The sequence below is a fragment of the Tamandua tetradactyla genome, chromosome 2 (assembly GCF_023851605.1).
Source record: "Tamandua tetradactyla isolate mTamTet1 chromosome 2, mTamTet1.pri, whole genome shotgun sequence".
In the NCBI taxonomy this organism is placed as follows: Eukaryota; Metazoa; Chordata; class Mammalia; order Pilosa; family Myrmecophagidae; genus Tamandua; species Tamandua tetradactyla.
In genome coordinates this window covers 26,407,233-26,551,411 of record NC_135328.1, presented here as the reverse complement: position 1 = coordinate 26,551,411, position 144,179 = coordinate 26,407,233, and the positions used below count along the sequence as shown (strand labels likewise).

The 144,179-nt window shown below is 43.0% G+C and overlaps 1 protein-coding gene, 3 long non-coding RNA genes and 1 pseudogene across 7 annotated transcripts; 2 read left to right on the top strand and 3 right to left on the bottom strand.

Moving 5' to 3' along the window:
* The first annotated feature begins 632 nt into the window (after nt 1–632).
* LOC143655852 (proteasome subunit alpha type-3 pseudogene) lies at nt 633–1,445 on the top strand (annotated as a pseudogene).
* Nucleotides 1,446–32,886: 31,441 nt separating this feature from the next.
* On the bottom strand, nt 32,887–48,656 carry LOC143659458 (uncharacterized). Of its 2 annotated transcripts, none has more exons than XR_013163554.1 (5): nt 48,551–48,656; nt 44,721–44,779; nt 44,122–44,377; nt 43,025–43,205; nt 32,887–33,086 (listed from the first exon to the last, which is right to left on the bottom strand). It is a non-coding gene; the product is annotated as an uncharacterized LOC143659458 (long non-coding RNA). The 2 variants fall into 2 exon arrangements; XR_013163551.1 differs by having other exon boundaries at nt 44,122–44,299.
* Nucleotides 48,657–56,168: 7,512 nt separating this feature from the next.
* On the bottom strand, nt 56,169–57,121 carry LOC143667264 (uncharacterized). Its single transcript, XR_013167970.1, has 2 exons — nt 56,710–57,121; nt 56,169–56,480 (listed from the first exon to the last, which is right to left on the bottom strand). It is a non-coding gene; the product is annotated as an uncharacterized LOC143667264 (long non-coding RNA).
* Nucleotides 57,122–59,345: 2,224 nt separating this feature from the next.
* KLF4 (KLF transcription factor 4) lies at nt 59,346–63,945 on the top strand. 2 transcript variants are annotated; one of them, XM_077141250.1, is made up of 5 exons: nt 59,353–59,782; nt 59,915–60,035; nt 60,669–61,659; nt 61,759–61,923; nt 62,865–63,945. In XM_077141250.1, the coding sequence occupies exons 1-5, from the start codon at nt 59,778–59,780 to the stop codon at nt 63,038–63,040; spliced, it is 1,458 nt and encodes a 485-aa protein (XP_076997365.1). In that variant the 5' UTR covers nt 59,353–59,777; the 3' UTR covers nt 63,041–63,945. The 2 variants fall into 2 exon arrangements, with proteins under 2 accessions (XP_076997356.1, XP_076997365.1); XM_077141241.1 differs by having other exon boundaries at nt 59,346–59,782; nt 60,669–61,923.
* Nucleotides 63,946–67,071: 3,126 nt separating this feature from the next.
* On the bottom strand, nt 67,072–138,818 carry LOC143667269 (uncharacterized). Of its 2 annotated transcripts, none has more exons than XR_013167973.1 (3): nt 138,707–138,818; nt 94,346–94,427; nt 67,072–67,118 (listed from the first exon to the last, which is right to left on the bottom strand). It is a non-coding gene; the product is annotated as an uncharacterized LOC143667269 (long non-coding RNA). The 2 variants fall into 2 exon arrangements; XR_013167971.1 differs by lacking the exon at nt 67,072–67,118 and adding an exon at nt 81,428–81,678.
* Nucleotides 138,819–144,179: the final 5,361 nt, after the last annotated feature.

Sequence of the window (144,179 nt, the reverse complement as noted above, 5' to 3'; positions counted from 1 at the left end):
TATTCTTATGTATTAAGTAGATATCACCTTGTTATTCAAGATGTAATGGAGAGGCTGGAGGGAACTGCCTGAAAACATAGAGCTGTGTTCCAGTAGCCGTGTTTCTCGATGATGATTGTATAATGATATAGCTTTCATGGTGTGACTGTGTGATTATGAAAACCTTGCATCTGATGCTCCTTTTATCTACGTTGTCAACAGATGAGTAGAACATATGGAATAAAAATAAATAATGAGAATAAATGTTAAAATAAATTTAGTTTGAAGTTCTAGTGATCAATGAACAGGAGGAGTAAGGGATATGTATGTATGATCTCTTTTTTTTACTGTTTTCATTTTGTTTCTTTTTCTGTTGTCTTTTTATTTCTTTTTGTGAATTGATCCAAATGTTCTAAGAAATGATCATGATGATGAATATACAATTATGTGATAAAAAAACATAGGAGGATATATTGATGACTTCAGATTACGGAAGAGTTACTTAAATAATATACATACACCCAAAAGAAAGCACAAACCATTAAAAAAAAAGATTATAAATTCAACAGCTTTTGTTCATCAAAATATAATATAAAATGGGAAGGAGGCACTTTATGCCTCGAAGCTGTAGGCATCCCAATGATGTTAGCACGATGAGCTCTGTCTACACTGGTCCAGCTATTGGAATCAGATGTAAAGATGGAGTTGTCTTCAGGGTAGAAAATGTGTCCTTTCAAAACTGCATGAAGAGGGTGGTGTGACAGTGGCTCCGTGGCAGAATTCTCACCTGTCATGCCAGAGATCTGGATTTGAGTCCCAGGGCTTGCCCATGTTAAAAAAAAAAAAAAAGTAATCTTTAAAAAAAAAAGCTTTATGAAGAAGGTACCAGCCAAGGACCTTTTAATGTCGATCAGCACGTTACAATGGCAGTAGCAGGTTTGTTGGCAGATACTCGTTCTTTAGCAGATGTAGCAAAAGAAGAAGCTTCCAACTTTAGATTGACTTTGGCTATAACACTCTGCTACCACATTTTGCAGACAGAGCGGCTGTGTATGTCTATGCCTAAACCCTCTACAGTGCTGTTAGACCTTTCGGACGCAATTTCAGGTTAGGGTCTTAAACTACAGATGACACTGTGATGCACAACTCTACATGATCGATCCATCAGGGGTTTCATACGGTTACTGGGACTGTGCCATTGGTAAAGCCAGGTAAGTTGCAAAGACAGAAATACAAAAGCTTCAGATGAAAGAAATGACCTATTGTAAAAGAAGTTACAAAATAATGTACATAGTAGGCAGTGAAGTTAAGGATAAAGCTTTTGCATGAACTAGAGCTCAGCTGGGTTGGTGAATTAACTGAAGGAAGACAGAAAATTTTTCCAAAAAAACGTAAGAGAAGATGCAGAGAAGTATGCTAAGGGATCTTTGAAGGAGGAAAATGAATCTGATGATGATAATATGTAACATTTAGATCTGTATCCATTCTATTTTAAATTACCACTATAATTCCATGTAAACTGTTCAGCCCAGTGGATTATTACATACCCAATAACCAATTTCCATTAAATTTTTGTCTTGAAATCAGCAACAGCAATATATATACATATATATGTATATATAATATACAAAAAGAATGGAGACAAGGCAAAAACTGGTAGAAAATATTTATAAGACTGACCAAGATATAGTACTTAGAGTCTATGAAGAACTCTTACAAAAAGATACATTTCACAACAGAAATATGGGCAAAAGACATTAATAAGCATTTCCCAAAAAAGGAAAAAACTTAAATAGCAAAAATAATTTTCCTTCAAGTTGCTCAATCTCCTCAAAAATCAAGAAGTTGCAAATTAAACTCCCAATGAGATACCCTTTTCACCCCCAAATTGAAAGGACTGGCAATATCCAGCATTGCCAAGGCTCTGGAGCAGCAGGAACCCTACACACTCGCCAAAAGGAGTTTAAATTATCAGTGCAATCACTTTGGAAAGCAATTTGCCATTTCCTAGAACATCTGAGGGCGCACATAGCCTGTGACCTGGCATACGCCCTAAATTAAGAACTCTTATACATGTTAGTCAGGAGACATACCCAAGGATATTCATAAAAACATTATTTGAAATAAACTCTGGAAACAACCCAAATGTACGTCAACAAGAGAATGGATACGTAACTTGGGAGATGTCCATATAGTGGAGTACAATACAGCAGTAATAAATGAATGAACGAGAGATCAGTGCTTCACCATTGTGGCTGAAGCTCACAAACTTAATTTCGAGGGAACTGTGACAAAAAGGCAATGGCCTCCCTAGCTTTATGCATATCTTGGCTCACATAGGAAAACATGATATTTCTACCGCTTAGGGAGCACACTGGGGTCATCAAGTCTGCTTGAAGTTGGCGTGATCCACCAAGGGTCTCCAGGGAACCAGTCCCATAAGAATTCTTGGGCTCCTGAGCTTTGGCATACAATATTTATGGCATTTATATCAAACTCAAAAACGTGAAATTAAATGACAAATTGTCTAGTGATACCTAAATATGTAGGAAAATAATTAAACAAATGCAAAGGAATGATAAACACAATCATCTCTGGGGAGAGAAGGAAAGAGATGTGAAGGGAAGGCATGCAGCAAGCTTCAACTGGACGGCTAATGCTCTACTCTTTACGTGGGTGTGTGCTGCCATATGTTTGAAATATTTCATTGTAAGTGTGTGATACAAAGCTGGATACATCATATGGGCTTAACTATTTAAAAGAAGCATACAAGAAAAATCTAGAATAAAATGTATTGAAACCTTGACCCTGTCTTGTCCCTCCTCTTCCTCCTTCTTGGTAGTTTCTAATTTTCTACAATGAACATGGATTTCTTTCTTTTTTGCATGGGCAGGCACTAAGAATCAAACCCGGGTCTCTGGCATGGCAGGCAAGAACTCTGCCTGCTGAGCCACCATGGCCCGCCCCATGCATTTCTTTTATAATCAAGAAAAAAGAGGGGGGAAAAAAAGCAACCTTGTTTAACAAAACAAACCCCTTCATTATGAGGATAAATATCAGGCATTGAAAAGCAGGGGGTAAAAAAAAAAAAAACACCAGGTATAAAAATAACTGTCCCTGGGTTTGATCTTCAAGCACAGAGTCACAATCTCAGGAATTCCTTCTTCCCTGAACTTTTCTGGTTCCAATACAACAAAGTCAGGCAAAATGTGCCTGCTGGATTATATTGTTCCCTGAGCAGGTAGAAAAGAAAAACCTTTTGTGCATTTAAGGTAAAAACACGACCGGGCCTTCCCAGGCCTTATTTTTAGATTTACTGTCATTTGGTCACCTAATGGACCCCGCAGCTGAGTGAACTTGGAAAGTTTGTTTTTCCTTCTTTAAGCATCATTTGTTTCTTTTGCTTTTTTTATGGAGGTGTGGGCAGCTAGCCCTTAAATGTAGGCAGGGACTTCCCTTCAGATTAGCAAGCTCCCTGGCATTCATCAGATTTGGCCTCAGCCTCTTGCTGGCCTCAGCAGTTGCTAAATTATTTCCCGGGAAGAGATTAGGAACTTGGGGCAGTGAGATAAAATAGCAGCAAGAGTTGCTGAGATGGGTAATGGTCCTCTCCCCCTGCAGCCTGGTGCCAGTACAGAGACTGGAGCTCCAAGGCTGAAGGAGCTGCCTTTTGCTGGCGGTGGACGTCCAGGTGCTGGACAAATTTTCACAGCTGCAACTAGCTGTGTCTTGAATCTGTCTCTGCCGCCCCACACACCCTGTCCTCTCAGTCCCTCAGTGGCGTCCCACTTATGTGGATATGCCAAGGTCCAGTTTCGGGATCCCACCCAAGACCCCTTAAAAATCTTAGTATATGAAAAGAAGAGAAAAGAGGGAGAGAATGGAAAAGGAGAGGAGAGCCGAGAGGAAATTCTTCAGCAAAAACATCTTCATCATAAAAACTGAGGTCCCAAATGGCAAAGTGACTGGCCCATGGTCACGTGGCTAGTAAGGGGCTGAACATCACCTAAGAATAGGGTTTTGGAGCCTGAGTCTTACCTACAACCCCTCCCATCTAACCCACCCCTCAGGCAGCCATACTAGAACACTGAAGAGCTAAGTTTCCTCTGAAGCAAAAATTAAGTGCTAGATATGGCTGGGCAGCTCCAAAACATGAAGGGGCTCCCTATTTCCTGCTGCTATGAGTTCAATTGTGTTGCCCAAAAAAGAGAGGTTCAAATCCTAACGCCCAGTCCTGTGACCGTGACCCTATTTGGAAAGAGGATCTTTGAAGATGTCATTCTGTAAGTTGAATGCAGCCTGACTGGGTCCTCATAATAAGGCAAGAATTGGGCACAGATGGAGAGGAGGGCACCAGGTAGCAGAAGCAATGGCAGCCCTGAGCAAACCCATCAGTACTGGAAGTGGGTCCCCCTTCAAAACACAAGCCAGCCTGAAGGATGTCAGGGTTAAACAGGCTCAAGGAAGAGGAAGAGGAAAGGCTGTCCCCCTTTCACCAGCCCCCAGATGGGTGGCTCCTACCTGCCAAAGGATGACCCTCCCAACTCAAAGTCTCATCCTCTGGGAAGTCTTCATCCGTTCCCCAGGCAAAGGCGAGGTGCTCCCTACCCTCTGCCCCGAGGAAACCATGTACAGCCTTTCCGTAGGAAAGCATCACACGGTGCTGTGTGGGTTAGTTTGGAAATATCTGCCCCCGGGACATCCACCATCCACCCTGGTAGCCTCTAGCCACTGCGGCTATTGCACATTCCAACAGGGAGCGTCCAAATCGAGATGTCCCGTGGGAGAAAACTCCCCGCTGGACTTTAAAAACTCAGTACGAAAGAAGGAATGTAAGACAGCGCATTAACAATTTTCACATCGATTACACATTGAAGTGATAGTATTTTCAGATATGTCAAGTATTTTAAATAAATATATTATGCAATTTAGTTTCCCCTGTTTCTTTTCAGTTGTCTGTGTGGCTACTAGAAAATTTAACTTTTCATACACAGCTCACATTATATTTTTATTGCACAGCGATGCCCTAGAGGCTCAGAATTCCACCTTGGTGAGAGCCAGGGTTTACTCATCTTTGGACCCCCCAAGGCCCCTGACTCCCCTCTTTTGCATACAGCAGGTGCTCAAGAAACAAGGGTAGAAAAAGAAAACAAACAAACAAATATCCCAAAGCCGAAAAAGCACAGTTGGTCTTCTCAACTACAGATAGATCGATGTCAACATCTGGGACTGATTCAGTTGGTTCCACTCAGAAGTCAAAGAAAAAGCCGCAGTTCAGGAGGTGGGGCTGGGGCGGGGGCAGGGAGTTGGAAGGCCCTGGCTCTGATACCGCTGGCCCCTAGGTATCCAGATGATTTCATGCAACTCATTCTCCTCTGCAACTCCAATAATTACTGCCCCACCCAGCCCACAGGGCACTGGTGGGAGCTAAAGGGGAAAATCCATAGGAGCCTCTTGCAGAGACTATTAGCATTTAAGGAGTGTGAGAAATTATCTATCCTCGTTTCTTCCCTCTCTCCCCCCGCCCCACCCCACCCCATCCAGTTGTCTGGCCTAGATTTTCTGGAAAGCTGCAGTGTGCAGACATTGTGTTCTGAGGATTTATAGGTCATTTTATAATATTTTGGGTGAGGCCCAAAGCTCTACACACTATTGTTTCTCTGTCTTTAAACTAAACACGATTTCTTGCAAAGAGAAGAATTTGAGAAAAAGATTAGGAGGAGGCTATGGGGATGAAGAAAGCAACTGTTTCCTTGCCCTTAGCCAGACTTTGTACCTCAATCTGTAGCTCAGGCACTAGAGGCAGAATTATCTTCTTAAAAGTTAATATTAGGGAATACGATTTAACAGACGAGTGTGACTACTGAATCGCTCTATCAATATATCTTCTAGCCTCCAATCTTTTGGAGCAGTTAGAAAATTTGAGATGGTGGAACGGAGGCCCATGATACACTCTGGGATCTGTTCTATAGCTACTTTTTGAAGTGTGCTTTGAAAAATATTGCTTCTTTCTTTCTTTGCTTTGTATATACACTGTATTTTACAATTTAAAAAAAAAACTTTATCTTAGGACAGCCTCTTAAGTAAGTGTCACACCTGATGTTTAATTCAACAGTGATCTGAGGTGCAGGGGAGTGTTTCTAAGTAAAAGTGTCTAAGATAGGCTCTTTTGATACATTGCACTTTCCCAAGCATTAGCCTCTGTGCCTCCAGCCTCTGTTCTCAATCCCTAGTATATGACCTAGTAAAACTCAGCAGAGATGCTCAAGAAAGGTAAGAGAAGGAAAAGTTGACCATTTCTCAATGCTTGCTAGTAGGGAAGCATGCTGTTCAGGAGAGAGTTATGTGGAACAGTCTCAGGCATTAACATGTAAACTACAGAAGGGAAATTAAACCCTTAATTGGGCAGACAGGTGCAAATGTTCTATTATCATTTAAGAAAAAAAAAAATGCCGTTCCTCTTTAGCAGCTTACCTGCTGCGTGGAACCCAGCATGGAAGATACCTAGACAATAATAAATGAAATGGGCAACCTTTATTAGCTACCTGGCACGATAGGACAATTGCGTCGGAAAAGGGAAAACTTTGACCCCATTTCCTGAGTCACTCGTTTGGCGCCTCTCCTGTCTCTTGGGAAAGTCAGGGTTGGGGAGCCAGACAGATGCAGTATCCTATTTCTCCTGTTTACTGGCTGTGTGGATTTCAGCCTTAGTTTCCTCATCTGTAAATTGGGGGCTGATGGTACCTATTTCCTGGGGTTATTGAAAGGACTGAGGGAAATGAAGTGCTTATTGCATCCCTGGCACAAACTGGGTTGTTCAACAAGCTCCTTTAATATTGTTCTCTTTTTCTCTCTAGGGCACATTTATTTGGGAATATCACCTCTCAGGAACCCTATTTCCTGGAAGAGATGGGATGCTGTGCCATTCTCTCTGAACGTTAGCAAACCATTATGGGCAACCTATTTACCAAGCCCTGCAAGATATGGGAGAAGCAGAGATGTAAAGCTGTTAGGACCTCATTCAAAAAGCTTTTGCTCTAGTGTCACTAATAATATCTTAAATATTGCATCTTAATCAACAGTGTCATAATATCTTAAATATCTTAAGAAGGCAAGAAACAAGAGACTTAGAGCATCAGGTTGTAGGCTGTGGAAAATTCTGCAGGAGCTAATATTTGTACTTTGGTGGGGGTAGAAAGATCTGGGAAGGCTTCCTGGAGGAAGTGATGTTGTCTAAGCCTATGAATAAGACTCAGAAAAGGACGGATGGGGAGAAATGGAGTAGGTGACAACAAAAGTGAGTAGCTCGGTTTTGACAGGAACATATATCTGCGCCCTGAAGGCCTTAGTCGAAAATTAAGTTAGTGAAAGTAGGTTGGGATAAATTTCTTTAAACTCCTCCTGGCCTCCCACAGAAAAGTCTATCTTTTCTTTTTCATGAGGTTTGAGTTGTTCTTTAATGTGTTTCACAGATTACAAAAAATACTGATGTTCAAGTAGAAATTCAGAAAATTCCAACAAATAAAAAATTAAAATCACTCACATCCTATCACCCAGAGACCAAAACTATTACTAGTTTGTAACTCTCCTTCTAGAATAACATGAATTTTATGTGTGATTATGCTGAACTTATCTATAAACATAATCTTGTACTATGCATTTTTATAAGTTGCTTAGTTAACACATCGAAGACATTTTTCCAATGCCAAAATGGAGCTGTAGCATTGTCTTTATTAACTGAATAATATTCCACTGAATACATCTACAATAATTTAATCCATCCTTTCTTGAAGAACTTGTTTGTGTGTCTATATGCTGAAAGACTATACTAATTATTATAAAATAAATATTTGCTTAAATAGAACATTTGGAAAATATGTAAATTTAGGGTTTTCTATTTTAACTTTCTCATAAAAGTAATTTTTGAATCTGTATCAGTCAATATGAATTATCTACATAAAAAAAAATTTTACTTGGCATTCAAGACATCCGAGAAATTCAGAATTTGATAGTAACGCCTGTTTGTTAATGATATACCAGTGCTAAGTTTTCTGGTAGCTGACATTGTCTTCCTCTTCTTTATAAAGAAAATCCCAGAGACTGCAATAACTGGTTACCAAAAAAATCACACTACGTAGAACTTAAATTGTCTTAGGATATATGTCTATTTTGAAAAAAAGCAAAGAAATTCCATATGATAAATAGAAATATGTACAACTGCTTTAAAAATAATTTAACCTGGCATACACACTAAAATGAGTTTGGAAACATATTTTAGATAAATGCAAAAAAGGCAAAGAAATTTCTGCATTACATATTTGTTTAATCAATGTGTATTAATTTTTATCAGAACAAAATAAAGATTCTTTTAAAGAAATGAGAAGTTGGAGGAAAAATAAAATGACTTCATTCCCATCACCCACATCACCCTTTCAGCATTTTCCTTCCAGCCTTTTTCTATGTTGGAGAGCTTATTTTTTCATGACTGGAACTACACCATTAATACAATCTCACATCCTGCTTATTTCAACCCTAATGTAAGCACTTTCCATTTATAATACCTCATAAACATTTTTAATGGCTGCATAATATTCTTTTGAGCAGCTCTGTAATCACTCACATAACGCTTTCCCTATATTTGAACATTTAGGCTGTTTCAAGTTTTTCTCTATTATCCATAAAGTTTTGATCTTGGTGCGTGAATCTGAGTCTGTACCTTGGATTACTTCCTTACAAGAGATTTCCAGAAGTGGAGTTGCTTTCCCAAAAGGGTTGTAGTGTTTCACACTCCCTCTGACAGTATAGTTTATTTCATTTTTAATAGCATCATGTGATTGAAAATACCCAATCGCAGAGTTAAATAAACTATGGCATAACTAGCCAGTGAATAACACAACCCATGAGCATGATTACTAGGCCTGTGCAACAACATGGAAAAACAGTTACACTGCAATGTCAAGCAGGGAAAACATAAAATAGAATTAAATGTAATCATAACTGCATTAAAAAAAAAGTCTATTTATGGATGAAGGCTGGGAAAAGAACATGGAATATTGACATTAAGGATAAGTGTGGGAAGGCAATGACTGCAAGATCTGTCACTGCCCCCCAGTATTAATTATTTTCCCTTGTCTGTGCTAATTTCACCTTGTGTTGCTATAGCTCCAATTAAGATTCCAAAAACTTTAAACACAGGGAAAAATATTTGGGCTACAAAATTGCGCAGTCCAGGATTTCTCGAAAACTGCTTCTGCAGGATTCTCCTCTTTCCAAGGCTGGCCCCAGTGTTTTCCTAGCTAAAGGATCATGGTGCTTTTTTCTGGATTCCCAGAAATAATTAAATCAGTGAATGGAATTTTCTCAAATGTAGATTCTCCCATGAATTTTTTCCTCAAACCTCTGGCACTGCTGTTGTGCTAGCAGATGACACAGAATGAAGATTTCACAAATAGTAACAGAAAACCATTGAAACAGCTGGTCATGTTCTATGGAACTTGAGCTTGTGGTTGAACTATTTTTCCACCGCACGAAAGAGGGTCCTGTTTTCTGTAGCGGAACTGTTCTGAGTTCTGTCGTGGAGCGAACATCGATAGTTTACGGTGAGCATTGAGGAACAGTATAATGTCAGATGCTAAAGCTCGCCATCTGAAGATGTTGGGCAAAACTGGTTTCTGACTCCTTCTGTCTCCACCCTGACCTGGAGGGGAGAAACACAGAGGATGACAAAACCCAGGGTGGATGTAGTATGACTCCAAAAACTGAAGAGAGGAGCAAGAATCTTCTTGAGGGGAGCAGTTCTTTGTTTCATGCGATGTTCTTCCTGCCTCCAGCCTCTCCCTTCATCAGTGCACCTTCAAAACTGACCTAAAAAGTATAGCTTTTTAATCCAGCAACTGATAAATAGGTAAACAAACTGTGGCACATTCTATAAAATGGAATATTATTCAGCCATAAAAGGGATGGAGTTCGATGTGTACTACAGCAAAGATAAACTTTGAAAATATTATGCTAAATCAAAGAAACCAGAAACAAAGGGACAAATATTGTATGACCCCACTTCTACGAAGCATCGAGAAGATGCAAATTCACAGAGACAGAAAGTAGATTACAGGTCACCAGGCTGTGGTGGGAGGTAAGGTCAATGCTTAATGAGTATAGAGTTTCTGTTTGCGGGTGATAAAAAAGTTTTGATAATGTGTGGTGGTGGTGGTAACACAACATTGTAAATGAAATTAATGTCACCTAATTGTAAACTTGAAAGTGGTTAAAGTGGCAAATTTCATGCTACATGAATGCTACGACAGTGAAATTTAAAAAAATAATAATAACTTTTAAATTCTTTCTTCTTCAAGTGTGTTCCAGGATTACATAGCTTCTGAACAACCTGAGAGCTTGTTAGAAAGCAGAACCCCAGGTCCCACCCAGAGCTACGGATTCAGAATTTGCATTTTTGCCAGATCCCAGGTGATTTGCATGCACACTACTTTTGAGAAACTCTGGTCAAAACCACCCAGCTGATGTCAGTTTGATGCTGAAACCCTTTAACTGGCTCTGCATTGCCTGAAGGAGACCATCCATCTGCAGTCGGTCCCTGCCTACCCAGCCTCTTCTCATTTAATACCCACCAACTCCACATTCCTGGAATACATTGGGCTTTCTCAAAATCCAAGAACTTTGTAGGAGCAGTTCCCTCTGTAAGCATGGCAAGTCATGAATGCTGAGATCCTTCTTGTCCTTTAAAGCCGAGCCAACACCTCCTCCAGGAAGCCTTCTGGGATCACTACCCACCCACCCCTACTCCTCCACTGTCCCTTCCCCTGAGCTCCACAGCTCTCATTTAGTTGTGTGTGTGTGTCTCTGTGTACATCAATTAAGTGGAAATTTCCTTGAGGGCATTTCTATAGGTGTTAAATCCATGTTGAATGAATGAATGAACTCTATTACTTCTGGCTCTGCCACAATATCACTGAGGTGATGATCCTCTCTGAAGGGAGGAAAGGGACAGTGTAAAAATCAAATGAATGTTTGTGCATGGAAAACTGCTTTGCAAAACTGCAGAGATCAATGAGAATTGGGTAGAAGCACCCCAGCACTTCCCGGGGGCCTTTGCTGCGTCTCCCTGGGGTTGGCTCCGGGACAATGGCCTGAAGGGATTTTAAAAGATATGTATTCCAAGGTCCACCCACACATTCTGATTCCTGAGGAATCCTGCATTTTAACCAGTTTTTCAGGTGGTTTTGGCATGAAACCAAAGAGCTGGTCTGTGGGACTCTCTTAGCCTCCCGGCTCCGGGCTGGGACTGGATGAGGGTCACCCTTGGAGTCATGTGAGTGCAGGTTGGACCCCCTGAGATCAAGCGCCTTCAGTTGTGCACCATGCATGCCTCTCCTGCTGCACCCAGTCCTGGACCTGCCTTGGCCCCCTCAATGCCCACCCCCAGGAGAAGGGGCCAGCTGTGCAGAAAACTCCAGGCTTCAGCCACACATAGTCCCAGGTGAGTTGAGGACAAGTTACCCGCAGGGCTTTGGAATTCCAGACATGACCCCTGCAGTCCCATTAAACTGTCCATTTTCCCTTAGGCGGGAGAGAGGCAGACTGGTTCTAACCTCATGCCCCACAAAGTCTGACCACCTCGGGGAACCAGAGTCCTTTGAAGAGTCAGACCTTGGCACTGGAGCAGGCGAGATTTTTCTCCTGCTCTTCAGGTGCCAATTGCCAGCTCTAAGAAGTCCGGATTCCCTGCGGGCAGCCACAGGCTCAGGGGACCTCCGTGGGCACTCCATCAGGCCACCCATGTGTGGGGGCAGGAGAAGACCCATTCTCCAGGCCGCTCGCCACCGCCTCCTACCTCCCAGAGGGCATGAAGCTCAGGCCCCTGCCTCCCTCTTTTTGTTTCTCACGGGCTGGCAATAGCTGTGTGCCACCTGTGTGTGTCAGGTTTGGGGGGCCGGGGGAAGGCCCCTCGCCCAGAGATGTCTTCCCTATCTCTATAACAATCCAGTGAGGTAGATGCTATCACAGGGGAGGAAAATGAGGCTCAGAGAGCTGAGGACATTTGTCCAAGGTCACACAGCAGGTCAATGGCAGGGCTGGGGTTTAAAACTCAAGGCCCTTCTTCCCCCAACCCCCAGCTCTCCACATTTTTTTTCAAACCTTCTCCCCCTTGCACAGTATTTCCAACCCCTTCCTCTGTTTTCTTGGAATGTCAGTAGACAAAGGCCAATGAGCAGCCTTGGAGTCTGGCGGTTTCCCCTGAAGGCTTCGTCCCTGATCTGGGACTGGATTCTCGACCTTTAAAAACATTTCTTGGTGCTATGGGCCTCTTTGGCAACTTCTGGACATCTTTTCAAAATCATGTGTTTGTTTACAAGCATAAAATAGAACGTATAAGATGGCAAAGGAAAGCGATTGTGTGAAGACCCAATTATCAAAGCATTGAAAAACAAATTTCTGATATAATAGAGGCTTCTTTATTAATCCACTAATTAACAAGATCTGTCAGTGAATCTAATTTCTAAGTAACGATGAGCATAACTGAGATTTGAGGAATTTGCGGCTCCTATGGCAGGGGCATGAAAATATCTGTGATTTCTTTTTCAGATACAAACACACACACACATAACCAGCACATATCAGAGGAGGCCAAATGGAATCTACAGCCTGAGAGAAGGTTAATGGCCACTTGCAAAGTGAAGTAGCGAATAATCCTACCTACTGATATTTCCCTGAAGCCTTTCCATTTAAACTGCTGATATGTAAATCCTCTCTGAGTCTCCTGGATTGCCCAGAAACAGGGTAGGAGGACCCTCTCCTTGAAAAACTGGGAAATAAAGGATGCCACTCGAGGTCACAGCTAATGAAAGGAGGAATCAGTGAATTCACAGAAGTCTCCCGTCCTTTCCATCTCCTCGAGCAAGCCAGCGGGCTCTAGCAGGGTCTAGGCAATGTGCTTATCAGTCCAGGGCCAGAGAGGACTGCCCATGATCTTCTAACTGTAGAGGTAAGTGTGCTCCGATGGGGCAGGGGAGAATGCATGTAATTCCCGTATGGTATGCATCCCGGTATCCCATGACTCCTGACTTGTGACTTGTAGAGGCAACAGCCGCATCCCATGCATCACAAAGAAATACTAACTTTCCAAAACAAAGCAAATGGAGATGAATCACACACACACACCCAACACAGCCCTGTAAGACTCTTACTTGTAGAGCAGGACCCCAAACTCCCCAGATGGCCAGCGTGGGCACGGGGGATCTGATAGGTGAGGAGAAAAGCAGATATTCTAATAAGGGAGTGACCTGCAGAAAATGAGAAGCCACTGGAGGTTTTGAAGGAGAGGAGAAACCCATCCAGCATTGGGCCTTGAAATCACGGAGCTCACAACTCAGGGCAATAAATCCCTACTGGGGTTGACTCTCCGCAGGTCCTGTGCCAGGCCCTGGGTGGAGTCTGTTGGGGTGTGGAGGGTAGATAGAGAAAGAAGACCGTGTCCCTGCCCCCCACAGTGAACAGACAATCCACACAGTTTGACAAGGGTTGTGACAGAGAGGCACTCCAGGAAGGCTGGTTGGGGGGAGGGGGCTGAATGAATCACGGGGAGCCCTGCAAAGGGAGAGGTGCGGCAGGGACCTTTATAGCAAGGGGAGCAGCTTTGGAGAGGAGAGACAACCAATGTGGGTAAGGTAGGGATGCCGGGTACCCCAGATCCACCACCCACACTTTGTCACCTGCTCTGTGCTCTGGGAGGCTGACCTCTGGAGACTACATCTGTGGTGACCTTGACCCTGGCTTCTGGGCAGTTGCAGCAAATGAGAGTCACTGATCCCACTCCCTCTCTCTCTCTCTCCCCAACTCTTCAGGCCTGAGGAGGAGGCAAGGCGCCCACAGTTACCCATCCCTGGGAACTGCCCTAACACTTTTAGGTTTCCCCAAATCCCACCCACCCCTTTGCAAGAGTCCCTTCATTAAACTCCCACAGATGTGCTTGTGCATATGCTGCTGTGCCCCGAGTGGCCTGAGGCAGGCCTGGAGGAGCTCAGTTATCCAGCTGGGAGCGGGTCACGGTCTAAACCAGGCAGGAGCAGGGACACTGCCCTGGGTACGTGCAGCTCCTGCGGCCGGCGAGGCCCCTTCACAGGCCGGACCGAGTCGCAGCTCACGGGTGCCCTGTGAGCATCAGGCAGGTCACTGGCTCCCAGTCCCAGTTCACATCGCAACAGCAGAGGCCCAGAGAGCACACAGGGAGTCAGCCACATGGCTCAGTGGGTCAGTGGGAGAGCCAGGGCCTGCAGCTGGAGTTCTCAGCTGCTTCTCCAGTCGCCTTCCACCATGTAACTCTAAGTAGGCGTGGGATGGAGAAGGAAACTCAAGAGGCCTTTACACACATGTGTGCACATACACACGCACGCACACATAAATCCTAAACAGAAATTGGTGATTCAGTCAACAAACGTGCTTTGATTGGGTCTACAGACCTGTACGAGGAACTTAAGGGTGAAAAAAATTAGATATGGGAGAGGAGGAAATGAATCCAAATGGGATGCAATGCAGGGTGGTGGGGAGAGGGGGCTGGACATTGAGTCAGACCTGGATCCCAGGCCCAGTGTGTGAGCTGTGGTTCTTGAGAGTTTCTCTGGATTGAGCTAGGAATGTCTGGAGGGGCATCAACTTCTGAGGGTGGGGACGGTTTTAGATGAAATAGTCAAGTTGATTTCAGATGCATCTCCACAGACGGAATCCCTTCAGCAGCCCTAGACTTCTTAGCACAACACCCCAAACCCTTTATTGTTGGCCCTTGCTCACCTCTCCCAGCTTGATTGCTAGAAGTTCTGTGCTTCTGAGATGAGGACCTACCTGCAGTTCCCATAAGATGTGGTCTTCTCTTACCTCCAAACCTTAGCTCTGGCTGTCCCCTTTGAAAATCACTTCCACATTTCATGACCCATAGGAAGTGTTCAGCAAACATTACGTATTCTTATTATTACTCATTCTTTAAGATGCAGTTTATATATCTTCTGTCTCCCTTCTTCAGCTCACATTCTAGCAATACTGAACTATACATAGTTCCCCAAAAGCACCATGATCCCTGTCAACTCCATTCTAAACCACAGTGTGCACACTGTCCTTCTGCCTCCCCACCCTATCCCTTCCCACCCTATGATGCTCTCCATCTGGCTATGGAGATTCAGTGTAGCTACCACCTTCTCCAGGAAGTCTTTCCTGAATTCCTAATCTCTTTCATAGCACTTATCACACTGTACTGTAATCATCTATTTACTTGCTCCCTCCTGTATACAAGCTGAGAACAGAAAGACAAGAACCTACCCCATTCCATTTCTGTAAGTTCCAGTTCTTAGCATAGAGCCTGGGATACAAGATAAGCGCAGTGTTTTTTTGTTGTTGTTTTTTTTTTCAATAGTGGGTAGATGGAAGGATGGGTGATAGATGAATGTATGGAACGATGAATAGATAACCGGATGGAGAGATGGCAAGGTGGTTAGGTGGGTGGATGGATGGATGGATGTATACATGGGAGGATAAATGGAGGATGGGTGAGTGGTAGATGGAATAATTTCCATGAGTTTGGCTAAAAAAGGGATTATGGGACCCAGCCTCAAAGTGGGAGAAAAGACAAGAGTCTAGTTGGTGAGACTGGGACGGTAGAGCTTAGTCTTAATAGAATATTAAGAACTCACTAGAAAATGTAAAGCCTTCTTGTGGACAAGTAAGTGTTAACCAAAGGCTTCAGTGAATTTGAATCTGCTGCTCCAGGAGGATTCCTGAGGATGGTGCCAGCCAGGTAAGACTGTTGACTTAGGACAGGACTTAACTTGATGGAAGCCTATGGCGATTTGGTCAAGATTTAGAAACATGACCTTTAAGCTTATGGAAGCTGACACAAACATCTCTGGTAGTCATTGCTGTGACAAGACAATGAAGAATCAGATGGGAGAAGGGGAGTTAAATGAGATGAAAACACCTGTCTTAGGGTCAGAGTTTCAACATGCAAATTTCCCATTTTTGAATGAAACTTTTTTTTGAAAACACCCTAATCCTAAATCTGTTGGATTCCTTAGCACGCTTCCCCCTGCAGTGGACTTCCTTGAATCCCCAACGTGCTCAGAGAGATGTGTCCTAGATTGCACTGCTCCTTGGAAGCCTGCTTCACATTAGCTGCCCCCTCCATGGGGCTTCCTTTTCCTCCCCCATACATTGGGTGTTCTGTGCCTTCCGGAGCCTCCAGAGGGTAGGAGAGGGCTCCCTAATGACCAAACAACTGCTGCTTAGTAGAAAAAAATAGCCCGGTTGTTGTTTTATTATTAGGGTGGGCTGGATTTCCTTTAGAGCCAAAGATAAAGCATCAGCAAGACTCTGCTCCATCTTATGGCCTGTACAGAAAGAGGATTCTTTTAGCCAGGATGGGACTTATTTTTTCCTTTAAAGTTAATGGGAAAGAATCCCAAGCTAGCACAGAAAGACAAAGTTTCAAAAGCACTAAATTTAGCATTGACAAAACCCTTTCATAGAGTTTCCATTTTGATGTCCACAGAAACCTCCTAAGCAGGTTCTCTTCTTTGACCGCACAAGAGAATCATCTGGAGAGATTTTTTAAAAACCTGGTGCCCAGGCAGTACCCCAGAACAATTACTTAAGAGTCTTTAGAGGTGGCGGTCAGATCAAGGTCCCAGGTGATTCCAATGTCAGCCCTGGTGAGAACAAGCCTTCTATATTAGAGCCATTTTGCCAAGGAAGGGTTAGGAGTCCCCTGAGGGGGGAAATGAGTTGGTCCCAGATCTCATAACCAGTGAGCAATTGTGAGCTGAGTTTCAAAAACAGATCCTCCATTCACCCTCAATCCATCACTCCCTGTGTTCTCCCAGCAGTGGCTCTGTTGGCCACATAAAAAATAGCGATAAAGTAAATAGCAGTTAAATAAGTAACAAAGGTATATTCATCTTTTATTATATGCAAAGAGTGGTTGTCAGCACATTATACATGTTAACTCATCTCAATAGTCACATAACACTCAGGTAGTCACAATTATTGTCCCTGGTTTATAGATAAACACACGACAGCACAACATTCCGGGCCCTGCCCATCCTCACACAGCCGGTCGGAGGTGGAGCTGCAATTCCAACCTGACATCTGACTCCAGAAGCTTCCCTCAGTCCCTCCAGCCAAGAGGATCACTGGTAGCTTTTCATGTCCCTCAGCTACACATGCTGGTGCTTTGTGCAGGAGGCCTTGGAGAGCAATGGCTAGAAGCCAGACTCCAAGTTCAAGGTCGACCTTGAACAAATTACTGAAGTTCTCCACATCTCAGTTTCTTCATCTGTAAAATAGGGATATTAGGGGTATTAATTTATCACAATTGAAAGCCATACTTCATATGAAGGATGTGTAAATGCCTGGTATGTAGTAAATCCTCAAAAACAGTAGCTATTATGATAAAGACTTTCACTACCAAAGAACAACACAGGATTTCCTCCCTCTATCAGATTCAGGGGATATACTGAGACTAGTCTTATGCTTTAGTTGCTCTTTTTTTGGATTCAACCAGACACTGTGATCAACTTCTGACCTTCTTTGGCCAGAAATAAGTGTTCATGTTCCCCAGGAATTTGTCCTAAGTCCTCTTCTTTTACTGTGCACAGCCTCCACCAGAGCTCAGATCCTCCCATGACCACCCTCTTACTGATAATTCCCAAATTCTTGTCTTCAGCCCACCTTTCTCTCCTGCACTCCAAATCTATATGTGTAACCACTTCTAAGAGTCTCCACTTGACTATGTCCCATGAGCACCAAAAACTCAACATCTTCAAAATAAATTTATCCACTTCTCCCAAATGATATGTCACCTCTCTCAAAGAATTGGGCCACCAACCACTTCTTTATTCAAGTCAGAAATGAGTGCGTCATCTTCAAATCCATCAGTTCCATCATCCCCCTCAAACGATTAATAGCTCCTCTAGTGTACTTCTCAACCACAAGCCCAATCATGCCTTCATCAGTTTACCACATCCTTTGGGTTGAACTGTGTCCCCCGAGAAAGATATAGTGAATTCTTAACCTTCATAATGAATACAGGGTCATTTCAAATGGAATTAGTTAAGTTAAAATGAGGTCATTCTGGAACAGAATGGGCCCTTAATCCAATGTGACTCGTGTTTCAGTAAGCAGGGGAGAGGAGATGCCACCATGAACCGTGGCAGCCAGCACACTCTTCTTCATTGCCCTCCATGCATCCTCATGAGAATGACTTCCCTTTCCATCCATCACCACAACCACCCCCCTGCCCTGGGCATGGCACAGAGTGGATGTTCATTAATGTTTGTTGATTAGCTGTTTATGGTAAAGGAAGACACCTCAGTACAGAAAACCACTGTTAATCAAGTAGTGGTTCCCCAAATATCCTTTAACCACATCTTTTGAAACATTTGACAAGTTTTCCAAACTAAACCAATTATTACTGGAGTGTGACAAATTTATGAAAGCCCTGTTGGAATCTGAAAATTTGGGGCTGTAGCATCCCACATAGAGTTTCATACATTTTCAGCTGCCTAATCTCCAGATGCAAGCTGTTACAACTTGTGGGAATCCTGTGCTGCAGCTTCAACTTGATGGTTTTAAGGGTTGTCCTTATAAAATCAGAACAAAGCCACCTATAATGATACATTACATACAATGAACCATAAAAACAATAGTAAAAATAGGTTAAGCAAGTCTTTGAATTTTCTGGTTGCTATCAAATACTATTAAAGCCATACACTGAAAAGAAAAGAGTTTCTTCAATCAACAAGTTGGTAGGGGGTGTTATTTTTTTCAAAAAGTGTTTTTAGTCTACAATGCTTTTGTCTATTTCAGGAAGATTAACTAAGATATCTGATGTATCGATAAAGACTGAGATGATATAATCTAGGAATGCCTAGAGTGTATAATGATAGTGACAAAATGTACAAATTTAAAAATGTTTTTGCATGAGGAAGAACGAAGGAATGTCAATACTGCAGGGTGTTGAAATAGATGGTAATTAATATTTTAAAATGTTAACTTATGTGTGAGACGAAAGCAAAAGATGTTTATATGGTACAAAATTTATATTTGAACTAGTGCAGTTCCTCATATAACTTATGTCGACAGCTTAATTGAACACCATAAGTACATGGAACTTGAGTAGGGCATAAGATTTTATAGATTTGTCAGAGTGATGCCCCAATAAATTCCAGAGTGATTTGAACAGTGAATAAAAAAGTTTTTGCAAAATCCCCTTGGGGAAATGATCAGAAAGGGGGAAAATTCAATTTCCCCAAGTGAAAATTCTTGGTATTCTCATAAGCAGTGGGGACAGCCAAAGCAATAGGCTGAGCCCCCAACCCCCCTCAAAGTATAAATTAAGCCTACTTAAAATTAGGCCTAAGAGTCACCCCCAAGAATGTCAAATGGTACAACCTCTCTGGAAGGCAGTTTTGCGGTTCCTCAGGAAGCTAAGTATAGACTTGCCATATGGCCCGGCAATACCATTGCTAGGTATCTACTCAGAGGACATGAGGGAAAAGACACAAACAGACATTTGTACACCAATGTTTGTAGCAGCATTATTTACAATTGGCAAGAGATGGAAACAGCGCAAATGTCTATCAACAGACGAGTGGCTAAACAAACTGTCATATATACATAAAATGGAATATTATGCAGGTGTAAGACAGAATAAAGTTTTGAAGTATGTAACAACATGGATAGACATAAAGGACATTATGCTGAGTGAGATTAGCCAGAAACAAAAGGACAAATACTGTATGGTCTCACTGATATGAACTAACATTAATGAATGAACCTGGATAATTTCAGTTAAGAACAGAGGTCATCAGGAGATAGAAATAGGGTAGATACTGAGTAATTGGAACTGAAGGGGTACAAATTGTGCAACGGGACTGATTGCAAAAATTCAGAAATTGTTCTAGTTTGCTAGCTGCTGGAATGCAATATATCTGAAACGGAATGGCTTTTAACAAGGGGAATTTAATGAGTTGCTAGTTTACAGTTCTAAGGCTGAGAAAATGTCCCAATTAAAGCAAGTCTATAGAAATGTCCAATCAAAGACAGATCCAGGGAGAGATACCTTGGTTCAAGAAGGCCGATGAAGTTCAGGGTTTCTCTCTCAAGTGAGAAGGCACATGGCAAACACAGTCAGGGCTTCTCTATTGGCTGGAAGGGCACATTGGTGAATATGGCATCATCTGCTAGCTTTCTCTTCTGGCTTCCAGTTTCATGAAGCTCCCTGGGAGGCGTTTTCCTTCTTCATCTCCAAATGTCACTGGCTGGTGGACTCTCTGCTTTGTGGTGCTGCAGCATTCTCTGCTCTCCCTGAATCTCTCATTCTCCAAAATGTTTCCTCTTTTATAGGACTTCAGAAACTAATCAAGACCCACTCAAATGGGTGGAGACATGTCATCACCTAATCCAGCTTAACAACCACTCTTAACTAAATCACATCAATCAGGGAGATGATCTCATTACAGTTTCAAATATACAATATTGAATAGGGATTATTCTACCTTTACGAAATGGGATTTATATTAAAACATGCTTTTCTTAGGGGACATGCTTCCTTTCAAACCAGCACAGAAATGGATAGCACATTACTACCTAACTGTAATACAATAATGTTAGAACACTGAATGAAGCTGAATGTGAGAATGATAGAGGGAGGAGGCCTGGGGACACAAATGAAATCAGAAGGAAAGATAGACGATAAAGACTGAGATGGTATAATCTAGGAATGCCTAGAATGCATAATGATGGTGACTAAATGTACAAATCTAATGTGTTTTGCATGAGGAAGAACAAAGGAATGTCAATAATGCAGGGTGTTGAAAATAGATGGTAATTAATATTTTAAAACTTTAACTTATGTGTGAGATTAAAGCAAAAAATGTTTATTTGGTACAAAATTTATATTTCGACTAATGCATTTCCTAATATAACTTAGGCGGACAGCTTAATTGAACACCATAAGTACATAGAATTTTGAGTAGGGCATGAGATTTTGTAGATTTGTCCAGATTGATGCCTCGATAAATCCCAGAAGGATTTGAACAGTGAATAAAAAAGTATTTGCAAAGTTCCCTTGGGAGAATGGTGAGAAAGGGAGAAAATTCAACTTCCCCAAGTGGAGAATTTTTTATATTCTCACAAGCTGTGGGGACAACCAAAGCAATAGGCTGAGTTCCCAATCTTGGGGTTTGTTCATATGAAACTTAACCCTGCAAAGAATAGACTAAGCCTACTTAAATTAAGCCTAAGAGTCACCCCCAAGAGAACCTCTTTTGTTGCTCAGATGTGGCCTCTCTCTCTCAGTCAACACAACAAGTAAACTCACTGCCTTCTCCCTCTCTACGTGAGACATGACTCCCAGGGGTGTGGACCTTCCTGGCAATGTGGGACAGAAATCCTAGAATGAGCAGGGACTCAGCATCAAGGGATTGAGAAAACCTTCTTAACTGAAAGGGGGAAGAGTGAAATGAAACAAAATAAAGTGTCAATGGCTGAGAGATTCCAGAGTTGAGAGGTTGTCCTGGAGGTTATTCTTATGCATTAAGTAGATAGCACCTTTTTAGTTAAGGCATAACAGAGAAGCTGGAAGGAACTGCCTGAAAATGTAGAGCTGTGTTCCAGTAGCCATGTTTCTTGAAGATGATTGCATAATGATAAAACTTTCACAATGTGACTGTGTGATTGTGAAAACCTTGTGTCTGATGCTTCTTTTATCTACCTTATGGACAGATGAGTAAAACATATGGATTAAAAATAAATAAATAATAAAAGGAACAAATGTTAAAATAAATTTAGTAGATTGAAATGCTAGTGATCAATGAAAGGGAGGGGTAAGGGGTATGGTATGTATGAATTTTTTTTCTGTTTTCTTTTTATTTCTTTTTCTGAATTGATACAAATATTCTAAGAAATGATCATGATGATGAATATGCAGCTATGTGATAACATTGTGAATTACTGATTATGTGTGTAGAACGGAATGATCATGTATTAAGAATGTTTGTGTTTGTTATATATATATTTTTAATTAATAAATAAATTAAAAATAAAAAAGATATCTGATCTATGACTGCAGCTACAATTTTCTGCTTGCCAACCCTTTCCAATAGCCCAATTGGGACAAACTTAAAAGGAAATAATCTAACAAACTACAAACGCTTCATTTCCCTGGAGTCTCTTCAAGCTGTTCCTATATCATAAAGAACACCAGACAGCCTGTTAGAAACAGGGCTTTGATCCTTTAATTCATTGCCTAAATGTGTCTGTCATTTCTTGAGGTAGCAAATATTCACAAGAAAAACACTTCTATTTCTTGGGTAACAGTTCTAGTTTGGAGGTATTTTGTCATTTCAGTGTTCATAAATCTTTATCTCATCATTATTTGCTATTGAAGAGAAGAAAAAGTACTACTGATGGGCAGGTTCATTTTTATTTATTGTCCAAGATGACCTTTTACTCATCCTTTTTCCATCTTTACTTTGACTACTAGGAAGCTCAGTTCTAAATTTTATGCATCATTACAATAGATGTTTTGACCTTGTGTATCTGGATCAACCAACTGCCTTGAAATATTCCATGGCTCTTGATCTGCCTTTCTTATTGCACTGGGTCTCTTTTATAGCTGCTTCAAATCTCTTTTGAAAAATAAAAATAAAAAACCAGAATCATTTAATGATAAGAAAGACAACTATCCTCATACATTTTTGTAAATGTATCACAATTCTTCCTGATTTCAATACAGCATTAAAAGTCCATTAACTACTGATTTAAGGCACTTGAAACTTGGCAATGGGCTATGAATTTATAATAAGGGCTTTTGTCATATTAGAAGCATGGTCTCCTATAAATACCCTCTCATTCAAAATTTACAGAGCTTCGCACAGTGCCTACCACATAGTAGACACGCCATAAACATTTGTTGAAAAAATGAAGTCATGAACAAACATCAACCTTCAAGTTCATCCAAGAAACCTCACTGAAGAGAAAAATTGAAACAAGTGAAAGTCTTTCACAGAGATGATACTGAGGATGATGCTGGAGCTGAATAGCATATGTGGCTTGCAGGCTTTGTCAGGTTCATGTGTCAACTTGGCCAAGTGGTGGTACTTGTTTGTTGGGTTGGGCAAGGGCTGGCTTGTCTGTTGCGATGAGGACACTTCATAGAATTAAATCATGATCATGTCAGCTGCATTCACAGCTGATTCCATTAGCAGTTGGCCAAAGGGGAGTATCTTCTGCAGTGAGCTATGCTTAATCTAATCACTGGAAGCCTTTTAAGGATGATTCAGAAGAGACAGGCTCCTTCCTGCTTCGGCTGGTGAGCCTCCCCTGTGGAGTTCGTCCAGACCCTCCATGGGAATCGTCGGCTTCACAGCCTGCCCTGCGGATTTTGGACTCTGCGTTCCCATGGTCACATGAGGCACTTTTATAAATTTTATATTTGTGAGTGTTTCCTGTTGATTCTGTTTTTCTAGAGAATCCTAACTAATACACAGTCTTACCAGACCCGGCTCTGTACAAACCACTGGCAAAACAGCATGTTATCAATCCTCACAACCACAGTATGACACAGGCATTAGACCCATTTCACTGATAAAGAAACAGAGGCTCGGACGAGCTAAGCACAACTCAGAAGTGCTGGGGTTTGCATCCAGGTGTATCTGAGTCTACAGACCGTGTTCTTCATCATCATACTGTACCAACCCAAATATTTCTGAATATTTGGTACCACTGTAATGTGACCCTATGCGCAGAACATGAGACTCAGGAGAGGAAATTTAAATGATTTTTTTTTTCCACCTTGTTGATATACTGAGTTCTACAGTCAACTCATTCAATCATAAATCTCTCTTCCTTTCCAAATGTACTAAGTGATTTTTCACATCTGTTATTTCATTCAACCCTAAACACCTGCAAGTTGTCTCCTGGCTTCCAGATGAGGAAGCCCACCCTAAAGGAACTAAGTGACACCAAATCACCAGTAGCGGAGGCTGCATGGCCCCGAGTTAGCCTGGGTCCAGAGTGCTTGTGCAATGCCTTTTTTGCTGTACAATCAGTGCTCCTGGTGTCATCAGAATGAATGAAATGGTACTGAATGTTTTGACCATAAGAAATAATTATTTATGCAAGTACCAAACTTTGAGTAGAAATAAAGGGGTTAGGTGTACAAAGGTGAGGAATATTTTGGAACAGAGATGAACCAGAAAGAGTGGCACCTTAGCACTCTTAGCTAACGTGGGCTGAACACTGAGCTTTAAAGGGATGAAAGGAAGGAAGGAGTTCCACCTAAATGGCAACCACTAAAATGGCAAATGGGTTTGGATTCGAATAAAAGGACTATTTTATCATTTATATCATGTTAATGACTTAGCTAAATTTTCAGTCAACTAAAACCACTAGGGTTTGTTTCATTTTGTTTTGTTCCATTTTTCCATGAGACTTGGGAAGGGAAATTAAAATGATTTTATTTTTCACCTTGCTGATTCCGTAGGCAGCTTCTTCCATCTGGAACTGCAAAATTGGAGGATAAAATGCTATTTCAAGGAGTAGAATGATACAACCTGCTCTCCTCTCATATTTCTCCCTTATGCAATTGAATGCGGCGTCTTTCATGTATGCAGAACTGCCTCTTGTCTTTCCCAGGCTCCTGGGTCTCTGTTTCCAAACCTCAGATTCCCCTCCCTTCCAGCTCTTACTAACCACCCATGAAGGTCTTAAAAGAGTGAAAAGGAACCAAAATAACTTACAGCTCCCTGTCATACTTTTAGAGATCTATGTGGAGATTTAGGGCAGTTAGGGGCCCTTCAGACTTCCTTGCTACTTCTCCAGACATCTTGCTGTCCCCTGCCCCTATGCTGTTCCCTCTACTGTTCCCTGCCCCTATGCTGGTCCCTCTGCTGTTTCCTGCCCCCATGCTGTTCCCTGCCCCTATGCTGTTCCCTCTACTGTTCCCTGCCCCTATGGTGTTCCCTCTACTGTTCCCTGCCCCTATGCTGGTCCCTCTGCTGTTTCCTGCCCCCATGCTGTTCCCTGCCCCTATGCTGTTCCCTCTACTGTTCCCTGCCCCTATGCTGTTCCCTCTACTGTTCCCTGCCCCATGCTGGTCCCTCTGCTGTTTCCTGCCCCCATGCTGTTCCCTTTGACTAAAGCACCTTTCTTCCCCCCAAGCTTCCAATTAGCCCACTCAAAAGTCAGCTCAAGTCACTAGGATCCTGCCCCAAAACTGGACTAAGTCTTCTACCTCTTGCTCTCACAGCACTTGGCACATTTTATCAAAATCTCAGCCTATCACCTCCCCTACTACCCTGGGCATTTTCAGGACAGGGATTTACATTTTATTGGTTTTGCATCCCAAGATCTGGCACAGGGCCTGACACGCAATAAGTGACATCGAAAGTTTGCAAAACAGTCCCTCACAGATGATTGGATAAACAACTTGTGGTTTGATACAATATTCCATACAATGGAATATTAGTAAGCTATAAAAAGGAAAGATGTTCTGATACATCTGCATCTCACAAACATTATGCTATGTGAAAGAAGTCAGACACAAAAAGCACATGTTGTATGGTCCAACTTACATGACGTGTCCAGTGAGGTAAATCCACAGTCAGGAAGTAGATTTATGAGTGCCAGGAGTGGGATGGAGAGCTGAATGGGGAGTGCCTGCTCAATGGTACTGGGGCTTCCTTTTTGGGTCATAAACATGTCTTGGAGCTAGAGTTGGTGATTCCACAACATTGTGACTATAGTAAACACTCTATTTTACCAACTTTTAAAATTGTTATTGTACATGAATTTCACCTCAATTAACCACCACAACAAAAATGTTTGCGGAATAAATGAATGCAATCCATACCTGAATTCTTACAAGTTTATACCTATGTCTAATCACTGCTTACAAGAATGAATGTTTGTAGGGAAACATCTCAATTATGCACAGGACTTCAAATTATGTTATCTTCTCAGCATATGCATATGAGTAGACAAAGGCTCAGAGAACAGAAGTGATGACCCAAAGTCATTCTGTTAGAAGGGATGGAGCTGGGGCTCTGGCCTTTGGGCTCTTTCATGGTCACTGCATTGCCAGCCCTTGAAGAGGCATGCACGAGTCCACATTGCAGATTGTTTCTTACATGGGGCTCCTGGGCCAGGCTAAGGCTGGGCCCTGATCTCAGGACGATCACAAGTCCAGTATAAATAAAATGTGCCCCTTACTACAACAGCCTCACCCTCCAGCTGGTATTTCTAATTTACTGTCACCAATGTCCTCCATTCCTATCTGTGCTCACCTCCAGTTCATAAAAGAACTATCTGCGCATCTCCTTCCACCCAAGCCCAAGGCAGGTCCTGGGGGGAGTGAGCACACAAATACCCTGCTAGAAACAGGGGATCCTGGTTCAGAAAAACACCTTCCCAGGCGTTTCTGAGCTTAAAAGCCCTATTCTGGTGTCAAGCTGCCTCCCATGAGTAATGGCTCATTTAAGTGGCTCACGTTCTCAGGCACAAGAAGTATTCCCAGAATTGTTTTTATGGGCATCAACATCCTAATTTAAATGCACCGGGGAGCCTGGCATTTGGAGAAGTCTTGCTGGCAATGATGAAACAAAGTGGAAATTCCTTCTGAAAGGATAAGAGCTGGCCCCAGAGTAATTGTCTTGCTTATCTCACTTATACCTAATGAGATTGCTTAACAAAGAACCCACCAGCTGCCACTTCCAAACTCTCAGTTCTTGGAAACGCGGTCATTTGGGGCTTCTGCTGCCAGCATTGGCGCTTTATCTCCTCACCCTGCTTCCCTCCCTCCCCCAGATTGAATATGTTTGTCCACATGGGGTCCCTGTTGTGAGGAGGGGACTTGGCCACTTAGTGAGCCGTCCACCTCAGGGGGAAACTGAGACACAGGGAAAGCCAAGGGAAGAAAGATGTGTCCAGATTTCATAACAGCTCCATTGCTGATATCACTTTCATTTTTACAACAGAAACTGGATTTGAGTGACTCTTACTCACAGTTGCATCACCGAGGGTCAGGAGAGATTGTGTTCTTTGGCAATGTAATGGATGTGAGGAGGAAAGTGAGGGTCACACGATGTTGAGACGCGCTGGCCCTAAAACATCATTCAGGATGACGTCCCCCACCCCCATTCCTCCCACATGTGGTCCGGCATTCTTGGGCATCTTCACCCACACCCCCGACCCCATCTCAGTGGGCCCGAGTCTCCTCCTGCACCCCCTCCCCGACATGAACTGTCATCTCCCCTCCCTGCAGTGTCTGCAATCTGCTTCTTCCATTAACATTCAAAGAGGCACGGCTGGCACAGTAAATAAAAATTTTTTTTAAAAATCCCTTCATTCGGGTCCCCTCCAGCGATGGCCTCAGACCCCCTTCCCCTCCCCTGCACAGCCCCCAAGCTGGCATCAGGCCCCCTCTGCCACCGAAACGCATCTGACCAAGGTCCCTGCAGTCCAGAGTTGGCCCAAGTTGGTCGCTGGACTGAATTCCCATCCTCCCTGCCTCGGAAGGCTGTCGCTCACCCCACCTTCTCTAGCACTTGGTCTCCCACCGCCTGTGACCTGCTTCCCCGGTCTCAGATGTGCTCCCCAGAGACAGACGCACCCCGGGAAAGCACAGTGGAGGGTCCCAGTTATGGTCACATGCCCTCAAAGCGCAGCCCTTTGGAGCTAATATGTTGTGCAGCCTCTACCTCCCCTGGATGTGGCCTCATCAGCCTCTGTCATTTCTGGTTTTCCAAGATTCCAGGAATGACTGGGTCCCATTTAGATCCACATAATCCTTCTTTAGATATGTTAAAATTCCAAACAGCCTCACTCTACGTCCCGCCCTGGTGGTATATCTTTTCAGTTTTGCATATCTCTGGCCCCATCCGTGCTGGGCTCCTTTAGATTTCACCTCCTGCAAGGTAGTCTGGTTGGCAAGTGGCTGAAGATGTATTTCGGCTGTCCCTGAATAGCAGCGACAAGGGATCCCGTGACTGGCGTCAGGTCACCCAACTAAAGTGGCTCTGTCTGGTTCAGAATCCAGCACTGCCAGACTCCAGACGGAGCATCCCTCCAGCAGGCTCTGCTGGGCCCCCACCACCCACGCACCTGCTCGGGCCCCCTTCTTCTAGCTCCTCCTCAAAGGGCTCCTGACTCTCCCTTTCACCCCTACAAGCCTTCAGGCAGAACCACGGGCGACCCCCTCGGGGTTCCGTCTTGCCGCTGCAAACTTAGCGTGCCCTAAGATTGCTTATTCTTGGCATTCTATTAGGGTCATTCTGGGCTTATTGTCGCATTTATTTTCATTTCAAAACCGTGTTAAAAGGCAGTCTGTAAATGCCCATACCTACACAAACACCCAGACCCATTATGTCAATAACCTGGTAAATGTTTTACACACCGGTTTCCAGCTGCCATGGGAGAGATTCTGTCATTTGCCAGATGCTCAGAGGCTGCCTGGAAAACAGATCTATGAGGTGGGGGCTGCAGAAAATAAACAATCTTAGGGCTGCTGCATGCTTCATATCTATTAAAAAAAAAAAAAAAGGAAGGAAGGAATGCATGCTGTAGTGGAAAGAGGGAAAGAGCATGGGCTAAACTTAGATTACAAAGTGCCAGCTATTAGCCCTGCAAACTCTCTGGGACTCAGCCCCTCGCCTGCAGCATGGGCAGAAATAACAGCAGGACTGCCTTGGACCACTGGGAGGAGAGACACGAGAGTCTTTTGTGAGCTGGAAACTGCCCCTCGCATGTGCAATGGAGCTGGTCTCGCAGGTCTCACTGAGGTTTGGGCCAGAGAGAAAAACTAGGACCTCTGCCGTGACCAAGCTGGGCCACTTTGAACATAAGATGCCTGCTTTACTCCCCGGGAGTCCTTAACAGAGAGCGAAATGGGAGATGGCAAGCAAAGTCCTAAAATCGGGAGTCTGGGGCAGGTCTCGGAGCACTCAGCAGCATCTGCTGTTCACGCAGAAGTGAATCGAGAACATTTGTCCCCATGGTCAACGCCAACCTCAGAAAGGTTCACTGCCCAGAACGGACCTCAGGATCCACCCACTGCCCCACACCCTTCTGCATCTTCACCTTCTGTCAGCAAAAGAAGTCTGCAGTCTGGATGACCTTGGAGGGGTCACTTGAGGTCCCTGAGCCTCCCCCTCCTGTGTAAACTGGGGTTCTTGAGAGAACCCCCGCCACATTGGGTGAGCCTCAAGTGAGGTCATATATTTGAAAACCTTTGGTTAGAAAGTAACTGTTTACAAAGCTGTATACATGTTACCAATTAGCAATATTTACAGTAAAGATGTGAGATAAACATGAAGGAAACCCAATGATAATAGTTTGTTAGTCCAACTAGGCAGAGGCTGAAGTTTTTTGAGGAAATAACCGGGTTTTAGGACCCCCACCTGTGGGGGTCTAGATATTGCCAAAACCAAGGTAGCTTTGGGATCTCAGGTTCCCTTTGGAATCTGCCTGCTTCACTGTGGGTGACAATTTGCATAATGCGCAGCATGCGCAGCAATTTATTTAATCTTTCTGAGCCTTGGGTTTTTTCCACTGTAAAATAGGAGTAATAATAGCAGGGACCTCACAGAGTTGTTATGTTGATTTCAGGAGATGATACACTTAGTGCAATTAGCCTTGAGGCCCATTCCCAGCAGGGGTAACGATGTCAGCTTCCCTTCCCAGAGTAGGTGGGATGGAGGATGGACAGACAGATGTGGTGAATCTATTCACTGTTCCACACCTTGCATCATTCTCACCTAATGAAGACATAAAACAGTTTATCTACTGGCAAGAACTGGAGCGTTTTACAGAAGCTGAGAGAATTGTACTGCTATTCGTGGTGGCAAGATAGGAAAGGATGGCTTTTCCTTCCTTTCTCTCTTGTCATAATGTTGCTTGCCCAAGGGATAGATCCTGTTTTGTTTTGATTTAATTTAATTTAAAAAGAAAAGACAACCCTTGCTCTGACGCTCTGAGGATGCTTCAACAAAAAGGAACCTTAGGCAGGTAGAGGCAGGAATCTGCAGTTTTCAGGGAGAAAAGTCAGAAAGCTATTCAAGTGATGGATTCCCACTGTGTTCTAAATAAAGTCTGGGCTTCTCACCCAGGCTGAAAAGCTCCTTGAAGGACTCATCTCTGCCCTGCAGTCACGCGGGCCCAGCCAGGGCTGACCTTCCCCAGGCTCATTCTTACCAGGGAACAGGAAGCCCTGACAAGCATTGCTCAGCCAGGCTCAGCCACCAGGTCCTTGCACCTTCATCGCACAGGTTCCCTGCGTGATGTTTTCTCTTTCCAGAGTCCTTCCTGAGCTCCCCAAGTCACTCCAGCTCTTTATCCTTTCTCTTCTCTTCATAGCATGAATATGCTATCAAAAATGGTCTCATCTGCTTACATTTTATTATGTGTCTTTTCTTCTGTGGAATAGAAATACGAGCAGAGCAGGGACATTGCCTGTCCCATGTGTCTCCTCTAACTTCCACAAAGGGACACGGACAAGACCCTCACTAATATTTGAGAATAAAAGAACAAATGAATAAATGTTGATCACTACTCATAAGGGAAAGAGTAAGTGACAGATGAGCAGTGTTTGGCTCCCCCTGACTGATAAAGACATGCGCACGTATCTGGGCAGAATTTCTGGAGTTTTAGCCAAAGAGCGGCTGGTGGCCAAGCTCAAGGTGTAGGTAGCAGTTGGTGGAAGAACTTCTGCCATACAGAAGTAGAATGCTCGTCTGCCGCGTGGGAGACCTGGGTTCCATGCCCGGCCCATGTACCTCCCCCCCAAAAAAGAAAGAATGAGAAGAACTTCTGTCATAGCAGATGCCTGTATGCTCAGAAAATCAGCCCTGTGTATCTTTGGACATGGCCTGCTGGCTTTTTATCTGGCCCCTTCAACCTAATGGGCTTTGGCGGGGCAGCTGACATAAGGACAAAAATTCATAGCCTTCCCTGAACAGAACCAAAAACACAAACTCTAGCTCAGGGAAAACAAATTCTTGGGAAATCTCATGGCTCACTTTGATTCAACCCTCATTCACTGAGCCAGGTCCTGGCTGGGGTGGTTATCAAGAAGACAAGAGTCAGAGTGTGTATCTCCTAGGGAAGATATGTCTAGAAGAGGAATAATTCATGCAAAGCAGAATGAGGAAAGACTAATGAAGCAGCACTAAGCTGTTAGAGAGCAGAGAGGAGGGCTTCAGGTGCCCCCATCTAACATCAACTCCAGAGAAGCCCTGGCCTTCCACTCCTGCAGAGGTGAAAGAGCCACCCATAGAGAAATCCACCTTAAAAACAGCCCATGAAGGAATCTAATTGGACTTCCTTCTCATCACTGCAGAGATTGCTCCTTTAAGTCTGATATCCTTTTTCTAGCACCACAAACTGTGGCAGGCCTGGGGTAGGTTGGCACTTTGGCACCACCCACTTTGCTGTTTGCAGAAGATCTTGAACCCCTCGGTTCCTCAAGAACAGCTGGTTCTTCTGACCACAGCTTGGGCAGCAACAGGTGACCTGGCAGGCATGCAGCTTCAACTTACATCTGGCAGGCAAAGGCAAGGTTCCCTGCTCCAGGAGAAAATATTCTAGTGTCTCTGTTTAGCAATGAATGAAAAAACAGTGTGCCTAAGATCCTTTGTGGACCCTTTTATAATTGAAAAAAAAAAAGCAAGTCCCCCATAGCCTCTACACATTAGGAGTGCCGTCATTTCTGCAGTAGAGACTGCAGGTGCACCTCTCTGCAGTAATTTGCAGAAATAACCAGAATTTTAGGGTCCACAGATCCAGGTTCGGTCCTGTGCTACCACTTTCCTTAAGCAACTCCTTTCCCCCGTTCTGTGCCTCAGTTTCCTTTTCTCCATTCTGTAGGGCTGATGAGAGAAGTGTTTTTCAAATTGCAAGTTTTGATCCTTCACAGGTAACATAATCAATTTAGTGGGCTGCAAACAACAAATTGGAAAAAAAAAAAAAACAACATTGTGAAGTTAAACAGTTTAGAATAGGGAATATCTGGTTGCATAAGTTTTGTGAAACTTCTATTCAATGTATAAAGGTGTGTGCTAGTATCATATGAAATACATATTATTGTTTTTTAAAGACTTCAAAACACTTTAATAGAATTGTCAAGGCTAGTAGCAGAAAAAGGTGATCAATGGGTTGACACTACTCTTAGCCTAATTGCCTATTTCCCATTGTTTTTCTGAGGACTGAGCCTGGCTCCAAGTGAACACGCAATTTGGCTCAACTCTCTAACTGCCGGACACAGTGACCTAGAAAAAGAGATGGTCAATGTTACATTTATTCTCCAACATGACATCAGCCTGAAATCATTGCAAAAATAATAATATTATAATTATTGAGTGAGGACCTGTTCTGTGCCAAACTCTGGGCTAAGGGATTTGAATATATAATAGTTCATTCTATTAATTAAATTTGATTATATATTAAGTGGATGCTGCTATCATCCTTTTTCCAAAAAGGAAACTGAGGCACAGAAAAGTAGTGATGTGTCTTTCATTCCAAGGTCACTCCACTTCTGAAGATAATGAGCCCTTATCTCTATCCACCTCTGCAGTCTTTTCCATTACACACTTTTTCCAAGCAGCTGAGATGCTTTGCAACAAGATTGCTTTGAAAGAGCAGTTAGTTCCATCGGTGGCAGACCAGGCTGCATTGCATAAATGCAGGAGGACATTGGTGGAATTGAGTTGTTTTACATTTCTAAGAAAGCAATCAAACCACCCTTCACGAAGATGTGGATTCCAGAAGGCCTGAATTAACCTAAGAGGTCTACATTGGGGCCATTTTCACTCTACGAATTTTCTTCCAGATCATTTGGTCCTTCCAGCTTTTCCCAAATTGCCAACAAGTAGAGAGAAAATTCTGGTTACTTTATGTATGGGTATACCTCTCTCATTTGCAAATCTTTATTCTCCAGAGAAACGGTTGTTTTGGGTTTTGTTTTACAAATATTTCGGCATATTGAATTTGACTACTTTGTTGGTGAAGCCACGTTTAACCAGGGACATTAGTTAGTAACTTCTTCTTCAGTGTACCTAAAAATAGAAGATAAAGGGAACTATGAATCAGTTGTCTTCATGTTAGAGAATTTGGTGTTTTTACATCTGCCATCCCAGATTACAGCACACCCACTACCCCCTAGTTCCAGGGAAATTAGTCAGGGCTTAAATCAAACTTTAACCTTATTCAAATTAAAAATACAATTTAGCACATTGGTTTCACATGTTTCTATTTTCTGGCCTCAAAAACACTAACAGTTCTTTGACTACAGTGGTGGAAATCCTATGTAGCACTCAATACCCAACACAGCTTCCCCAACCCCACAAGCTGAGCCGTCCTTATGCTCCCACAATGCTTTGAAAAATGTTCTAGGCTCCTACCTCCATCCCGCCAACTCATCCCAGAATTTCTCCAGGGCTATAACCCATTGTGCTCATGTTTAGCAGGACAACTACACCCAACACAGGTGGAGGGCAAATTCCCTGCACAGAGAAGCCTTCAATGTCTGTTACTGCAAAGGGTTCCTTTTTCAGTTTTTACTTTTTATTGAAGCATAATATGCATGTAGAAAGAGGCACATGTGACTCTTAATAGCTCAATGAATTTTCACAAAGTGAAAGAGGATATCACCAGCACCCCCAGAAGCCATGCACCATAACTCCCCTCCCCAAATGTGATAACTACACTGATTGCCTACAGCATAGTTGAGCTTTGCTTATTTTCGAACTTCATGAAAATGGAATCACAGCAGGACCACTCTTGGTCTAGGTTTTTCTCACCCAACATTATGTTTGTGAGATTTAACCTGTCATTTTGTGTAGCATCGATTAATTCATCCTTATTGCTGTATAGCACTGCACTCTATAACTGTACTGTTATTTATTTATCCCATCTATTGCCATTGAACATTTGGGTTGTTCTTGTGAATAGAGCAGTTGTGAATATACTTGAGTATTTCTTTCTATTGAATATTTACTTAAGGGTACAATGGTTCAGTTTTAGTGAATATTGCTCATTTCCAAGGTGATTGTAGAAACTAACAAGCTGATTCCAAAATTTACATGAAAACACAAAGCCAAGATGATAGGGAAAAACAAAACTTCACTTCTTTTACTAGCACATAGTATAAAAACTACAGTGATGAAGCATGTAATAACATGGATGGACCTAGAGAACATTATGCTGAGTGAGTCTAGCCAAAAACTAAAAGACAAATACTGTATGGTCCCAATGATGTGACTCGACATTCGAGAATAAACTTGGAATATGTCATTGGTAACAGAGTTCAGCAGGAGTTAGAAACAAGGTAAGATAATGGGTAATTGGAGCTGATGGGATACAGACTGTGCAATAGGACTAGATACAAAAACTCAAAAATGGACAGCACAATAATACCTAATTGTAAAGTAATCATGTTAAAACACTGAATGAAGCTGCATCCGAGCTATAGGTTTTTGTTTTGTTTTGTTTTGTTTTGTTCTTACTATTATTACTTTTATTTTTTTTCTCTATATTAACATTCTATATCTTTTTCTGTTGTGTTGCTAGTTCTTCTAAACCGATGCAAATGTACTAAGAAACGATGATCATGCATCTATGTGATGATGTTAAGAATTACTGATTGCATATATAGAATGGTATGATTTCTAAAAAAAATGGACAGCACAATACTACCTAATTGTAATGTAATTATGTTAAAACACTGAATGAAGCTGCATCTGAGCTATAGTTTTTTTTCTTATATATTTTTGTATTTTTATTTTTATTTTTATTTTTTCTCTATATTATCATTTTATTTCTTTTTCTGTTGTCTTGCTATTTCTTTTTCTAAATCGATGCATATGTACTAAGAAATGATGATCATACATCTATGTGATGATATTAAGAATTACTGATTGCATATGTAGAATGGAATGATTTCTAAATGTTGTGTTAGTTAATTTTTTTAATTAATAAAAAATTAAAATTAAAATTAAAAAAAAAAAACTACAGTGATTAAGACGGTGTAATTTGGGCACAAATAGATCAGTGGATCAGAAGAGAGAATCTAAAAGCAGACTTAAGACCTAGGTGCTACTTTAATACAGAGGAGAAAGGGTGATCTTTTCAATAAATGGTGCTGGATCAATAAGACAAACAGATGGAAAAAGATCTTGATCACACAATTAATATCAGTTCCTGAGGGATTATAGATCTAAATGTCAAAGACAGAAGCATAAAGCTTCTATAAGAAAATACAGAAGGCTCCAATGTTCTGGAGCAGCTAGAAGGAAGAATCTGAAGGGATAGTATGGTTGCCCATGACAGACTCTGGGATCTGTCCTGTAACTACTTGTTGAAGAGTGCTTTGAAAACTATGGCTTTTTTCTTTCTTTGCTTTTGTGTATATGTTATATTACACAACAGGGAAGGGCAAGGAGATGGGGAGGGATTCTAGGTCAAAGGTTGAAGCCATGGTCCTGAGTATACTTTACTTAAGGGACCACTGGCAAAATCAGTTTGCACGTTAATTATGTTAATCACTTCTCCCTCTTAAATGCCACTATTTATGTGTTTAGGTAAAGGTTTGATGGAAGGTGGAGCCACAGAAGTCTCTCCATGCATCCCAATACTTGAGATGGGAAGCAAGCAGCTTCCCTTCCTTGATGCCTCTGCCCTTTCCTTTCCAGACTCCTCTCTCCTGGGTTAAGGAAGTGCTGCAGTTTGCTCTGAGAGCGATGTGACCTGAAGTAAAAATGCAAGGATGGAAACAGCATTTGACTTTCAGTCTGCGTCTAAGAAGCAAGTACTACCTCTGGGCCAGGCACGGTGCTGGCAAAGAGGTTACAGAAGTGACCAGAACAAAACAGTTCCTGCTTTCAGCTGAGTTCCTGGTCTAGAAAGGAAAACAGTGAACTGATGAAGAAATTACAAAGCAACATGACAAATGCCAAGTAGAGAAGATCTAAGATGCCAGAGAAGCATAGGGCAGATCAGAGGAAATGATCACTAAAGGAAGGCGTGCAGACTTGTGAGAGTGAACAACTGCTTTCCTTCCTTCCTTCCCTCCTTCCTTCTTTCATTTCTTCCCTCCTTCCTTCCCATCTTTTTTGGGGGTGGAGAAACAGTTACAATTAACCCCATACTCTGCCAAGCACAGTTTAAGTAACCCTGTAGAGGTTATCTATGTTATACTTCCAGAACATTCTGAAGTTATCATCATCCCCAATAGACAGGTGAGGAAAGAGAGTGTCCTGGAGAAGAGGTGAAACTTGTGGTCATCATTACTAAGGACTAAGGTTCAGCCCTAGGTCTCTGTGACTCCAATGCCTAAGTGCTAAGTTCAAGGATGAGCACATTGATGTTGAGAATTTTGGAGGCGGGAAAGTCCATTTTGGAAAATGGGAGAAAGGACTCCCTGAAGGACTTAGGAATGTCTTTTATTTCTTTATAAAATGGTCAGTCTGGAAAAGACATGGGAAGTCACCTGTCTAGTTTGCTAGCTACTGGAATGCAATATACCAGAAACAGAACAGCTTTTAACAAAGAGAACTTAATAAGTTGCTAGTTTACAGTTCTAAGGCCGAGAAAATGTCCCAATTAAAGCAAGTCTATAAAAACGTCCAATTTAAGGCATCCAGGGAAAGATACCTTGGTTCAAGAAGGCCAATGAAGTTCAGGGTCTCTCTCTCAAGTGAGAAGGCACGTGGTGAACACAGTCAGGGCTTCTGTCTAGGCTGGAAGGGCACGTGGCGAATACGGTGTCATCTGCTAGCTTTCTCTCCTGGCTTCCGGTTTCATGAAGCTCCCCGGGAAGCGTTTTCCTTCTTCATTTCCAAAGGTTGCTGGCTGGTGGACTCTCTGCTTCATAGTGTTGTTCTCTATGAATCTCTCATTCTCCAAAATATTTCCTCTTTTATAGGACTCCAGTAAACCAATCAAGACCCACCCAAATGGGTGGAGACATGTTGTCCCCTAATCCAGTTTAACAACCATTCTTAACTAAATCACATCATCTGGGGAGATGATCTCATTACAGTTTCAAGCATACAGTATTGAATAGAAATTATTCTACCTTTATGAAATGGGATTTATATTAAAACGGCTTTTCTTAAGGGGCATACTTCCTTTCAAACCAGCACATCACCTAATCCTGTTTCTTCATTGTGCAATTGGAGAACCTGAAGCCTAGAGAAAAGAGATGTGCCCAAGATGACGATGCAGTGAGGTTTCTAGCTAGATCCTAGGTCTCCTGACCCTGGGGCAGTGCTGGGGATCTCTACTTTGCCTCAAGATCAAAGAGCCAGATGATACAGGGGAAACATGCTTGATGCTGTGCTGCCTGAAAAGTGAAAAAGAAATCATTCCAGAACCTTGAAATTCAGCAGTATAGAGTCTTGTGGAAGGTTCCATTCCTCTGCTCAGAATCAGGGAAGACTTCTTGGAGGAGGTTACAAGGAAGATGGCACCACACTCAGGACAACCATAGGGGAATTCCAGGTCATGAAGTCACACCTAGAAGGTATGCATGATAATGGCAGCTAACATTTATACAGCCTGTATTGTACCAGTTTAAGCCCCACACAAACCCTATAAGGTAGGTACAGTAATATTCCCATTTGACAGAAGGGGAAATTGGCATGTAAAGGAGAAGTAACTTGCCCAATGGTATGCAGCTGGAAAGTGGCAGGTTGCAGAATGGGACCTTTGGCTGGAGTGACTCCTGCATTCTCAATGCCTGAAGGGAGTCCCAAGGGTCAGCCATGGGGGTGAGGATTAGAAAGAGGGGTAGGAGATAATGCACTGGATCTCCTTCTAAGACAGCTCCTCGTCAACCAGCTGGATCCGTCGGTTCAAGGAGGCCACCTCGGCCTCATCCTGTTCCTGGGCCCACCATTCTCCCTCCACTTTCGGCTCTCTCCTCAGCATCATCGACCTCCTGCTGTAGAACCTCGATCTTGTGCTTCACCGCCTCGATGGTGGTGCTCCCACTCAATTCCCCTTTTTGGTGAGGTTTCTGTGAGGTGTGCATCCTGCAGCTTATTGGCTTAAAATGTACCCTCCTTTGGTGTGGTCTCTTTTGGGGGCAGATTGGGAGAAAGAGAAACCAATAATGCAACTGTTTTGATACTGAAAATTGACAAAATTTCTTTTTGAAATAAAGAACCAGTCCCTCTAATCCTCAAAAAAAAAAAAAGTGAACAGAGAGAACCAAGTGCTAGAGAAAAAGCAGGGAAAGAGATGTACATATTCACTGTCAGTAACGAAATGAGAGGTACAGCCCGTCAAAGGGCATAAGATACTGAAACCCATTGCTCAGTATATACCTAGAGGAACTGAGTGTGGGGACAGAAGTGGACATTTGTACACTGGTGCTTTTGGCGGCAGTGTTTGAAATCCACAATGGATGGAGAAGGCCTAAAGGTACAACGACTGAGGAATGCAAGGGGGAACTATGGTGTATACAGACAATGGACAACTGAGCAGCCACAAGAAGGAATGAAGTTGTGAGAGATACAATTGGGTGAATGAGCCTAAGGACTGACTGTATGTTGGATGAAATGTCAGGAACAAAAAGACAAATATTATCATGCCTCACTCATATGGACCAACTATAATATAAAGATAAAAATAGAGAAGTGTTTGCAAAGTCCCCTTGGGGGGACTGGGGAGAAAGGAGGAAATACTCAACGTGCCCATTTGGAGAATTTCTGATATTCTCTCAAGCAATGAGGACAACCAAATCAGTAGGCTGAGCGAGCCCTCGATCTTGAGGTTTGCCCCATGAAATTTATTCCTGCAAAGTATAGGCTAAGCCTACTTAAAATTATGCCCAAGAGTCACCCCCAGAGAACCTCTTTTTTGCTAAGATGTGGCCTCTTTCTCTCTAAGCCAACTTGACAGGTAAACTCACTGTCCTTCCCCGTCTATGTGGGCAATGACTCCCAGGGGTGTAAATCTCCCTGGGAACATGGGGCAGAAATCCCAGGATTAGCCAGGACCAGCATCAAGGGATTAAGAAAGACTTCTTGACCAAAAGAAGGAAGAGAGAAATGAGACAAAATAAAGTTTCAGTGGCTTAGAGATTTTAAACAGAATTGAGAGGTTATCCTAGAAGTTATTCTTATGCATTATATAGATATCCCTTTTGAGTATATTGTATATCAGAGTGGCTGTAGGAAAGTACCTGAAACTGTTGAGCTGTATTCCGGTAGCCTTGATTTTTGAAAAGGACTGTATAATGATATAACTTTTTCCATGTGACTGTGTGATTGTGAAAACCTTGTGTCTGTTGCTCCTTTTATCCAGGGTATGGACAGATGAATAAAAAAATATGGATAAAGAATAAATAAACAATAGGGGACAAAGAAAAAAATAAACTGGGTAGATGGAAATAGGTGGTCAATGAGAGGGAGGGATAGGAGTATGGTATCTATAAGGGTTCTGTTTTTTCTTTTTATTTCTTTTTCTGGAGTGATGCAAATGATCATGATGAGGAATACACAAATATGTAATGACATTGTGAGCCACTGATTGTACACCATGTATGGACTGTACATGTGTGAAGATTTATCAATACAAATATTTTTTAAAAAGAGAGAGAGAGAGAAATCCACTGGCCCTTGGAATGTTGAGCAGGTTACCGCACATCACAAAGGAAATGGGGGACAAGAGAAACCCACATGGGGAGTGATGAAGTTTTCAGAATCCCGCAGAACATTCGCCTGCCCTAGAGGGACAAGCATTCTTCCTTAGATGGCCCCCATTACTTCCAAGGAAGAGTATCCCTCAACTGACCCCCTTCCACCCCAGACCTTCTCAAGGAGCCATTTGGGTTTGGTTCATCCATTAACCATTCACTGAACACCTGCCCAGTACCTGGAGAGGAGAGAAAAAGGAAACTGGCAACACTCCTGGTCCCAGTGACCTCCCCATCCAGTTGAGGAGACAGACAGGATTAAGATGGACCAGGGAGAAAATGCTGGCAACCAGGGTGTTGTTCTCAAAGAGGTACTTTCACTTTTCACTGTAAATCAATATGTGATATGATATGCTATGCTATGAAATGATATGATTGATATGATATGGTGTGATACAATATATGATATGGTATGGAATGTTATGGTAGGGTATGGAATATCATACAATATAAGGTATGGAATATAATACAATATAATATAATGATATAGTATGATATAAAGTAATAACCAAAGCAGTAATACACAATACAAATAATCCATATCTCAGAGCTTGATGAACGCAACCCTGGCCTGAGAAAGGAGGTGGTCCCCGGTGGGTAGACTAATCAGGCCTGTGAGCTCTGCAGTCCCCCTTCCCTAGACCCCAAGGCCACAGAGCCCTCTCACAGCTGTGCCACTCTCTGAAGCCCAGCAGTAAGTCAGCTGCCCTTCCCTTGGAGCCAGCCTGACCTCACCGCTCATCTTTGATCGAAACCACTACACTTCACTTAACCTCAGCTTCCTCAACCATAAATAGGCCCGATAAGGCCAACCTTCCAGAGCAGCCATGGGGAACAAATGAGACTCAAGATCTCACCATTGGCAAGACTCACAGCTTCCAGTCATGACCTTCCTGCCCTGGCCAAGCCCCCTTCCTGCGCCTCACCAGCCTCCCAGCTCCCATCCTCTGCCCGCCTCCCACACTGCAGGTAGGTATCATTCCAAAACACAGGCCTGATCTGGAACTTCCCCAGCTCCCTCCAGATAAAATCCAAACATCTGCAGGGTGCCACGCGAGAGCCCTCGCTTTCTACCACTGGCCCATGAACAGAGTGTCCCTCCCTTCCCCACCAGGACATTCATCCTTGACTTTGCACATCTCTCTCCAGCTAGGATGCCCCTGCCATTCTCCTGATGACCTGCCATGCATCCTCAAGCCCTGGCTCCAATGTCACTGCCTTCTTAAAGCCGCCCCAGGCCCCTCCTGCCCTCCCTATTGTCAGTCCTGCCTGCTCTTGGCACCCTACGCTTTCCTCTACCACAGCATTCATGTCCATACTGCCTTTAACTATTTAGGTGGGTTTTTTTCCTCTACTAAAACATGAGGTCCTTGAGGACAAAGAGGGATCTGCTTCTCAGATAGACAGCTTCATTACTTTTAGTCTGCCACCAAATTACAAGGTACCCCGTTATTTCACATACCAGTAAAAGAGGAAAAACACTGCCAACTATAACATGACACATTGCTTTCTGATTGCTCAGAAATGGCATTTTATATTTACTGCAAGCGCTCTTAAGGACTTACTTGGATATACACTTTCATGTCATTTTTCATTCTCATGCATATAAATATTTCCATAGACACCAATCATTGATTAGGGCATTGCATTTGCCTTACAACTACCACCTGCCCAACAACCGTGGCAAGAACCATCAACTGCAACTCCTACCACAACTTCAAAGATGCTAAAGTAGGAAAAAATTAATGTGCCCTAGACTCCATGGAATGCACAGCATCCCCCCCTCTCCTCAACTAGTTAGTGCTTGGCACACCCAAGATGCTCAGTCAGTATTTGCAGGCCAGCTGTTAGTTTATGATATCATCCAGGCCAAATTAAATTGAGGTGGCCATTTCTGTATTGCTCTGGACCTCTCAGAGTGGCACGCTGGTACCCAGACCTACAGAAGATCATTTGTGAAAGACAGGAGGGCAAAGGAGCAGAGGAGGGAGAGAAGCCCAGAAGTGGGTGGAACAGTGCAGGTAGAAGGCAGGTGTGAACTTCTTCAAACCCTCTGACATTTGGCCGAGTCAGGCTGAGACTGGGCTTCAGAGCACATTTTGGCTCTTACAGTGTATCTTTATTTACATACAAACATTTGGACCCCATGTCCAGAAACAGAAATGAGTATCATGCTCTGTTTTTCCAGCTGCCCCCCACTTCAATGAAATGCAAGCTGGAAAAGGGACTCTCTTTTTTTGGATAGTGGGGAAAGGGGAAATAGTCATAAACTAAGCAAAATAATTACCTTTCCAGGCCAGAAACACCTCACTGTGTCTCCATGTGGATACAATTTTGTTTGAATGAGTTGAACTAAATTTAATCTGGCTGATCTTGAATTATCAAAAAACACACACAAACCTTTACCTGAGGGGATGAAAAAAAGACCCGATGGCTTGCTACTGTATTTTAAGCTCAGATAAATTTAGGGGGTGGTTTCTCAAGCATCTGATGTTTGGCCACCTACACACAGAGAAGTGGCTATAGATTCTCAAGATGTCAAACCAAGTTGCTTGACATCACACAAAATAAAAGAGGCAGGACAAGGAAGCTTGACTGTGTCCTCGGATGGATGGATGAGCCCTGGACTCACAGGCAAGGGACCCACGTCTGCTGGGTACCCTCAGAAAGTCAGCTAACTGGTCTAAGACCCGTGTGCAAAATGGGTCCCCCCTTGGGCAGGCTGATTGTGCAAGTATTTAAGGCCAGGGGCATTGGAACAGGCTCTTGGGGGTCCCTTTCCTCCCACAGTGACAGGAAGTAACTCTTTAGTAGCTGGATCTTAGGGAGGACCAGAGAGCTCCAGGGTCCCTTCCCAAAACAACTGCAGCAGTGCCACATGAATATTACCCTGTCTGTGCACTTTCTGTGAAGATTAAATGAGGTAGTGCAAATGAATGAATGAGTGAGTGAGTGAATGGGCATCTTGGGCTATGTTCATGAGTCAAGAATGCTCCCATTCAGCAAACATGAATTAAACATCTATAATGGGCTGGGGATGAAAACCAGTTTCAGAGAGAATCATTGTCCTCTCCCCCTGGAGGAGAGGAAGACACGTAAATGGATACACAGGGTCATGGCCACGTGCAAGTGCAATGATAGTGATTGTCTGGAAGCACCGAAGCTGGACAACCCAACCTATCCTTGGGTCTTCAGGAAGTAAGTGATGGATGGGAAAGTCCACATGACAGTACGAGCAAGGGCACAGAGAAAAAGGCAAAAGAAAGCAAATACAAACAAGCAAAAACAACTTGCCTTGTTCAAGAAGCTACAGGCTGTCATAGTGATGGGGTTCGTAGAGAGGCAGATAAGGATCCATCTTTTTAGACTTGAAGGTCAGCGTTAGAGAATCCAAAGACAGGCAGTGGCAAGTTATCTGTGTGCAGAATGGCTTGGTGGTGCTGAGAGTGGAAGCTGGAAGGCCATTTGGAGAGCTCTTGCAAGGTCCCAGGTTAATGATGATGAGGCAAAACAAGCAAACAGAAACATTGGTAGCATAAATTTAAAATATGGATTTGCATTTTTTTGTGTATCTGTTTTCAAGTGGAAGTGTGAGAGCAAGACAACTAGAGTCAAAGCTAGGTCAGCCAATGTAAGGCTAGGTAGAAAGTGACATGTTCAAGAAGTATTGAGAAGTATTCGAGAGATTAATTATGGTAAGGAGGGGAGTTAACAAGGGGAACTCCAAGATGTCTGTATTGAGCGACCCAGAAGTGGCAGTTTCACCAAGATCAGGAAAAAAGGAATAAGAGCAGGTTTGGGGCCAAGATGTCTGGGGCATATTAAATTGGAGCAGTCTGTTGGACATCTCAGTGGACGTGTTCAGTAGGCAGGTTTTCCTAACAATCCTACTGTTTTTCCCAAGATTTGCTCTGAGTCACACTCTCCAAGCCCTGGGGCAGAAAAGATAAGTCTATCAATGGCAAAGATTTTCCTTTTAATGATCTTTGTTTAACCCAGTGGTTAAAAAAAGTCACTAAAGATGATGCCAAACGTAACATTTTTTTCCTTAGAATTCATGCAGAAAAGTGCATAAATTCTAAGTGCACAGCTCAACAAGCATGTCGTTTTGATGTAGTAGAGACCTAACAAAAACCCACTGAGAAATTTTTAGAAATACATGAAAACAGAAGCCAGACACTTCTTCACTTTTAAGAACTTTCATTTCAGGAGGATGGACTTGGAGCAGTCGTTGAAATGGCCATACCATGAAAGCCAACCACCTTTCTTCAGGTGGAGTAAAGACTCTTTGGATCCTGACCCTTGCCCATTTCTTCCTTATCTACTGTAACATACCACCATCCCTTCCCGAACCCTACTCCAGCCTCGATGCTCGTATCCCCACTGCTCACCTGTCTATCCAGGCCGCCAGGGTTCTCCTACCTTCCCCCATGTTCATTAAGTGGATTATCTCTCTCAGGCTTTAAGGCCAATTCCAATGACGCTGCTTCTGTGAAGTCTTCCTCTTCCACTCTCCCACACCCACCTCGATTGCACACCATTTCAGTTGTTCTTTTCTATTTCTAAACACTGTAACAACACAATTTACATTGCAGTCTGTCCAGATTGAATTGGATCCCATTCCCATCATTAGCACTCAACAAATATCTGTTTTAGAAGGAAGGCAGAAAAGAAGAGAGGAAAGGTAGACATGAATCAACATATGAAAAGCATTCACCCATATTCTGTTCCTGTGCCTGACAAAAATGCACTTGCCGTGAAAGAACAGGAATCAGAGGTGCCAGGTCTGAGTCCCACCTTTAAAATTGACCAACTGTGGGTCATGGACAAATCAGCTAAGACCACAGACAAATCAGTCTGCCTCTCTACCCTCAGATTCCTCCCGTCTTTCAAATTTCCATGGCTCTTAAGCCGTGAATTTAGAATTAGAATAGACAGCAAGTAGTGATCTTGTACTATTTCCACCATCTCTCATTTGGGCTCCACTCACGTGAATAGAAACTGATGCAGAACATATTTCTTTTCATTTTTACACTCTGGAATGTAAAACTGAAAGAGAGGAGGGAGAGGAACAAGAAATGTTAAATTTTCTCGACATAGGATACAATAAAGATAAATAATATGGAATTTTAATAGTTCTTTAAGAAAGGTCGATTCAATAGCCCTGTTAGCAAACTTGACATTGGCCTTCTCTCTTTCTGCAAGGGCAATGACATGCATACATTCTCAAGGGCAAACCAGCCAACCACCGCGCATCTGTCATTCTTCCTTTATGAGGCTTCTCCATTCAGACCCCATTTTCTTGTACACAATTCATTTTATTAAATGGCAACAGATGAAATTAGGAGTGGGAGAATCCAGGCATGTGTTTGGGTTCGAGATGTGTCTAGTGTGATTTTTCAAATACTTTGGGTTTGGCAAAAGTCAAAACACATTCTGTCAAGTTCCTTTTTCCCCTTCTTTTTAAGCCCGTGTGCATTCAAGAGAAATGTGGCCCATCTGATTCTCATTCATTTTCGCTTAACTCAACAAAAAGTTGTCTCGGAAGAGCTAGAAAATGTCCAAGCAGGAAATCCAGCCTCTTTAATGGAAGCCTTATTACAATCTCTTTCTCTCAACCCCAGACAGCTTGATGTTCTCCAAACAGGCCAAGCATTTTGCAGTTGCTCCCTAAACCTGGGATGCCCTTTCCCCCTGCACCCTTCTGAGCCTCATTCTTTTTCCTACAAGCCCAATCCAACTGCTTTCTCCTCTTCTCAACTTGCAAATCATCACCAGATCCTCTGAAGTCCTGTGGCCCTGGTAGTCACAACCAGCCCTTATTCCAAACTGCTTTGGATTACAGTTGGTTGTTGAACCAGGTCTGCTGAGCCCTTGCTGATTTGTGCTTGACCTTGGCCTTAATTAAAGGCCTTCACAAGAAATGGCAGACAAAAATTGGCATTTGTGGTAAAACCGTTGCTCAAAACGTTGTTTCTATCAGTGTCCCAACAGGGGTTTCCAGGGGAGAAGGGACCCTGAGGACCCAAGTAACAATAGACTGTTTTTTCTCTGGTAACAAGAGCCATAGAACTCAGACTCTTCCCTTTTTATCCGTCAGGAAGCAAAGAGCTAAGCTGGAGGCTCGGTCATAGCAACTGACTGTGTTACATGCCTGCTTCCTTCTTTTTTTCTACTTGATTTTCTATTTCTATATTATTAAATGCATCAAGGAAAGAAAATCATTTCCTTCATTGTGAGTCACAAAGTCTTTGTTGAAAGTGACAAGGTAAAGTAAAAATAACAAAGTCTCTTCCTGGTGGTTGCAGCTGCAGAAGGGGCCTGATTATTTAGGGATATGAAGAAAAAGCCTTTTGTTTTTCATTTTACATTTTTCATAAACCGTTAGAACTTTCACTCTGTGAATGAATATATTAGTGGATACACTCTATTGCTTTCAGAACACTTGTCACTTTATGTTACAATTTCGTTGAAAGGCTTCACCTCTCAGGCAATGTCTTATTTATTTCGATTTTCTAGAGGAGGGGCATTGAATGATTAAAGAAATAAATGTAATTGCAGCTATGCTAAGCTTAGAAATTTAAAGGCATAAATACCTGCTCTTAAAAGATCACTTATCTGTATGTGATTGTGAAAACCCTGTGTCTGATGCTCCTTTTACCTAGGTTATGAACGGATGAGTAAAAAATATGGATAAAAATAAACAAGTTGTAGGGGGATCAAAGGTTAAAATAAATTGAGTAGATTGAAGTATTAGTGGTCAATGAGAGGGAGGAGTAAGGAGTATGGTATGTATGGGTTTTTTCTTTTTTCTTTCTTTTGCTGGAGGGATACAAATGTTCTGAAAATGATCATGGTGATGAATACACAACTATGTGATAATATTGTGAGCCACTGGTTGTGTACCATGTATGGAATGTTTGTATGTTAAGTTTTTTCAATAAAATATATTTTTAAAAAAATCACTTGTCTAATTTCAGAGGTCACAACTTCTCTGTTCCCACTCTACTCTCTGTACACGCCAAGGAGACCAGCTCCCCCATTACAAGAACCCCTGTCCTGTGCGTCCCCCCTTACAGCAGTTACTGCTCCCTGTTATTCTGTGGTTGATTAATGTCTTTCTCCAGCAATAGACAGTAAGCATCCTCCCTATCGTAGGGATCACATTTAGCTTTGTTCATGCACCACACCCGACACAGAGCTGGTGCTTGCTGGACATTAGCTGTATGAATGAATGAATAATGAGTGAATGAATTCTCCCTCCACGAGCTCATCCACACACAGTCTTCTGCCTCTTACACTGTTGCATAGATCACGGAGGGGCAGATGTTGATGCAGACCTCCCCTCGGTTTTTCAGGCTGATTGCAGTGGACACACAACACTTGACGCCGAGACAGGAAGAAACTCAAAATGGCAAATGGAGCACTCCAGCTTGCAGGGCCCTATGAGGGCTGGACAAACAACACAGAGCCCAAACAAGTTTTTTAAAAGCATACTACTGTAAAGGAGTCCTGACTGTGTCCTTTCAAAAATATTCCCAGCAAATAAGAAGAAAACTTTGAGAAGACTGAGGCAACCAGGGAATATAGTGCATAGACCACAGCTTCGCAGCACTGAGAGAACACGGAGCCCACAAAAGAAAGGAGAAGAAAGAATCAGTGTTATGTTAAAGGGAAGGCAGAGCCACTCTTAGAACTGCTTTTGTCTAGACAGACAACACATTTTTTTTTAAAGGATCAAAGTTGCTTTACTTTCAGCAGAACTGCAGGGAGAGTTAAGAAGATGAGATGTCTCAGCTTTGGGAGCCAGCAGATCTGGGGGCTTTTTTCATTTCACCCATTGAGAAGTTCTAGGTTAAGGATATCCAGAAAAAGTCAAGAATTGACCCAACCATCCAGATCAGTCCTGAGGCTTTTGAACTACAAGGGGAACCTGGCTCCACTCCCTCCTTGGTTTTATAGACCAATAGCTGGACTTGTAGTCAGAGCTAAATAAATACCGGCCCAGGCTCACACATGTGAGCTAGCCAAGCCCAGTCTAGAACCCTTGACTTCTAGCCCCTGCCCACCCTGCTCTGCTGCTACACAAGACCCCATCCCCAAGCTTGCCAAACCAAACTGACCATCTGTGAGCTTTGCTTTCAGATCAGCCCTGTTAGCTCTGATTAGGAACTATCTAGGGTCTGTTATCTCTTAGTTGTTTTTCTATCCCTCCAGCATCCCTGAGACATCTGCAAATACCAACTTGGAAAATAAACAGTGGCTCTCCTGGTACTATCTTTTCTTAAGTATCAACTGGTTTCAGGCAAACATACTGATCATGTCCCAGTGTCCTTGAACGCCAAGACAAATGCATTTGGCTAGCCCTTGAACTCGAGGGGGGAACTGAGGCTTATCTCCCAGGCCCCAGTGTCAAGGCTAGCATCAGGCTCACAGTAGGACAACAGAAATGGGAGGCTGCAAAAATTACACAGACTTTGACATCGAAACCAGAAATAAGTGGGTTACATCCCTGACTTGGCCAGAAGTGTATACAATTACTAGCCTCTAAGGGCCTCAGTGTTTTCACTTGTAAAACAATGTAAATCTCAACCACCTTATAGAATTGCAATGAGGTCAGAAAGAGACAACAATGTATACAAAACACCAGATGCAGGAGATGCCCCATAAATTTGTAGCCCTGCCAATCACCACGTCCTCTATCAATGTTTTTGCCATGAAAGAGCAATGTCTCTGCAATGAAAGAATGAAGTCAAAATTTATAGTGGATCTTTTCTAGGAGACAAGCAAGAAATAAGGAGGAGTAACAAATGCTTTTACCCAGCCTGCAAATGGTCAGAGTTTCCTTTGCTCTTTATCGTCAGAGCTGAGAGCCTTATTTTAAAGCCTGCCTTGCCTTATCCCAACTTCTGCTTCATCTCCTAGTGAAGTCATAATGCCGAGTTCTCTCTGTCTATTGACACAGAAAGCCTGTGAGTCACAAATTCAACAGAATGACTTTGCTGCAGTGTGATTGACTGGAAAATGTTCCCTCATCTGAAAATTTTGTCAAGCAAATGGACATGCTTATTTTTACAACATGGAGTGCAGCCTCTTTATTTATTTGACACTGGTCTCTCCTATGCAATGTTCAAGTTCACGAAGGGAGGGTTTGCATTATTTCATGCTTTTGCTCATGAAGTGACATATATTTCCCCCCTCCCTCTCCTCCCTTCCTGCTGACTATTATATCTAAAGCAAACAGTCCCAGCACAATAGTTAGACTGCACTTGAATTTGGTGTTTACTTGACATTTACACACTGGCCATGCTGGACAGCTCAGTCATTCCAGAACAGGGGCTCGGCCAGCAGGCATTGTGCTCCACTTGTGCCCAAGCCTGGGCAATGTGAACTCCTGAGACAGCTAGGCAGTGGTCTCAAGACTTTGCTTAAGCTGCTTTTTTTTTTTTTTAACTTTGTTTTATTGTATCATATAACATATATACAAAGCAAAGAAATAAAGAAGCAATAGTTTTCAAAGCACTCTTCAAAAAGTGGTTACAGGACAGATTCCAGAGTTTGTCATGGGCTACCATATGATCCTCTCATATTTTTCCTTCTAGCAGCTCCTGAATATAGGAGGCTAGAGGGCTTAAATACTTTTTCATCATCACAATCGACTTTTTTTTCCTTCTATTTTTGTGAACCATAACATATATACTAAAAAGCTATAAATTTCCAAGCACAGCACCACAATTAGTTGTAGAGCATATTTCAGACTTTGACATGGGTTGCAATTTCACAATTTTAGTGTTTTACTTCCAGCCACCCTAAAATACTGGAGTCTAAAAGAGATATGAATTTAGTGATTCAGCATTCATACTCATTTGTTAAGTCCTGTCTTCTATGTATGATTCCACCATCGCCTTAAGCTGTTATTTTTTCACTCTTCAGGGAGAATTAGGATATGTCAGGGGAGAGGAGGAGGGTATCAGAATTTCTTATATCTACCCAGGAAGTGGTTCTCTAATCCAAGTCGGGCAGACTGGTCAGGCTGATACACTATCTCTCACCTGAAATTCCAACTCGGACCCTGCCATAGTGAACATTCTAAAACTCAAATCTATTCTATTTCCCAGTGCTAAATCTCCTCAATACTGCATGCACATCACTACTATGATGAACTTAATCCCCAATCCTATTCCATTTTCTGTATGACTGGATTAATAATACCTACTTCACAGCATTATTGTGAGCAGAAAGTATGCAAAATTCTGAGCTCAGGTTCAGACTCCTAGAAGGTGCTCTAAAAATATTGGTTCTCATTCCCTTCCCTTCCTGAGGTCTGTGTTGCTGATTTTGGAAGCAGCAAGGGGCTCCTGGAAGTGCAGACTGTGGAGGTTCCTATGTCAGTGCAGCTTGATGCCTGCTTTGGAAAGAGGTTCTGGACTTGGACACCTGTGTCCTAGTCTCAGCTCTGCCAATGTGCAGCATCAGCAAGTTACCTCTGTTCCCTGGGCCCCTATTTCTAAACATGCAAGGTGGGGGCCTTTGATTCCATTCTAACATTGTACAATTTCCGGAACTCTTCAAAGTTTGGAGGAAGTCCAAACTAACTGCCATAAAAAGTTTGACTAACCCCAAAGCTGATATATCTCAATGTTGACGCCAGTATTTAAAGGAAGCTATAAAAGAACAAATGAAAAGAATTAGTGGAAAAGAACGCACAGTACTGGGAATCCTATAAGGAAATCAGTACCTTTGAAATCTTGCTGATGGGAATGTAAATTGATGTAAATTTTTTAAGCAAAAAGGGTAAAATAAGTTCATGCCCATTGACCCAGTAAAACAATTTCTATAAATTTAGCCTAAGGAAATAATCACATTTGTCTAAGGGTATGCATGGAAATGTTGTGATAGAGAAAAACTGGAAACAATCTAAATGTTCATGAAAGGGGGACTGATAAAATAGTAGTATTAGGAAATACTATGATGTGTCAAAAATTATAAAGTCTTTCTATGCATTAGCAAGAATAGATGTTTCTAAGTGATACATTACTGAGTGAAAATAAAAGCAAATTTGCAAAGCTAAGCACAAATAATCTGCATTTAAAAGATTTTTTAATGTTCTCATATACACATAAAAATTTTGGAAAAAAAGAAGTGTTCATCTAAGTCTTCTCCAAAGAGTTAGGATATGGGTCTTTTACTTGAAACACACTTATTGATTGAGTTTTTAAAAATAAGTATGCATTATTTTTTTAAGTCACAAAGCACTTCACCTTTTAAAAAATAAAAGCAAAAGGGAACAAGGGACTTCAGATTAAGATTGGCATATTAAACAAATATTTTTTCTAATGCTCCTTCTGAAACCTTATTAAAGGAACAGTAAAGCAATGGAAAAAGCAAAAAGCACAAGGACAAAAGAATGGGAGCTGGGAAGCAGATGGGCAAAAGGCCACAGACTTAGTGGAGAAAGTGGAAAATTAAGCAGGGGGATTTCAAGATACAGGACCCCTGAAAGGATCAGGAAATAGAAATACCAGGTAACTTGAAAAGTGGGATATATGTGAGGGTGGGTGAAACCAGGATAACCGATTGAAAGCCTATTTATGAAGAAACTAAAAAATAATGATCTGCATACACACACACATACACACATGCATGCATACATAAGCAGTTAGCTCTGTGCTCTGTGCTCTGTGCAGCTGCGTGACTGTGTTTCCACTTCCCTGAGCAGAAGTCTAGAGGTTTACTCCCTGGAGAACTTGAACAAGAGACTGGACTCTGGGAAGCCAGGCATAGCACAAACTAGGTGGATTAACAGACAGTCTGCCTGTGTCGGTTCCAAAACTACCAGTCTCCTCACTTACTCAGCTGCAGAATCCTGGGCAAGTTACTTAACCACTCTACACTGCAGTTTTTTTACAACTGTAAAGTGGAGTTCATTCATTAAACACATATGCATTGCACACCTATTGTGTGCCAGCAAACTGCATTGTATTCTAGACTAAGAACGAGTCAGGCCAAGGTCCCTTAAAACTCGCATTCCAGTGCATGGATGGCAGAGCCAACTCGGAAGAGTGTTGTGAAGATGAGATGACTTACTGCACATAAGGTGTTTAACACAGGACTTGGCAGGTACAGTGGCTTGAGAGTTGGGACATTATTAATTTGAGTGTTATTAATTCCAGTGTTATTTTCTTCCAGGAAAGAGGAGCCTAGAACTTTACCAACATGTCAGCCAGTGTATGATCCTTCAACAGTGGACTTGATATTGAAGTTTCCTTCTTTCCAATCTAACTCTTGACTGCTTTATGAAGGGATGAGGTCACAGTCTTTCTGGGTTTGATATAGGCAAATGGTGGGAACCCAGGAACTGAGCGTTCCAAGCTAATTCATCTCTGGTCCTTCTTGAAACAGTATCTTTGTGAGACTTAGGTGGGCATGGTCCCTGATTGCTGCATCTGTAGTCATGTGAGAATATTTAGGGTGAAAAGAAAATACTGTGACAAAACATTCAAGCATTAAAACCAAGATATTGCATCGTCTTCCAATGTTTGGTCCTGCAGAACCTATTGCAAGATTGCAAATGGGGATTAGCTATGTCACAGTTCATAGATAAAGAGAAATTAACATTAATGGCTGTTTTGCCAGTACTTTTCACATCCAATGTCTCACTTAATCCTCCCCACTGCCTTGGTGGGCAGTTATGTTCATTTTACAGCAAGGAACATGGAGTGCAGCTAGAGGGTGTCATTTGCCCAAGGTCACCCCAATAGCAAGAGGCAGGCCAGGGTCTGGTGTTCAAATTCTTGGGCACCAAAGTCCCAGCTCCCCACCCCTACTTCCACCCCGATAGTCCTGCACTACTTCCTTCACTTCCAGTAATCCAGTGAATTCTGTCAAGGTCCTCTCCATAACTGAGTTATAGCAGGAAGGCTCAAAGAATAAACCCAGATAATGTTACTCTAATCTGCACTCAGATAGTTCAAAGATTGTCTTTAAAGAAGCACAAAAGAGTTTCTATTTTGATGGTAAACTCAGTTTGCAGAACGAAACATCAGAATATTGAAACTCAACAGTTCAGTGTTCCCTACAAACACTTCACTCTGAGATCTTTGTTGGGTAAATGCAGTAATCAAAAAGATGCAGCAGTAACTGATGATAAGACTGAGTTCTGAGAATAGATTACCTTCCTGAACATCTATGATAATGCTGGGAATTCCTATAAGATTAAATAACTATTCAAGGGGTTTCCTACTCCAAGAAACTTCTAATCAGCCCTTGCTGCAAGAGGAACAAGTGTCTAGATTTGCACTATCAACTTTGAAACAATGCATCAAGCACAATATGAGACATTTAAGCTCTATCAGAAATTTATTTTGGCTTTTTTTTTTTTTTAACATTGGCCCTGGCCAAACTCCTAATGCCCTGAACAGTACATTAAACTGATTAACGAACACAATGTTTGTGATAAAGAGTCAACCAAAGAGTAATCAAATGTATTATTAATTTTTATTTTTAAATCGTTTCCCTGGTTCATGATACATAATGTCAAACTGGCAAAAATAACCTCTCCTCTTCTCCCGCCCACAAACTGAGAAGAAAATTAAAAACAGAATTGTTTGTTTCTTGTTTGCATTTCTCAGGGTGTGAAGCACTCATTTTCAAACCCTCAAAACCCTTACACTTTTCATAATGTAAAAATCTTACCTGCATTCTGATCAGAACCATGTTTTACTTTGAAGGGTGAAATTGTCCTGAATCTGAGGCACTGATGCTTTTAAATAAAGGAAGTAGATTTTTATTTTATTTTTTTGCATGGGAAGGCAAGAACTCTTCCATTGAGCCACCGTGGCCCACCCGGAAGTAGAATTTTTGAGAGTATTAAGTCATCGATCTCTCTTTTGGAGCGCCTTCTCCCCAGAGGAAGAGCTTGCCAAGCAGGGAAAACTTGGTGGGCCAAGTCAAGGTGAAAATTAAAAAATTCTAGGAATGGGTTTTCTCTGCTGGCTTGGCTTCTTTGCTCATTCTTTTACTTTTAAATGTATTTGTTTTTAAATGTATATCATATTGGGGGATTTTTCTGTGGCCTTAAAAACAGTCATGTGGATAAAGATGGCAAATGCCAGCCCCTAACTTCTTTTAAGAGAGCTATGCATCTTACTCTTAAAAGATAACACCCTTAATTTAAACAGACACATGAAAATAAGCAACCTAAAAGGGGGTTCTTTGTATCTTATAATCTCAGAACAAGCTGAAGACATTGAAAAACTGGATTTAACATAATGCTATTGGAACAGTTCAAAGGTCTTTAAGATAACCCCATTAAGTTTAGATTTTCTTTTTAAACAGTTTAAAGAATGGGTCAGGCCTAAGAGTTTTGGACTAAAGAATGCTACTTAAGTGATCAAACTTAAGGGTTCATGAAAAAGATTTTACTTAGATTTCTGAGAATTGATGTTTTAAATGTCTGTGATTCATTTTCTGCTCTAAAAACTTCAATACCCAACATTTGGGGTTTGAAAGGCAACGCAATTGGCTACAGAAAAGAGTTGACTTTTTCTCCATTTGGTTTTAGTTTGGCTTTTGGTTGTTTTCTGTTTGTGTTTTCTAGTTCGTCTTATTACAGTACCTTGGCCAGGGCTGAGCTCTCACTTTGCCCAGCAGTCTTTAGAGGACAAAGTTACAACCGCCTTTATTTTCTGCCTCCCTCATAGAACTTTCCAAAGAAAGAAAAGCAGCCTGTGAAGGAGGAAGAAAGGGATGGAAAAATGAGTACCAAGCCAGTGAACTCTCAACCAGAAAAAAAAACCCACACTGAACAGGGTTCATTGCAAAAATAGATTCACCAAAGCAGTTTTTGCTTATTTCATTCATTCTGCAATGGAATGTAACTGAGCAACTGTCCCAAAGATGCCACAGGAGAACTGGAGCCACAAGGAGGTGACCAGTTCATGGCAGTCCACTGGGTGAATGTCACAACAGAGAGCAAAGAGGACCAAGGACTAACCTAAATGACCCTTGTAGACCAGAAAGGCAGACTTTGGAGCCCAGGTAAGATGAGGGCTCTGAGGGGAGAAGGGACATTTCAGATGAGAAAAACAGAATGAAAATATACACTGTGTATTCAGGCAATGGAGTTTCTATAGGTCTAGACGAGAAAGAGAGTTTGGTACATCAGGCTGAGGTGTTAGATCTTGCTCCCCTGGGCAAAGGGGAGCCACTGAAAGATTGGCAGGAAGTTGAGTGGTGGTTGGTGAGCAAAATGGACCAGAGCAGGGATTTCAGGGATGAGACATGGAGGAGGGAGATGTGGAGGACAGTTTGGAGGCTGCAGCAACAGTTAAAAACTATGAATGAGGAGGGCTTGAATCAAAGCATCACACCTGGGTAATAGAAAAGATATTTAAATACCAAAACGGCCAAACTCTGTGGGTGCCAGGATGCCCCTGGTCAGAAAGTGAGAGGAGAGGAGGAAAACCAAGGCTTTTAGCATGGGAAGGTGGGAAAGGGTGATGAAATAACGTAGGAAAAATTGCAATAAGTCTGGGTGGAGGGAGGATAGGGAAGGTGTTCAGTTTGGGACCTGTCGAGAACTGGGCAAGGTCAGGGATTGGAAGAGAAGACGCCTTGAAAAGAGAATTATTTGAGTCTTCAATTGGGAGGTGAAAGGAAAGACCAGGTTTGTGCTAATAGACTTTAAAAAGAAAAAGTATGTCATTTATTCATTCAACAAACACTTTCGAGCGTTTTCAGATTGCAAGGCAGGTACTCTTCTAGGACCTGGGGATATAGTAGTGAACACAGCAACAGCCCCGTCCTTGTGATACAGGGCCCTGGAGACCACTGCTGATATTAACAGCTCTCATGTTTTCAGCATCAAGTCCTGCATTTAACGCTTTACGTGGATGATCCCATTTAACCCTCATCACTCTAAGACGTATAGGTACTATTACTATCCCCATTTTACAGACGACCAAACAGGCAAAGTGAGGTCAGCTAGGTGCACAGCTAGAAAGAAGCACAGCCAAAGTAAAAACCCAGGCTGTCTCACTCAACCACAAGACTGAGGATAGAACGAAACTAGAGTTGTATGTTACCACTGATATGAAATATCTAGAATAAACTACTTTAGAGAGACAGAAAGTAGATTAGAGATGACTGGGGACTGGTGCAGGGGGTAGAGGGGAATGGGGAGTGATTGCTTAATGGATCCAGAGTCTGTTTGGAGTGATGAGAAAGCTTTGGGATTGGATAGTGGTGATGGCAACACATTATTGTGAACATAATTACTACCATTGAACTGTGTGCTTGACAATGGTTAAAATAGGAAATTTTATGTTATATGTTACCACAATTAAAAAAAAAAATAGAGACCGTAGTTTACAAGGAGATTAGAGTGGAAGCTGAGAAAAGCTTTGTCACCTAAGAAAGTCACAAGCCTCTCTCAGAGTTATTAGTAGGAGTTTCATTTCAAAGTAATTCGGCTACTTAAAATCATGTCCTGCTTTCACCTTCTTGAAAAGCAGTTTTGGCACAGTTAGGCACACACATCCCAGGCCAGGGCGCAGGCAGGTCCTGGGGGGTGGGGGTGGGGGTGGAGGAGGTGGGGGGGCGGGGAGTGGATTCCTAGTTCTTCTCGTTGAGATGTCCACTTGAAATATTTCTTCAGCTTCTTCAATCATCACTCCCCTCCATGGCTCCACTTGAACTCCTCAGCACTGATGGTTTACATCACATCTTCTGCCAACTCATGCAGTTTGTGCTGAAAAAAGAAAAATCTATTTTATAACTCCAAGGACATTAATAATTAACTTCCATACCACAAAACTTGTAATATCAGTTTGCTAAAATAAAGTCACCAGTAAGTATTTAATTCTTCTTTAAAGGGTGTCTTCTATTATTATTTTAGAGTGCAATTTAGTCATCAAAGGTTTACTCAGCCTCATGCTTATAAATTATATAGGGCAGGGATTTAACTCTTCTGGACCTACCTGTTCTGAAGGCCCCAGAGGAGGGTCATAGCTCTCATGTCACCCTAGGCACCTGCCTTGAAAGGAGATGATTTGTGAGCTTCAAGTTCCCTAGCTCTTTCAGAAATCTGGGGCAAATACAGAGATTTCCCTTTATGATGCAATCAGAGGAATAAGCAGATAGTTGTCTGCATGAAGAGGCACTGGCTTTTATCCTCCAGAAAGCTGTTGGGAAACTACAAGTTCATCTTTTTTGAGTTTCAGAATCTTGCCTTGATTATACAATAAGAAGAGTGGCTTTGCAATCCATCTGTGTAATATTTTCATGTGGTGCTTGGTACTGGTTTTTTGAGGGGGAAGGGATACTGCCTTAGATAAATAAGGGCAAAACAGAAAAAAATCTCGGTGTGCTGGCTACCTAAGGTGGAAATCCCAGTTTACCTCGGGATGGAGCGTCCTGACTGCCAGTCAAGGGTGCGTTCAATTCCATCAGGTTTAGGGAACTTGGCCTTGATGGAAAAGTGGAAAACTATGCCACACAACCCTCCAGTCCTAGCATCCCAAGTTTTCTTGCCGTCACCCTTCAGGGTGACGGCAGAAGGGGGCAACAGGTGTCTTTTTTTTTTTGTACCCTCTTTTTTAAACTGCTGAAATTTCCGAAGAGTTAAAGTAATAGCTTTGACCCTCTCGGGTGGAATTGAGGCCTTGGGGCCCCGGGATCCCCGCCAAAGCATGTCCCCCTCCCCCCAGCTGCGGGTCTTCTCAGCCTTGGGCCAAAGTCATCTTCGTGGGCCCCCAACTTCCGGGACCTAGAGGGGACCCTGGCCGAGTCACTTCTTTGGGGGCGAGATGCATTCCAAGAATGCGTCTGTAGGCGACGAGGAGCGAAAACGCAGCGGCAGGAAGTATTCGGAGGAATCCGCAAAGGTACCAGAAGCGCAGGACTCAAAACAGGTGACAACGACAAAAAGTTCGAGGCAGCAAGGGCTCAAGGAGCGCAGGGGCGCGCGCCCACTGCCGGATGCTGGGGCTCCGAGTCTTGCCACAAGCCCCCTCCTTCCTTTTCTTTCCCTGGCTGACACTGGGCGGGGAGCGGCCGCTTTTACGCGCGAGGGGGCTCGGTGGAGAGGGCGGAGCCCCGCTCCGGGCGCCTGAATGTAAACCAAACACCTCGCTAGCCTACGTTTAGCAAGCGATACCCAACACCACACTCACGTAAAAAAAAAAAAAAAAAAAAAGTACTGTTTGCAGAGAAGACGAGGACGAAAACATTTCCCGGCTGGAAAATTACTGATCACAAACTGAGAAAGGGGTGGTGTGTGTATGTGTGTGTGTGTGTAGGGGGTGGAAGGCGACGTTGTAAGTAAGACTGGAATAACGGTCGCCCTTTCCTTTTCTCCTCCCCGTGTGCAGGGACAAGTTGCCGCGAGCTCGGCGAGCCCTTCTCGGGAACCCGGGTCCCACCACGTCGCGCCATTTCCTACCACCGACCACTTTCCAGCCAAACTTGGGCGGGCTCGACCTGTCCAGAGTCTCAGGTGAAGGGAGAGCGTGGCCATTTGACCTTTACCTCGCCATTTCACCTCTTTATGACTCAGTTTTCTCATCCATAAAGCGGAAAGGAGAATGCTGAGCGTGTAGAGTGCTTTGAGATCCTTGGCTGAAAGCTGCCTCCTCGGCCTACAGGCTCCTCTTTGCCCCTACCAAGTAAATCTCGACCCCTTCCACTCCTTCCTCGCTCCTTCAAATCTCAAAATGTCAAAACGACATCTCCGTTTCCCGTTGCGATGTCTTTCGGTCCTTTCCAGGCGCGGAACGCCCCACTGGCCGTTTCGGGTTCCCGGTCTCAGCCACGCAGCTCTGGGCACCCTCCCCCTCCCTTTCAGGGCTCGCGGCTGAAGGCCCGGTGAGGACCCGTGCGAGGCAGACCCAGTGCCCATTCCGGCGCTGCGCTGGGAGAACCGGGCCCCGGCTGGCGGCCGGGAGGAGGGGCCGGATGAGTCACGCGGATAATCGCGTCCTTCTCCAGAGCGTAGACGGTGCAGTGGACGAAGGGTACCGGGCTCGCTACCGAACCCCGACGACCCAGCCTTTCCTGCCAGGGGCTTTGAACCCAGGGAGTCAGCCGCGGGGGCGACGACGGCCCTGATCGCGCGGCCCCGGGACATGTGGGACTGTAACCAGCGTCCCGCGCCCGGGCCGCCGCCGCCGCCGCCACCGCCGGCGTCAGCGCGGCTCCTGCCCGCCAGCTGCCGGGCTGGCGTCACTGCCCGGCCCGGCCCGGCCCCGCCCGCGCCCCTCCCTCCCCCCGCCCCCACGTGCGCCCGAGTTTGTTTATTTAGCTGCCATGACAACGCCGGAGGGGCCGCGGGAGGGAGGGGAGAAGAAAGGGAGGGGCGGGGCCTGGCGGCGGGCCGGGGCGCGCAGCCGGCAGGAGGCGGGGGGGAGGGCGGGAGCGGAGAAGTTATAAGTAAGGAGCGCGCTGCGGCCGCCGGCACTTCCCCGGCCCAAGAGAGCGAGCTCGGCTGCGGGCGCGCGGGGAGCAGAGGAGGAGGCGGGCGGCGGCACCGGGAGCCGCCGAGTGCCCCTCCCCGCCCCCCCTCCGGCCCCCCACCCACTCACCCGCCCAAGGCCCGCGCCCATGGCCGCGCGCGCCCCGCACAGCTACCCGGACTTCGCCGCCCAGCCCGCAGCTACGCGCCACCGCGTCCAATCTCACCTGGTGGCACCGCCCGCCCGCCGCCGCCGCCCCGGCCACAGCCCCTGCGCCCACGGTGACAGCCGCAGCGACAGCGGCGGAGGACGTCACTGAGTCGAGGAGAGCGCAGCCGGGCCACGGGACCTACTTTACTCGCCTTACCGATTGTCTATTTTTTATAAGAGTTTACAACTTTTCTAAGAACTTTTGTATTCAAAGGAAGTCTTAAAAAAAGACATCTCAAATTTATTTAATCCAAAGAAGAAGGATTGCGGGCAACTGGGGATTTGGGGTTTCGGCTTCCTAAATTTTTTTTTTCCCTTTCGTTGACTTTGGGGTTCGGGTGCCCCGCTGCTTCGAGCTCTCGAGGATCTTCTGGGCTCCTACATTAATGAGGTAGGTGCGGGGAGGCTCAGGGCGCTGGGGGTGGGGTGGGGCGAGGGCTAATAGCCTAGGGGACGCGCCGCGACGGCGGCCGAGACAAACCCCCTGCTCTTGCCCTCCGGGCGCACCCCTCCCGGCCCGCAGGCAGCCACCTGGCGAGTCTGACATGGCTGTCAGCGACGCGCTGCTCCCGTCCTTCTCCACGTTCGCGTCCGGCCCGGCGGGAAGGGAGAAGACACTGCGTCCGGCAGGTGCCCCGAATAACGTGAGTGTCTCCCGGGACCTCCGGGAGCGTCGTGGGAGCTTGTGTGTGAGAATGGTGGGGAGGCAGGCAGAGCCCTGGGGTCACCAAGGAGAGGGCTAGGGGTGGCCGCTGCGCGGGCTCCGCAGCCGTCCGGGACGGCCTATGCGCTCTTGGCTCAGTTTTGACTGCGGGTGGTCCGGGCGCTGGGCGGCCGCCGGCGACGCACACCGGGTCGGCACACGTTCCCCTTCGCGCGCGCGGGGCGAGGCGGGAGGGCGCTGAGTCTCCAGACACCGGCTAGTCCCGAGTGAGCTTGGCGCGTAGGCGTCCCAGCGGCGAGGCGGCGCACTGGGAGAGCCTGGTGTCCAATTCCGGGGGTGGCGGGAGCGTCCCCGGCTTCGCGCACAGGAGAGGACCGGAACTTAGTTAGCCCGCCCCGCCCCCCCACAATCACTCTCAAGGACACAAGCAAATACCCCCGACACCGATGCACCCACCTCTTCTCGGATCCGGGTGTGGGAGATTGGAGTTTTGGCGCCCGAAATCCCTGAGCGCTGCCCTGGTGTCTGGACCGTGTAGGCGCGGCGGGCCAGTTTGTCGAGTGGCGCCTAGGGATCGCCACTGACTGGGCTCTCTCCCTCCGTATCTCCGCAGCGCTGGCGCGAGGAGCTCTCGCACATGAAGCGACTTCCCCCGGTGCTACCCGGCCGCCCCTACGACCTGGCGGCTGCGACAGTGGCCGCCGAACTGGAAAGCGGCGGAACCGGCGCGGCTTGTGGCGGCAGCAACCCGGCGCTCCTATCCCGGAGAGAGACGGAGGAGTTCAACGATCTTCTGGACCTGGACTTTATCCTCTCCAACTCGCTGTCCCATCAGGAGTCGGTGGCCGCCACCGTGTCCTCGTCGGCGTCAGCCTCAGCCTCATCCTCGTCCTCCCCGTCGAGCAGCGGCCCGGCCAGCGCACCTTCCACCTGCAGCTTCAGCTACCCTCTACGGGCCGGGGGGGATCCTGGCGTGGCGCCGGGCGGCTCGGGGGGCGGTCTTCTCTATGGCCGAGAGTCGGCGCCCGCTCCCACAGCACCCTTCAACCTGGCGGACATCAACGACGTGAGCCCCTCGGGTGGCTTCGTGGCGGAGCTCCTGCGGCCCGAATTGGATCCAGTGTACATTCCGCCACAACAGCAGCCGGCAGGGGGCGGCCTACTCGGCAAGTTCGTGTTGAAGGCGTCCCTGAACCCCCCTGGCAGCGAGTACGGCAGCCCGGTCATCAGCGTCGGCAAAGGCAGCCCCGACGGCAGCCACCCGGTGGTGGTGGCGCCCTACAGCGGCGGCCCGCCGCGCATGTGCCCCAAGATCAAGCAGGAGGCCGTCTCCTCGTGCACCGTCGGCCGGCCCCTGGAGGCCCACTTGGGCACTGGACCCCCGCTGAGCAACGGCCACCGGCCGCCCCCGCACGAATTCCCTTTGGGGCGGCAGCTCCCCAGCAGGACTACCCCGACCCTGGGTGCTGAGGAACTGCTAAGTAGCAGGGACTGTCACCCCGCCCTGCCTCTCCCCCCGGGCTTCCATCCTCACCCCGGGCCCAACTACCCACCTTTCCTGCCCGAGCAGTTGCAGCCACAGGTCCCACCGCTCCATTACCAAGGTCAGTGCCTGGGATTCATGGTTCGGGCTGGGGAGCGCTGCGTGCACCGGCCCTTCTGGGCGCTTGGGGTGTTGCTGACCCCACCCTCTTCACCCCTAGAGCTCATGCCACCGGGTTCCTGTATGCCGGAGGAGCCCAAGCCAAAGAGGGGGAGAAGGTCGTGGCCCCGGAAAAGGACCGCCACTCACACTTGTGATTATGCGGGCTGCGGGAAAACCTACACAAAGAGCTCTCATCTCAAGGCACACCTGCGTACCCATACAGGTAGGAGGGCAGATGCTCAGGATGGGAGAGGGTCGCTGCCAAGCCCCGTAGGCCAAGTGGACAAATCCCCTGGTCTCCCTTGGGATACGGGCAGTCTTATCTCCTCCATCCCCTGAGACCACAGGGAAGGGAGAGCAAGCTGGCGCCCACTTGTTTGCCCAGAAGCCTTTTTGCTTGTTGGATGGTATCAGGGCTTGAATGTGCAGTTCTGTTGGGCCTTTAAAAGGCAGGGAGATTCCAGCCGGACGTGAGTCTCTTGGCTTGAGCAAAGTGTTGGCCCTTATAATCAAGAAATTATACTTTGCAGTGCACAGGCACGTTGGCTTTTAGAAATTTTCCAGACTATCCTGGCTGGCTGTTTCCTTCCCAGACCCTCACCCTCTCCCCTTTGTAGTATTACTACTGATTTTGGTCTTGATAAAAGTTTTTACTTAAATTTCAAGAGTTTAATAATTACTTTTTCTGAGATTATAACTTGAGAGGGTGACTGCAGAATATTTCACGTTGATAAGAAGTAGGTACATCGGGTCATATGTGTGGAGCTTCCATTAAAACAGAGCTGTTCGTACAGAAAGAAAATATCCTGTGGCTTTCTGACATTAGGATATTGCATGATTTGGATAGGGAGAAAGGAAGGGATGCATTATTAGTCATAATTTCCAAATTAGTTCTCACCACTGTAGCATCTTGGCTCAAAAGAATAAAAATGTTGGCTGTACATACAGAAGGTGTAGTATTGGTTTAGAGGGTTTTCATGTCTTCATTACTTTGTAATGTATGTTAAAAAAAAAACACGGCACCTAACACAAGGTATTATTCCTATTTATGACTTAAAAATTCAATACCGCCCTTCAGCAGTGTGAGACATTCCTGCATTCTTTCAGGATGGGAGATAAGGGGAATTGGTTTAAGGGCTTCAAGGACTCTTTCCCCTTTTGCAGGTGAGAAGCCCTATCACTGTGACTGGGACGGCTGTGGGTGGAAATTCGCCCGCTCGGACGAACTGACAAGGCACTATCGGAAGCACACGGGCCACCGCCCCTTCCAGTGCCAGAAGTGCGACCGGGCTTTCTCCAGGTCGGACCACCTCGCCTTACACATGAAGAGGCACTTTTAAAGCCCAATCAGTGGAGATGACCGCATTGCCGGAACAGAGTTCAGTATTTTCCACCTTTCACACTGTCTTCCTGGTGAGGGGGGGAACTCAGCTGGAAAGCACTACAGTCATGGCCAAGTTCCCAGCGAAGTCAACTTGTGAACGGATAATCAGGAGGAATGAGGAAACCAAAGGACGCAAATCCAAGAACGGATGGGGTCTGTGACTGCATCTTCTGTTCATTCCAACTCTAAATCCAACTTGAATATTCCCGGACTTAGGAAACGCCAAGGGGGTGACTGGAAGTTGTGGATATCAGGGTATACATTAGATCTGTGCATTGGGGGGGTGGGAAGGCCGCATTCCCTTGAATCGTGTTTCAATGCAATATAAGTATAAAGATCACCTTGTATTCTCTTTGCCTTCAAAAAGCCATTATTATGATATTAGAAGAAGAGGAAGAAATTCAGGTACAGAAAATGCGTTTTAATAGCCTAACTGATGGTGCTTAGTGAATCTTGGTTCTAAAGGTACCAAACGAGGAAGCCAAAGTTCTCAAAACTGCTGCATACTTTTGACAAGGAAAATCTATTTTTGTCTTCCGATCTACATTTATGACCTAAGTCAGGTAAATACACCTGGTTTACTTTAACATTTGTTATGCAGACAGTCTGTTTAAGCACTGTGGTTTCAGATGTGCAATAATTTGTACAATGGTTTATTCCCGAGTATGCCTTAAGCAGAACAAATGTTTTTTTCTATATAGTTCCTTGCCTTAATAAATATGTAATATAAATTTAAGCAAACTTCTATTTTGTATATTTGTAAACTACAAAGTAAAAAAAATGAACATTTTGTGGAGTTTGTATTTTGCATACTCAAGGTGAGAATTAAGTTTTAAATAAACTTATAATATTTTATCTGAATCCATGGTTTCATTGTTTTGTTCACCACTGCACTCCACCCGCACCGCAAAAAAGCCTGTAATAGAAGTTCCAGTTTAAACATGCTGGGGTAGGGGATGTGAGAAGTAAACTCAAAAGCCAACTTTCTCACAACAGATTTAAAAAAAAAAAGGCTTTCTAGCTACTTTAGTTTTACTGTAATGGCGTATTGAAAATTGCAGAATTACCTGTCCAGGTTTGCTCTTACACTTGTCAACTGTTATTGAAGTCCGTGAAAGTGGTTTCTTGCCTTGAATTTGTCCAGTTTAATATGAAAAATTTCAGAAGATAAATGTACCCCTTCTGTTTCACATTTAAAAAATCTTTATGGCTTGTCCTTAGTGAAAATACAAGATTTTGTCTCCGCAGAGGCCTAGTCTTGTGCTGCACACAATTTGAGTAACAAAAAAACCTTCCCATAACTGACGATCCTAAGAATGTAGTCCCACAGTGCCCTCCTAAGGATTGAAAGATTCATTTATGTCTCGTGTTATGTTCCAACGGTTATGCTATAAAGTCAGAGTCAAATTTGCCAACACTGCTTTAAAACGCCCATCAGTCCCAATGAAGATTGTGAACAAAAACTCTAGAATTAAAATATTACAAATTCCTAAAACCAAGTACAAAACATTTTAAATGTTTCTGTAAGTTGTGGCATTAATATTTCTGAGGTTATTAAAGTATAATACGTCACTGAGACTTTAAGACACTTTTAATCTCAAGTGTTAAAAAGATGAGTACCCCAGATTTTGAACTTTGTGTGTGACTGACACCTGGCAAAAGCCTTTGTGGATTAGAATCATTTTTGTTGACACTTTGCTATATATTTAATGCTATCCAGAGGACAGGAACTGACTGGTATCTTTAAATTGCTTATAATTAGTATAATTACCCATTGTATCTAGTGTCCGAAGATGTGTTTACACTGTGGATACATCACAAATGGAATAAACTAGAAATTAATAAGAGGCTCATGGTAGATCAATATTTAGTTTTTTCCTTGGCTTTTAAGAGTCCAGCATGATTGGAGAACACTGCATGAGTCTTCGCTTAAAAGAAAACAGGTGCATCAATAGAATGGACTTTTATGTGGCCAAGAACATATTCAAAGCATATTTAATGATGTGGAGAAATCCTCATGGTATGTTAAGTGGTAAAAGCAGGACTTAAGACTAAACTGTGTGTGTTGAAGAAAAACAGTAGGAAAAGATTGGAAGAAAATACCAAAATAGTGCTGTTTTTCTCAGTTTAATTTTTTTCTGCAGGTTTCAAATATTCTTGAATAAGTGATAGAGATGCATTTTTAAAGAAATGCAGGCAAAAACATTTTAAATAAACATATACATACATAGGTTCTGTTTCTCATTATATTAAATTGTGGCTTCTTGCCCTCGTGGTCTCCCTTTCATAAAAAGCTTCCTGCACGTAGTAGGAATACAGAAAAGGTTTACTTAATAGTTGTTGCCATCTTTGTATTTGCTAAGTGCCTATTATCTCAAATAGGAAAAATGCTATTCGTAAACTATCAAGACATTTTAAATGTATTCGAATTTTTCTGATGCCATAGAGAACTTTGAACGGTTATTAACTTTCTCTAACCTGAACAAGAAAGCTGCAGCGTGTAAAATGAATGAGGAAGATTTTCCAAAAATGTAATAGGACAAAACACCATCCATCATGCCCAAATGGCCAAGCTGTTTAGTCCCTATCAGGTTGAACTCAGGTGTACTGTCATTAGAGTTACAAAACCTTTTATACTATATTATAAAGAGTACCTAATAATTCAGATGACTGCTCATTATATTTTCCTTATGACATCGCATTTTATATGTCCTAGATTTTAATATGTGTGCCTGTACACACTCAAAGGAGTGGCAATACTGTTTCCTGCACGATACATTTTCAATCCACCTCTTTTCCAGCAAAATATTCCTTTATCCCCAAAACATGTTTGACTCTTGTAATACTGTTTTGGTTTGTGAAAACTAAACAGTGTACCTTATTCACCATCTCAAGTAGGGAATAATTCTTTACTTTCAAAAATCATTCCAACTTTTAGAAACTGAAAGATCACCTCATATTTGGGAATTAATGACTTTTAAATATAAGAAAACCTAGGTGAGACAGTCCTTATACTTTGGAAGCAAGTCCATGGGTGGGTAAAACACGGTGTTACCTGTTGTACTTTGATAGACAGGAGTATCTAAATTTAGCAGCCTATGTCAGCCACCTGTTCTATTATATGTTCTGGCCCCTGAAGTTCCATTCAGCAAAACAAAAGATAACCATAAATGGATTTGCAACACAGATAATCCACCCCCTCTCTCCTTTTCTCTTCCTCTCATGTACCCAGCACAAGCCTGCACAAACCTTTTTATTTTTATGTTCTTGATTATTTGATCATTTTACTTATTTAAAATTTTTAATGTATTATTTCATTTCTGTTTATTTTCTTAACACCTTCTAGAGTCTTTCATATGACATGTTTTCATAGTGCTAAACCAGAGCTGTGTCTGCCTCCTAAAGGTTGTCTATGAAACTCTCATTCATTGCTCACATGCAATCATTCAATATTTCCTCTAAAACACCAAGACCTTTCTTCATAACGAATGCTGTGGAATAGACCGCAGTTGTACCTGTGAGAACTCAAGGTAACTGCTGTTACAGTTAGAATGCTGTATGGAAATCAACTAAAACTTTTTTTTTCTTAATGTTAACTGAAACCAAAACAGAAGTTGGAGATGAGCACCCTTTGAAAGCATCTACCTCAACCATAAAAGTCAAATTTTGAGTCAATTTAATTTATCACCCTCTCCTGAGAAACTGACAAATTCTTAAGTCCTTAAGAAGTTCCCCATGCTTCAGGACTACAATCACAGTCAAAGCAGAGAAGGCCAACATAAGAAAATAACTTGTAGGCTGGTGTCAAGGCCACTAAGACTAGTTAAGTCAGCTGGGAAGGGAGGGAGGGACCAGGCGAGTAACATTGTCAGATTCTTTCTTTACAATCATGCTCATCTGGAGTCCATCGTTTTAATTGTTTTCCACGATGCCCTTCATATAATATCACTTTTTCAAATTGCTTCGGTCTTCTGACACCCTAGATGAGTCAGCATGTTGCAACGGTTCCGCCTAAATATCCTTCTCCACTTGTTCTTAAAGGAAAAGGAGGAGACAAATAGAAATCCAGTTTAACAACAACAAAAAGTAAACTCAAACTCAGAGGCTCTCTGACATCTCTAAGTGTGCGTGACAGAATATTTTTTCATTGATGCAACACAATAATTATAATACTACCCCAGAGTGTGGGGACATTTGTCATCTTCTCATATTTCTTTTCATGTCTTGGTTACATGTTATCATCTAAACAGAGCAAGAAACAAGGGAAGTTACCCTTTACAGAGATACAAATGGATGGACAGGCGATTAGATAGATGGATACATAGATGGATGGATGGATGATAGAGCAAGCTCTCTGTGGAGCTTTGACAATTATCTGATTGAATCAACTGCAATCAAACCTATTTGGCCCAGGGTGTGTACTGGGAGCTTGATTGGGGTTATACTCTCTATCTCATCTATAATATTTGAATCTGTATTAACTGACCTTGTTTCAACATATTATCAATAGTGGCACATCCCCACGACACAGACAAAGCCAATGCCCCCAGCTGTTTTTCCTGCATTCCCACTTACAAGCTAAAATGGGTAAATGACTTTGCAGAGAAATCCAAGGAGCCCTGGATACACTTGTTGAAAGCCCATGAGATAAGTGAGTTGGTGCAATCCATGAAAGCAGAGCCTCATCCCTTAGACCTGGGAGGGCAGCAAAAGACTGAAAGGATTTCCTTGATATAGACAAGGGTGCCTCATCTCTGTTCCCGGTCACTCTGTGAGGTTCATGAAGTGTTTCCAACTCTCTGTTGGCTCAATTAGTCCTTGCAGCAAGAGGTAGGGGTGAGATTTCCCTCTCCCACCCCCCTTTTATGGATGAGGAAACCGAAGTTCCCTTCATAGATTACTGTGTTTGCGTTTCTCATTCTTGCTGACATACTCAAAGCACTTGGCTTCTAATATGTCTGTCTTCAGTCTGCTGGGCAGGTAAGGCTACAGGCAAAATGGATACACCCCAAGAGAGAAGGATTTGCTAACATCCAGGCTCTCCCATAAACCGGTTCAGGAGTCAAGGGCCCCAGACTTCTCCTTTGCCAACAATGCACTGTTTCCTTTGCCAAGGCAGACTGACGGGGAAGCCTGGGCTTCCTGCAGATGTTTCATGAGCTGGTAATTCCGCCTTGCTGGCTCCAAGGTGGAAGAGAGAGCTCTCCTTTCCATACTCACCTCTGTCCCTGTCAATCCTGCATGTGGCTCTCCTGGTCAAACAGGTGTGATCCAAGCCTCTCTCCTACTTATTGCCTTCCCAAGGTCCCCAGTGCCCAGTGGATAAAATTCACTCCTCCAATTACGCCCCCCACTTACTTATCCAGTGTCCTCTCCAGCCACTCCTCGAGAGTACCCACCACCACACACTCTTTCTGGCGCCCCAGCACCCTTCCTCTCCACCCCTACTCTCAGTGCACCATGCAACATTCCAGCTTTCAAGCCTTTGCTGGCAAATGTGGGTCTCTGCGGCTTCTGGAAAGGCCCACATTCCCTGGGGCAATGGCCTAAGCATTCTTCAAAACCTAGCTTTTAAAAAGCTTCCTCCATTTCACTCTCGCTAGATTTTTCCTTAAGCTCCTATTATTATATATTACAAGGTTCTGTTGGGTTTGCCTCCCGCAACAGATTTGAGTTCCTGGGAGGCATTGGGGCTTTTCCTTATTTGTCATGGAATACCCAGAGTTACTGGATTTAATTAATCATTTATTGAATATTTAGCCAAAAACTTTGACATCTCTTTCCAGAGGACTCTTCCTTGCCATGTGATTCTCTGCATTGATTCTGGAAAGTGTTTTGTTCATTTGAGGGATTCCTGTGCCACTGGAAGGGGCAAGGGGTTTATTCTTTGCCTTGGATGACTCATTGTGCCCCCCTGCCAAGGGTATATGTGCCATATGAAGATATGACACACAATGAAGGTAAAACTGAACTACACTTAAAAAGCCTAAAGAAGGCACTTTATGCTCCAGTCTTCTGGGAGGTGAGTCTGCCTGAAATTACCACTTGGTCTGCTGCTTTCAAGCTTAAGCCCCTACTGGCTGCTTGGATGACAGTAGATTTCCAACATTTTCTGAAAATGTCTAAATAAGCCAGCTCTAGAAGACAAGGCATGGAATTGACAAAGGTCCCTGCTGTGGTGGCAGTGTTGCCCACTGAGGGATGGGTAACAGATTGCAAGCACTGAAGCATGTAAAATTGCATAGGATGTTGAGCCAGAGAGCATCATCAAGACATTTAACTCAAGGAGAAAACTGAGGTTCAGCTAATGGACTGGACTTGCTCAAGGTCACATCAGGTCAGGATCTGAACACCAACCAGTCTCGATATCTGACACAACAGGTTAACAGGTTAACAAGCTGGCTACTCCACCCTGACAACCCAAGAGAAGCTCGGAGGGAAAAAAAGATCTTTTTTAAGACCCCATAGTAAAAGGATTTTTTTTTTCCTTTTAAAAGCATTCTTTTAAAAGAAAAATTCTAAATTCAATTCAACGAGCTCCAATATCTAAAAAGTATTTCATGGCTGCTTTGTTCTATGGTACTTTTACCAGTCAAGTAGATCTGGTACTATCCACTCACCACTCTGTCCCCTTTATAGAGAATACGACACTCATTCTCTAAGTGTTCAAATATAATTCTGGCTTTGTTCTACTAACTTTCTCTTTCCACGCACTTCCCTTCAAACGCATATATTCTTCTAAAGGACCTTCCGTACCAGTCACTATGCAAAGGGCAGGAGAAGCAAAGATAAATGAGAATATGTAAACAGGTATGTCTACGGATATTTGTCCTAGTACAACTGCTCTCCAAGGGGTATAAAGAGCAAGTTAAATGAAAAACCAGCATACCAGCTATGGTAAAAAACATTACCTCTCTTGGAAAAGTGATTGGATAGTCATTATTTGCAAGACTAAACCATATTAACTGCAACCACCTATACTATTTTTCCACCTACAATTTTCTTGATTGCTTATTATTCTAGATATATCCAACTTGTTTGTCAGGTGCATGTTAAGGCATGTTAAAACGTGTTATTCAGGTTCAGCATGAAGGTTTTAGCCTGATTCAACAAAATATCACATACTTCTTTCGGAATTAATGATTCGGGCAGAATGGAGCTTAATCTGCAAACAAGACACCTTGAGTTTCTATGGTTTGGAGACTGCGTATTCAGACCACGGGAACAACCTGATTTTATTTTAAGCACAATTAACTTTATAGCTAGGAAGCCTAACTGACTTAATACAGCTCTCCTGGTGCTGGGTCTCGTAGAAACAGAAGAGGCTTTGCTTAAGGGATTCTTTGCATTAAAGACTTTGTTAAGCAAAGTCACTCTGGCATGGAAGTCTAATTTGCAATTTGTGCCTTTGTAAAAGGATTAGAAGATCCCTATTGTTTCATGTTTGGATCTCAATTTGCATCCGGAGACTCATGACCTCCTCCAGGTTTACAGTTTCTTATTTTCATTTTCTGGTCCTGATATACAATATTGTATGTTAAAAATGTGATAAAACTGCTTGGCCAACTGTATGCACTGATTAAGGAAGTATGATAGATTGGTTTTTCTCTGTGAATGGAGTCTACCTGGGCTCCAGGAATAGTTAGGCAATAATCTGTTTGCCAACTGACAAATAACTCATCGGCAATCTTACCCACGTTTCATGTATTTCCTTAATTAGAACACATGGACGGCACTTTGTTAAAGAGAACACTATAGAAGTCTGATCACACAGTGGCTCTGCAGAAGGAAATGCAAGAAAAATCCTCTGACCTCCCCAGGACTTATGTGAACACATCTGTCCAACGTCTTCCTTTATAAATAAAGGTTTGAAAAAAATTATTCTAGGTTTGCGATAACAATACTCTCAGCCGTACAAGATGTTTAACTACCTGTCCTTTGGTAAACAATTTTTAACTAACATTTGCTTTGACAAGTTTCCCAGATTGGCAACATAAAACCTGGACTGGAAACTGGGTGAGGAGAGACAATCTCTCAGATTGTGGGTTTAGAACACATGGTTTGTTTGTTTGTTTTCTTTTTAATTCCTTGTCATTGACCACAGGAAAACATGTCTTACCCATGTCCTGTCAGCATGAAGGCACTGGGAAATCTGGGTTGGAAGTTGCTGATTGAGTGCTATGTAGGTAGATAGGGAGTAGAAAAAGGGAATTCACATTTATTGAGCACTGATGGTATGCCAAGAATTTAGCTAGATACTTAGGAATTTATTATCATCTCCTTTATGTAGTGGAAGAAACTGAGACCCAGAGGACTCAAGTGACTGCTGCAAGGTCACACAGTTGGGGACTGAAGCCCAGGTCCGCCTGACTCCCAAACTCAGGCTCTTTCTGCCACCTCACACTGCCTCCCAGATAAAGCAAAGCTAATTTCATTTGGGTGGTGGGTGGAGGTGGTGGTCTTCTCACCTCCTTGAAGTATGTTTGTCTGCTATTTAACCAGTGGTTATGTTTGGTGCACATGAAGCTATAAGGGCAAGATTGGCCTAACCTGACACTTTTCCTAATAGGGACAAGTAATCTTATCTGCCATTCTATTAAAAATACACTCACATTCCTCCAGGCTCCAGTTTGGATAACGACTCAAGACAAGGAGCTCCTTCCCTTCCTCTCAGCACCCGTAGATTCTAGAAAATCACCAGGAGTAAATAAGCCATTGCTTTGCTTCCCAGGTATTTCATTCCCTAATTTCAAAGCATTTTATATACATAGTCAATGTTTTAAGAAAAAGCTAGCAACTCTTTTTTTTATAGTTGGGCCAGTTGGAGGTAAGCCTGAGAAGGTATGTTTTGCTAAAGGCCACAAACACTGAGGACCCCTTCAATGAAGCGTACAAGAGAGGAAGTTTAGCGAAAGGAGTGGCACCTTTGGGTGCTGTGTTTTGAACCCACATTCTCGGTCATGTCCCATGGGAAAGGCTCCCGCTTCTTTGCCCGTCTTCCAGAACACTCTGCCAACATTCTCCTAATGCTCCCAATATCTAAAGATAATCCCTTTTCCCCTAAACTTGATCTCAACCAAAAATAGATCTGGGTAGGAGCCACTGGGCATGGACAAATGACTCAGAGAGCCATTTCAGATCGCAGAAGCAGGAAGGGCTCTTTAGAGCCTGGGAGCAGAGTCTGGGAACTAGTCAGTACCAAGGTGCAAATGCATGACACTGTTGGAGGGGGTTCCAAAGAGCATTTTGCCTCAACCCTCTGGAACAAATTAGGAAGGCAGGAGGAAAATGAGTCTCTCCTAGAAAATGTGTGGGGGTGGAGTACTTTCTACATGCAAGTTTTGCTGATTTTACTTTCTCCTTTAATTCACTAATCATTGGAGTTAAGTTTATGTCCAATTCTTTCTAATAGGAGAGCATTGATTAAGTCCTAGTACATCCTTGGCATCGACTACTGCACTGTACTGTACTCTGTGTCTGTCCCTACCGTACTCAGCATTTTACATACATTTTTCTCATTTCATCCCCACAATAACCCTAGGAGCTAGCTGTTACTCTTCTTATTTTATGCTTGAGGAATCTGAGGCGTAGCAAGTTTGGGTAACCTGCCTTGAATTGCAACTTAGGTGGTGAAGTTGGAGTTTAAATCTGATTCCACCCAGACCCATGCTCTGGAGTCGTAGAGTATTTATGTGTGAAGAATGTTCCAGAGATGTTAACTGCAGGTGGCGGTGGGGGGAGCCTATAAAGTATGATCTGACTTGTTGAAATACATCTATCTTGAATGCATTTTGGGGTATATTCTGTATGAGGAAGAGTCTAGGACTGATCAAATGTCAATTCCTTAGAGCAGGCCTCTCTGACATCCCACCTCTTTCTTACCCCCAGGATTTTTATCTCCAGCAGCTTAGCTTGATATTTCCTTCTCCCACTTCTCATTACCTGACATGTAACATAATACTGGATCTATTTATTGCCTGGCTCCTTCTAGGGTATGGAGGAAGACAATGCCTAGCAAAGTGCCTGGCATATAGTAGTCGCTTAAATAAAAATTGGTTGACTGAAAGAATGCACCAAATCCTTAATGCAGGCAATCTTTCATTGTAGTTGTTTTTCCTCCTGTTGAAACGGGAACCATTTAGATTCTTGATACTTATATAGATTGGATTTTCTTTTCAGCTTTTGTCTGACATTCTCTGGGTAAAAAAGAAAGAAAGAAAAAAAAAATCCAGTCCACTTGAGGATCAAGAACCTAAAAACAGTCTACTTTCTAATGCAAAAAGCTTGATCTTCTCCACAGAAGAAAGTTCTTTCGATTGCAGAAGAGAAGCACCTTTGCAAATCTGCTTAGATAAACTCACTCTAAGCTCAAAGAGAATTAGTAATACTTTAACTGCTAATCCATTCAGTGCCCCATTCATGTAGAAGACTCCTCTAACCCCCCCACCCCTCCCACCCCGAGGTGGTTTTGGTAAGATAACCCTTACAGTCATCAGACACAGCTGAGAAACTGCCCAGAGTTATTGATAGGAGAGGAAGGGATTGATAGGAATTTGGGGGAAGGACCAATGACTGCATAATCCTGCCAATGTGAAAATGAAAGGAACAATTGAAATGAACTGATATGAGTTGGTTAGGTTTTATCCCTGCAATAAACTCTCTCCTAGGACAGACGCAGGAATGACCTTGACCTGTGGAGTCAATTGAAACCGCAGGTGGCAGTTTGAGAGGTTTGGTTGTTGTCGTTTACCGTCAGTTAGCCCCAAATGTGACTTTTGCCTCTTGAGCAGCTTCAAGAGCCTTCTAAGTCAGGAGCAAACTGTCCCTGAATTCTGTGCAGCTGAGGGGCTGCTTTGGCTTGCTTCCTTCATCTTCCAAACAGAACCAAGCTCCTATATAAAATTCATAAATTCTTGGCAGGAAAGAAATCCTCCCATTGGAAGGAACAGATGTTCTGCGAGTAACTTTTGCCATTATACTCTGTTCCTAATATCATAGTTTTAAAGTATGAGGGGATGTTAACTTTTTAAAAATGTCAGCATGTTCTGGGCAGCTTTTCCATCTCCATCTGTGGCATATACATCACCAATCCTCCCACCTCTCCTTTTTAAAATTTCCAGAGACTAGCTGGAAATTGGAAAGATATTAAAAAGCAAAAGCGGAAAATTCAATACAACAAATATGCTAATGTATAACCCAATGCAAAAAGTAATGTGTTTCCCTTCCAGTTATAAATCTCAGAAACATTCTTTCCCTGTTTTCTTAGAACTCGGAGGGGGTCTGGGAGAGTTTTAACAAGGTAATTATGAGCAATTAACATTCAGGGATAACAGAACTCTTCGAGTCATCTATTCATAAATCCCCTTTCTAAAAAAGCAGCAACAGCTCAATCGGGCTTCAAATTCAAGGGACTCCCAGGCCATTTTCACTTCGTTATCACCTCGTTAAACTGCCCACCTGAAATGCCCGTGTCCCAGGTGACTGCGGGGAGGGGTCAAGGTCAGTGAATAACACTCGCCTCGTCTGAGTGTAACTTTAGAACGCGTGACCTCGCCTCGGTTGCTGCGGCCTGGGGTCCGCTCCCCCGGGACAGCGCTGGCGGGTGGGGGCGGCTCCGGCGCGGACCAGAGCGCCCGCGGGCTGTAGCCGGGCCCAGGACACCCCAGGCCTCTTTTGAGTTCAAAGTCAGGATTCGGTGAGTGGGTGGGCGGCGCGGTGCAGACACAGAGACAACTGAAAGCGCCGGGTGGGTGGGGACGAGAAAGAAGGGGCTCGACATGCAAATTCGGGTAGGGATTCTTCCGAGTCATGGTTGTCGGGCTGGGTTTTCCCTCCTCCACCCCATCGACGCGTCTAAATCCCGAGATCCCCGGCCGGGCCCAGTTGTGCGACACCCCCACCCCCACCCCTACCCCCATCCGCACCCCGGGAGGCTTTGGAGCCCTTTCGTGACCCGGTGGAGGTGTAAGTGTGAGCGCGCGCAGGGCGAGGCGCGGGGCGCACCCACAGATAGAGCAGACCGTCGTCCCGCGCCCGGACAACGAGGGGATGTCCCCGCCGGCGAGGAGGAAAGCGACGCCCGAGCGGGCGCAAAGCTGGGGGAAGGGGGAAGTGCGGAGGGGAAGGGGAGAGGATTGCCGGGTAGGACGGACGCGGCAGCCCTTCCGCGCCCGGAGCTGGAGGCGGGTGCAGCGCGGCGCGCGGTCTGCAGTGCCCCCCGCCGGGCCGCTCCGCACAGGACCTCTCCGGACCGCTGCCGCTGGAGCCGCACGTCCGCTCTCGGGTAGGACGCGAGCGCCCCTCCTCGTCCTCTCTGCTGAGGCTGAACCAGTGCTAGGAAATTTAAAGTCAAGTCCAAGTGGATTTTCACCAAGGCTCTGTGAACTTGCTGGCTTCCTGCTTCGGCGAGGTTTTACGAAAGAAATTCTGGAATTGTAGGTCTCCCTTTAGTGTATGTGAAAACTATCCCGCTGAAGGTTATTGTAGTAATTCAGAGCATGCAAAATAGGCAGTGCTCCACCAAAAGCAGGGATGATGATGGTGATGATGAGGTGGCTACACTCAGAAGAGAGGTCACACTTGTCTTTGTTCTTCTATAGCAGGGTAGATTTTCCGGAAAGAGAACAGCAGGTTTTTGCTTTTCCTGGGAGATGGGAGCCAGAGCCTCAGAAAACAGATCAACAATCCAGCCTTGCTGTGCCACTGACTCCACCTATGACTGCGGACTCAGGTGTCCCCTCTTGGAACCCAACATCCTCAGTGCAAGCTAGGAATAATACTTCTGACTGCAAGATAATAAATGCACAGCTCCTGACACATGGTAGGTGCTCAGGGCAAGCCTGGCCCACCCCCAGCAGCTCCTGGGCTCTAGGTGCCTCTTGTAGCCCGGTCTGCGACAAGGCAGCTTGGGCTGCAGGAGCCTGTGCTGGGGATCTTCTACCTCATCTACCCTTGGCACCCTCTCGATAGATGCCTCAGGTCCGTTTTGGAAATTAGTAGGGTTAGAAATAATAGCTGGCAGGCACTACTGACCCAGGGAGTAATGGAAGGGTTTTGGAATGTGCAGTCTTAGGAAGTGCCTTTCAAGGGCCGTCCTACCCATTCCTGGTTTTCTTTATCTTGTAGACTCTCTGAACCTCAGTTACTTTATCTTTAAAAATGATATTATTGTAGACCTACATCTTCTCTAATATGCATGAATGACTGCAGCATGGATGCTTTCTGGGGTAGACCAGTGTGAGGTATTGAGGAAATATATTAATTTGTTAATAAATATTCCAAGCATAAAGCAGGTGCCCAATGAAATCTGTTGGATTGAGCTGAGTTTCCCTCTTTGCTGGGTTCTATACCTGGGAAAGCTTCCTTTTGCATGTTTTCCCTGTCCTTAGCTTCGTTTAGTATCATCTCCTGTGATTTGCTGCTCCCGCCTTCTTTCTAAAGGTTACTTATTTGCAGTGATGGATTTTTCAGGCCTTAAAGTATTGCCTTTAACCTGTTCTGTGACACTTATTTCAAAAGTTTACTGGGATACTCAACAGCAAAAAGACACACAAGCCAATTAAAAACCTGGGAAAGGACTTCAATAGACAGTTCTCCAAAGAAGATATACAAATGGCCAATAAGCACATGAAAAGATACTCAACCCCATTAGTCATTAGGGAAATGCAAATAAAACCACAATGATATACCACTTCCCACCCTTCAGGGTGGCTATTATCAAAAAAAAAAAAAAAGGAAAATAATTTTGACTAGCATGTAGAGAAATTGGAACCCTCATGCATTGCTGATGGGAATGTTCAATGGCACAACCACATGGAAAACTGTTTGGCAGTTTCTCAAAAAAATTAAACATTGAATTATCATAAAACCCAGCAATTCTACTTCTAGACATATATCCCAAATAATTTAAAGCAGGGACCAAAACTCTACACCAATGTGCACAGCAGCATTATTCACAGTAACCAAAAGGTGGAAACAACCCAAGTTGATGAATGGATAAAAAAAAAATGTCATATAACCTTAGAGTGGAATATTATTCAACCATAAAAAGGAATGAAGTTTCTGACTCATGCTACAACATGAAACATCGCCTTGAAAACATTATGCTAAGTGAAATAAGCCGGAAACAAAGGACAAATCTTGTATGATTCCACTTACATGAAATTTCTAGAATAAGCAAATTCATGGAGATAGAAAGTAGATTAGAGGTTACCAGGGCCTGGGAGGGGGAGGGGGAGAAAATAAGATGATTCCTAACTGGGTCCAGAGATTCCCTTTAGGGTGATAATAAAGTTTTGGGAATAGTGGTGACTGATGACCCTAGCATGATAATATAAATGTTATTAATGTCATTGCAATGTGCACTTGGAAATGGGGAAGGTGACAAATTTGTGTTATGTATGTTACTACACTACTTTTTTTTTAATTAAGTTTTTTAAAGTTTACTGGTATAAAATGTCACATGGTAATTTCTTATTCTTTCCGTTTGTTTTTGATGGCCAATGTACCTTTGGTGAGTGGGGAGGAGGTAGGAATGAACTCTTCTTTAAAAGTCATCCTGAATCTATGAACATTTCATAACAATATTTTCTGCCAGCGATGCAAATATGATACATTCCGTGACTGTGTGATATGATGCCAGCTACACTTCAGGGACCCCTCTCAGTGGATCCTCTAGCCCTCTCACATGAGAAACTCCAAATGGGAAGAGAGAAGTGTCCAATATTTATATGGGGCCCTTAGCTGCAGAGTGTGCCGCCATGTGCATTATTTCCACTTGCCCCTCAGTATAGCCCATTTCCCAGATGAACCTCAGAAAGGTGGATTGACTGAGGAACCAGTGCTCATTTCCATGACACAGACTTGCCTCCGGAGTCCTGCCTCCTCTCTTGCTGTCAGACAAATATTCCGGTTGCCCAGGCTATGACGTGGGCCTTTTCAGTGACTATCGAGGGAACGTTCTTTGAGATTCCTTAGAAATGATGAAACTTGAACTTGATTAATACAGGGCACTGCACAAATTAGAGAGCTTTCACACATTATGACAAGGTATGTGACAGCTGTTACTTTACGCAAACTATTCATTATGGGGCCATTGGTTTAAAGGTTCCACGGTGGCTTGGAGAAGATGCCTTTGTTCTCTGACTCACAGGAAGCAAAAATAAGTTACTGTGGGGGGGGGGGGGGGCAGAAGGCTTGTCATCCCCAGGAGCAGGGCAGCTGATTCCACGTCTCAAACTGGTAAGTGCCGGGCTGTTGAAAATTTAAGATTTTCTTTGTGTCATAATGCTCCCTGGCCATACTGTTTCAGATCTCCACAGTTTCATTGGAAGACAAAACTGACTTCCAGTCTCTATTTGTTTATCCCGAGGCACCTTCCTTCACTTCCTCCGAAGAGGATTGATGTTATTTAGAAAAAAACTACATCCACTATCTCAATTTCTTGAGGACAAACAAGTTACAGCAAACACATATATACATATAAAGAGAAGGCCTCTTCCTACCTATTATATTTTAAATCACAGATTTGAAAGTATTCTCAGAGAAAAACATTAACAGATAAACCTAACTTGGGGGTCTTTTATCATTTAATTCTTGCAGAAGATCCTGGATGGAGGTTTTATCTCTAGTCTAGAATTTAGGAGACTGAGGCTTAGGCAGGGTAACAGCTTTCAACCTCAGGTTTGTATCAGAATCACCCTGGGAATTTTAAATAAGGACACCTGGGAATCTGTTATTCTGCTGGCAGACTTATACCAGTCACTGTGATTCAGTTTCTTCTCTATCCTCCAGCTCTTAAATGTCAGGGACGGAGAAAGAAAAAGGATGGAAAAATCAATGAAACCACCCCTTTTGCTTCCATTTGCTTTTTGCCACTGTGCATGTTTGGCATTTTGCAGCCTAAAACTTAAAAGGGGACTTAGTTTACCTTGGTTCACTGAAGTATCCACATCTAGAACAGTGCCTGGCATGTAATAGATGCTTAATAAATGTCTGTGGTAGGAATGAATGAATGAAGAAATCAATGTAGGAGAAATTCAGGTGACTCAGCAGGTTCCCAATATAACCAATTCAAGCTCTCCTGCTTCTGTACTTCACCCCAGTCCACACCTAGAGGCAGTTTCTTCCAATGGTAGCCCCCAGATGCTGAGCATTGCTGATAGTGGCAACTGTTAAATTAACAGATGATCTATAAGTTGTGAAGTGACTTAAAAATTTTAGGACTCGGAAGCGGTAGTAACTGTTGACCTCTTCTGCTGTTTAGAAAGTGGGTGTTTGAGTGAGCAGGTGGCTTACCAGAGTTGTCGAGGTAACAGAGTTTTTCTTTATCAAACACCAGGCATCCTGCAATCCCTAATTTAGCGCTTATACCTGATCACCTACCATCTACTGACTTGGGTAGCAGAATAAAAACATGGCAGGCCTGGTGCGAATCTTGGCTCAGTCACAGAATAGACATGGATTTGGGGGAATTCGCTGAGCAGCTTTGAACCTTACGTCTATCCTCATTAAACTTGACAGTTTGAGAGGTGAAAGGAAACAGCCAATGGGAAGTATCTCTGCACATGTCATGAAGATGAGTTTTGAAGCACAGGTGAGCAGCCCTACCTGAGCCTCGCTTCCCAATGGCACCATGGTTAAAGAGATCAGAGACTGGGAAGCCTAGGCTAAGGTGGTGACAGATCCCACTCTAAGCTGTGGGAACTTGATTAGATTACTTAGCTCAGCTAAGCCTTTGTTTCATCACCTGTAAAATGGGGATGATAACAGGGCTTGTTACAAGTAAGGTTGTTAATAAGAATAAAGTGGGATAATGCATGTAAAGTGTTTTAACTGTGTATGCCTTACAAGAATTGTTCAATAAATCCTGGCTAGGTTCATCATCATTATTAACTGTATCAATTCTCTGGGTGTTGGGAGAGGGAGTGAAAGCTGAGGTTAGGTTCCTGAATAGTACTGAGAATGGCATTTCTAAGAAGAGGGTGTTGGAGGAAGCTCTTGGGCCTCTGATTCTTGACAAACCCACCATGGCTTCTCATTCTTGCCTGTCCACTCACTGGCCTTGTGACTGTAGGGTGGAAGGCAAACCCCTAACCTTAGGTCTTACCACCCCTCACTCCCCCATCCCTCACCCCCATCATTGAAAAGACCTGGTCTAGATCTCTAAGAACACTTGAGCATGTTCTTTGAGACAACTTGGAGGACCTTGTCATAAGTTTTCCATTTTTCTCCTATCTTACTCCATTCACTTGCCCTGAAAGCAGAAAGGAATCGGAATCCAGTTTGATCACCATGGCTGTGAGCTGAGAATTTCAAGGGCCAAATCCGGCACCTTGAGACACCATATAGTTAAAACTTACCCGTTAAATCCACTGACCAACTTGGAATATGGATGGTAGTGGAAACAAAAGTCCTGTATCAATGCAAATTTTTGAAGCTGATAACTGAAGGTGAATGAAGTTGAATATCCTGATCCTTAGGAAATAAACAGTGAAATATTTAGGAGTAAGAGGCCATGATGTATGTAACTTACCCTCAAACAGAATAAAATCTTAACAGGTGAGTCTGGGTATAGGGTAGGGGTGACTTATACTGCTTTTACTTTTGCAACTTTTTGTGTGTTTGAAATAAAATAATTTCCAAAGAAAAATTTAAAATAAACACCTAAAAAGGTACAAGCCACCTCAAACCCTCTTGTTAATCCTTTCTTAGTTAACATGAGAGTGCTTTAAAGCAAAGAGATGAGATTCTGGGGAAAACATTCCCAAGAAAATATTCCACTCTGTAATATTGAGGTCTGAGGAGGATGCAAAATCCTATTCAAGTCAATAACACAATAGACTTCTGTGCAATATCTTCTGTATCAGCTAATAATGGTTACGAGGTAGGGTTGATTAACATCTAGGCACTCATACATTAAATGTCTGGCTCAAGGTTACCCAACTAATACATGGGAGAATGTGGCTTTGTGCCTAGAGACACGTGCCTCCAAACCCTTTGCTATTCTGTCCTCTCCTCCCCCAACCATGTACCAACATGGTCCTCCCCTGTGGGAGTTCACAGTTTCTAGGGGACAATACATACCTAGTTGAGAGAGAGACCAGTCCTTGCATATAAACCATGTATGGGGTTGGAGAAACAGCTGTAAAATAATGTTATCATTACCAAAGAATTAAACTGGAGTTCAATTTAGCCACAGAACAGGCTCTGGGAGCTTTCAGCATGACTCCACAGACTGTATCAGAAGTCAAAAAGGAAACCCACAGATGTTTTACTAGTGCGTGTTTCAAAACTATATAAACACAGGGAAAGAGACATGCTGGCATTTACAACCGCATTCACCTTTTTACATCTTATCTTCCCCAAAGTTGTTATATCGCTACCTCTTCTATTGCTTGGTCACCAAAGAGGTTTCCAGCAAATTCGCTAGGTGTTTTCAGTTGATGCAAACAAGTGCTGACTGAATGATTGATTCCAAGTTCCCCTTTTCTAGGAGTTCAGACTTCCCCCGACCAGTGATGGATGGGCCGTCTTAATCCTGTTTGGCTCAGACCACTTTGGACCACGCAGCTGAAGTGAGGGTAGAGCTGGTTTCTAGGCAGTGTAAGAGACATAGGGTTATGTCCCTTTGGGTCCCTTTCCCAGAGGTTTTTAAACAGAATAATCCACATCTTGTAAGAACAAACCTTCAAAACAAAAGCAAATAAAGAGGCTTCAAACCATGTTCTTATGGACAAATTACTTACCTCCTCTGAGCCTGTTTCCTCACCTGCCAAGAAGCTGCTGACTGGAACACAGTAGGCACCTGGAAGGGAATCTGCAATTCTACTAGCAGTAAAAAACATTTCTCCAGTCTTTTCCATGTGTCAGGCTTTGTGCAAAGCATTCGAGATGCAGAGGTGGGAAGACACCATGAAGAGTGTGGTCGACTGTGGCCTGGCAAGGCAGACAGCTTCTGGGTTCCTATTGTGGCTCTATCACTTCCAGGTGTAATCGGGAGCAAAATATTTAACCTGCCTCTACCATGGTTTCCTGCCTGTAAAGTGGGGATAATACTCAGGATGTACATACTGAACAGCGTTGCTGAGTGACCCTTTGAAAGTATTTAGCACATGTCTGGTGCATTGTCAAAGGGTGGGAATTGTTTGCTGCTGTTACCCATTGACCATCTCAGCAGCACTCAGAGGCTGAGACTATTATTGCTCTCTATTTTTGTGCATAACAGAGCTGCGGGTCAGAAAGATAAGTGTCACTGCCCAAAGCCCCGTGGCTGGGCTTCCAAAGAGCTGAACCTGAGCTCAGGCCTGGCCAACTCCAAGTTCCCGGCTCATTCTTCACGCCCTCACCTAAATCACTGTGTTGTTCACCTCCAGGATCCAATCTCATTGTTATTTTGCATACAAAGTACACCTCCAGGATCTAGCACCCCCTCTTCAGAGGAGCAGGCAGAACACAGGTAACAGTCTTATTTCAGAAAACAGGAGGTAACACAGTGATGACAATGACTCGAAAGCAGCAATCTCTTCTGCACAGGAAGGTGCTTGACCCTTCCTCTATCAGAATCTCTGCAGAGGAACCGGGAATCAGCATTGAAAAGGTGCCCCCAGGAGCTCCATATCCATAGGAAGTTTGAGATTTCCAAGACCTCAGAGATAAAGCAGTCATTTATATCCCAGACCAGTTTTCTTCTTTGAGTCTGATTTTGTTCATTTGTACATAGGATAACAATACCCTTTCTCAAGGATGAGATATTTAAGGGCACCTATAATTTAGAGTCTTGCAAACTTTCGAAAATCGTGACCATTAGTAAAAAATACATTTTACATCACAACCAGTACATGCATATACAAATGCATACTCATTCGTGTGTATACGTAACTGCAACAAATTCCACAAAGCAATATTTTTCCCCTTACTACAGAAAATTTCCCTCTAAAAATTTCTGGGTTTTTTGGCATTGGCAGGCACTGGGAATCGAACCCGGGTCTCTGGCATGGCAAGTGAGAACTCTGCCTGCTGAGCCACTGTGGCCTGCCCTAAAAATTTCTGTTTTATTCTATTCTGATTTCATTTAAGAAAATGCTGGGATGTGTCTTGAGTGGCTTTTCCAGATGGCTTTATGAAGTTTTTATGTGAGTTCACTGTAGTTTGGATTTTCACAGTAACCCCATCAGGTGAGAGGTAAATTGGGCAGCCCAGGAAGCTGCAGAGGGGAAGGGACTTATGGGTCTGGGATTGGGGTCTTCCCCTTAGGCCATGCCACTCTTCACTGTAACCCAGTGTCATTCCATCCCAACTCCCAAATGGGAGGCTTCTTGGAGACCAAATGAAGCTGGGTGGGGTCACCTCCGTTTTTGTGACTCCTGGTTTATTAAAAAAGTGAAGATGTATCAAAATGGGTGTGTGGGAGGGTACAGGGGGGACTATCATATTATATTCAACCACTTGATGCCATGAGCACTCAAACACATCTAATGCAACCATAGTACCCAGGCCCTCATTTGGAGATGTCAGAAGCATAAATTTGAGGCCATTCATGATGTGTGACCCTGTCCAAAATAACCTGCCAGTGCCCCTCTCCCTTAATGGGGAGGGCTTCCCTATGCCAGACTCATCTTGCATGAGTTTAGTTTGATGGAGACTACTGTGGACTTGGATGGGGCAGGATCTTTGGAGGGTGGGGATGGAAGCCAAACATCAGTGCATCCAGAAAAGAGTGGAAATAAATAAATGGAGCAAGTGGATATAAAGAATATGTTCCCAAAGCATGGCTCTGAAATGCAGGTGAGAAACAGGGCAGTAGTCCAAGGTCTGGACTTGGAGTGTGAATGTGAGATGGGAGAGATTAAGAACATAGAAACAATGGGAGGTTCTATGTAGTGGGTTGATGGAAATTGAAGACACAAAAGAGAGTCAAGTGGGAAAACAATGGAAAAAATATGTGGACAGATTAAGAGAAGCCAATCTCTTGTATAAGGAGGCACCTTCTTCTCTCTTAGAATCAGATGTAATTGGTGAACCACACTGCTGGGCAGCCAAATAATAGATGAAAGAAATCATGTTCTTATAATATTTTCCAAGTGATATATGAAAACAAAATACTGTAATTAGAATATCACCATTTTGCACTAGTGCCCCCTTCCTGAAACGAATGAATAAATCTTGTCTTGCCAAAATGATCACATCTGTGTTGGCTCAAGCCTTTAGGTCCAGCTCCCACTTTTCAGGGAAAACAGAGACAGTGGAACATGTTGAGCTGCACCAGGAATATGCAACCAGCAAAATCCAGATTGTGGAAACTTCATAAGACAGCTGGCCTGGGCTTCTTCAATAGATAAATTGTATGAAGAGAAAAAGGGTAGAGGGAAAACTCATAGGTTAAAATAGCTTAAAAAACATATCTCTTTTTTTTTTAATGGGAAATTATCATGATGTTTAAACACACCTAATTGGATTATAGATGTCATGGTTAATTTTGGAGGAAGGGATAAGGCCGTGATTGAGATGGAGCACATGGAAGGCTTCTGAGATGGCTGATAAAATTCTGTTTCTTGGTTAAAAGGATGCATGCCTTATAATAATTCACTAAGCTCTACATTTATGTGGTTTCCGAGGTCTGACCTTTATTTCATAATAAAACGTTAAAAAAATTAGAGGTAAAATGTTGCAGTTTTATGTGCATGTGCTTTAGGCTCTGCTCCCAATGTGACAGTTAAGGAGCCAGTTACTGTGGTACTTCAGAATCGTCACGCTTGGAGGGTTGTGGGAAGATGCCAGAGTAGGAAGCTCCAGGAATCAGCCCCTCCATCAAACCAACTATTAAGCTGGCAGAGGAACTGTCTGAATTGACTATTTTAAAACTCCAGAGTCTAATAGAACACTGTGCAGCCTCCAAGGAAAGCCAGGAGGAAGAGGCTGCTAAATTGTGGTCAATTTCACTATCCATGCAGTGTCTACCTTCGTCCATCCTCTAGCCTTGCAGCAGGCAGCGGTGAAGTCCTCATTCCGTCCTTGTGCAGCTTTCTGATGCCAGGGTGGGATATAAAGACTAGTGCCCCAAGAGCCAGGGGTGATCCCTACCTTTGTCCAGCTGCTTCAGATCCCTGGGGCTCTGGCTATGAAGGTGACCACTGTTCCAACCCACCACTTTGCCAACACAGACAAAACAGGAGAAGAGCCTTAAAGACGGTACCTCTCTTCAGAATGATAGAAAGCAGTTAAAGGGCTACATTCACTGGGCAAGTACCAAATCAAGACACAGCTTCAAAGAGGCGTAAGAGAGACTCCTGGAACCCTTGCTATCCCCTCCCTCACCCTATCCCCAGGGCAGTGTGGAGCTGGCCAGCATTCTCTTTGTGCATCCCTGGCAGCCACTCAGCTGCGAAAGACTGACCTAGGACATTTCTCTCTGGCTCATCACCCCTCCCAGAATTTGCCTTCCAGGCAAAAAGAGCTTCGGACAGGGAAAGCTGTGTAAGAAACAATTGAGTTGGGCGGCTTGGGGCAAAGGCTTACCTGATTTAAGTCCTGTGCAGGAGAAGTCAGGAGAGAGAAAGGGGCCTTCAAATTCCCATAAGGAGGGAAACTCCAACAGCCATTAGCAAGCAAAAGCCTAGAACAAGACACAGGCTCAGAAAAGACGGGGAGAACTCAGCACTTTGCATTCACCTTGGCCTGGCTGTCTTGAAAGGAGGGCTGAATTCTGAAGGAGACCACTAACCAATACAAGGCCTATTTGCAAAGACTGTGAATGGTGTTTTTTGTTTGTTTGTCTGTTTATTGTTTTGCAATGGTTTTTGGTTTCTTTTTTGGAGGGTGGTTTGTTAGTTCCTGGCACGCAAAGAAAAATCTATCATATCACTAGTTGAATATAAGCTCAAGAAATAGACAGGTCAGGGACTAAATCCCAGAGTTAATGTTTTAAAATATTGAAATGTACATTGTGCAACAAAACACTGCCAAGACAAACAAAGAAACAGGAAATGATGGCCCATCCAAAGGAACAAAGCAAAAATTCAGAAACCATTGATGAAGAAAACCAATGTGGACATACCAGACAAAAACTTTAAAGAGATAATCCTTAGTATGCTCAAGGAAATTAAGGAAAATACAGAGAAAGAACTAAAGGGTATCAGAGGGAAAATGAATGAACAATATGAGAATCTCAATAACAAGATAGAAATTAAAAAAAAAAAACTAAACAGAACTATTTAAGTTGAAGACCACAATAACTGAAATGAAAATTTCCCAGGAATGTTTCAACAGCAAATTGGAGCTGGCAGAAGAAAGAATCAGTGAACTTGAAGACAAAACACTTGAAGTAAGTCAAGCTAAGGAGCAGAAGGAAAGAAGTTTTAGAAAAAGCAAAAAATAATCTTAGGGGTCTGTGGGACACCATCAAGCAACTAATGCATGCCTTATAGGAGTCTCAGAAAGAGAAGAAGGAGAGAAAGGAGCAGAAGGAATATCCAAATAAATAATAGCAGAAAACTTCCAAAACTTGACAAAAGACATAAATATGCACATCCAAGAATCCCAACACCAAACAGGATAAACTTGAAGAAAATATACTCAGACATATAGTGGTCAAATTGTCACATGCAAAAGGCATAGAGAGTTCAGAAAACTGCAAGATAAAAGCAACATTTTATGTACCAGGGAGTCCCAATTAGATTAAGTTCTGATTTCTCATTAGAAACCATGAAGACGAGAAGGCCTCTCTCTCACTAAGCTGACACAGCAAATGAACTCACTGTCCTCCCTCCTCTATGAGACATGACTCCCGGGGGTATAAATCTCCCTGGCAACATGGGACAGAAATGCTGGGATGAACCAGGACCTGGCATCAAGGGTTTGAGAAAACCTTCTCAACCAAAAGTGAAAAGAGAGAAATGAGACAAAATAAAGTATCAGTGACTGAGAGACTTCAAACAGAGTTGAGAGGTTATCCTGGAGGTTATTCTTATGCATTATAATGATATCCCCTTTTTAGTTTACGGTGTATTGGAGTGGCTGGAGGGAAGTACCTGAAACTGGAGCTGTGTCCCAGTAGCCTTGATTCTTGAAGATGATTGTATAATAATATAGCTTTTCCAGTGTGACTGTGTGATTGTGAAAACCTTGTGTCTGATGCTTCTTTTATCTAGGATATGGAGAGATGAGTTAAAAAAAATGGATAAAAAATAAACAAATAATAGGAGGAACAAAGATTAAAATAAATTGAGTAGATTGAAATGCTAGTGGTCAATGAGAGGGAGGGGTAAAGGGTATGATATGTGTGAGTTTTTTCTTTCTTTTTTATTTCTTTCACTGGGGTGAGGCAAATGTTAAAAAAAAATGATCATGATGAATACACAACTATGTGATGATATTGTGAGCCATTGATTGTAAACTATATATGGAATGTTTGTATGTTTGTTTAAGTTTTTACAATTAAAATAGTTTTAAAAAATGAGGGAGTAATTAAAACATTCCCAGATAAACAAAAGTTGAGGGATTTCATTACCAATACACATGCCCTACAAGCAATGCTAAAGGGAATTCTTCACACTTAGAGGAAGAGACACTAAACAGTGAATCGAAGCAGCATAAAGAAATAAAGAACTTCTGGTAAAGGTAAACATTTTTGTAATAATAAATGCTGTACTATGGTACTGTATTTTTTAGTAAGTAACTCCACTTCTTACTTCTCAGAGTTGCTAAAATGCAAATGCATAAATAGTATGCTAGATCTATGATTTTGGAAATACAAATCACAAAGATTTAATTTATAACAAGTACAGTAAAATAAGTGAAGTGGTGGACAGGTATAGGTACCCTGTATATGTACACTACTAAAGTCAAGTCAGTACCAAATAAAAAATGATTATTGTATATTTAGAAAGTTAAATTTTAATCCCATGGTAACACAAAGAAAATATATGAAAAATACATAAAGAAATGAAATCAAATAAATATGAAAGTAGATATTAATGGAAAAATTGAGGGTAAAAAATTTATAAAACTCATATAGAATAAATAGAAAAATGGCTGAAGAAAGTCTAGCATTATCAGTAATGACTTTAAGTGAATTAAAATCTTCAATCAAAAGGCAGAGACTGAATGGATAAAAAAGCACAACCTAACTATATGATGATTACAAGAGAGAAATGCAATTAAAAACTTTGTACACCAAAGGACTTTATCATGACAGTAAAAAACAACCTACTCAGTGGGAGAAAATATTTGGAAACCACATATCTGGTAAGGGTTCAATATCCAGAATATATAAAGAAATCCAACAGCTCCACAACAGAAAAACAACCCAATTAAACAATGGGCAAAAGACTTGGAGAGACATTTCTCCAAAAAAGATATACAAATGGCCAGAAAGCACACGAAAATATGTTCAACATTATTAGCCATTAGGGGAATGCAAATCAAAACCACAAAACATTTCACACCCACTAGAATGACTACTATTTTAAAAATGGAAAATAAGTGTTGGAGAGGATGTGGAGAAATGAGAACACTTATTGTTGGTGGGAACGTAAAATAGCACAGCAGCTGTGGAAAGCAGTTTGGTGGTTCCTCAGAAAGTTAAGTATACCATGTGACTTGGCAATCCCATTACAAGGTATATACCCAAAAGAATTAAAAGCAGGGACTGGAACAAATATTTGTACACCAATGTTCACGGTGGCATTATTCACAATTGCCAAAAGATGGAATCAACCCAAATGTCCATCAAGTGAAGAACGGATGAACAAAATACGCTATATACAGACAATAGAATATTATTATTCAACCACAGAAAAGAATGAAGTTCTAATACATATGACCATGTGGGTGAAACTTGAAGACATCTTTTTGAGTGAAATAAGCCAGACACAAAAAGACAAATATTATATGCTCTCGCTGATATGACATAATTAGAATGAGCAAATTCATAGAGTCAGAAACTAAGATGTGGGTTCCCAGGGGCCAGAGTGAGTACAGGGAATGGGGAGTTCATGTTTAAATTGTACAGAGTTTTTATTTGGGATGATGGACAGGTTTTGGTAATGGGTAGTGGTAATGGTCAGCACCACATTGTGAATGCAATTAATAGCAGTGAAACATATATTTGATTGTGGTTATAAGGGGAAATTTCAGATGGTATATATGTTACCAGAATAAAAGTTTTAAAAACACTCAGAGGATTATACAAAACAAACATTGATCTCTAAAGAAAGTGGTGGACTATAGCTAACAGTACAATTTTTATTATTATTATTTTAACCAAGAAAAGGACAAGGTTTACTGACATTTCATCCTTGGAGAAAGAGAGGGCACTACAGAAATCATGCCCTCTCTTCAAATTCTAAAGTACAGGCTGAAATGTGAGTGCTATGTGACTCTGCAGCGGGAAAGAGCTAGTGGAGGGACTTTCCAAGGCCTCCGACCCTGCAGTGGGGATGGTGATGAGGGGATCTGTTTGTTCACAGAGAAGCATGCTGACTTGCTGATTAGCTGGCCAGCAGGGCAGAAGCCAGCCCCCTCACGCCTGGCAGGTTTCAGAAAGCACAGGCCGATGACCCTAGATTCCATTGTGTCTAGGCAGCTTCCCAGGCTGGCCTTGCAGACCATTAGAAAATCCCAATGCAATTATAAAAATGTCTTTCCTGCCACAACAAATGTACCACACTAATACAAGTTGTTAGTAATAAGATGTTATGTAAGAACTCTTACATGCATTTTATCCATGTTTTTTTTGGTAAACCTACAACTTCCCTGATACAAAAATTTTTAATTAACCATAAAAAAAAATCATAAACCTTCCCACTTTGTCAGCTGCCTTTCTTTCTCACAAGCACTCCAGGAAGGAGATCTTAAGATGTAGCCCCACACAAGAAGGATAACAAAGGATTTGGAATCAGACAGTCTCTGGCTAAAGGCTGCTGTCTACACTTTCCACTTGGTGAATTCTATTTAATAGCTATGCAACTTGAGGCAATTCCTCCAGTCCCATGGAGCTTCAGTTTCCTCGTGGACCACATGGGAATAATGGATTGCTGCAAGGATTAGGTGAGTGGGTGCAATGGTGCACCGTAGATGCTCACGGGATGCTATTACTATAGTTCTCTTTATGAGTCAGAGAACAGGTTGGCCAGGTTCTTGGATCTGGAAAGTGTGTGTGATTCCCCTGCCATATTAGGTAGTCATTCTGATTATTCCCATATTTCATTTGAGCTCCAAACAGGGATCTCTTCTTTCTGCTGGTTGCCTTCCCAAGTAGGACACGTTTCAAGCAGGGGAGCATTAGGGCTTGAGTCTTGGGATCATGTGACCCTCCTTGGGGGGTCCTTCCATGGGGACCTTGCAGAGGGCATCAATCAGTCACCTTTTTGGAGACAAAGCTAATCACACAAGCTCCACCTTTCCCATCTGGGTTTCCGAGGTTGGGAAGCATGGACTCATCTGCGGGAAGCTTTCTGCCCCAGCTTCAGCCACTACTGCTGAACCACCAGGATTTGTCACACACTCCACCTCTCTAAAGACAAGTCTGGATGACATCCTCCCTCTCCAGGGGATTTTTGGTTATCACAACTTAGGAGATGCTACTAGCACCCAGAGGGTAGAGACAAAGGATGCCATGAAACATCCTACATTGCACAAGACAGTCTCCCATAGCACAGAATCACCCAGCCCCCAAACGTCAAGAGTGCTGAGGCTGAGAAAGCCTGTCTTAGATGGAAAGAGTAGGGTGGCTTGTGGCTTGTCCCTTCCAGGTTCTGCCCCAGGCATCCTTGCATGCATCGTTTACAGACAGAACACCTGAGGGTACAAGAGGTTAGGTGACTTCTCCAGAGTCTTCACATGTCCAAGAAATAATTTTCTGACTCTAAGACTCATTCTCTGTTAGAAAGCTGTATCCTCAAGAGTTCCTGATAATTGAAGCTTACAGTAAGCTTTTAAAATAAAACCTTCAAAGGATACTCTGAGCCACAAGAAAGAGGTTCTGGATTTCCCCTGCCTTTTGAGTTGCCCCTAACACAACCTTTCATGGCTCCTCATTCTCAACTCCAAGAGGATTCAGTCCAGCTCCTTAGCCAGGCATAAAAGCCCTTTCAAGTTCAAGCCCTGCTCACTTGTCCATCTCACATCAAAACCCTTTGCTTCACTCATGCTCTTCCTACGGCTCTCCCGCAGCTCACATTCTTTCTCATAGCCATGCCTTGGTTTGCTATTTTCCAACGGGACACCCATTCTGTCTTGAAATACCAGATAATCTTAGAGAAATAAAATGATGACTTTTTCAATCAGATACTTAGGTATTTACTTTAACATGTATGAGGAAAAAAGAATCTAGCAACCAACCCCCTTGTTTTAGCTTCCCAGCTTCTACAGCAAATATACAACTGTTTGGCTTAAGTAATGGGAATTTATTGGCTCAAGGTTTCAGAGGGTAGAAGGCTTGCTTCCTCCCAGGATCTGTACCTTCTGGCTGGTGGTCAATCTTTGCAGCTCCTTGGTTTTTCCATCACATGGCAATGCACATAGCAGCGTTTCCCCCTTTCTCTTCCGGGTTCCTTAACTTCCAATTTCTGCTCCCCCGGCTTATCCTTCTGAGTTCAATTTCTTTTGCTTATCAGGATTTCAGCCATATAAGATTAATGACAGCCCTCCTTCAGTTTCAGCACACTTTAGTACCAACTTCCGAGGTTCAATATAAATGGGTTCTTGCACACAGGCCAGAAGTTGGGACCTGAACATGCCTTTTATGGGGGACATGATTCAATTCCCAACACCTATGACACAGTGTTCTGTTATTATTATTTTTATTATGTTTCCCATTGTGGGTTGAACTGTGTCCCTGAAAAGATATGTTCAGTTACTAACTCCTTTTATCTATGACTGTGACCTTATTTGGAAACATGCGCTTTACAGATGTAATTAGTTAAGATGATTAGGATTGGGCTCTAATTCAATATTACTGACATCCTTATAAGAAGAAGTCAAGTCACAGACGCAGACAGACACAGCTGCAATCTTCCAGAGCCTTCCAATGGAGTATGGCCCTGCCAACACCTCAATATCAGACTTCTAGCTTCCAGATTTGTGGGAGAAGAAATAAATGTTCATGCTTTAAGCTGCCCAGTTTGTGATCATTTGTTACAGCATCCCTAGAAAATTAATATCTTTCCTTTTTTAAGCAAATGCATTTAAATTTCAAAAAACAGTCCGTTTAAAAATACTATGTAAATATTGTATAGGTGGCAGTCAGGTGTACAAAATATCATAAAGATGAGATGCTAAGACCTGAAGTGTATGTCTTTGCTCAAGCTGTTTCCTCCAGCTTGAGGCCCTTCTCCCTGCCTCTCCTCTCTACCTCTCAGGCTTGCCTCCGTGCCATCACGCTCCTTCCCTGACTTTTGCCTACTCATCCTGGAAGACACAGCTCAGGCTTTAATTCACCAAGAAGCCCTCTCCACCCTCCACCCTCACTTCCAGTCCAGGCTGGATCAAGTGTATCCTCTGTGAGTTCCTGGAGGTAGGACACATGGCTGAGAAAACGTGGATGGCAATCAGCCTAGCACAGAGCTGGACTTGTATAGGCTCAGAGGGGCTGCAGGTGCTGAGTTGGTAAGACACAAGGCCCTGCTTTTTACTGTGAGGTTGCAATCTCCACTCCAGCTGATGCCTAGAACCGAGCTCCTGTCCAGAACGGTGCTTTAGCCACAAGCCAGGGCATGAGGGCCATTCAGCTTCCTCTCTGCACACCAGCCTGGATTATACAGGCTGCTGCTGGGTGCCAGAGAGTCTCTGAATGTGGGACTGGGAGACCTGGTTTGGTTTGAGTTTGACCAAATCAATTTTTATTTTCTCTGATCTTCATGTGTAAAATGGGAGGAGGGGGTGGTTAGTACCCACCTCCCAAGGTTGTTGGAAGTTTTAATTTTAACCTGACCGTGCGGCCACAGAAGCACTTGGTAAGCTATAAAGCACTTTAGAAAGAGTGCAAGGGGTTGTTATTTTGAACTCGTAATAAGGCCAGGCTGGCGCTGTGGGGTTTTCAGCGCGATGCTGTGTAACCAGCCTAACCGGATTGCATGTTCATGCATCTGCACATACATGCACGTACACACGCACACACCCTGATTGCAGAACAGGGCTCTTAGGCCTCCTTCAGAAACTACGGGGTCCAGCAAACGCAAGCAGCTCAGAGAGGACCACTGGGGCTCTGCAGTTTAGAAGGGCAAAGCTTGAGAGGATGGATAGAGGATCAAAATCCAGAAATGGTTGCCCCCCCCTTCTGCTATTCAACAACACTTAATTCAGTGACTTCTTTGTGCTGGGTCCTGGCAACGTGGAAATAAAAGAGACTGGGTCTGCCCTCTGCAAGCATCCATTCTGGCAGGGAGGGCCAGCAATGTGAATAAGACACTCAGTGCCAGGGGACGAGGGAACCACCAAATCCTGGGAGGCATAGCTCACTGAAAGGCAAGTGAGAAGGAGGTGGTTTTAGGATGAAAGAAATGTAATACCACTTTATTAGTCATCCTATGAATGATTCACAGGAAAAATATAATGTCTTTATTTGCCAGAGATGTTTTCAAAATGCCTAAGTGTTTGGGGAGAGCAACTTCTGGGCAGTAAGAGGCACGACCAAGCCCAGTCCTCCTGGAGGGCTGGAGGTGGGTCTTGCACTTGCCTGCATCATCCCGCAGTGTTAGCAGTGTGCACCGCACAGTGACCAAGCCTGCTCAAAAATGCAACAGGGCAAATGTCAGGACACTCCGATGGCCCCTGACAATCAACACATGTCAACATGCAAGTCCTGTGCAGAGCACTGGGGATCAGAGGAGCACAGGAAGAGGACACTGGCTAAGAGGCAGGAAATCATACTGCAGTCACATGACACGGAGGGGTCACCGTGCAATGACACTAATGGGGTGCAATTAGGGAAGCTTGCCCAGAGAAAGGACATTTATGCCACAGATGCAACCAGTTCCTTTCCTATCAGCCATGGCCTCCTTGAAAGCACATCCTTGGGGCCCCCATCCGAAGCCCAGAAGAGCCAGGACCTGATTCCACATCTTCCCCCTCAACTTGGCATTCCTGGGTCTCGTGGTAAACAGCACCCTTTTAGGATGAGGCTGAACTGAAAATAATTAATACAAAGAAAAATTGAAGCTGCAGATGAAGAAGGTGTGGGAAAGGGAGCAGAGTGGTCTTGGGTCACCCCAAAAGGCAGGACAAGGACCAAAGGAGAATCAACTTGGGCATACTATTTTTTTACCTTTACACTCCTCTTCCAACCCTGAGTTCTTCTAGAGTGAGGGCCATTTCTTCTTAATCTCCAAATCCCTGGCATGAGATGGCTGTTGAAAGAATGAAAGATTGAACCAGTATCAAGAATGTATAAAAGCACCAGGGGAGAACATCCATATACTACAACGTTTTATTCTCTAGGGTTGCAGGGAGCTGTAAATTAGATCTTCCTCATTTAATAAATCTGAGCATTTCTCCTGGGCTCCTCCACATTTCCTTTTCTAAATAAATAATATTAGGAGGCAGTATATGATGCATACAAAAGATGTATGCACTGTATATAGAAATTAAGAAATACAATAAAAAATAAATACTCATCAACAATCACCAACACTGAGAGTTAGAACATATTTGTTCCATGGCACTCATCTGGGTGAGCCTTTCCAAGCTCATCCCCCTTCCTTCCTTACCCTCCACCCCCCATGACCACTGAAATTACTGCTCATTATACCGTTACTCTACTTTTAATGATTTCCCTTCAAATGTATGTATATGACAATAATCTATCTTGTTTTGCCTCTTTATTGTTTTTGCTTGCTTTTGGACTTGATAAAAAGGCATCACACTGTGTAATCTTGTACAGTTTGCTTTTTCCAATCATCTTGTTCTATGTTATTGCATGTAGCTCTCATTCATTTGTGTTTACCTCTTCAGAGTATTCCTTTGGGCAAATGGTCCATAATTATCATTATATCACTTGTCGATAGACATTATGCTTGTTTCCAGTTTTTAAACATTATTTACAATAATTTCGTGTTTGGGTGATTCTGCCCACAACCAGGTAGAGGGGAGAGGTGTGCCGTGTCACCGCACACAGAATCCTGCCTGGAGACTCTTTGTGTCTCGTGGTAAACAGCATCCTTTTAGGATGAGGCTGAACTGAAAATAATTAATACAAAGAAAAATTGAGGCTTCAGATGAAGAAGGGGTGGGAAAGGGAGCAGAGTGGTCTTGGGTGGCCCCAAGAGGCAGGACAAGGGCCAAAGGAGAATCAACTTGGGCATCATATCAAGAGGAGCTTTCTAACGAGTCAGTACTGCTCAGGCCTGAGGTGGGGGTGGGGTGTGTCCCTGGTCCTAGCGGGGTGTAAGCTGTCATTTGATGAGCACTGCACGGGGCCGTGTCAGCAGCCCAGAGGCAACATTAAATGACTCTGACCCATCTGGGTAGGTTTGGACCCTGCGCCTCCACCGAAGCCCAGGCCATTTGACTATAAGCCCTGAACCTACTGCTGCTCGGCTCCCAACTTTTAACCTTGCTGCTCAAGAGGTCAGAACGATAGTGTTTAATATTCACCATGCCACCATCACACCCCGGTCCTACTTCCCTCGTCCTGCAGGGCAGGCTGCTATCACCCATGACTCCTGAGTAGAGTACCCTCTGCTGCTTTTCCCATCCTGCCTCTAGAACTGCTCTCCACCATGAGGAATAGTGCAGGCTCCTGGAGGCAGGGGCTAAGTTCTTACTCACCCCTAGTCAGACCAAGTCAGGTCCTCCAAGAAGCAGATGCTGAGATGGGATTAAACATGTAGGGATTTTATTCTCTCTCTGTGAGAGGAAATGCAGGCACAGTGGGATGCCTGGGAATGAGAGAGGGAACTGAGTTGTCTCGAGTGGCCTCAAGGGAAATACAAGGATAGATGCAGTTCTGACCCCAAGTGAAGGAGAGAGGGAAGGAAGGTTGAGTGGAAGAATCTTAGACTTTCATGCAGTCCAGGGAAGTTCCAGCCAGGCTGTTAAAAAGCATCTTAAGTGCCAAGGTGGCTAAAAGCAAGGCACCACAGACTGACTGGCTTAAACAACAGAAAGTCTAATGTCTTACAGTTCTGGAGACCAGAAGTCAGAAAACAAGTGTTGATAAGGCTGTGCTTCCTCTTAAAAGGGAGCATCTTCAATGCCTCTCTGGCTTCTGGTGGGTGGCCAACCATCCATGGCATCCCTTGGCTTGCAGAGGCATCGCTCAACCTCTGCCTCTGTCACATGGCCAAATCTCTCATTCTCTCTCTTTTACCACGTCCAAATTTCCTCTCCTTATAAGGACAGGAGTCATATTAGATTAAGGGTGTACCCTAAACCAGTTTGGCTTCATCTTAACTAAGAACATATTCAAAGATCCGATTTCCTGGTAGTGTGACATTCAAAGGACTGATGGTTCATAACTGGCCCTGGCATCATGAGACATCAGTCCCACAATTAAGCCTAGCCCTGGCATTATGGCTAATTGACCAAAAAGGGGGAAAGAAATAGAGTTTCAATGGCTAAGATATTTCAGATCAAGTCAAGAGGTCATTCTGGAGGTTATTCTTATGCAAATTTCAGCCAGATATTGCAAACTGCCACAGTATGAACAAACCCAACCAACAGAATCCCTGGAAACCCTGAAAGATATCCTGGGCTCTATGAAATTTTATTTAAATTCATTTTTCAGAGACTTAAAACCTCCAGATTGTTTAAATGCCAGAGAAGTTCTGAAGCCCAGAATTACCAGACGCACCAAAAACAACAACCAGTTTCATTGTTTCATCCCTCTGCCCCTTAATAACATTGCCACTTTTCAGCCTTGAAGCAGTTACAAGAGTTGTCAGCCAGCTATCCCCCAAGATTGAGAGATAATTATCAAATGAGAAAGAGGAATTATAAATGAGAAATTAGAATTTAAGGGATGATTTTGGTCACTTAGTCATTATATAAATATCCCTTCTTGCTTTCTGGTATATAATTCAACTGCCCTGAAATCTGAAATGATTGTAAAAGCCCTTATTGTGTGACTTTGTGATTATAAGAGCTGTTGCTCCCTCTATCTGGTCATTTTCTTAAAGTAACTTGTACAGCAAAGACCCCAATGCTAATGAAGAATTTGAAGTCTGCCATTAAGAGTCCCAGCCCTTTACATTTGTAAATTGTGGGGGCCAGACTCTGCTATTGAAAAGATAACTTCTCCTTCCCCTCCCATTACATTTTCCTGTTGAAATGATAACACTGTCTCCTTTTCTGCTTAGAACATGCTATTTATCATCTCCCCTTGATAAGAGCCTCAAAAACCTTGAACGCCTAAACTTGGAGAGAAGATTTTGGACCAATAGGTCATCTGCTTTCCTCCTACCTGCATAGTAATAGACATTTTCTCTCTTGGAAAAAAGAAAAAAGAAAGAACTGATGGTTAGGACTCGGCCATCTCTTTTGGGGGACATAACTTCCTCTGTAACAGAGTTCTCAAACTGATGCCGTCTGTGAGAGTCCAGGATCTCCGAGGAATGGGGCTGCTGTAGTCTGCCTGCTCTGCTCAGTCATTGGCAGGAAGCTGTCCGTGGGGAGTGTAGCCAGTACCAGCACAGTGATGGATTTCAGAGCACCCGCTGGTGCCTTCCATTAGCCACACTCGCTGCGGTGGGAAACCTGCAGCTGTTTGTGACTGCTACCCTTCTGTGTTCCCCATGGATATTTAAGGTACCACAGGCTCGTTTTCTTTTGTGGCAACCTGCATATATTCAGAGCTAGTTAGCATACCTCTGGTACACAGTAAGTGCTCAACAATTAAACAAATGAATGCATTTCTATCTTCCGTGTAGCTCCTAAATGTTTCCCAAAAAGCATACGAATGATACTCTCTAAACATTTCACACTTTCATATCAGTGCAGAAAAGGACAGCTGTTTAACAATGACACACATTCTAGTTAAGGAGCCTTCATCTTTGGTCAGAAATTTGGAAGTGGTTTAGCCTTTATTCTGTGTAATGGAGACCATCACCAGGGGACCATCACCCAAATTCTGTCTTGTCTTGGAATTCAAATCCAGGCCTGTTGGATTCCTCCAGCTCGACAGCTTGCCTCCCTCTTTCCCAGTTCACCTCCACAAGCTGGGTATGTATCAAATGAGATGTGTGTGAGATGAGCCTCTCAATGGCAAACTCTCATGGAGGACTTTGCTGCTATGAAGAGCAGGGAAGCCCTAAGTTGACCCTGAACCCAGAGCCACTGGCATGGGTTGAATTGCACCCCCACCCCAGCCCCCAAAGATATGTTAAAGTCCTGGTATCTGTGAAGGTGACCTTATTTAGGAACAGGGCCATTGCAATGGAATTAGTTAAGTCCTAATTGGGGAGGGTGATCTCTAATCCAATAGGACTGGTGTTTTTTTGTTTGTTTGTTTTTGTTTTTTAAATTTTTTATTAATTAAAAAAAATTACAAGAAGCACAAACATTCCCAACACATACACTGAGTAATTCACAATATCATCACATAGTTGCATATTCATCATCATGATCATTTCCCAGAACATTAGCATCAATTCAGAAAAAGAAAGAAAAAGACAACAGAAAAATATAACAAACAGAAAAAAAAAATTTTTACTTGCCATACCCCTTACTGATCCCTTTCATTGATCACTAGCATTTCAAACTAAATCGATTTTAACATTTGTTCCCCCATTATTTATTTTTATTCCATATGTTCCTCTCATCTGTTGACAAGGTAGATAAAAGGAGCATCAGACACAAAGTTTTCACAATCACATAGTCACATTGTGAAAGCTATATCATTATACAATCATCATCAAGAAACATGGCTACTGGAACACAGCACTACATTTTCAGGCAGTTCCCTCCAGCCTCTCCATTACATCTTGGATAACAATGTGATATCTACTTAATGCATAAAAGTAACCTCCAGGATAACCTCTGAACTCTGTTTGGAATCTCTCAGCCATTGATACTTTGTCTCATTTCACTCTTCTCCCTTTTGGGCAAGAAGGTTTTCTCAATCCCTTGATGCTGGGTCTCAGCTCATTCTAGAGTTTTCCTCAATCCTTTGATGCTGAATCTCAACTCGTTCTGGGATTTCTGTCCCATGTTGCCAGGAAGATCCACACCCCTGGTACTCATGTCCCACGTAGACAGGGGGAGGGTGGTGAGTCTGCTTGCTGTGTAGGCTGGAGAGAGAGCCCACATCTGAGCAACAAAAGAGGTTCCCTTGGGGATGACTCTTAGGCTTAATTTTAAGGCTTGACCTTTAAGTAGGCTTGACCTATTCTTTGTGGGGTTAAGTTTCATATGAACAAAACCCAAGACTGGGGGCTCAGCCTATAGCTTTGGCTGTCCACACTGCTTGTGAGAATATCAAGAATTCAACTTGGGGAAGTTGAGTTTTCCCCCATTCTCACCATTCCCTGAAGGGGACTTTGCAAATACTTTTCCACTCACTGATCAAATCACTCTGGGATTCATCAGGGCATCAGCTGGACAAACCAACAAAATCTCATGTCCTATGCAAAGTTCCATGTACTTAAGGTGTTCAATCAACTATCTACATAAGTTATACTAGTCAAAGTATAGATTTGTATCAAATAAACATTTTTTGCTTTAGTCTCACACAGTTGAAATTTTAAAATATTAATTACCATCTATTTTCAGCACACTGCAGTAATGACATTGTTTTGTTCTTCCTCATGCAAAAACATTTTTTAAATTTGTACATTTAGTCACTATCCTTATACACTCCAGGCATTCCTAGATTACACCATCTCAATCTTTATCGTCTACCTTCCTTTGTGATTTCATTTATGCCCCAGCCCTCCTCCCTCTATTATTCTCATATGCAGCTTCATTCAGTGTTTTAACATAATTGTATTACAGTTAGGTAATATTGTGCTGCCCATTTCTGAGTTTTTATATTCAGTCCTGTTGCACAGTCTGTATCCCTTCAGCTCCAATTACCCATTATCTTACCCTATTTCTATCTCCTGATGGTCTCTGTTACCAAGGAAATATTCCAAGTTTATTCACTAATGTCAGTTCATATCAGTGAGACCATACAGTATTTGTCCTTTTGTTTCTGGCTAGTCACATTCAGCATAATGTCCTTAAGGTCTATTCATGTTGTTATATACTTCATAACTTTATTCTGTCTTACAGCTGCATAAGATTCCATCTTATGTAAATGTCACAGTTTGTTTAGCCAACTGTCTGTTGATGGACATTTTGGCTGTCTCCATCTCTTGGTAATTGTTAATAATGCTGCTATAAACATTGGTGTGTAAATGTCCATTTGTGTCCTTGGCCTTGTGTCCTTTGAGTAGAGACAGCATATAGATGGGTCCTGCTTTTTAATCCATTCTGCCAGACTATGTCTTTTGATTGGAGAGTTTAATCCATTAACATTCAGTGTTATTACTGCATGGGTAGTACTTTCTTCTGCTATTTTGCCTTCTGGATTTTATATGTCATATCTAATTTTCCTTCTTTTTACCTTTACTTATAGTTTTCCTTTCTACACTCTTCTCCACATCTCTCTCTTCTGTCTTTGTATCTGTCTCTAGTGTTCCCTTTAGTATTTCTTGCAGAGCTGGTCTCTTGGTCACAAATTCTCTCAGTGATTTTTTGTCTGAAAATGTTTTAATTTCTCCCTCATTTTTGAAGGACAATTTTGCTGGATATAGAATTTTGGGTTGGCAGTTTTTCTCTTTTAATAATTTAAATATATTATCCCACTGTCTTCTCGCCTCCATGGTTTCTGCTGAGAGATCTGCGCATGGTCTTATTGGGTTTCCCTTGTATGTGATGGATTGCTTTTCTCTTGCTGCTTTCAAGATCCTCTCTTTCTCTTTGACCTCTGACATTCTGATTATTAAATGTCTTGGAGTATGTCTATTTGGATCTATTCTCTTTGGGGTATGCTGCACTTCTTGGATCTGTAATTTTAAGTCTTTCATAAAAGTTGGGAAATTTTCAGTGATAATTTCCTCCATTAGTTTTTCTCCTCCTTTTCCCTTCTCTTCTCCTTCTGGGACACCCACAACATGTATATTCATGTGCTTCATATTGTCTTTCAATTCCCTGAGTCCCTGCTCATATTTTTCCATTTTTTATCCTATAGTTTTTGTTTCTTGTCGGATTTCAGATGTTTCATCCTCCAGTTCAGAAATCCTGTGCTCTGTCTCTCGAAATCTACCATTGTAGGTTTCCATTGTTTTTTTTATCTCTTCTACTGTGTCTTTCATTCCCATAAGTTCTGTGATTTGTTTTTTCAGACTTTCAGTTTCTTCTTTTTGTTCTTTCCTTGCCTTCTTTATATCCTCCCTCAATTCATTGATTTGGTTTTTGATGAGGTTTTCCATGTCTGTTCATACATTCTGAATTAATTGTTTCAGCTCCTGTGTGTCATTTGAACTGTTGGTTTGTTCCTTTGATTGGGCCATATCTTCAATTTTCCTAGTGTGATTTGTTATTTTTTGCTGGCATCTAAGCATTTAATTACTTTAATTAGTTTTTTTCTGGAGATTGCTTTCACTTCTTTTATCTAGGGTTTTCTTGCTGGATGAATTTGTTGTCTATTTGTTCTTTGACATTCTGTTCAGCTTTATCTGGACTTTTAGCTTAAGTTTTGTTTAACAGAGGAGAATTTTTCAGTTCTTGTTTTCTTGTTTCTTGCCCTGCTTGTGTGGTACCTTTCCCCCCCACACACTTAGGAGGGTCTACTTAGATATTATAGACCCCAGCCAGATTTTCCCAGACCAAACTGGCCTCCTATCAGGAGGAAAGAGTCACCTGTGTCGGTTTTCCCTGAGGGTGAGACCCAGCAGGTTGAAAGACTTTCCTGTGAAGTCTCTGGACTCTGTTTTTCTTATCCTGCCCAGGACTGGTGTTTTTAAAAGAAGGGGAGAGGTGACATGGATAGACACAGAGAAGGGAACACCACCTCATGGAGGAAGAGATTGTAAAGTGTCATCTATATGCCATGGAAAGCCAAGGATGGCCAGCCAATACCAGAAGCTAAGAGAAGCAAGAGAGGATTTTCCCCTATGGGTTTCAAAAGGAAGAAAGTCTTGCCAACACCTTGGTTTCAAACTTTCAGCTTTCAGGACTGAGAAACAATAATTTTCTGTTGTTTTAAGCCATCCACTTTGTGGTACTTAGTCACGGCAGCCCTAGGAGAAAAACAGTTTACGAGAAGTTTTTTAAACCCCAAAGAAATACCTGAGAACACCTCAAAGAAAGGTTGATAAGAGCAGATAAGGAAGAAACTGGGCTAGCAAGCTCATGACCTTGGATATTTAATTTTTTTAAGGCATATCTTCCCCCATAATGTGATTACATTAAAGAGGATGATGTTACTAGAAAAAATAGTTTCTTATCAGAAGAGTATTCTGATGTGGCAATACACAAATATTTTCAAGCTGTTGGTACCTTGTAAAAGGAGTCTCCTATAAACAGGATATTCCTGTTGGCATGGGGCTGTTTATTTGCTTAAAAAAATAGTTCCCTGTTTCTGCAACAGTCAACCAACCAAACAAGGAAATATAGCTGGAGAAATTAGCAAATGCATGCATCATAGAAAATCCAGTGAATGTGAACGTAGACAAGACCAACTGAAGAGTGACAAGAGATGACCAGCAAGCTCTGCAGCCTGGCCTTGGAAATGTTGAAATTTTCCTGAAAAAGTTGCAATCCAGTACATTTAAAAGGAAAAGCACCGACAGTCAATGTGGGAAAGGAGCTTAGAGATAATCTAATCTTTCTACTGAATTTTACAGGCCCAGAGAGGGAAAAGGATTTGCCCAACATCACACAGCCAGGAAGCAGCTGCTAGGACTCCTGGCACCAGCTTTCCTGGCCCCACATCAAGAAGTCCTTCCCCCCCTCCCACGCATTCTTCCTTCATTCTTCTGCGTTGCTTTCTTTCCCTGTGTACCTGCTTCCTAACTGGGTTGCATGAGTGCAGGTAAAGAAGTCGCTTTCTACCTGACCACTGAGATCTTCCCACTATTCCCTTGTCCCTGGAACTTCTGCAGAGCTGGCCTCACGTCCTCTCCTACTGGCCTGTGAGTATCTGAGAATTCTTTGAAGTTTTGTCAGTGGGGCTGAAAGCGGAGTGACATCCTTCTCCAGGGGACCATGAATCATCACACCACAGAAAGGAGCACACGCCCCACAATGCCCTCATCGCCAGTCTTCATCTGAGGGACCCTTTGTCTTCCAGGACAAGTGGGGAGCCAAGGATACATGTCACGGTACCCAGCACACACAACACACACACTGAGCACTCACACCCACCGTGTGCAACCACACAACACACACACCGAGCATTGGCACCTACCTTACACACCCACGTGATACACCCTGAGCACTCACACCTGCCTTGCGCACCCACATGACACAACCCTGAGCACTCACACCCACCGTGTGCACTCACACGACACACACACTGAGCACTCATACCCACTGTACACACTGACGTGACACACCCCTGACCACACACACCCACTATGCACACCTGCACGACATGCACATTGAGCACTCACACCCACCGGGCACCCCCACATGACACACACACTGCACACACCACACACACCGCATCCACACATGCACAAACACACATACACACCCACATGAACCCACCACACACACACACACACACCCACCGTACACACCCACGACATACTGAGCACTTATAACACACACGCACATTGACAACACACTCAACCACAAAGTCCTAGCAGGAAAGAGACAAATTCCTAAAGAATCTAGACAAAGGGAAAGTGTGGAGAGGTGGAAAGAGAGTGGGCTTTGCCTCTGGGTTTAAACCTGGCTCTGACCTAACCTTGATCAGGCCCCTTCTCGGAGCTTCAATGTCAACATCTGACCGCAAAAATGTTAGGAGGATCTGCCGATGTGCTGCACATCCTCGCCCTGTTTTACTACTTTGTTATTTTATATGAGCTAGGTTTCTGATTGCTTCCTACTCTCTAGGCCCTGAGTCCCAACCAGGTCAAGACTAGTGGCATCTGACAGCCTCCTAACTGGTCTTCCTGCCTCCATTCTCCCCTCTCTACTCCATCTGTCTTCCAAGGTGATCTTGCTGAAGTGCCAATCTTTTCCTGTTATTCCCTCCACAAGAACCTCCTTTGGCTACCCTTCACGTTCTAGGATCCTGCTCAAACTTCTAGACTTGGCACATGAGCCCTTTCATCCTCTGGTACCCAACAACCTGCCATGCTGGAACTCACAGATTTGCTCTCAGCTCCCTGCATACCTGCTGTGCGCTTTACCCCTCCATTCTTTGGCTGATGTGTTTCCCACCTCTTGGTATGTTCCTTCAACCCACCCACAAATCCTTCCACCACCACCCCTCCCCGCCTTTCTTATCTTGCTCAGCACTTCTCAAAGTGTCTTTTTACATTTGTGTTCCCACTTTTGCTGGTTTGAAACTATTATGTACCCCAGAGAAGTCATGTTTTAATCCTAATCTAATCCCGTGGGGCCAAACCTATTATTTAGGGTGGAAACTTTTGATTAGATTGTTTCCATGGAGATTAACTCACTCAATTGTGGGTGTGACCTTTTGATTAGATTACTTCCATGGAGATGCAAAATGCCTAAATTGTGGGTATGGCCTTTTGATTAGATGGAGATGTGACCCTACCATTCAACATGGGTCTCAATTAATTTACTAGAGTCCTTTTTTTAAAAAATTTTTTTATTAAGCTTTAAAATTTTTTAAAAATATGACAAGAAAGAAACACAAACATTCTTAACATACGATCATTCCATTCTACATATATAATTAATAATTCACAATATCATCACATAGTTGCGTATTCATCATCATGATAATTTCTTGGAACATTTGCATCAATTCAGAAAAAGAAATGAAGAGACAACAGAAAAAGTAATAAAATGAAAACAGAAAAAAAAAATTATACATACCATACCCCTTACCCTTACCTTTCATTGATCACTAACATTTCACACTAAATACTAGAGTCCTTTAAAAAGGTAGAATATTTTAGAGAAACCTTAGATGCATATGCTTCGAGAACAGTTGCTTGAAAGCCAACATGAGACCCAGATGTTTGGAGATGCAGAAAGAAAATGCCCCCAGGGAAGCTGTTTGAAATCAGAAGCCAAAAGATCAGCAGACACCAGCCACGTGCCTTCCCAGCTGACAGAGGTATTCCAGACCCATCAGCCTTTGTTGAGGCAAGGTATCTTTCTCTGGGTGGGTTAGTTGGGACATTTTTATGGCCTTAGAACAGGAAATTTGTAACTTAATAAATTCCCTTTATAAAAGCCAGTCATTTCTGGTATATTGTGTTTCAGCAACATCTAACAAATTAATACAGCACCCTTAGTCAGGAGAGCCTTGAGGTCAGGGGTCTTGCCACACTGAAGTCTGTTCTGCCCCAATAACCAGCACAGAACCTGAAACACACCAGTGAGTGTGCCACTGAGCATAAGTATTCTGAAGATTTCAGGAGCATGGGCCAGCAAGGCCTCTGGGAGAATTTCTCATATTCATCAAAAAGTAATTCTTGAGCATTGCATCACTATCTTCTCACATTCAATCATTCCCTCCAGTCCTCTGGCCCCCACATGGTTAGAGGAACTTTTAGATATAGCAGAATCTGAGAAGGCTAGAAACTCCTTGAAATCTCATGTTTTATTCACATACTTTTTATTTTAACTTTTTTTATTGTATAATATAACATATATACAAAGCAAAGAAAGAAAGGAAAAAAAACAATTTTCAGAGCACTCTTCAACAAGTAGTTACAGGACAGATATCAGAGTTTGTTATGGGCTACTGCTCTAGTTTGCTAGCTGTTGGAATACAATATATGAGAAATGGAACAGCTTTTAAAAAGGGGAATTTAATAAGTTGCTAGTTTACAGTTCTAAGGATGCAAAATTGTCCAAATTAAAACAAGTCTATAGCAATTTCCAATCTAAGGTATCCAGGGAAAGACACCTTGGTTCAAGAAGGCCAGTGACATTCAGCATTTCTCTCTCAGCTGGAAGGGCACATGGTGAACATGGCAGCCTCTGCTAGTTTTCTCTCCAGGCCAACTGCTTCAGGAAGCTCCCCAGGAGGCGTTTTCCTTCTTCATCTCCAAAGATTGCTGGTTGGTGGAATCTGTGGTTCTCTCATCCTTCTGTCGTGGTTCTGTGGTCTCTCCGCATTCTCAAAAGGGTCTCTCTCCAAAATGTCTCATCTTTTATAAGATTTCAGTAAACTAAACAAGACCCACTAAAATGGGTGGAGAACGTCTCCATCTAATCAAGTTTAATACCCACAATCGATTGAGTCATATCTCTGTGGAGATAACCTAATCAAGTTTCCAACCTATAGTACTGAATAGGGGATTAGAAGAAACAGTTGCTTCCACAAGATTGATTAGGATTAAAACATGGCTTTACTAGGGTACATAAATCCTTTCAAAGCAGCACAGCTACCGTACTATCCTCTCAGATTTTTTCTTCTAGCTCCTCCAGGATATAGGAAGCTAGAAGAAATAAATATTTTTTTTATCATCACAATAGACTTTTTTTTCTTTTTTGTGAAAAATAGCATATATACAAAAAAAGCAATAAATTTCAAAGCACATAGCAACAATTAGTTGTAGAGCAGATTTCAGAGTTTGGTATGGGTTACAATTCAACAATTTTAGGTTTTTACTTCTAGCTCCTCTAAGACACTGGAAACTAAAATAAATATCAATTTAATGATGAAGCAATTTTATTGGCTTGTTAAACCCCACCTTCTCTGTATAACTCACTATTACCTTTGATCCTTCTATCCCACTCTTTAGGGTATTTGGGCTATGGCCATTATAACTTTTTCATGTTGGAAGGGGTTGTCAATAATATGGGGTAAGGAGATGAAATTAGCTGATGTTCTGGAAAGGCTGGCCCCTCTAAGATTTCAGGATTTACCTGGTCCAGGGACCCATCTGAAGGTTATAGATTTCTGGAAAGTTACCCTAGTGCATGCAACCGTTGTAGAATCTTATATATTGCCCCAGGTGTTCTTCAGGATTGGCTGGAATGGTTTGTTTGGGGTTTGCCAAGTTATGATATGTATATTCATATACTTTGTCATTCTGTTCCCTAAAATATCTAGGTTTTAAGGGGAAAAGTGATTAAATTATTTAAAAATGTATAAAATTGCCAGTCCAAGAATATTTGCATGTCCATTCCTATAGTTAAAAATTCTCCAAAAGGCAAGTGTACCCAGCTATGAGAATAATAGTAACAGCATTTACTGAACCCTTATGTGGTTCCGGACATGATGCCAAGTGCTTTCAAACCTATCTCACTTAATATTTACACCAATTCTAGGAGACCGGTATCATCACTATTGCTGTATTGCTGAAGAAGAAACTGAGGTGCAGAGACTTGGAGTAACATGCTAATGAGCTGTAGAACTTTGAATTCAGACCTCAGCACCGTGTACTCTAAACCACCAGGCTTACCCAAAGCCCAGGTCCCAGCACCCTGAAGATGCTTCTCTTAAGGGTATGGTCTCTTTTGCCTTCTGAGGCCTTCTCAGCGTCTGTGGGCCATCAATGACCCACACAACCTTCTCTTCAGCCAGCACATTCAATCTTCACCAGAGGCTCAGCCTTTGCATAGGTTAATGAGATGCGGTCTTGGTTATGCTATTTGGTACCTAGGACAAGAAACTTTCCTTGTTGAACCTCAGTTTTCTCACCTATAAAATGGAAATTATACAGGTCCACAGTGCCCTACTTAAAACCTTCCAGGTTTTTGGAATATGTCTTGGAATTCAGGATGTTTTAGATCTGAGAGAAGTAATAAGTAAGTGTACACATCATGTATTCTATACCATCCCATTTGAATCTGGAGTGGCAGCTCCACGATCACATTACTATTTCTGCAGCAAACATCAGAATTTCACATGGAGTGGGATAGAGACTCGTTATTTCAGGTAAGGTTTTACCCCCAAATAAGCTACAAAGGAGTTTTCATTTTCCAGAGCTTTCTGGATTTTGGAATAGCCAAGAAGATGGATTTGTACCTGTCTTAGAGGGTGTCTTAGATTGCCAGGCTACACACAATAGTTTGGCTTAAACAATAGGAATTCATTGGCTCACAGTTTCCGAGGACAGAGACCATATTTTCTCCCACGGTCAGCAGAGTTTTAGTGCTGGCTTGCAAGCACTCCTTGGGGTTCCTTGGCTTTCCCATCACATGGCATTGTCCTCTGCTTTCTCTTCTGGGTTCCTGCTAGCTTCTTACTTCTCCCTGTAGCCTTCTCTGACTCTGGCTTCTGACTTCTTTCTTTTTATAAGGTCTCCAGTAATTTGGACTAAGACCCAACCTCATTCAGTTGGGTGATACCTTAATTTAAAATAACATCCTCAAGAGAGCTTATTTGCAATGGTTTGCACCCACAGGAATGTAGATTAAGATTAAGAACATGTTTAAACTGGGATACCTAATTCAGCCTAAGGCAGAAGGATACTACAGGGACTAAATAGCCTGCCCAAAGAAGGTACAGAGGCTCTTATTAAAAGGTAGCCCCTCTCTGCTTCCTCCCCTTTCCAAAGCCTATACTTTTTCCAGGTTACCTCTTTGACTTTCTCCTTCATGACCCACCTCCTCAATATGCTCTCCCCTGACCAAGTCTTGCTTTCTTTGCATCCTCCTACCAGCAATCTCTCCAAATGTATGCAGACATTTTACCTCATCCTTCAGCTTGGACATGTCAACTAGTATTCTCCTCAGTGAGGTGGCCTGTGCCATTTTATTAAGACTGGTTGAGGGAAGCTAGTTCCGCAATTGGGTTCTTTCTTATAACAGTACAGCTGCAAACATTCCAGGGACAGTTTTTCTAGACAACCACAGATCACCTCTTTACCTGAAAGCCCACCCCAAACAGTCTTCTCTTGTTGGCGTATGACTGAGAGAAGGTGAGCCAAGTGTTAATAAGCCAGCCTGCCTAATCTCTTGATGCCTAGGGTTCAGCCAACTCTGGGACCCTGTAGGGCCTGGCACTCCCTAATACTCAAGGCATTATCATACCATGCTTTGGGAATGCCATTTGGGGCACAAAAAATGTGGAAAAGACAGTCGCCCTGCCGTCCACTGTGCATCTACGTCAGCTTGGGGAGTGCTGCTGTTATTGTCATGCCAACATTGCATCATGGAATGGGAAAGGCCCTTGCCTGAGCTAGGTCATTATTATGTGGGTGCCATCCTGGCCTCAGACACCGCATGGGTAGTGAAGCCTCTGTTATTTCAGCCCCAGGGATGAAAACATACAAACAGTGGAATCTTTTTTGTTCCTGGCTCCAGTCACAGAATGCACAGACTGGATTTGCTGTTGTTTGCTTCCACCTATCACCGCACCACACAAAAAGGCCTCCCCAGGCACGTCTCTCCTTCCCTATCTCTGGCCTGCACACAGCAGGCACCCTCGCCGCCACCTTGGCAGGAGCCCAAGGCCTAGAAAACTGCTATATCTGGGCAAAGGCTGGAGGCATGGTTGTGTTGGGCAAAGGGTGAGACTAGTGGAAGGAACATCGTGGTGGCAGGTGGCCCAGCAAGTCGGGGTGGAGCTGGGGAAAGGAGGAGGGGAAGGCTTCCCAGGGCTGGCTGGAGAGCAGCCACACTGCTTTGGCAGCCTGCACCCTGGTGAGGCTTGCAGGAACTGCAGGCCGATGTCCTGGATTGCTGTTGTTGATTTCGCCTGCTTTGATGAGGCCCGAGCGGGCCTCTACAGAGGAATGCAGACCTGTCTGCACCCGAACACCTAAATCATGTCCAAGGGGCGTGGCAGGGAGGCCCCGCCTCACCAGGGTGGAATAGGCGTCTGGAATGGGGCCTGGCAGAGTGGGCATGGAAAGTGGCTGCAGGCCCAGGGCCAGGCACGCTACTTTCCCAGGACCCAATTCCAGGAAAGACGCTTCCCAGGGGGGAGAAACTGGGGGATTTCTCCTCTGTGTGCACTGACCTGTGCCAAAGAGCCCATGTCCCATATTTGCACCTGAGGCAGCTTGGGCTCTCCCAGGGATTCCAAGGACCAGCCCGGAGACATCATTACATCTGTTAGCTCTGATCCCTGACTTAAAGGCCCCCCCAAGGCCTTTGTACCTGTCCATTCCACTGACCTGCTCAAAGAAGTTTCCATGGTTACTGAGTACTTGAAATGTGCTCCTAATACCCATCAGATTTTGAGGACTTAGTAGGAAAAGAAGAATATAAAAATTTTAATGCATTTTTATATATTCGGTTAAATAAAATATATTAGAACTAATTTCACCTTTTTTTTTTTTTTATCTTGTTAGATGTGGCTCTGAGAAACCTTAAAATTATGTGTGCCTCACCTTGCATTTCTACTGGGCAACATTATTCTAGATGTTTCTCCAACATGCCAAGCTTCCTCTGGCCTCAGGGTCTTTGCACTGGCTCTTCTCTCCGCCTAGAATGCTTTTCTTTCAGTACGACTTGCTTCATTCTTGTCATTCATATCTCAGCTGAAATTTCTCATACCTGACACCTAAGCAGTCCTACTCCACCCTTTCATCCTATTATCCAGTTTTATTGTCTTCAACAGCATTTAACACACTCTCTGCTCTATGTTTACATTTTCCCCTAGCAGACTCTCTTTATTGTTAAAATGTAAGCACCTTAAGGGCCAAGACCTTGTACCCCCAGTCACCATGGTCTCCCCAGGGTCAGAGGGGGCCCTCCTGCAAGTGTCTTTGTTTGCCTTCAAGATCACCAAGGCCATAATCCTAGTCTGTGTGCTGACTAGTCCTGGGAAATGGTAAAGCAAACGGGACATGCGCATTCCTATCACTGGCCTTCCTTTTGATGGTTTACAATTAGGTTATAAGCTTCAAGGTTAAGGGTTCAGGCTTTAGACCCATGAGGTTCTAGCCTTGAATTTGCCAATCAGCTCAGGACCTTGGGCAGGTCACGGACGTCCTCTGAGCCCAGAGTCCTCTAAGTGCTCATCCCTAAGGACCCTTTCTGCCCAAATGTGAGGACTTGGGTTTTTTTGGGTTTAAACTCCTGCTCTGTTTTGTCCTCCAAAGTCATTTAGTTGGCCTGGCGGAGTCTCCAGTAACCAATGAGCCAGAGTGCTTGGAGCAGGAGGTGTCCTGGTTAATTTACCTTCTTGGCTAAGGGTCAACCAACTACAGCATTCTTATTGAAAATATGCACATGAACAGCACATAAATCCACTTTCTAGCTCTAAATAGTCAATTAATTGAACACAACGACACATTTCTTAGGGAGTCTAGTGGGGCTTCCCTCTTAAAATTAAAACAGAGACTGGGCCAGAGACTGTCAGAGCAGTGGGTGACTGCTAAGCACCAGCTGTGTGATTCCAGGCACAGCGTGGCCTGGACCTGCAGTGTCAGTTTACTTGATGGGGAGATGAGAGTGAAATTACCCAGCTTCCAGGGAAATCGTGAGGATAAAAGGAGATCCAACATGTAAAGAAAGCTCTTTAGCGTGGGGCCTGGCATTCAGCAAGCGCTCAATATCGATTATTATTGTTTGCAGTCACTGACCACGCAGCGCGGCTGAGCCACGGAAATTGGAGGCGGGACAGCACGGGCCTCCGAGCCTGGCCTGCCTCGAACACGCCCTGGTGCCCCGGGGCAGCCTCCGCCAACCTCGGCCTCAGTTTCCTCTTGGGAAAGAGAAGATCTGGCTAGTCCCGGATTTTCACCCGAGGCCTGGAAGCAGTTGGGGTGTTTTCCTCTGTCAAGCTTGGGTCGCAGCCCCGCTCTGGAAGGCCTAGGTCTCCTCCCACTGCCCGGCCCGCCCCTCCCAGGGGCCTCCCCAGGTGCCGGCTTCCAGCACAGCTAAACTGCGGTTGTCAACCGGCTTCTGGCTGCAGCGGCGTCCAGAAAAAGCTGTCCTGCGGCGCCCTCTGGAGGAAGCAGGCTTCCTCTCGTCCGCCACCAGGCGCGGGGCCTCCAGCCCTCCTCCTGGGGATTGAGTAAGGCAGGGCTTTAGAAGCGCTAAACTGGCTCCAAGTGAAGGTAGACTTTTCCTCTTAATCAGGCATTTCAGGACGGTCTCGTCTGTGCCTCCCCTCTGGGCTCCCTGCCTCGACTTCTCCTGCCCAAGCCCTGTTAGGGTGTCCCCACGGCGCCAGCTTAAAATCCTTTGAGGCTTCTCTCATGCCAAGCTCCCCGGCAGGACACACTTTCTATCCAGGTCCCACTCCCCAGATCCAGTCTATTAGGTATTGCAGGTACAGCTGCAAAAAGATTTGTTATGCATATTCTGCAAAAAATGTGAAACTAAAAGAAGCTGCCAAGTCGAAATTAATAAATGTGTAATTAAATGCCTAAAAATGTAACATTATGCTATTTTGCAACTGGCCTCAGCTGTTATGCAGCTGTATTTACTCATATTTAATATGGGATGTGGGTGAATTTTAGTGTGCATGATATGACATGGGGTTGGGCCATGAAAAACTGTAGTGCCTAGGACCTCCAAGGTCTAAATTTATCCCTGCCCGTAACACTTTCCACCTTAGCCATTCTGAAACACTTGCTGCTCCTGCCACTGCCCCCACCTGCCCAAGGTCACAGGACTCCAACCTGGGAATGTCCTTTCTTCCTTCTTTCCACTTCACTCTCTCTACTTTGCCCGGCTGATTCCTATGAATCCTGCAAAGACATCTCAGGGGTCACTTCTTCTGAGAACCCTTCCCAGTCAGGAATCCCTGCTTCAAGTTCCTTTGGTTCGTGCCTGGGAGGGGGAGCAGAAAGCAGGAAAGCCCAGCATCAGCATTTTCTGTCTCCCTGCTTGTCCTTGCCCTGCCCTTGATCACCCCCAGTCTAGTGGAATCAATCAATTCCCTCCCTGTGAGCTCCCTCAGGGCCAGACTGCATCCAATTCATCTTGATCCCAACACTTGGCAGAGTGTCTGCCTCAGAGTGTCCGCACATTGAACGTCTGGTGGATGGCTGAGGGAAGGAGTGATGAGTGCGTGGATGGATGAGAGCATGGATGGATGAGTGGACGGATGGATGGGTAGGTGGATGGATGGGTAGGTGGATGGATGGGTAAGTGGACGATGGATGGATGGGTAGGTAGAAGGATGGGTGGGTGAATGGATAGGTGGACGGATGGATGGGTAGATGGATGGATGGGTAGGTGGATGGATGGATGGGTAGGTGGATGGATGGGTGGGTGGATGGATGGGTGGGTGGATGGATGGGTAGGTGGATGGATGGGTAGGTGGATGGATGGGTGGGTGGATGGATGGGTGGGTAGATGGATGAGTGGATGGATGGATGGGTAGGTGGGCGGATAGATGGGTAGGTGGATGGATGGGTAAGTGGATGGATGGGTGGGTGGATGGATGGATGGATGGATGGATGGATGGATGGATGGATGGACAGATGAATGGATGGATGGATGGGTGGAAAATCCTAGCTTTGAGGGCTGGGGGGTGAAAAGGAGCTCCAGCATCCATGGCCTCAATTTCTTCCTGGACTATTCTGCCAAGTGGCAGTTTAGGCTCTGCTAGATGCCTTCAGGGAAACTTCTGGCTCAACCAATTGCTCCATGATTCTGGCCAAGTTTTTTTTACCTTCTTAAGCTTGTTTTTTCATACACCTAGACCATCGGGTTAAATAAAGTGACTATGTGATCACTCTGGGCAAATTGTAAAGCCATTTGGGCCCCAGGGTTATTATTGTTACCGTTGTACAAATTCTATTCAGCAAACTTCTTTATGCTATAAGAAACTTCCCTCTCAGAGGGATCTAAAATTTTCCCTTTCTCCTATCCTGGCCTAAGAAGCTGTATATCTAGACTGGACTAAAGACACTGAAGAATCAGCCTTTAGATTTAATAACTCCCCAGAGTCGCGACACTGAAGAATCAGCCTTTAGATTTAATAACTCCCCAGAGTCGCGATCAGCAAACTCTGAATTGCAGGGGGGATAAAAAAACAACAGCAAATGAATGACAAAAGGAATCTTTAGAAAAACACTGAAGAGACACATCAACCAAATGCAATATTGTGATATAATCAGGGATATGTAAACACTGACTGGATGGTAATAAGAAATTATTTTTAATTTTTTAATTGTTATTATGATATTATGTGTGACTTCCCTCTGATTCTTATCTTTTGGAGATGTCTACAGAAATATTTATAAATAAATGAATGTGGAATTTGCTTCTAAATGGAGGTATCAGTGAAAAAGATTTGTGTATGAGTTGATAATTGTCATAGCTGGGTACATGGAGTTTTGTTATTGTATTTTTCAGGTTTTGTATATCTCTCAAATTTTCCACAATAACTATATATTTTTAAAATCTTGCCAAGTTATTTTATTCCCAGAGACACCTCAAATGTCTTGGTGTGAGTGAATAAACAATTTTTCTTTGAGGGTGAGGGACATGGCAGAGTCAAAATCCTGAGTCGGGGGAATGGAAAGGGTTAATGAGGAGGGGTTGAACACTCAAGCCTGGACTTTGTCCACCTCACTGCTTAGATCTGGGCTGGCCACCACTTTCAATCTTTGCAGCATGCCAACCACAGTCCTAGGCGCCCTCCATTCCGTCATCTTACTTCATCCTGTGGTAAAAGAATTGTAATCCTCACAGATGAGAAAGCTGTAGGTCAGAGAGGTCAAGTAACTTACTCAAAATCACAAAGCTCAAAAGTGTCTGGATTCTGTAGGGGAAAAATGATCTTCCATCCAGTATTCATATCCAGCAAATATATGAACAATATGTGGATATTTGAATTCAAGAATTCAAAACAATCCTTGGAAAGTTACTAAAAAAAAAGTATAACAGTGAAAACAATGAGTAAACCAAGAAAAAAGAACTGGGTACCATAAACCATGGAGGAACCCAGAAAAGCAGTCCCAGATGACATTATAAAAGTAAGCTTAGAGGGATGAGACCAGATTAGAAGAAGAGAATGAAAAAACCCTAAAAAGGAGGACTCTGGAAACACTTGTAAAAGCACCTGATTGCATACCAGAGACTGGAAAAACTTGACATTATATTTCTTGCAAATAGAGTAAACAAAGGTGATAGAAAATTTAAGTATACAAAATAAAACTGTAAGTATTCTGAAAGAAAGTAGGAGACAATTAAAAAATAAATCTCATGGTGGGAAAGTAAATGGTCACAAAACCTAGAACTCATTAACAAAAGAAAAAGAAAAAGGAGGGTTGGATAGATTTAACGGTTAAAAAAACTACATGTTTTCCTGCATAGCAAAAAAATTAATTAATTAATTAATTAAAAACACAAATTTTAAATTGGAAAAATATTTGAATGCAATGACTAATTTCGCTTATATATAAAGAATGCCTAAAATTTGATAAGAAATAGATCAGCAATCCAATAAATAAAGCATGCAAATAATATAGACAAACAATTAACAGAAAAGGAAGAAGTATTTAAACATTTATGGAAAAAGAAGCTCACTGTATTGATAAGAGATATGCTGATTAAAACTACCATGAGACACTGTGAGTCAAAAGCACTAAAATGTTTGATAATACACCTGTTGGCAATTGTGTGGAGGGAAACGCATTCTTATGAATTTTTTTAGGAAGTGTACATTGATACAACCTCTATGGAATCTCTGCTGCTTGGGATCTCCCATTCAGGGAATGCTTGGGCCTTTTGAATGGGCTCACCTGATTGGGTCAGGCCCACCCAGGAAAATCTCAGTCTTGATAACACAAAGTCAACCGATAGCGACTTTAACACACCTGCAAAATTCCATCACCTTTGCCATATAATGCAATGTATCATAGAAATGATGTCCCATAACTGATGTCATCATATTCTATTGGTCAGAAGCAGATCACAGGTTCCACTTACAGTCAAGGAAGGGGGTTTTATGAGGGTAACACCTCAGAGAAGAGATCACAGGAGTCACCTTAGAATTCTACTTACCACATCCATCAGGTCAAAGATAATTCTGGCTAAGGCCAGTACTTCTCTACTTAGAAATGTATTATGTAATGTGCCAGGTGAAGACCAATAACTTACTCATGGCACTTAGTTTTGTTTCGAACTTTTTTTTTGGCATGGACAGACACTGGGAATCGAACTCGGGCCTCTGGCATGGCAGGCAAGAAGTCTGCCTGCTGAGCCACGGTGGCCAGCCCTGTTCTGAACTTTTTATATTAAATAATTAAAATAATTTCAAACTTACAGAACAGTTGTGAAAATAACACCAACACCATTCAGAGAACTCAACTTAGCCTCATGCCCCACACACCCAGAGCCACCAATTTTAACATTTGTTTTACCTTTGCGGTATCATTCTATCTATCTTTATCAATCATCTCTCTGTCTATTTTATGAACATACAAAGAGTATATTACACACATCATACTCCTTGAACACATTAACACTTCCACATACATTTCTTACAAAGACGGATATTCACAGCACCTTAAGTGCAATTGTCAAATTCAAGAAATTTAATACTGATATAAAGGTTACAGTCTACATTCCAGGTCTTTTGCTTTTAAGTCAATTCTCATTATCCATGATAGTTAAGTTTTTTTTTTTTTTTTTTTTTTTGCATGGGTGGGCACTGGGAATTGAACCCAGGTCTCGGGCATGGCAGGCAAGATCTCTGCCACCAAGTGAACACTGACCCATTGATCCTGGGGGAAATTCAGGATTAGGTTCTCCTGAGCCTCTGGCCACAAGATTTTCTCAACACCCTTGTTTTTTTGTATGCTTCTGTTTAAAGACACTTTATATCTTTTGTTTCCTCCTTAAATCTGCATACAATGATTGTGTAGGAAGTTCTTTGTTGCATTGGCCTTTTAGATACTGCTGGACTTCACCTTCAGAACATAAAGGACGGTGGAAGCCAGAAGGCAGAGAGTTCCCTTGTCTGACGCCAGCTGGGGACCAGCGGTTTGGAAGTCTCAAGTTTTGGGCTGTTCTGTGCATGTCCAACCACGAGTGAACACCAGTGATGGAATCTGTGAAAAATAGGGTCTACTGTGGACAGCGAGGACAAACAGTGAGGCAGGGGATGGGGCAGTCGGTGCTTTGGACCATTTGAGGAATCCTGGGTTCTGATCCCAGCGCTGCTGCTACAACTCACTGCAGCAGTTGGGGTGAATTCCTTCCTTTCCCTGGGCCTCATCTCACCAAGAGGATGGTGGATAACCAGGCCCACCTCTCAAGGTTGTAAATAGGCACCGCCATCACCACCCCTCACTGCCCAGGCACCCCCACTTTCCCCTGTGCCGCAGAGGGGTCTCCCCTCAACCCTACCTCACAACCACGCCGCCAACCTCTGCAACCATGCCACATCCCTCAAAGCCACCCAGGGCTGGCGCTCTCCCATCATTGCCACCCGGCCCCAGCCACCTCCGTCAGCAGGCCTGCCAGCCATGAGCAAGTCCGCTTGTGTATGGACACAGGTACAACAGGTCGGCTGCACCTTAAGTAGGGGTGTCGGGGGGAAGGGAAGAAAAGCAAGACCTTCTCAAGCAAAATGAACCAGCAACAACCTGTCAAGTTGAAAGTGAGTACCTCCTGACAGTGGCCACAGCAAGAACAAAGAGCCACACTCCACCTGTCTAGAGGTGTCATTAGCTTTCACTCCCTCTGGATTTATGGCAGCATTTGGTCTGGAGTGGCATGTGGCCTGCTTTTATGCCCACTGTCAGCTGGGTTCCCAGAGCCTGTCCACGGATGGAAGCAGGTGAGAGCCCAGGGCCTTTTGGGGTAACTTCAGCTTCTTCCACCACATTTCTTTGCCACCACAGCGTTCTCTGTCAAGGGATGTGTTTTGGTCCCTTTGCTGTAGCTGAGAGCCAGAGCTGTGGGCAGCAGGGCTGATGGGCTTACCAGGGCTGGTGGGCTTATCCTAGCTCTGCTGGGACCCAGGCTATCCTTCAGACATTTGGTTCCCCCTATGACCAACTAGGCTGGAGGGTCTGCAATTCTGTAAGCAGCCCTTCCCATTTCTGCAGGCTATCCCAAATGCTAACTTGTCTGGGAAGGCTTGGATTGGAGGGCCAGGCGTGGAAATCGCCCAGCCAGCCTTCCTTGGCATGCCTTGCATGGAGCCAGACATCTGCTGGCAGCAGCTGAGGGGCAGCGTTCAGCTTCTGAGGAGACATAAGGGCCACAGTCAGTGCTGCCCAATGCACCATGCCCTCTGATTGCTGTTTTCAAATGGGCTGTCATTATGCCATTTGGAGACAAGCTGGAACACTTGGATGAATATCTCTGGTGTTTTGTCTTCACAAGAATTTATACTGGTCAGAAGTGATACATTACAGAGCCCTGTTTGGGGACACAGAGGCTTCCAGGGTATATTTTTGGTAAATTTGATATATCCTTGATATGCAGTTGCTTGGATACAGTAGCTTGTATGAGGTATACAGTGACTGCATTTTCCAGACCTAAAACCAGAAGACTAACCCTGGCAAGAATGATTGTATTTATGGGGACATAGAACATGTGAAGTTGGAACAATACCAGAAAACCTGGAGGTATGGACTCTGCAGAAATTCACGACATACTAACTAATCTTGGCAAACAGAATGTGATTCAGGGTGATTTATTTCTCCATATGCAACATCTTGATTTTAGGAATGAGCTTTTGTGCAGAGCAGGGATTGTCTTTTTAATTTGATTTCAACAACTCCAAAATACATAAATATATTTTCATTGCGAACAGTTAAACAATCCTAATAAAGTCAAAGTCCCATTTCAGCAGTGACTACTGCTATAAATTTGGTATGTTGTCTTCCCAAGCTTTTTCTGTCCATTTACATCCAGGTATCTATATGTAAATATATCGTTTTGCTCTTTAAATACAAATTGCATCATATTTTTATATTGTCTTGGAACTTATTGTCTTAAATTAATATATATTAAGGATTTTCCAAAGTCTGAAAATACAGTGCTGTATTCTTATTAGTAGTATACATTTTTCAGCTACATAGCACTCCATGGCATGAGATCTTCTTGTTGATTTGGCCACTCCACTGTTGATAGGCACTTAGGTTATTCCCAGCTATTCATTATTATAAGCAATGTAGTGATGAAACATTTAATCATGCATAAGTGTTTCTTTAGGATGAACATTCAAAAGCAGTATCCACAAAAGAGAAAGGGATTCTCCTAGAAGTCAGGCTGCCCCTTGGGGGCGTGGTTTACTTTGATCTTGGCTGAAAATGAACTGTTGGCTTACAAGGGGTCCTCGTCTAGTGCAGAACAGGTGGCAATGCCCATTGGGGTGTAACATAGCATCCAAATGAGCAGAGCCGTTGGCTGTGAGGCAGTCAGGAGGGTGAAGCATGGTGATCAGCAGGCCACAGGGTGCCTCTGGGTTCTCGGGTAGCCTCCGAGCAGTTCCAGCCAACACTTGGCACAGAGAAATGTAGACCTGGTATTGACAGATAATCTGAAAGAACCCACTTTTTATTTATTTATTTATTTAAATTAATTTTTTTGAAAAATATAGCAACAAACAAATGCAAACATTCTTAACTTTTGATTATTCCACTCTCTATATATAAACAGTAATTCACAATATCATACTTAGTTGCATATTCATCATCATGATCATTTCTTAGAACATTTACATCTATTCAGAAAAAAAATAAAAAGACAACAGAAAAAAGTTCATACATACTGTACCCCTTTCCCCTCCCTTTCATTGATCACTAGCATTTCAATAAATTTATTTTAACATTTGTTCCCTCTATTATTTATTTTTATTCCATATGTTCTATTTGTGTGTTGACAAGATAGATAAAAGGAGCATCAGACACAAGGTTTTCACAGTCACACAGTCACATTGTGAAAGCTTTATCATTATACAATCATCTTCAAGAAACATGGCTACTGGAACACAGCTCTACATTTTCAGGCCGTTTCCTCCAGCTTCTCCATTACATCTGGACTAACAAGGTGATATCTACTTAATGCATAAGAATAACCTCCAGGATAACCTCTCAACTCTGTTTGGACTCTCTCAGCCATTGACACTATATTTTGTCTCATTTCACTCTTCCCCTTTTGGTCGAGAAGGTTTTCTCAGTCCCTTGATGCTGAGTCCCAGCTCATTCTAGGATTTCTGTCCCACGTTGCCAGGAAGGTCCACCCCCCTGGGAGTCATGTCCCACATAGACAGTGGGAGGGTGGTGAGTTTGCTTATTGTGTTGGCTGGATAGAGAGGCCACATCTGAGCAACAAAAGAGGTTCTCTTGGGGGTGACTCTTAGGCCTAATTTTAAGTAGACTTGACCTATCCTTTGTCGGGTTAAGTTTCATATGAACAAACCCCAAGATTGGGGGCTCAGCCTATAGCTTTGGTTGTCTGCACTGCTTGTGCGAATATCAAGAATTCTACTTGGGGAAGTTTAGCTTCCCCCCTTTCTCACCGTTCCCCAAAGAGAACTTTGCAAATACTTTTTTATTCACTAGAACCCACTATTTAAACATATGATATCTTCTAGCTTTTAAATGTTGGCATTAAGCCCATTTAAAGAAACAACAAAGCAAAACCACAAGGTCGAGAAGACACACATGCAGGCCAGATTTGGTGCATGGGCCAGCTGCCAGCATCTGGCCTCCAGGAAGTGAGTGCCATGGGGAATGGCTACTTCGGACTTCATTCTGGCCAATGTGGATGAATCTCTTGGTGTGGAAGAAGCAGTAACCTCGAGAGACAGAGACTGTGTCATCTAGGGAGCCTGGGAGGGATGTGCCACACAGAAAGCTGCCCTTGCCTCAGAATTCAGGGAGCTAGGGCTCCAGCAGTCCAGAAAACCCAATCATTTGCTTCCAGGAAGAAGCTCCTAAGAGGTGGATTCCGCTCAGCATGGAGAAAGAATTTGGTAACAGTCAGAGCTGCTCAGAGCAGGAAGGAGCTGCCTTGGGTATAGTGCCCCTTTCCAAGAACGTGCAAAGGAAGGCTGAATGTCCACCTGGAAGAGATATTGCAGCTGAGATTCTAGCCTCAGACAGAAAATTAACATTCTGTTCAGTCTCGACATGATCTAGAATGAAGTTGAATGCTTACTTAATGAGACCCTACTGGGTGCAAAGGAAAGAGACAAAGGACAGATACACAGGCATCATGGAATCCAGACTTCTGGCAACCCCGAGAGGCAGGTGTGAGCTTCCTCATTTTGCTTATGAAGAAAATGAGACTCAGAGAAGCTAAGTGACTGTGCCAGGTGACGTGGCCAGCAAATGACCAGGCCAGGCCTTGAACACTGGTCCTTCTGGCTCAAACTCCACTGCTCTTCCCGCTAAGGTTCTTTATACCTTGAGATCTGTAAGCTTGTTGTTCGTTTTTCTATTTTATTTTTTACCATGTAGAAAAGATTTTAAAATGATAATGAACATCCCACTTAGGTACAAGGCACTCTGCAGCTTACAAAGCTCTCCTGCATTTATTTTCTCATCTGCTCTCTGATGAACTCTGCTTTAAATCTCAGAATCATCTGTTCTCATCTCTGTTATCCTGAAACCTTTACTCGTTATCATCAGTCAGCAAAACCAAGGAGCCCCTATGCTGCAGACAATTCTACTTTCTGGGCCTGCGTGAAGATGTTCTCTCAATTGACCCTCAGATGTCCTGGCAGTATATATAAAGATGACAATTACAATGTTAGTTTTTAAGTTTTAGAGGAAATCCCCACTTTCATTCAGAGCCTCTTTTGTTTCTGCAGACAGAGACACTCAGTCCTTTAGGAGGGTGTTTGGTTGCAGGTAACGGAAACACAATCACAGTGGTTTACCAGTCAAGGCTATTTTTTTTCTCACATAATAAGAAGTCTAGAAGCAGCAGTGACTCTTTGCTGCCATCAGGAACTCAGGTTTCTCCCATCTCTCCACCCTTCCATACTTAGCAGGTCACCCCTTTCTCAGGCTCGGAGAATGGCTATAGCACCTCTGGGCAATGCATCCTTTTACCTGGCAGGAAAAGAAAGAGTGGTTAGCCTTGACTGCCTAAGTACCTGGGAAACTGAGTGAGGATTTCTGTTGATAAGGAAACAGGGGAGACTAGATGGATTTGGGTAAGCTCCTGGCAGTGTCTGGCATATTGAGCATATCCTTCTCCTACATTAAAGCATTTTTAAAAGATTACCACCCAAAGCACAGGTAACAAAAGAATAAATAGATAAACTGGACTCCATCAAAATTGAAAACTTTTGTGCATCAAAGGACAGTATTAAGAGATTGAAAAGACAACCTACACAGAATGAGAGAAGATAGTTGCAAATCATATATCTGATAAGCATTTAATATCCAGAATATATAAAGAACTACTACAAATCAACAACTAACAATCAAAAAGTCCACTCAGAAAATGGGCAAAGGATTTAAGTAGACAGTTCTCCAAAGAAGAATGGATGACCAATAAGCAACTGAAAAATGCTCAACATCATTAGTCATTAGAAAAATGTGATTCAAAGTCACAAGATACCACCTCTCACCCACTAGGATGGCTATTATTTAGAAAAAACTAGAAAATAAGTGTTGGTGAAGATGTGGAGAAATTGGAACCCTTGTGCCTTGCTGGTGGGAATGTGAAATTGAGTAGTTGCTGTGGAAAACACTGAATTACCATATAACCTATCAATTCCACTCTAAGGTATATAACCAAAGGAACTGAAAGCAGGAACTCAAACAGATACATGTATACCAAAGTTTATAGCAGTAATCAAAATTGTAGAAACAACCCAAATGTCCATGAACTGATGAATAAGTAAACAAAATGTGGTATATACATACAACGTAAAATGATTCAGCTGTGGAAAGGAATGAAGTTCTGATACATGCTACAACATGGATGAATCTTGAAAATATTTCACTAAGTGAAATAAGGATACAAAAGGACATGTTATTGTTTAATTCCACTTAAATGAAATAGCTAGAGTAGGAAAATTCATAGACAAAATGTAAGTTAAAGTTTACCAGGGCCTAAGGGGAGATGGAAGGGAGAGTCATTGCTTGATGGGTACAGAGTTTTTGTTTGGGGTGATGAAAAGTTTTGGTAATAGACAGTGGTGATGGTAGCACAACACTGTAAAAGTAATTGAAGCCACTGAACTATATATTCAAAAATGGCCACAATGGCAAATTTTATGTAAAACACATTTATTACCACAATTAAAAAAAAGATTTTGAATTTTCAGCAAGAGTCAAAGATCATATTGGCTTGAAAACTGAGGCAGTGATTGGACTCACTCTGCCAAAAGCTTTTTTTTGAATTAATTTTTCAATTTTTAAAAAAAAATATAACAAACACAAACATTCTTAACTTTTGATCTTTCCATTCTATATATATAAACAGTAATTCACAATGTCATCACATGTTGCATATTCATCATCATGATCATTTCTTGGAACATTTGCATCAATTCAGAAAAAGAAATAAAAAGAAAACAGAAAAAAATTCATGCATACCATACACCTTACCCCCTCCCTTTCATTGATCACTAGCATTTCAATCTACTAAATTTATTTTAACATTTGTTTCTCCTATTATTTATTTTTATTCCATATGTTTTACTCATCTGTTGATAAGGTAGATAAAAGGAGCATCAGACACAAGATTTTCACAATCATGCAGTCACATTGTAGAAGCTATATCATTATACAATCATCTTCAAGGAAGATGGCTTCTGGAACACAGCTCTACATTTTCAAGCAGTTCCCTCCAGCCTCTCCATTACATCTTTTTTTTTAATTTTAGCATTTTTCCCCCCTATTATTTATTTTTATTTCATATGTTCTACTTGTCTGTTGAAAAGGTAGATAAAGGGAGCATCAGACACAAGGTTTTCAAAATCACACAGTCACATTGTGACAGCTGTATCATTATTCAATCATACTCAAGAAACATGGCTACTGGAACACAGCTCTACATTTTCAGGCAGCTCCCTCCAGCTTCTCCATTACATCTTGACTAACAAGGTGATATCTATTTAATGCATAAGAATAACCTCCAGGATAACCTCTCGACTCTGTTTAGAATCTCTCAGTCATTGACACTTTATTTTGTCTCATTTTGCTCTTCCCCTTTTTGTTGAGAAGGTTTTCTCAATCCCTTGATGCTGAGTATCAGCTCATTCTAGGATTTCTGTCCCATGTTGCCAGGGACAGAAGTCATGTCTCACGTAGGCAGGGGGAGGGCGGTAAGTTTCCTTGTTGTGTTGGCTGGATAGAGAGGCCACATTTGAGCAACAAAAGAGGTTCTCTTGGGGGTGACTCTTAGGCCCAATTCTAAGCAGGCTTGACCTATCCCTTGTAGGGCTAAGATTCATATGAACAAACCCCATGATTGGGGACCCAGCTCATTGCTTTCACTCTGCCAAAAGCTTTTGACAATAGGATTTAAGGAATGTAAGAGGTGATTTGGGCTTTTAAAGTTCACCACATTGGTCCATTACTACAGAGTTGAAGAAATGAGGCTCAGAGCAGCTTGATGGCCTTTTCAGAGGTGGTGGGAGGTGGCATCTCAACCAATGGCCCCCTCGCTTGTCCAGTGTTCTTTCTTCTACCACAAGTCCCCTCACTGAAACAAGTTACCTTCTGCTTTCTTACATATTATTTTTCCAAAAATATTCTTATTACAACATAAAATGCATATACAGGAAACCACTCAAATCAAGTCATGGTTTAATGGATCATAATAAGGTGACTTTACCTAGGTCGAGCAAAGAACTTTGCCACCCACTTCAGAAACTCCTCCTTGTGCTTGATCCTACTTGCAAAAAAGCCCTTTTCTCGCCCCGTAAGTAGGCATGCCATCATTTTTTTTATATCACTCCCATGCACTTTTGGTTTAAGTTTTATCACCCAAAAGGGCATCCCAAGATTTTGTTTAGTCTGGCCATTTTAAAAATTCGATGTGTCTTTTAAATGTTTCTTTAATCTATAGGTTCCTCTTCCATCACCTTCGTTTCTTTACAACTTAGTTGTTGATGAGCCCAGGCTGTTTGACCCATATCACTTTCCACAGTCTGGATTTTTCAGATTGCATAACCTTCGTGTAATTCTTCATGTTCTTCTGTCCTCTGTATTTTCTGTAAATCAACAACTAAGTCCAGATAGTGGATCAGATTTGTCCTTTTGGCAATACTGTAAGTGGTGTTTGATGAGACGATAGGAGGCACATCGTGTCTGGTGTCTCTCTTTTTGTGCTGTTAGCAGCTGTTACTATCTATGCTTCCTTCTAATGTTGTATAGGGAAGGCAGAATGTGGAGACTAGAGTTTTTCCTTATGTCTTCTTGTCTCCTCTCTTCCAAGGAACATTGGGCCCATCCATAAACCCGAAGTTTGGGGATCTGACTGTGGAGAAGGATGGGCTTCTGCCCCTCGCATGGAGACTTCTGAGGACCCCATGCTGATGAAGTGTACCTAGAAGGGATGCCTGCTTCTCAGTCCTGCTTGGGTATAGAGGGGCAAAGGAGGATTCTGCTAGCTTCAGTCACTGCACGTGTGGGAGCACATCGATAATGAAGAGGCAAGAGTCACACAATGCTGAAGTATGGGACCCACGCTGGGAACAGGGCAGGCAGTAAACTGAGGGTGGGGTCAAATGTAAGTGCAGCTGCTCATGCGTGAGTCCCTTCACACTGAATACTGATGGAATAAACCACACTCATCACCAATGTCCAGACCATTACATCAGCAAAGTCCTTTAATAACGGGTTAAATTATATGAAAACCAAGAGTGCGTAACTATTGTCTTCATTTCTTAGGTCCATTGTCACAAGGTACCACAAACTGGGTGGCTTAAGCAACAAAAATTTTTGTCTAATGGTCCTGGGGGCTAGAAGTTTGAAATCAAGGTGTTGACAGAGTCCATGCTCTCTCTCTAAGGAAGAATCTATTCCTTGCCTCTATCCTTGCTTCTGGTAGTGACCAGCAATTCTTGACCTTCCTTGGCATGTAGATACATTACTTCAGTCACTACCTTGTCTTCACATGGCCTTCTCTCTGAGTTTATCTCTGTGTCCAAATGTTTTCCTCTTATAAGGACACAAGTCGTATTGGATGAGGATCCACCAAATTCAGTTCAGCTTCATCTTAACTAATTGCATCCTCAAAGAGCCTATCTCCAAATAAGGTAACTTCATGGGTTCAGGGTTAGGACTTGAACATACTTTGAGGAGGGCCCAATTCAGCTGACACCTGCCCTCACCCTGACAGCTCCTAGGGTGACATCATCATTAGCTGGGTCAGGATAACATGATGCCCATGGCAAGGGGAGCCAGCCAGGGAATATCTCCCCCCTCCCCGTGCCCCTGCAGCCTCCAGGGGATGGAATCCGATGGGAGGACAAGGGAGGGAATTTGGAGACAGAGAACATGCAAAGGGTGAGCAGTGTGGAAACAGCAAACTATGTTTGAGATGATGGTGTTGCATTTGACTGAACGTCCACCCATCTTTTTTATTGTGACTGAAGTAGCAGCTCTCCTGGGAGCTCAGCTCTGTGATCCTATTCCATGAACCATTTCCAGAGCCTGCTCCTGCAACCTTATCATTTATTTCATAATTTCTTAATTCATTCCCTTTATCATATTGTTTTTCACCTAAAATAGTTAGGATGCTTCTCTCTACAGTTGAATCCTGACTCATACAGCAGGATTAGACAAAAATTGAAAGATAGGGTTGAGCCTTGTCCCAATACTTCAAGATCTGTGAACTTGAAGGATTCATAGAGGAATAGATACACTGCAATTTCTTTTTTAAAAAGAAGTTCCTATTTTCCTGATCCGCACATTCTACTTTGAACTGTGCATGTGTTCAGAAGGAATCTTAGTCCATCTGTTCAGCCAAGCACCTAGAAGAGAAATGTCAAATCTATTTTATACCTGTTGCCACTTTCCCATTCTGCACCCCAGACAGCATTACCAATCAATCTTGCATGCTGCCCTAGAAGGCTAGACGTAGCTCCATCTCTTCATCTCTCTCGACTCAGCACTTTAAGCAGCCACTTCAGATTGATTAGATTGGGAGACAAAACTAAATTTAGAGCAACTTTCAGGGAAATGGCAGAGTTGGGAGCTTCAGAACTCAGTCTTTCTACCAAAATAACTATTAAACAGACAGGAATTGTCTGAAACAACCATTTTGAAACTGCAGAAGCCAGAAGAACACTGTACAGCATCCAGAAAAGAACAGGAGGTTGAGAGTAATAAATTACAGTAAAAAAACTGTAAAGGTGGTGGGCAATGGTGGCGCAGCGGCAGAGTTCACACTTGCCATGCCAGAGACCCAGGTTTGATTACTGGTACCTGTCCATGTTTAAAAAAAGAAGAAGAGGCAAATGTATTTGACAAGGTAGCAAAGGCCACTTCATTGTTCCATTGGGAAAGAATAGTCTCTTCAACAAATGAGGCTGGGAAAACTGGATTTCCATTTGCAGAAACAAAGAAGGAGGACCCCTACTTCACATCATATATAAAAACCAGCTCAAAATGGACCAAAGACTTTAATTAAGAGCTAGAAGTATCAAACTCTTGGAATAAAACATAGGGAAGCATCTTCAAGACCATGTATTAGGAAATAGTTTCTTAGATTTTATGCCCAAAGCATAAGCAACAAAAGAAAAAAAAAATAGATAAACGGGACCTCATCAAAATTAAAAACTTTTGCTCCCAAAGAACTTTATTATAAAAGCAAAATGATAACCTACACAATAGAAGAAAATGTCTGGAAACCACATATCCATAAAGGATTAATGTCCAGAATATATATAAAAATCCTTCAACTTAACAACAAAAAAGAAACAACCCAATTAAAAAATAGACAAGAATTGAAAAGATGTCTCTCCAAAGAAGAAATACAAATGGGCAGAAAGCATATGAAAAGATGCTGAACATTAATAGCCATGAGGGAAACACAAATCAAAACTACAGCAGCATATCATTTCACACCTGTTAGAATGACTGCTGTTTAAAACAAACAGACAGAAAAAGCAAGTGTTGGAGAGGATGAAGAGAAATAGGAACGCTCATTCATTGCTGGTGGGAACATAAAATGGTGCAGCCTCTGTGGTAGACAGTTCGGTAGTTCCTCAGAAAGCTAAGAATAAAGCTACCATATGACCTGGCAATATCACTACTAGATAAACACTAAAAGAATTGAAAGCAGGGACTCAAAAAGATATTGTGTTAGTTAGATTCAGTTGTCAACTTGGCCAGGTGAGCATACCTAGTCTTGTTGCTGCGGACATAAGCCAACGGTACGTGAACCTCATCTGTTGCCAATTACATCTGCAGTCAGCTAGGAGGCGTGTCTGCTGCAATGAGTGATGTTTGACTTAATTGGCTGGTGCTTAAATGAGAGATTGCAACGTAGCACTGCTAAGCAGCTCGGCATTCCTCATCTCAGCACTTGCAGCTCAGCCCAGGCCTTTGGAGATGCAGAAAGAAGTCACCCCGGGGAAAGTTGTTGGAACCCAGGGGCCTGGAGAGAAGACCAGCAGAGACCATCCTGTGCCTTCCACGTAAGAAAGAGCCTCAGTGGAAAGTTAGCTGCCTTTCCTCTGAAGAACCAACAAAATAAAGCCCCTTTTATTAAAAGCCAGTCCGTCTCTGGTGTGTTGCATTCCGGCAGCTAGCAAACTAGAACAGATATTTACACACCAATGTTCGTAATGGCGTTATTCACAATTGTCAATAAAATGTTCAACACCAAGTGTCCATCAACCAATGAATGGATAAATAAAATGTGGCCTATACATCTGATGGAATATTAGTGAGATGTAAAAAGGGATGAAGTCCTCATACATGCAACAGCATGGATGAACCTTGAAGACATCATGTTGAGTGAAATAAGCCAGACATGAAAGGATGAATATTGTATGATCTTACTGATTGGAAACAATTAGAATGAGCAAACTCAGAGAGTCAAAATCTAGAATAAAGGTTACCAGAGGATGGGGTGGGAATAGGAGGTGGGAAGTTAAGGCTTAAAAGTAAATTAAAGTTAAAACCATTGCCTTCCCTCCTACTTGGGACATGACTTCCAGGAATGAAAGTCTCCTAGGGAGTCATCCCAGGAATGAGCCTGGCCCTGACACTGTGGGATCAACAATGCCATCCTGACCAAAAGGGGGAAAAGAAGTGTAACAAATAAGGCATCAGTAGCTAAGAGAGTTCAAACAGAGTTGAGAGGATACTCTGGAGGTCACTTTTATGCAAAGCATCAGTTAGATATTGCTACCTATCATAGCTTGCCAATCCCCAACCAAAACCATTCCTGCCAATCCTAAAGAATGCCTAGAGCATTATATAAGATTCTACAAAGGTTCCGTTCTCTAGGGTAACTTTGCCGAAGCTTACAACTTCCAGGTGGGTCCCTGGACCAGATAAGTCCTGAAATGCAGAGGGGCCAGCCTCTCCATAACATCAACTAGTTCCATGCTCTTATGTCATATTATCAACAACCCCTTTCAACATGAAAAAGTTAGAACGGGCATAACCCAAAACAGTGGGAGAAAGATCAAAGTTGATGATGGAATTATGGAGAGAAAGTAGGGTGTAACAAATGAGTATGAGTGCTGAATCATTATATGAATGTATCTTTTAGTCTCCAGTACCTTAGAGCAGCTAGTAATAAAAACCTAAAATTGTGGAATTGTAACCCACTAAAAAAAATGTACAGGGTTCCTCTTTGGAATGATGTAAATGTTTTGGTAATGGATGGTGGTAAAGGTAGTACAACATTGTGAATTCAGTTAACAGTGCTGAAACATATATGGTTAGATTGCATATAAGGTAACAGAATTAAAATTTAAAAAAACCATGGAACTACATTACACAAACATTGAGCCCTAATTTTTTTTTTGTATGCTGTATGGTGGGGTCATATTTCATTAGTTTTCCATGTGCGTATCCCGTTATTGCAGTACCATTTGTTGAAGGTTTTCTTTGTTTGCTTTTTGGGAAGTGCATGGACCAGGAATCAAATCTGGGTCTCCTACATGGCAGGCGATAATTCTACCACTGAACTACCCTTGCACCCCCTCCCCCCATTGAGCCCTAATTTAAACCACAGATTTTAGTTAGTGATACAATTGTAAAAATATGCTATCAACTGTAACAAATGTTGCACACCAATTGCAGGGTGTGGGTGATGGGGTAGTATATAGGAATTACATATCTCATTCATGATTGTTCTGTAAATCCACAACTTCTCTATTAAATTAAATTAAATTAAAATATTAAATTAAAAAAGACTAAATCTATTTGCCATTCCTGCCCTAAAAATAAGTTCAGAAGTGCCATAAAATTTTTTGTATGGGCAGGCATTGGAAATTGAACCCGGGTCACTGGCATGGCAGGCAAAAACTCTGTCATTGAGCCACCATTCCCTGCCCTGCCTGCTTATTTTTTAAAAATAATTTTTTACTGAATGCCTGCTACATGCAGGGTTCTGTGTTACATGCTTTAGAGGAATATAAAGATAATTTCAACCAGGAAACCTCTAATACAGTGGGAAGAGGAGTTATGTGCATGATTGTATCATAAGATATGAAGTAATAAATACTCTTGTAGAGATGCACCAAACATGCTGTGAGCATTTGGGGCTGGGGAAGAATATTTTCTATTGGGAGCTAGTGAAGCTTTAAATAAGTGGCAGTAAGAGGACTGAAGGAATAGGTGAGGAGATTCTAGGATGAGAACTGCCTGAGCAAAGGCAGAGGGGTGAAAGGAAAGTAAAGGTCGAATGAGCAAAGAGGAAGAAGATGGTACAGTTGGGTTGGACAAACCAGAGAATGCAATAGGGAGTAACAGGGACTGAAGTTGAAAAACAAGATGGCACTGAATTGTGAAGGGCCTTGTGTACCAAGCCAAGGGAATGTGGTCTTAGCCAGAAAGGGGTTTTAGAATGGGAGGATGGCAGGTCAGATCCACAGCAATGTGGATCTAAAAGCTGAGTGAAAGGTGCATTAAAGAGAGAAGCCAGAAGGAGCAGAGCCATTGAGGAAGCTGTTGCAATGGCCCAGTGTAGCAGGTGAGATCTAGTCAAGAGACAGAAATGACACCTATACTTAGAAAATTTAATATAAAGAACTTTTAACGGATAAAAGGTGATTACTTATTAAAAGGAGTGTAAGATGACTTTAACGGGTCTGGAGGTAGCAAATGCAGAGAGCAGCTAGTATCACGAGAGATGAGGAAGAGTGGCCAAGGAAGGAACCAACAACCCAAATGGGCCCAATCTCTCCTTCCCCTCCCAGAGGCTGAGAAGCAGACCTCTTTGGAGAGGACATAGCTGCCACAAGAACACGTAGCCTGCTGGTGCCAGGGGGTGCAGACCAGAGCTGGAGTTAACAGAAAGTGAGGTGGGTTGGAATCAGCCAATAGGAGTGGCCTCCCAGCTATAAAGAATTCATGAGGGCTGCCGAGGTGAGGACTATGGGCCTCCTGGATGATGACAGCTTGCTCTTCCAAAAAAAACAGTACTCTGGAATCAGAAAGGGAAGCCTCTTCCTCTTGCTCTAGCCTTGCAATGTCTCCCCAGTGCAACCTACTCTACCACCTAGCAAAAGAGTGATGTTTTACAGGGTCCAGTTCCAGTAGCACAAACAGAGCCCAGGAAGGGTGGATTTGGAGCTGAGAGGCAATCAACTGGTAATCAGGATGCCAGGCAAGAGGTAACTGGAACCTGGCATCATCCGCAGCTATGGGCATGGGGAAGGGGAATTAACTCCAGAGCCACGGCTGGGGGCCCTGTTCTTGTATAGTTAGCGTGATACTTTTGCAGCTCCTAAATTATTTGCCTCCACAGACACATTTCTCTAGGGTTTTCCTCTAAGCAGGTGTAATAATAGCGTTTAACCAAAGGAAATAGGCACAGAGAGATCAAGGCCAGTCAAAGTGGAGAACATCTACTACGAGTCAAGAAACCCGGCACATCAGAAACACATCACCTCTAGTCCTACGAGAGTTTAATGAGGTAGGTGTTATCACTCCCATGGTACAAAAGGGGAAACTGAGGTTTTCCCAAGATTCATGGAGCCATATGGGTGACCAGAGAGCAAAGGAGGGGCATGCTGAAGCCATTTAGACCAGGGGTTGGCAAATGTCTTCTGTAATAGTCAGGTAATCAGTGTTTTAGATTTCGTAGTCTGTACAAATCTCTTTTGCAACTACTCAGCTCTAATCTTTTTATTTAAACTGGCATTTGCTTACTTTATTTATTTATTTTTTTAGAAAAGTTGTGGGTTTATAGAACAAGCATGCATAACATACAAGATTCGTGTCCACCACCCCACCAGTAAAACCTGCATGTATGAAATATTTGTTACAGTTGATGATAACACTTTTTTTTATAATTCTACTATTTTTTAACAGTAGTTAAATTTGTAACAGTTGATGAAAGATTGTTAAACTAGTACTAGAACTATTGTCCATAGTTTGTACAGCAGTATTTTCCCCCATATTCCAGACCTATTATTTAATTTTTTTTCCATGCTTGTCTTTATTTTATTACTCATTTACCCATACACTGGATGAAGGGAATGTCGGTCACAATGGTCAATCACACGACCACAAGATAAAAGCAATATAGTTATACAATCATAATCAAATATCAAGGCTTACAGTTCAATAATTTCAGGTATTTCCTTCTGGCTATTCCAATACACTAGAAACTAAAAACAAACATTTGCGTCATGATTCAGTAGTTATAATCATTTGCTAAATCCTAATTTCTTAGTTATACCTCCTCCCTCTAATTTGACCAATTGTCTCCATCATTAGGGATATCTGGGCAATGCCCATTTTAGCTTCTCCATGCTGGAAAGGGGTGATGACATTATGAGGTAGAGGAATGACCCTGGTTGATGTTCTTGGAGAGACTGGTACCTCTGGGTTTCAGGGCTTATCTGGCCTAGATCAATCTGGAGGCCTTTTGTTTCTGAAAAAATAAACTTACTAAGTCAAACTTTGATGAGTCTTAATTAGAGCCCAGGGTATTCTTTAGGGTTTTCAGGAATACTGTTGATTAGGACTTGGCTTACTGTGGCAATTTGCCATAGTAGCTGAAGCTTGCACAAAAGTAACCTCTAGAATGACTGCTCAACTCTATTTGAAACTTCTTAGCCACTGAAACTTTTGTTTGTTTCATTTGTTTTCCCCTTTGTGGTCAAAAAGTCTTTCTCAATCCCATGATGCCAGGACCAGGCTCATCCCTGGGAGCCATGTCCCTCATCAGCAGGGAGACTTTCACCCATGGATTTCATGTCCCACCTAGGGGTAGGGTAGCATGTTTATTTGCAGAGTTTGGCTTAGAGAGAGGCCACATCTGAGCAACAAAAGAGGTTCTCTGGGGGTTACTCTTAGGTATAATTACAGAAGGCTTAGCTTTGCCATTACAGAAATAAGTTTTGTAAGGGCTAGCCTCAAGATCGAGGGCTTGGCTTACTAAATTGGAAGGCCCTAATGCTTGAGAGAATATCAGGAATTCCCCAGGTGAGAAGTTTGATAGATCCACATTTTTCTCTAGTCTTAAGGGACTTCACAAATCCTTTTTTTATTTTCTGCCCAATATGCTCTGGAACGTATCAGTTATTCTGTACAAGTTACAATAACTTTTTTATTGTATAATATAACATATAAACAAAGCAAAGAAAGAAAAAAGCAATAGCTTTCACAACACTTCTCAACAAGTAGTTACAGGACAGATTCCAGAGTTTGTCATGGGCTACCATACGATCCTCTCAGATTTTTCCTTCTAGCTGCTCCAGAATGTAGGAAGCTAGAAGGCTTAAATATTTCTTTATCATCACAATCAACTTTTTTCTTTCTTTTTTGTGAAAAATGACATATATATATATATACAAAGAGTAATACATAATAGTGGTGGCACCGCACCACTATTAGTTGTAGAACATATTTCCGAGTTTGACATAGGTTACAATTCCAAAATTTTAGGGTTTTACTTCTAGCTGCTCTAAGATACTGGACACTAAAAGAGGTCAATTAAATGATTTAGCAGTCATATTCATTTTACAATAATTTTTTGAGTTACAGTAATTTGTGTGGAATAAGAAGATCTCATTTCCTATTCTATGTTCCACATAATTATGGTTGTTTAAATAAACTACTTACAGTCTAGAAACCTTTACAATGAGCCGTACAGAACACTCTGTACTTACAGCTCTGTACAGCCCAATTCTTGCAGCCCAAAGGCAGCATGACAATCCATAAACAAATAGGCATAGCTGTGTTCCAATAAAACTTTATTTATGGACCTGGAATTTCATTTAATTTTCAGGTATCATGAAATGTTACTCTTCTTTTGATTTTTTCCCCAATCATTTAAAAATGTAAAAAATCAATCCTAGCTCACAGGCCATGCAAAAACAGGTGAGAGGCTAGATTTAGCCCTAGGCTGTTCTTTGACAACTCTTGGCTAGATTCTTGCTTCCCAGAGGGTGGTTCTTGCACCAAAAGTGTAGATATCCTCTGGGAACCTGTTAGAAATGCAGAATCTCAGGCCCAATCCAGATTTATCAAATTAAAGCCTGCGTTTTAACAAGATCTTCGGATGATATATGTGCACACTAAAATATGAGGCACAGTGATCAGTGATTCTCAAATTTTTATGTGCATAAGAATCACCTGACCAGTTCATTAAAATACAGATTCCTGGCCCCATTCAAGTGCTGATGCTATCAGTCTGGGGACTGTATTTTAAGCAGTAAGGGTAAGCACCAGTTCTCAAAGTTGGCTGCACACTGGAATCACCTGGCCAGCTTTAACTTGTATAGATGCCTGGGTTCCACTGTATTAATATTCTAGGGCTGCTGTAACTAATCAACACAACTAGATGCCTTAAAACAATAGAAATGGGCAGGCCATGGTGGCGCAGCAGGCAAGAATGCTCACCTGCCATGCCAGAGGACCCAGGTTCGATTCTCGGTGCCTGCCCATGTAAAAAAAAATAGAAATGTATTCTCTCATAGCTCAGGAAGCCAGAGGTCCAAAAGTAAGCGGCAGCAGGACTGATTTCTTCTGGACACTTTGAGAGAGGGAGTCTGTTGCATGCCTCTCTCTGAGTTTCTGGAGGTTGCCAGCCATTCTTGGTGGTCCTTCATTTGTAGACACTTCAGTCTCTGCCTCCATCTTCACATCACCTTCTCCTCTGTGTCCCTCTGTCCTCTCCTCTTCTTACAAGGACAATCGTCATTGAATTGAAGTCTAAGGTGATCTCATCTGGAGAGCCTTACCTTATTACATCTGCGAAGTGGCTTATTCCAAACAGGGCCACATTCACAGGTTCCAGGTGGCCCTGAATTTTAGAGGGACACAGCTCAACCCACTGTGCCCGTTCTCAGAAATTCTGCTTTCGTTTGTCTGGGGTAAATCTTCTTAAACCTTCCCAGGTAGTTCTAATGGGCAACAAAGCGTTCCAGAGCAGAGGTTATAGGGAAGTGGCCTGAGGACTAAATCCAACCAATCTAGGAATTTGGTTTGGTCCACTCAGAATTTCAGATTTTTTTGACCGCCAACATTAAAAAATGTAGACATTTCATATACATGTGCACAAAAAGCCCTGGATTTATGGCTTCTTCTGAGAAACAAACAAACAAAAAAACCAGAAAATCTGGTATTCTCAGCCTTGATTCCTACAGGGCCACAATCAGCCTTATGTGCCGAGTAGCTGTTACTCCTTGTACTCGTCCCTGAGAGCCCAGCCCACATCTCTCCCCACTGTTGTCTTACCCCTACCTCCTCATCCCTCTGAGTGTTCAGGTTTGCAAACCCTGATTAGACTCTAGAAACGCCCGTTGGACTTCCTCCCTTGGCTTCTGTCTTTCTTTGGCTGTGCTGCTTGGCTGGGAGAAAAGCATTTCTTTCCAAAATCTGTTTTAGATTTTTAAATCGTAAAACAGCCAGTATGTTGTATATCTGGGTATCATGCCCATACATCTTAATCTTCAATGTGTTCCATCCTGCACAGGGTTGTTTACAGGAGATTTTGGATGTCCTCAGACAAATTATGATCGCTTGTTGGAAAACCATATGAACCACTTGATGAATCCAACGCCTGATCACTTTGGCATTTCAAACTAATGCATCACTCCCACGATTCACTTCCAGGCATCAATTGTTTGCATTTTCACATAGAATAATAATGCCTTCTGTTTTCAGAGCTCTTCACAGTTTGAACAGCACTTTCCTAGATATTCTTTCATAGGACCTTCAGAGTAAACTTCAAGAAAGCAAATATGTCATCGTCAGATATAGAAAAGAAAAACAAAACTCAAAGAGGTCAAGTGACTTCCTCAAGTGGACCCAGCTTATCATTTGGGACTCTCCCAGCTTTACTGATTCCAATGCCATGCTCTCTACTCCCCCATGAAGACTATCTCAGCAGCATCCTTTAGTGGGCCTTTCTGGCTCTAAGAAATCCCAAGGAACTATGACCCCCTAACTGCAAGATATCAATTTAGAAAACACAGAAATTGGAAATACTCCTACACATCTGCTTTTTGACCTCAGACTTTCAGATTAGATTGCTCTTGGAAAAGCTTTGATTTATCAGAAAAACAAAAGTTACTAAAGGGTACTTGGAATGGTGGAAGGAGGATGGACTACAGAATCATTCAAATCTGGGTTCCAAGAGTCCCCAACCTTATCTCCACCAGCTCAATCAAGCAGAAAACCAGGAATGTCCAATTGACTGAGCCTGAATCAGAGACAAAAAACAAGCAGAACCCGTGGTTGGGGGTGGGGGAGAGAGATTGACTTAAGAGGACTATGAGATGGAAAGAAAAGAGGGGCAACCAAGAGAAGAGCCCCTTGATGTCTAGTTTAGGTGGTCTCAGAGAGGACAGGTGGTCTATACAGACGGTGAAAAAGTACTGCATTAAACCATATTCGGGACTCAGTACGTATGCATAATAGTTTACTAGAGGCCTTTCTGCTATTAGGCTGTCCTTTCCCACCTTCCTTTTACTAAGGGAATAGCTAAGGTGTTGTTCTTGCTTAGCCCAACTTGTCTCATTGCTGGAAGGATGTGAAACCAAATGAAATTGAAGAAAGGCACATCAAATTTTTTTTTATGACAACAGAAAAGGAAATATTTATTAATATATAAAAAGTACAAATTATAAAGGAAAACTTAATACATTTGACTGCATTAAAACAAAAGAACTTCTATATGACCAGAGTATAACCAATAAAATAAAAATAAGCCACAGACTGAGAGAGATGGATGCAATGCATATAATTAAAAAAGGATTGATATCCAAAATAAAGAATTTCAAATCAATAAGAAAAAGAGAAATAACTCAGTAGTGAAATGGACAAAGTATATAACAACCAGACCTCAGACAAGGAAATCTGCAAGATCATTAAGCACATGAAAGGATGTATATTTAAAATCCCACAATAAAGTACCATTTCATACATACCAGTTTGACATGTGTTGGAGGGATGTAAAGCTGATAGCAGTATAAGTTGGTACAAACACTTTGGAGACTAATTTTGCAATAGTTTGTAAAGTTGAAAATATATTTTTATAACTTAGCAATTCTACCTCTAGATATATAGCCAAGACTTAGAACATTAATATACAAGGAAACATGAATAAGGATTGTGCTGGTTTGAAAGGATGTATGGACCCTAGAAAAGCCATGTTTTAATCCTAATCCACTTTGTAAGGGCAGCCATTTCTTCTAATCCCTGTTCAGTACTGTATGTTTGAAACTTCCATTAGATCATCTCCCTGGAGATGTGACTCATTCAAGAGTGGTTGTTAAGCTGTATTAGGTGGACACGTCGCCACCCATTCCAGGTAGGTCTTGATTAGTTTTCTGGAATCCTATAAAAGAGAACAACAAGAGAGAAAGCCAGGAGATTCTGAGAGCAGAAATGATGTAGCCTTGAGAAGCAGAGTCCACCAGCCAGTGACCTTTGGGGATGAAGAAGGAAAACGCCTCCCGGGGAGCTTCATGAAACAGGAAGCCAGGAGAGGAAGCTAGCAGATGATGCCGTATTTGCCACGTGCCCTTCCAGCTGAGAGAGAGACACCTTTGCAAAAAGGAGACTGACACCTGGTATTAAGAGTACTTCCTTGGATAATTTACTTTGTCCAACCTGTTTAACTTGACAACAACCGACACACTCTGGTAGAGAAACATACTCAGTGTCTGGAGTTAGAGAGTGGCAATATGGAAGAAAGAACAGTGGAACACGAGTCAGGAGGCCATTCCCGGTTCTGCCATTTGCCAGCTTCTTGAGCTAATAAATTACCCCTCCCTGGCTCTCCTGTAAAATGATGAAGTCAGAGTAAATAATCGCTGAGATCCTTTTAAAACAGTGATTTGGTTTATCTTTTGTCTTTCTGCAGATCCCCATGAGTTCGCTACTGTAAATTCTTTCCCCAAGATGGAGTAAAGATTCCTCCTTGCCTAATGCCTGGCCGCTATTCCAGGTGGAATTAATTAGCTTCCAAGACCTGGTGTGGGGAAAAAAAGGATTCCATTCTCATGTTATATTTGTTAAAAACACATTTCCATATAAGCACACACATCTGTCTTTGTGCTCACCCTGAAAGATGGTTCTGCTGACAGTTTCTTGGGCAGTTCAGAGGACAGGGGCCCTCTCTTTCCAGCACTCACCTTGCTCAGGAGGGAGGGTTTTAAAGTCCAGTCAGTCTAGCAGACGTCATGGTGTTGGGGCATGTACATCTCCCCTTTCAGCTTACATCAGTACGTCATTGTGTCCTCACTGCAACCCTACGTGGTAGGTAGTATGGGTGCTGTTATTACCATCTTATTGATGAGGTACTTGAGTTTAGGAGAGATTAAGTGGCTCAGTCAAGATCACAACAGCAGATCTATGACAGCAATCAAGTTCTTGATCACATACACAACGTTTTTACCACTACTCATTCACTCATTCATTTATTTCTCATCTGATGTGCAATTACTCAGCACTTTACATGCACTGCATACTATGATGGGCTCTGAAAAGACAAGTTCTCTTGGGTAGCTCACAATCTAATGAGTTGGCAGAAACTATGTAAAGCACTGATGGCAATTCAAATGCTATGGTTTGGAAGAAGAGAGGAGAAAGCAAATAACTCTTCCTGCTCCTCAAAGAAGCAGATGTTGGAGTAGGAGTTTCAGAATGATAAAGAGAGAAGAGGGCACTGTGGAGAAAAGGAACAGCAGAAACATGAAGAGTTGATGTGTTCAGGAGATGCTGAAAAGTCCAGTGTGACTGGAGATTAGGGTTCATTGTGGGGAATAGAGGGAGAGGAGGCTGAGAAGTTATCAGGAAGTGGTGGTGAAGGCTACCTGGCTTACCAGTTAGAGCCAGGCTTGATCCAGTAAGTGATGGGTAGCTGAATAGTCAGTGTGTGGATGTTCCGGAATTTCCTGTTTGGTCATGGGTGTGTTGGCTGCTGCCTCACATACAGTCACCTACACAATCCAATTGTCACCTCCTCCCAACACGTGCCTGACTTGACCCTATTATTCCAGAACATTGCTCAATTTCAGTGTAGCTTCCATAAAAGACAAAAAAAAAAAAAAAAAGAGGGCGAGGTGAGGGGGTGGAAGAGGAGAGATGCTTGAGCAATCCAGGAGGCCCAGCTGGGATCTGGCCTCTGAAACTACCATGTGGGGTTCACATGTTCAGGAAAATGTTTGCCATCCTTACTGACAGAAGGAGAGTGGAAATTCTCCATGCGCTGTCTGAGCACAGGTCTAGACCTGAGCTGAGTGAGTCAATGGTTGTGGGGCAGTATCAGAAGGGTGCCAGAAGGCTGACGGGGGTGCTGGGAAGGCAAGCCTCTTCTGTCCAGGGACACTGTCCAACTCCTGGGGTTCCCCCAGTCACCACAATTCCTTGAGTTCCCTTTTGTCCTCACAGGGGCAAAGTAGGAAAATTGGGCCTGGTCAAGTAATTGGGGATGAAGGAAAAAAACAATTCAACTTTTTCACCCCACCTTAGTCTCCAGTCAGCAACAATAACTTCCAACCACAACTAAGTACATTCTACCTTGTATTTGCACAGCTTCTTTTTTTTTCAAGAAGTATTTTTATTAAGATATCTCCACCTCCATACAAAGTATACAATCAGTGGCTCACAATATCATCACACAGTTGTGTATTCATCACCATGATTGTTTTTAGAACATTTGCATCACTCCAGAAAAAGAAAAAAGAAAAAACAAACAAGCAACCAAACAATCCACACCCCTTATCCTTCTCCCTCATTGACCACTAGTATTGCAATCTACCCAATTTTTTTTCTTACCCATCTGTCCATACCCTGGATAAAAGGAGAATCAGACACAAGTTTTCACAATCATGCAGTTACATTGTAAAAACTATATAGTTATACAATCATCTTCAAGAATCAAGGCTATTGGAACACAGTTCAACAGCTCCAGGTACTTCCCTTTAACCACTCCAATACACCACAAACTAAAGACAGATATCTGTATAATGCATAATAATAACCTCCAGGATAACCTCCTGACTCTGTTTAAAATCTCTCAGCCTCTGAAACTTTATTTTGTCTCATTTCTCTCTTCTCCCTTCTGGTCAAGAAGGCTTTCTCAACCCCTTGATGCTGGGTCCTGGCTCATCCTTGGAATCCAGTCCCACAGTGCCAGGGAGATTTACACCCCTGGGAGTCATGTTCCACATGAGGGGAGGGCAGTGAGTTCACCTTCCAAGTTGGTTTAGAGAAAGAGGTCACATCGGAACAACAAAAGAAGTTCTCTGGGGATGACTCTTAGGCATAATTATAAGTAGGCTTGGGTTCTTCTCTGCAGGAATAAGTTTCACAGGGGTAAGCCCCAAGATTGAGGGCTCAGCCTATTGAATGGGTTGTTCCTATTTCTTGCAAGAATATCAGGAATTCTCTAGATGGGAAAATTGAATATTTTCTCCTTTCTCCCCAGTCCCCCAAGGGGACTTTGCAAATACTTTTTTTTATCTCTGCCAAAGTATTCTGAGATGTATCATACTAACCTATACAAACCAACAAGATCTCACACTCTGTTCAAGATTCCATGTAATTATGGTGTTCAAATAAACAGGCAACACAAGTTAAATTAGGTAATGCACTATCAAAAATATAACTTTTGCACCAAATAAACATCTCTTCTTTTGGTCTCACACAGAAGTTCAAGTTTTAAAATATAGACCATATCATCCTGCACAGCCTCTGAGAATGTATAATTATACTTTATTATCCAAATTTGGACACTTGAGGGTGTTATATTGCTAAACAGGACAAAAGAACAAGAGAAAAAAACTGCGACTGGTCTGGACACACCATGATGTATGCTCACCCTAGATCTTGCCAAATAGAAGACTTGGGTAAATCTTCACAAGAGCCTGGGAAGCAGATGTTACTGCCTTCTTCTTACAGTTGAACATGTGTTTCCTCTTAGCTGGCTTCAAGTAGGTGATATGCTGCTACAAGGATGAAAGAGGAAGCTGGTCCAGCAGGTCCTATTGCCCAGCTCTTCACTGGCAGCAGGAGCTAAGTTATTAGAAAGAAGGTGCATGATGGAGCAGGGAAGAGAACCACCAGGAGGGAGTGCCTGCAGAGAGGTAGGCCCTGCATTTAGGACCTTCTGCATCCGTTGCTTTGTTTAATTCTTCCATTCACTCTGCAAGGAGGTCATAAATGCTAGTGAGGAAAATCAGGTTGAAAGAAGGGAAGAAATGTGCACAAGGTCACAGAGATGTTAAGTGAGGAGGTAAGATTCAAATTCAAGTCCAGTGATTCCTAAACCCGTGCTGTTCCCATTACACCATGCTACTTCCACAGTGGCACAACCATACCATGAAAGCTCTCAGGGAGGCCCATGTTAGTGGCAATAACCATTCCCTAACATTCCTCTCTACCCCCCGTAACCAGCCATAATGTTAGCATTCAGGCCCTTATGTAAATGCTCCCTGAGTCTAGTCAAAATCTTGGTCAAGATGAAATGTGCGCATAGAAGGAGCCAGTTGAACAAATCATCTTTCACCCAATTTCTCCCCTCTTGCAGAGAGGCTGCTCTAACAGATGTATTCTACAGAAAATTGAGTGAGAGTTCAAAGAAGTCAGTTAAAGGGGTCATCTCTGATGAGTTGATTGTGGCTCCCAGGCTACCTTTGTGCCTGAAAATCTAAGAACAACCAATGCAAAGAGCATAGCCCTTTGGCCATTATTCCCATCCTGGGATACCATGGGCTTCCCTTTATTCTGTCCTGATTGCCAGCAAACTCCAAGAAGCTGACTGGCAGCCTACTCACTCTCTGCAGGTGACAGGGCAAGGTGCCCAGGGCCATCACCCTTATTTACTCATGAACAGCAACTTACACAGGTAATGAGAATTCAGTGTGTGTCCTCCTCAAGCTCCTTATATATTTCATAATGTTGTTCTTCATGGCACAGTTGCTTCATCTCAGAGTGTTTGTCCAGGTGGCTCCAGGATCTTGCCAAGTTTTCTCTAGAGCACTGTTAGCTGTGTTAGTATCTTGTCTGCCTGAAGTTTTCCTCTCTGTTGAGTCAATGCCTAATGTGATCTATCCCCCTTACTACTCAAAGTGTGGTCCACAGAGCAGCTGTATAAGGCATCACCTAGGACCTTGTTAGAAATGCATAATCTCAAATCATATCCCACTCCTACTGAACCAGACTCTGCATGCAACAAGGTCATATGCACATTAAATTTGAGACGAACTGGCCTAGATGCCCATGAATGGATCCATTCCAAAATCCCATAATCTCCTAAAATAATTTTTATACAAAGGGATTGAAGAGGATGATTGTCATGGTTAAGGACACGTGTCAACTTGGCCAAGTTGTGGTAGCTGTTTATCTGATTGGGCAAGTGCTGGTCTGTCTGTTGCAATGAGGACATTTCATAGGATTAGATCATGATCACGTCAGCTGCATCCACAGCTGATTCCACTTGTAATCAGCCAAAGGGGAGTGTCTTCTACAATGAGTGATGCTTAATCTAATCATGGGAAGCCTTTTAAGGAGGACTCAGAGGAGACAGATTTCGTTCCTGCTTCCGCTGGTGAGCCTCTCCTGTGGAGTTCATCTAGACCCTCCATCGGAGTCGTCGGCTTCACACCCTGCCCTGTGAATTTTGGACTCTGCGTTCCTGTGGTCACGTGAGACACTTTCATAAATTTTATATTTGCAAGTGTTCCCTGTTGATTCTGTTTCTTTAGAGAACCCTAACTAATACATCTTCATACCAGAGAGTGGGGTGCTGCTGTTGCGGTTTGCAAATGCCAAACATGTTGGAACAGCTTTTTAAATGGATAAGGGGAAGAATTTGGAGGAGTTGTAAGGTGCTTGAAAGAGAAGGCCTAGAATGTTTTGAAGAGATTGTTGATAGAAATGTAGACTCTGAAGATACCTCTGATGAGGTCTTAGACAGAAATGAAGCATGTGTTTTTGCAAAGTGGAAGGAAGGTGATCCTTGTTTTAAAATGGCAGATAATCTGGCAAAGTTGACTAGTGGCTTTGGCTGGAAGGCAGATTGTAAAAGCCATGAACTTGGATATTTAGCAGAAGAGATTTCGAAATTAAATGTCGAAAGTGCAGCCTGGTTTCTCCTTGCAGCTTATAGTGAAATGCGACAGGAAAGAGATAAGCTGAAAACTGAACTCTTGAGTAAAAAGAAACCAGAAATTGAAGTTCTGGAAAATTCTGGGCCTACAGAAAGGGAGACCCCAGAGTATAGTGCCCTGTGTGTGGATTTAAACAAATGTGGAAACAGCCAGCCATTTCAGAGAAAGCCAGGATCGGATATGGAGTTATCCAGGAAGGATTTGTGGAAACTCATTATGTCTGATGGGCATGATCCAAGGCTACTGCATAGAAAGCCAACGAGAGTGCTGTGGGACCTGTATAAACAGAGCCACTGCCAGGCTGGACTGGGGGTTTCAGAGAAGGGACACATTGGAGGAAAAATAACTTCAGAGGCAAAGCCAAGGAGACTGAGGTCTGAAGTCAAGAAACCTCGGGCCAGGAGAGTGGACCCACCCAGGC

What these genes read in the sequence shown, in the direction of transcription:
- KLF4 (XM_077141241.1), top strand. An exon ending in CGGCAGGTGCCCCGAATAAC is followed by an intron (nt 60,036 to 60,668) that starts GTGAGTGTCTCC and finishes GTATCTCCGCAG; the next exon opens with CGCTGGCGCGAGGAGCTCTC. An exon ending in ACACCTGCGTACCCATACAG is followed by an intron (nt 61,924 to 62,864) that starts GTAGGAGGGCAG and finishes CCCCTTTTGCAG; the next exon opens with GTGAGAAGCCCTATCACTGT.